Genomic DNA, 144,179 nt, shown 5'->3' on the forward strand with positions numbered 1-144,179 from the left:
TTCTAGTTTGTATGTTCTTGTGACCCTGTTTGTCCCTCTCATCTGCCTCCTCCACTACCACCACCCTTGTGTGGCCTGAGGAATTAAGAGTTACATATGGGTAACTGACATCTGTTGTTTTGTCATTTGTCTCCCATTCTCCCTACTGGTAACCGTAGCACAATCTCCCTCAGGGGGATCACCAACTCTTCCTCTCTCAGTTCATAAAATGAAGGTGGGTGTGATAGTACCGAGGTATGGGCGTGTGACTCAGCCTAGCCAATCAGAAGAATCTGACTTCTCTTTTGGCTGAAATGATTGGTTTGGGAATGGACACGTGATCCAAACAGAGTCAATAAGACTCAATGAGGTTTTTGCCGGGAATCCTAGGAAAAGGATAATTATTCCTTTCTAATAGACTTGAATGAGGTTCTTCTGCTGCCAGAAGCATCTTGTGACTACAAGAGACAGTAATGTTTGGAAACTGAGCCAACATTGAAGAGAATGGAGATGAGAGTGACTGGGTTCCAGTGATACCATTGGAGCCTATATCTCTCTTTGAATTTTTCAGTTATAAGAGCCAATGTATCTTGTTTTTGCTTAAGGCCACTTGGGGTGTTTTTCTCTGTCACTTGCAACCAAGAAAATCAAGACAGACTCAGTCTATGAAAGAAGGAGCACAGGACCCGAAACACAAAGGTATGCAAATTCATTTTAGTTCTCCTTCTCTGCCTTCATCTAATCCTCATTACAACCATGAGATGTAAGTGGGGATGATAGTTTTATTGTCCCAGTGAAAAGGTGATAAAATTATACCCTTGATGAGTTGAATGACTTGCCCAACGTCTTGTAGCCAATAGATGATTGAGCTTGGGGTTGGTGACCTTCTGATTTGGGAAGTAGGAAAAGTCAACAAGCTCACGGCACCAAAACACGATAGTTAATTGGATCTATTTACTAATATTGTCTTGAGGATACTTTAGAAAGTCATTTGATGCTTCAAACATTTTCTGTTTACACTTATTAATCTCATTTTATTCTGCTATTGGTCATATTTACAACTCCATTCAGCTTTTTCATATTAATGGGGAGAAAAAAGTGCCTATAAGAAACAAATTCAATTCATCAATAAGAATTTATTAATGCTTAGAAACTATCCCATCACCTCCTACCTGATTTCCTCAGGTTTTGTGTCCCTGGCTCTCCAGACCTGCTCTCTGAGAGCTGAGTTTGGCCACAAAAATCAGTACTGGGCACAGGTAGCATTTAAATAGCCCTGAATTTCCTATTCCCAAGCATAAGTCACTCTCCTAGCCTGGGAATCCCAGTTTTGAACTATGTCCAAGGACATTTAGACACACAGACAGATTGACTGGAGGACAGAAAGATTAGTTCTTTCCATTGTCCATCCCCAGTTCTCCATGGCCTCACTCTGCCCACCAGCTGACTTGCAAATATCTCTTGTTGGAAAACTTGGGGGCAGATTCTTGCCTATTCATTCATTCATGCAACAAATACTAGTCATGCACCCACTATGTGTCAGACACTGGACTAGAGTCAGAGGATACAAAGCCCACAAACAGACAGCTCCTGTCCTCAACAGCTTTACGGCCTCGTGGAAAGAGATCCACACACATAAGAACAAGGATTCTAAAGCAGTTTAGGGGCTGCGATAAAGTGTGAGTGTGTACAGAGTACAGTGGGGGGAAATAAAAGAGGGTCAGTTGCACCTGAGGCAGGAGAGCAGGAAAGACTCATCGATGGTTGGTACTTAACGGTGAGTCTTGAAAGAGAAGGAGGTATTTGCAGTAGATGGGGGTGGGGTAACTCCAGACAGGAATCAACAGGAGCTTGTCACTTCAGTCACATGTGACAGAAAACCTGACCCCAACTGGTTTAAGCAAGAAGGGAATTTATTGAGGAAATAAGTGAGAACAGAAAGTCCAAGGATAGACTTGTCAGGCATGGCCGGACTCAGGGCCCAAGCACTGTGTTCGGGACTTGATTTCTCTCTGTCTCTCATCTGATTTCCTCTGAGATGGCTCTAGTAGTATCGAGTCGGTGACAGCAGATCTGACCCTACATCCTCTCAGGTTTCAGCTTCAGAGCAAAAAGTACTACCGCATCCCACTCCTCTCACAAATGTCTCACTCTCCGAAAATGTCTCATGGCATCCCATTGGCTCTGGGGAGGGAGCAGCCATATGCCCATCCCTGAAGAAATCACTATGGCCAGGGGAGTGTGAGGCTCTGATTAAGTGTAGCCTGAGTCATTGCTCTCCCGAGAGCCAGGGTGGAGCCGTCCTCTCCAGGACAACTTGGACTAAAAGTCGAGAAAGACAATCCAGGCACTGTTATCACAAGAAAGGGGAGTTGACAACAAATGTCCACTTCGGCACTAGTCCTGTTGACCTCTGCTGCTCCGTGTCACTCTGACCAGGAATCTGGAGCCAAGCCGTTCAATATCACAGAGCCCCTGGTGACTAGGACCAAGTCAGATTCTCCAAAAGGACCAATTTCTGCTCATCTCAGCTGGAGCAGCCACCTTGTCTGGAGTCCACACTTTGGGAAAGGTTTTCTCTTCATTCCCACTGGAGAGCCCCAGCCTCTCGGGGGAGCCAGCGAGCAGCTGCAGTCTGGAGAGGCTCCTGGAGTCTCAGGAGAGGCCAGGCTGACCCACCAGAAAGGACATTGTCCTTTTCTTCTCTCGTCTCATGCTCCACCATCAACTCCTGCCCTCTCTAACCCTGTGTCCACCACGGCCTGGCCACAGGTATTGCCACCTCAGTTTTCTATTTTTTATTACACCTTCTTGGCATCTCACAGTTAGTAAGAACAGCTAGAGGCTTCATGTGCCAGGAGCTGAGCTTCAAGTTTGTGTAATGGCCTGGTGCCTGTATTTTGGAAACTATTTCTACCTGCTCACTGTATGTTATCCTCAAAGCTAAGAAATATTCTCATTCTTGGTATAGTTTCTTCCTTGTCTGGAACTTTCTGACTTATATACAGTTCCCTATATCCCCTTAGCCCTTCTTATACAGATGAGGGGGAAGTTTTATACACACACACATACATATATGTATGTATATATGGATATATGTACTTTATAGGTAGATATGTATTTTTTAAATTATCTTGAGATATCAATTGCATACAATGAAATGCATCCATTTTAAGTAAGTGTACTGTTCAATGGGTTTTGACAGAAGCATACAGCCGTGTAACCACCACCACAGTTAAGATATAGAACACTTCCATCACCCCAGAGTTCCCTCGTGCCCCTTTGCAGTCCACACTCACCCACTACCGCCCCCATTTCTGGCCCCAGACAACCACTGATATGCTTTCTGCCTCTTACGTTAGTTTTGCCTGCTGTAAAATTTCCTATAAATGGAGTCGTAGAGTATGTACTCTTCTAGGTCTGGCTTCTTTTGCTCAGCATAATGTTTTTGAGATTCGTCTATGTTCCGGCATATCAGAGGTTTGTTCCTTTTTGGGGGCTGAGTGGTTTTCTATTGGACATACACACGGCAGTTTATCTTCTCTCCTACTGATGAACACCTGGGCTATTTCACCTTGAGCTATTATGAATAAAGCTACAATAAACATTCATGTGTAAGTCTTTGTGTGGACATACATCTTGGTCAAATAACTAGGGGTGGGATTGCTGGGTCAAAAGTGTATGTTTAACTTTATAAGAAACTAGACAGATGGTTATTTAATAGAAGAATAGAGCACTCATATACGTCAGTCCTCCAGGCCTTCGTTTCCTCTTTAGCAAAATGGAAATAATATCTGCCTGTCTATATTCTTGCCAGCAGTGTGATGATCAGAATGGATAATGTATGTAATGCATCATCAAGTGCTAAACTGTGCAGTATGGAAAAAAGGGCTATAGGGATTCTGAGAAAGGGAGGTAAGTGAGGGTTGATGGAGTCAGAGAAGGAGCTCACCTTGGATGCTCAACTAAATTTGCCCAACAGGTGGATAGATAAATGGATGGGTAGATGACACAGCCTCAAGAAATAAAGAATAATTAAAAGAATACAGGGAGAATATTAAATTTATTTTATTTGTGATACCTGTTTTTAAAAATCACATTGACCTAGAGAAGGTCCCTAACAACTTTGTGATATGCACTGTCTCATTCAGGTGTCCAGCTGAGGCAAGAGCAACAACTAGCCAGTGTGGTCCTGCAAGAAAGATGATGCTCCTGCCAAAGGAAAAGGGTCATCTTGTCTTTGCTTCAAATTATGCTATATCAAGTTCTATTTAACTTTCCTAGTACCATTTCTATTTTACACCAAAAGCCAAAAATAAGCAAGGGAAGGAATATAAAATAAAAGGGAAGAAATGCACAAGTTTATCAAAGAATGTGTACTCTTGTGTGATAAAAGTCTAAGATAATATTAAAGTTTGTCTTTCTTAAAATTTTCCCGTTGCCCAAGTCCCTCCCTGACTGGGGCAGCTTCGTGCATTGCTCTGGGTCAGGGAGGCAATGCGGTACCCCCTTTGCCAATGCAGGAGACCACGGAAGCCTTCGAAGACTTCAGAAACTAGGAACCAAGCTCTTTCTCACCTTATAGTCTGTTCCCTTGCTGCTCCCATCGCCTGAAGCACTCTTTCCTCTTTTTCAAGGCTGGTTCTTCCTTATTAGTCAGTTCTTAGCTTAAATACCTGCTCATCCAGGCCTCTATCACAACACACTGCTGTAATTCTCTACAGAGCTTTTACCACTGTTGATGTTTTTCATGTACTTATTTGTTTGCTTTCTCTTTGCCCATCTTCCCCACTGGGATCTGTGCTCCACAAGAGCAAGGACTTCGTCTTATTTACCACCATATCCTCAATTCCTAGTTCCTGGGACATAGTAGGAACTCAATAAATATTTGATGAATGAATAAATGAGATCACTCTGTGAAGAAGAAGAGAAGGGAAGTGATGATCACCGAATTGCTGGAATAATTACCCAAAATAAACTGAGAAGAATCTGGAAGTGATTGAGTTTAGAGTCAATAGGCAAGATGAAGTTTTCTGCCATCTAGGACTTGAGAGATGGTTTAATTTCAGCTATCGAGGAATAGGGAATGTTCCATTTTTGTGACGCCTAGATCTATCACTGTAAGATTCGTACGTGCTGCACAATTGATCAAATGAATGAATGTTTTTATTCGTGTAAAGACTACTCAATTCAAAATCAGTGTCTAGTTTAATGGGCAAGGTTTCGTTAATGATTTAAGCAATAGGACTAGTGGTCCTAATTGTATATATGACATTTCACCAAAGCAAATATAAAAATATTTCTGATTTCTTTAAAACACTGGTGAGACTTACATACTGTAAAAATTTTTAGAAATATGTCTTTAGAAAGAAGCCATTGATTTTTAAAAATCTCCTCTGAAAGTATAATTAAGCTGTTTTTCTTAACTTTCAAATGTATTTTTCATTTTTTTAATAACTTTAAGCTCTTTTATCTTTATCTGGGTAAATAAAGATTATATAATTTTTTTTAAATTTTAAAAACTTGCGTTTAACGTAATCAGAAAGCCCATTTCCAAGAGGAAGGGTACAATTTTCAGTTGATTGCTATTTTGAAATCCTAACTGATCTAAGGTCTATCTTTTCCTTTGGGCTTTAAACACCAGAGGTGGGCGGGGCAGGCTCAACCTGCTGAGGATGTTGAGGAGCATAACTCTTCTTCTCACCAGACAACGGAAGAATAAACAAAGGAAAGGAAGGAAGGAAAGCAGGAAGGGGAGTTCTCACAGCAAAGAGAAGTTATAAGCATTCGCCAAAGTCAAAGGCATTATTTATTCAACCATTTGCAAGTGAGAAGCTGTTGACTATCCTGTACATCAGGCCAACTTAGCTTAAAATCTAATCAGTCATCTCTATCAGCACTGTCCAGTATCTGTGGCTATTGGACACTCAAAATGTGACTAATACAACTGAGGAAGTGAATTTTTAAACTTTATTTCATTTTAATTAATATAAATTTAATTGAAAAAATTTAATTTTAAATAGCCACATGTGGCTAGTGGCTGCCCTATTGGACAGCAGCGATCTAGATAAGAAATTACAGTTACGTTTCAAAATTAATTAACATAACGGAGCTAGTATTTTGGATGAGTGGAGATCCAACCTTAAAACAAATAGAGAGCCAGCCCTGATGGCCTAGTTTGGCGCTCTTACCACTTCAGTGGCCCAGGTTCATTTCCCAGTTGCAGAACCACACCACCTGTCTGTCAGTTGCCATGCTGTGGCAGCAGTTCACATAGAAGAACTAGAAGGACTTACAACTAGGATATACAACCATGCACTGGGGCTTTGGGAAGGAAAAACAAAACAAAACAAAAAAACAAGTAGAGAAGAAGCAACAATTAGAGAGGATCTCCTGATCACCTTCTTGGCTACTCATTGTGTCTAATGTTTTCATATTTCTATTTTTGGAAGCCAAGAAGCAAATTTCTCTTGTTTCTGTAGTGTTTCTTGCAGAGATAAATAAAAAGAAAGTCCAACCACCAGGTCTTCATCTGAAACACTACCCACTCGACACTTAGTGATTCTGTTGGTTGGTTGGTTGTTTTTGCCCCGAAGAGTTCAGTTGACTGCTGGTTTGGGTATTTTGAAATTTTCTTGGTGGTAATAATTTTGAAGGTGGAGAGTTATTTTCCTGGTATGTTGTTGGTTAAAATACTTTTGGCTGCCTATGTTTTCAGACCCACGAGAGCTATCTGATGAGAGGGCAACTCGGAGAAGGGTTCAATCAAAGTGCACTTGGGTCATAATTATTCTGGAGATAATCACATGGTTTTGTAGTTTTCCTTTTTAAATTCATTTTTCTTGCTTGGTCTTTCTTTCCTCTGCTGCAAGTCTTTTGTTGGTGGTAGGGATGTAATATGCTGTGTTTTTGGTTTTATTTTGTTTTAAGAGAAGGAGAAATGCAATCCAAAGATGTCCCTAGATCTGTAAACCCAGGAAGGACTGTGACATGAACAATCTAGAAGAGGTAGGTGATGTAGGATGCCTGCTGTGTATCTAATTATATACCTGACTGCTGGTAGGTGTCTGTTGCGGGATGAAGTGAAAAAAAGGATTTGGAGCCTTAGGCATTCTAAGAAAGGCATCATTACAAACAGCCCTATATACACTTCCAGTGGAGCTGGACTTCCACTGTTTTGCTCACCCAACACAGTGACCTCTCTGCTCAAACTGGGAAGCATACAGGTATGCACTCATTTGTGTCACCAAGTTAAATTCTTGAGATCTGCAGTCTTTATATAGGGGCAGCAGTGAAATGTTTCTGCTACTCCCACCCTACTCTGCTCCCACCTATACCAAGAACTTGAAAATCAAATTGCCTCTGGGGATAAAACCCTAAATCCACCCATGTGGCAGCCACAGACTACACCATATAGATCTCCCTTCAAGAGAGGCCCTGCTGTAAGGACTGTCATTAGCTGGCAGCCTCCAGCTGCTGTACCTTCAGGATCTGCTGCAGGAGGCATGCCAAGGCCCCCTCTACCAGAGCTGCTCCCAGCCAATGGCTCAGCAAGGCAGGAGTCCTAGAGCCAGGCCATTGCTCCCCAACACAGGTCTCTTCTGACAGGCTCCTTGCTAGAGCTCCTCATTGCCCTGGCCAAGATTTTACTCAGGGCTGCACTGTGGTCTGAAGCTCCTCCAACCCAATCCCTCTTCTTCCTCTAACTCCTTTCACAGGTGTCACACCTGCATTGTGACAGTCGGAGGCTCCCCACCTACTCATGCTTCCTCTTCCCTTTATCCTCCCCAGGCATTTCCCCCAATACACCATCTAAGTCTGTACTGGTGTCTGTCTCAGAGCACCCAAACCAACACAATACAAAATGAATGAGATTAATTATTTGAAGAAATAACCTTAAAGGGCATTCTCAACCGTGAGGATACAAACCAGGTCTGTGCTCCTCAACACTGTACCTCCAGGCCTGCTGCAGCACTTGGTATAAGGCAGACTCTCCAGAACTGGTGAAAGGAAGGAATGTGAAAGGAAGGAGGAAAGAAAGATTTTGGATTAGCTAGGATTAAAAATCTAATCAAGCTTTAGTGAATGTTAAAAAAAAAAGCTGTAGCATTAGAAGGAAAACCATGTAGACAGAAGAGGATGGTCAGTTTAGAATTTAGAAAAGGGAACTTCAAAGAGTGAAAATTTGTTAGTGTGTCTCCCACATTGTCTGGGGAAGATGTATACACACAGATGCACACACACATTCATACCTGCATCCATACCTACATATGCATAAATGAGAATATGCACGAAAAAATACGTATATCACATATATGTTTATATACCTATTATTTTCTTCAGAATTCTCGATACATACAAATAATACCTAAATATACCACAAAGGTAAAAGGAAAATGAAACAAACAAAAAACCCTCCTCTAGATACTGCCAATGGAAACATCACCAGTTGAGAAAACAGAGACAACTGCCAGCTCCAGGCACACAGACAGCGCTTCTGTTGCTCCAACTTCCCATTTGTGCAATTAGTCCTACACAGCCGGCCAGGATCCTCCTGTCGTTAGTGTCTGGCCAATATCCCTCAGTTAAGAAGCGGTAGTGGCAGTGTCCCGGAGAAGAGGCTCTGGACGCGATCAAGACCTGTAATCCTATTAAATTCCATCAAACAAGTCTCAGGCTAATTTTTAAAATTAGTAACCATTTAAGACCCACAATAAATATATGTTGATGTTCAAGCATCTTGGCTTTATTTAGAATTTACTGAGAGCGATGTTTTTCCACATATATCTTCTTTTGCAATTATCTTAGTGGAAAAAATGTGTGCTCAGAGTACTACTTGTTTCTTAGGAAAAATGAAGTTTTTGTTGGGATTATTTCAAAAGCATTTAGAGGAGTGTAAAATGTTTTTAGAATTCTGAGGGCAAAGGACTCAGGGTACATACTTTAAACTAGTTTTATTAATATCATGGATTTAGAACTGTGTTCATAGCCATAATTTTATATATATATTATATAAATATATATTTATGTATGTAATTCTTTATATATAATTCTTTGTAATATAAAGTGTTTATATATAAATTCTTTAAAGAAATTCTTTTTTTTTTTCTCTCCGTGAGAAAGATTAGCCCTGAGCTAACATCTGTTGCCAATTGTCCTCTTTTTGCTGAGGGAGATTGGCCCTAGGCTAATATCCGTGCCCATCTTCCTCTACTTTATATGTGGGACACTTGCCACAGCATGGCTTGATAAGCAGGGCATAGGTCCACGCCCGGGATGCGGAGTGCACGAATTTAACCAGTATGCCACCGGGCCGGCCCTAGAGAAATTCTTAAATTTTAATTTAATTTTAATTCTTTAATTCTTAAGTCTTAAATTCTTTAGAGAAATTCCTTAACCAAGGTATGCTTTTGGAATTTTGCAGTTGGTTTTCTTTTAAGCTCAGAACTCTGAAGAATCTCTTGATGACTCAGTCTCATAGTTCTAATTCCTTTGTCTGCATATAATGTTTATTTGGATAATGCCTTTTAGGTAGTAATCTTACTTTTTCAAAAGCAATAACCCTTAAGCAATCTTGCAACTCAACAAGCCAGGCTCAAGTTGGAAATACAAACTCTTTTATTCCAGATGTTTAATGAGCAATGAATGTGAATCTTTTCCTTGCAGATATTTGAATTGAGATAGATTCGTCAGCTCTGCCTGTGATTAGAACTGGTTTCTCCAAACAGCAGTTTAGAAAGGCAATGAGTTAACAGGAATTTACTTGTGAGTGGGGTTAAAATAGAAAAAGATCCACTGTTACTCCTTTCATAAAGTCATTCTTCGTCAGGGTGTTATTGCAGTAATGTTGACACTATAAAATCATTATCATTGATTTTCTTTATTGGTAACTTTTCCAAAAGCAAAGAAAGACTTGGAATTACAGCAAACTCTTCAAATCTCTGGATATAATTTTATCATAGACGAGATAGATTGGAAAGAAAGAGAACTAAAGTGACACTAGTGTTGTCTTTGGTGGTAAAGTTAATGGTGATTTTCTTCTTTCTCATTTTTTTCAGATTTTATAGAATGAGTGTGTATTTCCTTTATACTCAGAGAAATTTTTACTTAAAACACAAAAAGAAGAAGAGATGGTGACCAAAGATGGAAACCCACATAGCTCAAGAGAGAGTTTCAGTTTTCATTCCTTGGTGTGGGTTAGGTTTTGGGTGGTAACATCACACTCTTGCCCTGAGCTTTGAGAATCCGTGAGGAAGATACAGGGGCCCCAGGGTCATCTGGGGCAGAGGAGTCTGGGCTAATATCCTCTGGTACTCAGGCATTTCTTGTTCCAGACTCCTGGTTCCTTGTTAGCAGCCAGTCATGGTGGCACTCCTCTCATCTTTGGGGTCCCAGCACTTCCCCAAGTGGCCCTATTGCATTGCCTTCCTTGCAGACAACTACCAGCTTGGCATAACTCATGATTATGTGTAATATTGAGTCCTGGTGAGACAGCTAGATGAGTTAGCCACAAAAAGCACCCAATTGGCAAACTGGGTCAATCTATTGGGTGAGGTTATTTAAATATGGAGAGTATATCCAACAAATAAAAAGATATTTCTTACCTACAGTTGATACTAATCATTCTTATGGGCAAGGGTTCATCCCCCAAAATCAACATAATAAAATAGTTCCAAGGTGTTTTGGTTTGATTTGGTGGTGGTGTTAATTCTACTCCTCCCTTCATGGTCCTCATTACCATCAGTGGCCCACACATTAAGGATTTTTTAGGTTCAAGTTAGTTTTTTGATTAACACTCATCCTTATATTTTTTCTCACACCCAAGTCTTTGTATTATGTGGTAGAATACTGGGTTCTCAACAGAGTCCTTTTCAAACTCTTGGAAGTCCATCTCCATGTGGAAGTTGGGTGTCCTGTTGCTCTGACACAGTCACATCAGGCTTGCTCCTCCTTTCCTAGGAAAACATTTGCTTACACGCTGCTTGCAGAGGAAGAAAGAGGGCGAAAGAAACTTTTCCCCAGTGTCTCCAGTAGAAAAGTCCCGGGAGAGCTCTCTGATTGAACAGTCCTTGGTCACACGCCCAACCCAGGGGCTGGAGGAGCAATGAATGCAATCAGTGATCCTGGGTGGATAAACAGCAGCCGTCCGTCCACTACAATCGCCATCCCCACGTGCACTGACATTCATGGGTCGCAGGAGAGGCTTTGCTGGATGAGCATGCAGTATCGACTAAGAGCTTGAGCTTTCCAGTCGGCCTGGGTTCAAATCCCAGCATTTCATTTACGTACTGCCGGTTTTGGATTAGTGGTTAACCTGTATAAATCTCAGAATCTTCGCCTGTAAAATGGTGAAATGCAATGTAAATGTAAAACCCACACGGTTTTTGAGAGAATTAAATGAAATATTAAATTATCACAGTTCCTGGTGTATAATAAGTGCTCAGTAAAAGTTAGGGAGGATGATGACGATGATGATGATGATTGATGATGATGATGATGATGATTCATTATGGAGTGCCTCCATTGGACAAAGGTTCATTCCAATCCAGCAAAATGCTGCTGACTCCTTTGTCCAGTGTGGGCAGGAAAGTGGAGCTAGTTTCATTCGACATACATTACATTGCCCAGCATCCCTACATGTAAAGACCCACTTGGGGCTGTTTTCCTCAGCAAGTGGGTGCAAGAAGGCAGGCTAATTGAACTTTGTAGATCCTTGTCATGGACACTAATCATACTCGTGCCTGCCCATTATTTTTTGAGCAGCCTTTTAATATTTGGGGAAATTTCTACAGTATGTGGCCCTTATCCCCCACAAAGAGGTGAATTCCTAGTCTCCCTTGTAGCTGAGATGCAGGCATGTGTGACATTGACATTACCAATCACATGCACTTGCATGAGACTTTGATTCAAGATATCAACATGAGGAAAGAGGGTCTGTCATGAGCTTTCGTTCCATATGTGGCAGCAGAGCTGTCTGGCCTCTGGGGTAGGAGTGTTGCAAGGTTGAGCTTCCCGGAGCAGAAACGCATCGATGTGCTCAGAGCAGTCCCAATTGCAGTAAGGTGCAGTACTTGCATTTAGTGCTTGGCCTTGGTGGCAGCAATGGCAACAGATTTCTCACTGGGTCATTTCTGAAGCGAGGCTTTGGCCATTATTCCAGGAAAATTAGCCTGGAAACAGTTTTTCCAATTCTCTTTATGGTAATGTGAACTACCTTCTATTCTAAAATGCATCCTTTTTATTGTTTGAACTAGCCAGAGTGGACTCAGTTGTTTGTAGCTAAGAAGCCTAACCAATACAGTTCCCCTCCAATGTTCTATTCTTGGGAGGAAATAGGGGAGGTCCACTTCCTCACATATGTTTACAAATAACAAAAGATATCAAACTAACAATTCTAAAAATTCATGTTCACAAGAGTATCAACTGATGGATCTGTGCACAAGAATTCAAAGAATTCAAAGGTTACGGGGAATTCCTAAATGTCGATAGCATCTAAAAAGCTGAATTCAGAAAACTTCCATCACCAAAGTATTAATATCATAACTCTACATGATTATATTTTCCTAGAGAAAAGAACATGGGGAAATTCCAGTTTGATAGTTCTGCAGAACTACAGATGTTAGGGAAATGTCATGCACGTTGTATTGTCACTAACTTGGGCTGCATAAAAGAATTTCCACACGAATTGCTTTCCAGACACTTTTCATTTATACCTTTTACACATTTGTAGCACTTATAAATCTAGAGACCCATGTGGTACAGCTAGAGCAGTGGTGCATTCAAGGAAGCACAGACCATACCTGAGTCCCAGATATCACTCATGCCTCCACAAGAACAGTGGGAGGAATCCAAGGATAGAGTCCAGCCCCCCATTATCTCTTCTCCCACCCTCTCCCCCTCAATCTGATGCACAGCCCCGGATTGTTGCTCAGGCACCTTTCAAGATAATTGGAGGTTGTCCACATATGAGATTAATTGTATTAGAAAAGGCCACTTAAAATTTACTTACAACAGGCTTCAGATTTCATAGCAGATACTAAAAATTTATTTAGTATTTTATCTTCAAAAATGAAACTAAAAATTTAAAAATTAAATTTAGTTTGTATTTAACAAAATTTCATTTAAATTTGCAACTATGCACCAATTCTCATAATGAACAAAGAACGAATCAAATGTGAATTTCTTAGAGTAATTTTCCCTACAAAAATGCATTCCAGCAGAATACAAACATCCTTCCCTTCACTTTCGACTTTCACAGCATTATAACGGAGAAGATTACTTTTGGAAAAGTCTTACAGGGCTTCTTCATTTTCTCACAGGCTTCTCTTCAATATTTTGGCATTAAAAATTATTCTTTTTTGAAGGGACTTTTGGTCAGCAACCTTCTTTAGTTTCTCTCCTTCAGCTGTTCACTGCAGTAACTCATTCAGGTCTTCATTTATCAAAAAAGCCCATTATTCCCTTGCTTCTTTCAACATCACTTGCATCCATTTTATGAAAATCTGGATCTTTTAATTAAAAGTTCAGTACTGCACTATGGATTGAATGTGCATTATATTTAGACTGCATTTTCAGATGTTTACAAGGTTGATAAATTGGCCAGAGACTAACCAACAAAGATGTTGCCATATTGGGCCCAGCCAGATGCTCATATTATGCAGCAAGGAATGTTTGAGTGGGGTCTAATTTTATAAGTGGTCAGTTCATTGGGGAATATTTTCATATTCCCATGACTTTTTGATTCTCTGTGCAACCTGGTTAAGTGCAGAGACTGGGTAATGCATACTTTGGACAACAAGGGTCACTTCACCTACCACTCTACTTTCCTTTCGAGAATCTACCCACACAGCTTTTGTCCACTCTCTCTCTCCCATTTCCTGCCGCCTGGAGCTCTATGGCTCCCTGCCCATTATACCACTTCTGCATCGCTAAAGCCCAGAAATGCACATTTCTCACAGAAATGCACCTTACATACACCTTCAGAATCCACTTGAGTCTGTCTCAATTTTAACACATTAAGCTTCTCAGGACATTTAAGGTTTATAATTTTGGTCAGACTGTAGTTCCAAGTCAAATATATGTTTCTAAGAGCAAATTATATGGGTTTTAGTAAACTTTGAATATCATATGGTAACATCAATGTCTTTCTGTGTGTGTCAACAACAGAACCATCAGTGTTTGAACCATGTCTTTTTTTTTTTTAAAGATTTTATTTATTTTTTTCCCCCCAAAGCCCCAGTAGATAGTTGTATGTCACAGCCGCACATCCTTCCAGTTGCTGTATGTGGAACGCGGCCTCAGCATGGCCAGAGAAGCAGTGCCTCGGTGTGCGCCCGGGATCGGAACCCGGGTCGCCAGCAGTGGAGAGCGTGCACTTAACCGCTAAGCCACGGGGCCAGCCCTGAACCATAACTCTTTAGTGAGAATATGAATGCAGTCATCAGTCTATAAATTAAGAAAATATGGTTGTATATTTATGTTCAAATAGTTTTCTATCCATTTAGGCATGTTTTTTAATTTTAAATTTTGAAAACTTAGTTTAGTCCTAAGAATTAAGTATTTTCTGGCTATGATGACTTCAAATCATTACCAGAAAGTCAATTGAGCAATATTTTCACTTTATAATTTAAAACTATGACTTTTTAATAAAATATCATCTAAAACACTTATGCTATTGGATAGCACATTCTTGAAATGTGTGCAAAACAATCATTTATTTTCCTCTTTGCTGTTTTAAAACAATATTTATTGGGTTGAGGGTGTAGGTTTCAGGATATAATGTAGTTTGCCAAATTCTGTAATCCTTTTTTTTTTTTAATGTCACAGGGTGTGGTGCCTTTAGAGAATTTTTTTTAAGTTGTAGTTCTTGGTGTTTTTTTCCTTCGCTTTTTCAAAATAGCAAGATAATACAAACCCCACAGGGAAATTCTGGTTCCTACTATTGGCTCCTGGATTCCCCCACTATTAAAAGTCAGATTATTCCCTGGAGCTAGTTTTATGTTTATGTTCTTAACATTGTAAGCTCATTATTAGAAATGAAGTCTTGATATGTACTATTTTAATGCTTAATTTTTTTGCTTAGAAAGGTGAAAATAATTTAGAGGGAACAACACAAATGAGATAACCTAAATTCAGCTCTATCCCTCTTGTGGTGGTGTGGTTGTTGAAGATCTTAATGAATCCATTCTGTTCTTGTTTTTCTTTTATTAACCCCTGGTTATTGGGAAGCACTTAAACAAAGTAAAGGTTTAAAATTATTTTTCTGTAATTAAATAATGGAAAGACTTGATTCCACAAGGCTGGAATTGTTCTCCTTAAAAAAGCAAATTCCTGTAAATCTTAGCTCATCAATACTACAGAAAGAAATTGTTGGAAAAGATCTTTTAAGAACAGAGAGATGCCAGCAAAGAAACACCATTTTCAGAATATAACTTGGGATAGTGAGATCTGATGATTCGGTTCTGTCTTCATCATGTGACAGTTAATGACAATTCACTCACAAATCGCTTGGCTGAAAATGCATTTCGAAATCCCCGCACAGAAACTATCTCCTTATTCTCATACACCAGTAAAAACAGAAAAGAATCTATTGAGAGAGCGAGTGTGTGTGTGTTTAAAGTAAGAGAATAAGAGGAGTTAAAATATGATAGAATCCCTCTTCTACTTTCCCTTTTCTTGCCTTAGGTCTGGATGTTTGAAGGAGACAGAAATAAAGAAGGAACCCCAGGTTCCAAACAGCAAGCGCTAATACTTTCTATTTAAAAGCAACTAGGGAAGAACACTCCCAAAAGCAAACCACGACCCCCACCCCCGCCGTGAATGGTCTGTGGATCCCGGAGCCAGGTCCCGCTTGGGTACCACTCGGCAGGGGGTTCCGCTTTCATCCTTCTCCCACCGTCCCGGAGGCGGGATGGGGCGGGGGCTGTGGCTCGGCGGTGCCAGGGAGGAGCCGCCCGCCCGCCCAGGAGAGGAGGCGTCTCTGGCCTCGGAGCCGCCCCCTCCCACCGCCGGAGAACAAACGGGATATTCAGCCGTGGCCTGCGGCTGCCAGAGCAACTCCTCAGGGGAAATTAAGCGTCGAGTCAGACGGCACCGTGATCGCCTTTATAAGCGCCCCACCCGCCCGCCGCGCACACCCGGATACCTGGGCTGCCGCGGCGCTGCGAGCGCGAGCCAGGGAGAGCCAGCCGGGCCGTGCGCGAGCGGGGCCGGGGCTCATGCGCGTGTGAGCCCGGGTGTGCGCCGGCCTGGGTGCGGACCGGTGCGAGCACCGGCGTGCGCGCCGGGGTGGGGCGAGCCCCGCGTCTCCACCGGCCATGAGGGGCGCGGGCGCCTGGGCCCCGCTCTGCCTGCTGCTGGCCGCCGCCGCCCAGCCCTCGCGGCAGCAGCCCCCGGAGAGGTAACGCGACCCCCGCCCGGGCCCCCTCTCCTTTCCTCCCCTCCCTCCATCCCTGCAGCGTCGCCCGCTGCTGCACTCCATCCGCTTCGGGGCGCCCGGGGACGCAGCGCGGGACCCTGCGCTCACCCGGGCCCAGGCGCCCCCGCGTGGGCCGCTCCCGGGACCCCAGGACCCGGCGACCCCGGGAGCACGCCTGCCCGCAGGGCTCCCTCCTGCGCCTCCGCTCGGCCCGTCGGTTGGCCCGCAGCTGGCCCGGCCACCACGTGGCGGGGCTTAATCTGACCTGCGTCTCCTCTCCCCGAGGGTTTCTGCGGGCGGAGGGAAGCTTTAGGGCCCAAACGTGTGGACTCTGGTTTACATCTCTTGTCTTCCCCCGGGGAGGCTTCGCCCAGAGACGGAAGCCAAGGGAAACAAGCCGAGTCGCGCAGCGCCCAGGGAGCCGCTCCCGGAAAGTTAACTCTTTGGCAGCCTCCGAGCTACGGGACGGCCCCAGGACCTGGGTTGGCCAACTTTGGCATCTCCCCTTACACCTCCATCACCGTCAAACCTCCCTTTTCAATAAGAGGGTCTGCCAATGGCCAACGATTTTCAGAAAAGGGAAGGAGAACTAGGCATCTCTCCAAACCTAGGAAATTAAAACTTTTTTATATTGATCAATTGCTTGTCTTTCTTTAAAACCATGCTCCCCACACGGTCTAGCTGTCACCCTCTCTCTCCCCCCCACCCCCCAGTTAAATTTTCCATTTACCATTTTCCTATAAGATCTTACCACTACGTGGAGGACTTGATTGCAGATGGATGGATGGATAAATAGATCTTGTGTGATTATGATGGAGACAGATGGCAGCTGTACTGAGTGTTTTATCAGGCTATAATTTAAATATTCTAAGAGCAAGTATTTCAAATCCCTTATATGGTGCAGGTATTGATTAATCGGTATTAACTTTATCCATATTAATAGGCTACACCTTTCTGAAGTTGACATTAGATTGTAAGGCCATGTTTCAAATTAAGTTTCTTTTCCTCTTTTGTTTTCCCAGACCTGTTTTCACATGTGGTGGCATTCTTACTGGAGAGTCTGGATTTATTGGCAGCGAAGGTTTTCCTGGAGTGTACCCTCCGAATAGCAAATGTACTTGGAAAATCACAGTAAGCATTTTTTTAAGGGTTTTCTCCTGGAAGTGGGTCTTGGAAACGGTGGAAGGCTGCTGCTGGTGTCAGGTGTCTGGTGTCAGGTTTTGGGTTAGGGGCAAATGCCTGAAATAGTGAAATGCTGGATTTACCTCAACTATTTGGGAGACTTTTATTAATAGAACTAGTGGTGTCTTGCATTAGTGATTAGAAAGGGCACAAGATAATGCTTGAAGGAATCAATTCTTAAAGCAGATGTGTTTCTGAAAACCCAGCTTGACCCAGTTGAGTTTCATAGATTCAAAATTAAGGCTATTTTCAGTCAAAGGCCTGATGTAATGACTTGTAGAAACTGTTTGTTGCCTGTGCCTTGCATAAATGTCTCCCAGGAGGAAATGGAAGATCAAAGATCTTCTGCTTTATACTCGTTAGGTGAAAAAAGGGAAAGGAAAAAGAAGAAAAAATCCTGCTTAATGTCCTTGACTTGAAACCACCGCTACAGGCAATGTAAGAAATAGAGAAGAATAATACCCGGCGGGGGCGAGGGGGGTCGCTAAATGTCACAGTCCAATAAAATGCCCCTGCTGGTTGGGAATGGCATAGATGATGTTGAGTCAACATAAGAAGTCAGATTTAGAGGCAGCCAGCTTAAAAAAAAAGACTGGAGTTAGAGTCAGCTAGATTGAGTCATCCTTCCAGTCAGGACAGTAGTGACTGCTATCTTCTTCATGGTTGTTGTTTGGTCATTGAATACATTGGCTTACTGAGAGCTTCATTCGGTCAGATTACGCCACCCACAGATTAGGATTTTTTCGAGTAGCTGCCTCTTGTTGAGCAGTTACTGTGTGCCAGGCACTCTGCCAAGTGGTTAACAAGCATAATCTCACTGAATCCTTGAGATCACTCTGAGAAAGTTGCTATTGTTTGGTAAATCCAACTCTATGTAAAGTGAAACCTATTTTGTAATGAGGCATTCCCACCAAGAAGGTCATTTGACAGGCAGATATGAGGGGTCCCCCTCCTTACTATAAAACTTGGCTCCTCTATGCATTGATGCTCTCCTATAAAATATTAACTATCTGATGAACTGGTACCGATTTCATTATGTTATTGCAAGACATGGGGCCAGGAGAGAATCAGTCATAGAGAATAGCTTTGAAATCTTGGTATTTAGCGTAAATGTGAAATAAGGCTCCGAAACAAACATGTAACTTGGTATTCATATTATAGTTGTGTTTCAGTTGTCATTAAATGGCTATAAGTTAAAAATGATCCAAGGAGATTAATGACTGAGAGGCATCATGTGCCTAACAAGCAGAAATTCATGGTTGACCACGTGTTTTGGGTATCGTGGGCGTTGTTGGTGTGGCAGCAAACTTTGATGTCCAGTGAAGGTTTTCCTTGGTAAAGGAGTGGTGTGCCTCCAGAGAGGCCTGACTGCCTCATTCTTAGCGTGGGAGCAGGGAAGTGTAATGGATGCTTCGTTCAGATGCGCTGTAATGATGAGGCATGGGTAAGGCATGTGAGCTCAGCAGTCAGACTTCCCTGGATTCAAATTCTTGTTCCATTACTCATAAGCTGTGTGACCAGGATTTCTCTTCTTTAAACCTCAGGATTGTGAAGATAAGATGAGATAACACATGTAAAGCCCTTCGGCTCAGTGCCTGGGATATAATAAGTGTTTAATAAATGTTAGCCATCACTGTTATTTTCATTATCCTCGTTATTGCTGGCGTGGAATTGTCCTTCCTTCTGCTCCATAGGCAATATGGCAGATCACTGCCACCACCCCTCCTCATTAGCCAAGCTGGGCTTGGCATCAGCTCAGAACAACTCAGACTTTTACGAACAATCTACTTTGTCATCTATATCTAGGAAGACCTTATTTTTGTGCTTGAGTTCTACTGTAATCTTACTGGACAGATTCTATGTGAGTTAGGACTAGGTCAGCTTCCAGTAAGAGACCCAAAATAGCAATGGCTCCAACAGAAATTTGGTTCTCTCTCACAAAATAAATCTGGAGGTAAGCATTCCAGGATTGGCATGGCAGCTTCACAATCACTGGACACCCAGTATCTTTCTCTCTCCCTGCTCTGCCACCCTTAGCATGCCACCTCATTGTCCAAGATGACTGCTCAAGTTCCAGCCACCATGTTCATGTTCCAGTGAACAAAAAGGAGGAGAAGGGCTTATATTCTCCCCTTAAGGACATTGTGCAGGATTACATGCAACTTGCTGCTTACATTTCATTGGCTAGTTCTTAGTTACGTGGCCACTTCTAGCTATAAGGAAGCTAAGAAATGAATGTTTCATTTCAGGCATCAGTAGGCTCTACTAACACTAAAATTTAAGTCTTCTATCACTGTGGAAAGAAGGAGAAACTAGCAGGCGACAAGCAGTCTCTGTGACATATTTATTTGTGGTTTGCCCAGGCTGCCTGAACTAATGTTCATGAAGTTGAGTAACAAATGCCAGCCTTTTTTGAAAAAAATATATTTTTAGAAAGCATAGGTAATGCAGAAGACAGGGCTGCATAATTTGCTTTTCAAATTTCAAAAGCTGTATAATTTTCAAGCGTAGCCAGATGAGTTTGTTCTATTTCAAGGGGCTGCCTCTCTTATATTGCATATGAGTAGCTACCAAGAACTTCCAGAGGCGCCCAGTACATTCTCCTTGTTATAATTACAGCCTCAGCAGAATGTTCACAAAGGCCTCGCATATTCTCAAGGTCTCGCTTTGACAACTTCTTCATTTCTTTGTATTTCACAAGGAATGGAGCTAATTCATTTGTAAAAATCTTCGTAGTCTTTCTTCATGCTCCTCTGGTTTGTCCAGGTAGCAGAAGAGAGCTCGCCAGCTCCTCTAATTCCTGGGGGAGAGAGGAGGAGGTGAACTGTGGCAGAGCTAAAGCCGGTAGCCCTGAGTCTCGTTCATTCACAAATATGTGTTGAGTGCTGGGTACTGTTGGGGTTACGACAGCGAACACGGCAGCCAACTCCTTGCCCTCACACAGCTGGCATTCTACTTTGGGGAGACAGGCAATTAATGTTTAAACAAACAAGGAGACGAGAAAATATCAAGTAATGATAAATGCATTGTGAAAAGAAAATAGATACTACTTCACACACATTAGGATGGCTATAATCAAAATAGGCATGTTGGAAAGATGTGGAAAAATTGGAACCCTTGTGTGTTGCGAGTGGGAATGTAAAATGGTGCCGCTGCTGTGGAGAACAGTATGGTGATTTCTCAAGAAATTAAACGTAGAAGTCCCTTAAAAAGAAAGGGAATTCTGACACATGCTACAACATGGATGAACCTTGAAGACATCATACTAAGTGAAATAAGCCAGCCACAAAAGAACAAATATTGTATGATTCCACTTATATGAAACACTTAGAGTAGTCAACAAATTCATAGAGACACAAAGTAGAATGGTGGTTGCCAGGGGGTCGGGGGAGTGGGAGTTAGTATTTAATGGGTACAAAGTTTCAGTTGGGGAAGGTGAAAAGGTCTGGAGATGGATGATCGTGATGATTGCACAACAATATGAATGTACTTAATGCCACTGAACTGTACACTTAAAAATGGTTAAAATGGTAAATTTTATGTTATGTATATTTTATCACAATAAAGATATTTTAAAAATAAAAGCAGTGGAATATTGTGTAATTCCACTTACATGAAATGTTCAGAAAAGACAAATCTGTAGAGATGGAAAGTAGGTTAGTGGTCGCCTGGGCCAAGAGATAGGTATGGGGAGTGACTGTGAATGGTCGTGAGGAATCTTACTGAGAGGAGGGAAATGTTTTAAAACTGACTTATAGTGATGGTTGTACAACTTGGCATACTTACTAAAAATCATTGACTCGTGCACTTGAAATGGGTGAGTTTTATAATATGTAAAATATACCTTAAGAAAATTGTTAAAAAAAAAAAAAACCCACACACACAACATAGTGGTGGGATGGAGAGTAGTGTGAAGCTATATCACCTCCACTCTGAGGAGGTGACATTTAAGCTGAGGCCTGAGTGATAAGGAGCCAACCTTGTGAAAGTCTGAGGAAGAGCATTTTAGGCAGAGGGACCAGCAAGTGCAAAGGTCCTGGGATGCAAAGAAGCCTGATTTGTCTGAAGAACAGCAGGACGTCAGTGTGGCTGGAACAGAATGAGCAAGGGGGACAATGGGAGAGAAGAAGTAAACAAGATGAGCCGGGCCTGTAGGCCACGGTGAGGAGTTTGAATTTTATTTTGAGTAGGAAGCCACTGGAGAATCTCAAGCAGAGGAATGAGAGTATCTGATTTTGAAAGGTCTTTCTGGCTGCTCTGTGGAGGGTGACTTGTAGGGAGTTAAGAATGGAGGCAGAGAGACAAGTAGGAAGCTCCTATGGTATCCAGGAGAGAGAAAATGGTGGAGTGGACAAGGGTGGTCACAAAGGAGATGAACAAGCGTGGAATCTTCTGCCTGAAGCAGTTGTCTCAACAGTTCTGAATGCAGCTAGGGGGTGGTACACCAGCCAAGAGGCCAGAGGCACCAGGCTGGACCTTGGTTGGCAGCCGCTCCAGACTGGACTGTGCTCTGGCCCCATCCAAGGCAGGCTCTTAAGGGCTTTCCCAAAGCGGGTGGATCCAATCCATTTTTCTGCTCCTGCAGTCAGTAAACCAAGAACAGAGTGCCCACTGGGTGTTGCAAAATCACTTTTACTAAAACATCACAGAGACCTGTCAAGATGAAAGAGTCTCAGAGTAGCCCTCAAACTCGAGTTCCTGTAGCTGCAGAGAAATACCCTGCATGAGCTCACCTGCCTCTCATTCTGTTCTTCTGGACTGGAGGTGTGTCCTGCGAGGTGGCTTCACCACCAAGTTGTTTTTATAAACTATCAGTGGGGGAATGGGGAAGTCAAATTTTAGCATCTGTGTGCTTTGAGAAAGGTGAATGCTGGTCATCACAACCAGACTTTCTAGCCAATTGTATTGGGCTTGCTGGTATGGAAGAACACCGTGCGCATTGGAAATTTAGATTTGCCCTTATAGTACTTTACATTTGTTATAGCAATTTCTTAGACAGCTGCACTATCCAATACACAGCTGACATTGGCTATTCAAATTTAAATGAAAAATTCAGTTCCTCAGTCACACTAGCTACATTTCAAGTGCTCAGTAGCCATGTGTAGATAGTGATTTGCATACTGGACAGTGTATAATATGAATATTTCCATCATCACAAAAATTTCCTTTGGACAGTGCTGTTCTGGAGAATCTTGGAGGTTAATTTAGTCATGTAAAGATATGTTGAGGACGAACGTGCTGCATGCTGCTTAGTTGTACTTCTGCTCTGCAAATGGGGAGGCTGACACTTGTTCGTGTAGTGTTGAAGCTGTGACGGGAACTCAGCCTCTTGACTCAGCTTTACCTTTCTGGCCACCAACTCTTGGTGACCGCAACTAGTCTTAGCTTTTACTAATTAATTTTCCTGAGTATGTTCTCAAAAATGTATGACTAGAGATGAAATCAGAGAATTTGAGGGTTAAGAAATTGTTAAATATTTTATAATCCATGATGGGGTTGAACATTTCTTAGTTTCCTGTAAGAGTTGATTTTCGGAACTGCAACCTAAGGGGCATCTGCATAAAAAACCTAGTCTTCGTATGGGGGAGAGGAGGAGTTAAGTGTGATTTGACAGCCAGGGTACATATAAGACTTTGGAAAACAGTGGCTGGTCTTCTTCTAAGTGGGTGTGGAAGGACAACAGGATTGAGTTGAGGCAAAAGTCACCCGAATTGATTTAAGGATGAGAACCAGTGACTCCACCTGTCCCCAAGCCCTGCAACAAGACATGAAACTGCAAGGATTGACATCCCACCACCTGGACCTCCCTATCAGTGGTCCTCCTGCTGGGGACACGTGTCCAAAGGGCAAGACTATGTGAGGAAACAGTAAGAGATCTCTGAGATCCTTAAAGGAAGTCAGGGAGAGTGGACCATCGTCAGCTAGCACACAGCCAGTGTGATGTGGTTCTGAAGCTGGGTACCTGAGGGTTACTGTAGGTATTCAATAAGCAATTTGCTGTTTTCCTATTTAACTTGAGGGGTGACTCGAGTCTGGAGGATTTGTGAGCTTGTTTTGCAGAAGGAAGAGAGTGCCTTTGGGGAGGCTGTGATCACCGGATGGCATGCCCCCAGTAGCCATTGCAGATTGCCCAGGGACTTATCAGGAGTGACCCCTTTGTTTCTCGAAGCTCTTCCGGCCAAGCCCCTTAGCTCTATAAAACCCCCTGCTCTTGTGAACTCGAATTTGAGCGAACCCAAGCTCCCACCTTCTGGTTTTGGCCAATTTGAATAAATCTTTCTCCATCTCCAAGCACCGTTTGGCTTACTGCACATCTGGCACACAAATTTGAGATTAAGAGGTTTGGTAACAGTTCACTGCTACATAGGCCAGATGCATTTACAGAGAGCCCACCAGACACAGTGTGAGGTGCTGGAGACACACAGATGAATACGTAGGAGATGTGAGCATGGGGGGCTGCCTGTGATGATGTGTTCCCCAGGCTCTTAGTAGGAGACAGATAAGGCCCAACAAGCACGCAGGCACAAAGATCACCATTCCATAATGGCGTCATTGCAAATTGGCAAATTGCCAATACTTCTCTTCCTTGATTTTTCTCATCCATAATTTGTTCATTTTATTATCCCATAATAGAATTAGAGATTCATATTGATGACTTTACACAGTTTTTTAAAAAAGAAAAATAGGCATTAGTAGCAAAATAATACCTTGTGAAAGCAACTCTGTTCAGAGTCTGACTTGGGCTACATATGGTGTGGCCAGCTGAGTGGGACCAGCTGAACCTTTGTTCATAGCAACCATGCAAATTAGAGGAAACTTGAAGCCTGGAAACTTCTGGGAATTCTCCTGGAATAGGTAGGTAGGAATTATTATTTTAAATTGGTTCCTGAAGTTAAACTAAATATCGCATCTGAATGTGTTAGGCAGTTGCTGTTATTATCTGACAAAAACGGCAATTGGTATGCAGATATTGGTGAAAATGATTTTGTTCTTAGATTTAAAGCTGGCCATAATTTACAAAACAGTTGTTAAAATGAGATAATCAATGCATATGGTCCTATTGTTATAAATCACTATTGAGATTCCAAGGTATTTGTCTATTATTTATATCTCTTCTTTATTCCCCCCCAGATTTAAAGGTACTGAAATTAGAGAGCCAATTATTGAGGGTTTCAGTTATTATTTTCAGCATAAATTGGGCTTGGGGAAAATCAGCAAAAGTTTGAGCAGTTAAAAATTTGGTATTGGCTACTCAGCCATAAAAAAAGACAAATAGTCCCATTCGCAACAACATGGATGGACCTTGAGGGTGTTATGTTAAGCAAAATAAGCCAGACAGAGAAAGACAAACACTGTACGATTTCACTCATATGTGGAAAATAAACTAACACATGGACAAAGAGAACAGATTAGTGGTCACCAGAGGGTAAAGAGGTTGGGGGTGGGCATAAGGGGTAAAGGGGCACATTTATATGCTGACTGACAAATAATAATGTACAACTGAAATTTCACAATGTTATAAACTATTATGACCTCAAAAAAAGTTTGGTATTAGAGGTCCCCTTAACTCTGAAGTAAATAATGTGGAGGGGTCAGAAAGTCACAACTCTTTGCCGGAAAGGGGAGGAGAATTATAGAAATGAATAGAATCAGTCCCATTTAAGCTGACAGTATATGGCAAAATTTTCCTTATTAAGCTAATTCATGCAGAAGAAAAAAAGCATAAATTAGCATATGTAGAAATCTTTAGATTCCCCAGGTAATGCGTGTGTTATTGTTTTGATAACTACCTATTTTTTCTATTCTGCTGGAATTAAATATACTAGCTGTTATACAGATTGTGGATCTAAAATAATAATATATGGTTTTCAGCATACCTTCAAGTATATTGTATCATTTTATTTCTTTTACATCCAATTCTGTGATGTCAGTAGGATATGTCGATTTCACAAGGGGGGAAACTGAGGTCTAAAGAACTTGTATCTTGCCTGATATGGATCGTCATGCTTGCATATGGTATAAAGAGACTAGCACAGAATTTTCTGACTTAGTAATACAAATGCACTATTATGCACTTATTTAGCAAATAAACAAACATTCACTCAATACTTATTGAGCACCTACTATGTACTAAGCATTGGGTTGGGCCCTGGCGGTAAAAAGACAAGGCATAGTTTCCGTCCTCAGGGAGTTTGTAATCTGGTAGGGAGTAGTTAGACAAGAGAATCAGTAGCAGTTACATGTGTAAATAGATATGTTGCTCACTGTAAGTTGTTTAAGTTTTGATAATTTGGAATGAGGCTTATTTACATTTTTTTAAATTATTGAACATCTTAGATTATTTAAGATGAAAATAATTATTGCCTCATGGAAGGAGTAAAAGATGTTGTGGCCCAGTTTACATCTGCACTACTCTAAGACTTGAGAAATTGTTACTGTGTCCTTTGTTTGGCATCACAGGGCTATTTTACGAGGCGTGCCTCCATATAGCCAAATATGCCATAAGCAATTATGTAAAGGCATTTCTGTACCGTTGAGATGGAGCAGATTTTGTTACTAGTGTATGTTAAAGTCATCATACTGAATTCATCCTCCCAAAGCCTGATTAAATTTCAGTGGCACTCACATTTAGTTTAAAGAATGGTAGATTAAACATGAGATTGGGTTTCTCTTCCCAGTCACCTTCATGTGGCTTCATGAGAAGAAAGTCAGCAGCAGTGGGGCTTGGAGTTGTGTGAAAATTGAAACATACAGTGCTGTTCTAGTAAGATCAGTGCTGGGTATATGATTTGAGAAAACAAATACTACTGTTGTGAATTTAGACAGGAACTCAACATTTAAGTCACTTAATTATACCTAAGGGGATAGCAGGGCATTCTAAAATTACTGTAACCATTATTTGCCTGGCATAACCACAGAAGGACAGATAGGGGAATGGAATTTTGGCCTTAAGCACATGTTTCCTGGCTTTAAACTACATGTAGGATTTCGAATTATATAGAGACTTAAATTCCAATCTTAACTATGGTTTTTTTTTTTAATGTGCATATACATCTGTTGGACTAGGCTCGGTTATTTCAGCTGCCTGAATAGTAATTTAACCCAGTGCTTGACTTAATATGATTTACATCTGATTCCTGAGTAAAGCTGAGTATAATTGACAGGGAGGGTCTGGTCCCCAAGCCTGAGGGCCGTGTGCATGGGATAAGAGCTCTGTAGCTGGTTTTATTTGTTTTCTCTTGGTTTTAGTTAAGAGAGTATAATTCTGAGACTTCGTGAGTCTTATGACACTTAAACTGTCCCAGTTAGGTTTCAGTTGATGAAAGTAGAAGAATTAAAACATTTTCCTTGCTGCCTTAAATCCTGGGAAGCAGGGAGAATATAAATCCTGAATAAATAAGCAAGTAGGAGACATTTTTCCCACTGGGACCTCAGTCCAATTTTTCTAAATTTGTGTACTTTTCTGCTTGCTTTTAAGAGTTTCTGTTGCTTGTTTTTGTTTTATTTTTCTTTGCTGTTTCACATGGAAATCAAATATGTTTTTCTTGATTGAAAACCTGATGTTTTATGAATGTGCTTGTTTGTACTGCTTGTATTTTTAGTGTGGTGCTCAGCAGATGCCTGAGAAAGGGCTTAATGAGGAGAGAAGAAAATAAGAAACCATGGAAATGAAGTCTTCATTGGGTATTTCTTTTTTCTGAAAGAGATTCTCTTTAATAATATATTAATGAGCAACAAAGTCATTCTTTCCTGAGACATCACTATAATAATGGAGCACAAAGATAACACATTTAAAACTGCTCTATTACAAAGCAATATGAATTGAGAAGGCATTAAAAAGAGATAAAACACTCAGAAAGCATTTTTAGGAATGTATTATTAAAAAGACTGATGGAATTACTTTGACATTCCTTGCCCACCTCCAGAGTTCAATTTATGATGTGAAATCACGGGCAAATTTGAATTGTTCCATACAGTTGCAGCTTCCTTAAAATCAGATACTGACAGTAAAAAAAGAGAGTGGTCTCATTTGTTGGTTGCTTTATGCTGGAGATCAGAGAAGCATTTAGAGGCTCCTAATTTTAAGGGTTTCTCTTTTTTTTTTTCACACTGTTCTACTTAGAGTTAGGAGTGTTCCTGTGGATAGTTGCTGGTCCATGTTCCTTGCACAGCAAAGTTTTACGTGTATAGATTACTGTTCCTTGATCCCACGAAAAATGCAATGACTACCTTCAACTTACACGGTTGCACATTATAATTTAGCAGCTTTATCAACAGCGGCAATAGCTCTTTGGGGTACTCTTGAATTCTTACTCTGGGAACTTGGGAGAATAGAAGTGTTTTTTTCAGATATATTATTTGTTAGATCATGAGAGTCAATATGGCAAGTCTCCAGAAAACCAATACAAACATCTAAAAATAAATGGAACACCCACAGAAAAGTGGGAGTGCTAATTGAAGCTGCACAAGCCCTACCACTAAATATCACCTCTCTTTCGCCACCTCACCCCCGAGACACTCCTGAGCCCTAGGTGTGAAATATAGTGTTTCCCAAAATGTGGAGGGAGGGAGAGACCATTTAGTCAGAGATGGGCTGTTCCATGGACCAGGCTGACAAGAAGAAGGGCACAGAGAAGCCAGTGGAGTTTTTATTGCTCCTGACTGCTCCTAGAAATGAATTGATGGGAGTCTGATTGCTAGCCAGAGACTTTCTAAAAGCCCTGGGCTACGACTGATCTTCTCCGAAGAAATCATAATTCATTAATTCGTTAAAACTACTTTAAAAGTACCTACCAGAGATCAGGTGCTGGGCTGGGCACCGAGACTGCAATGATTGGAAAACCACATCCTGGGACAGGGCTGGGGGAGGTAAGGAGGCTCTCAGTAGTCAGAGAGATGTCCCAGAAATGAATAACAATGGCACAAGGTGACAAAGTTCATGGTGGAGGGTTGGATGTGTGGCACTACTCAGGACTAGAAGGATGGACATTGGAGAGTCATACTGACATACTGATCAGCCATTTACTAGGTATGTGATGCAGTTTCCAGAACTTTCTGAAGTTGGTATCGTGGTCAGACCTGCCTTGTAAGGGTGATGTGAGGATTGAAGGGAGGTAGTAGATGAAGGGCCCTTGGCACAGTGCTGGGTACAAGCAAGCACTCAATAAATGGTGGTGGTGATTTTTTTTTTTTACCTCTCTTCCAGGGCTGTAATAAGGCATAAAAGTGCGGTGTTTGTGTAAAACTTGTCTACCAGCCAGTGCATTTCAAGCTGGATGGTAATCCCTTTGGGGCATGGCTAGCTCCCATTGGAAATACCCATTCCTACTCACTATGTCCTTTCTTCATTTAAAATATGATCTTTCATAAGACTTTGTCCACAGAAGCTCTTCCAAACTTTCCCTGCTTCTCCTCAAGCCACGTCCCCTCAACCAGCTACCTCCCACCCCAGCCCCAACTGAAGTGCCCCTTAACTTTGGAAACTAGGGTGTTTAGAAGCAGAAAAAGGATTGTCAGTTAAAAATTGCAAATAATTTTCTGTCTTTAGAGATGGAGACCTTAATTCACCTTTGGAGCTCAAATCACCAGAATAGTCACCTAGTTATACAAATTAAGTAATGAATTTATTCATTTATTCCTAATAGAGACAGCCCATGATATAGTGGTTAAGAGTGGAGTTTCTGGAGCCAGACTGCCTGGGTTCAAAAACCAGCTCCACTATTGTGGTGGTGAGTCTCCAAAAATGACCCCTCAATAACCACACCTCCTGGTATTCATGCCTTTTTCTTGAACCCTCAAGCGTTGAATCTGGGCTGACCCTATGAAACAGATAGAATGGGGCAGAAGTGACACTATGTGACTTCTGGGACTGGGGCATAAGAAATGTTAAAGCTTTTGCCTCAGTCTCTTAAAACATGCACTCTGGGGGAAGCCAGCTGCCCTGTAAGGAGCACCGTGCTGGGAGGAAGCCCAAGCTATCCATGTAGAGAGGCTTCATAGAGAGAGAGAGAGATGCCCTGACAGCCCCCAGTCTTTCCAGTCTTCCCAGCTGAGACGCCAGACATGTGAGTGAAGAAGTCATCTTGGAGGACCAGCCCAGTTAAGCCTTCAGATGACTTAAACCCTAGCTGGTAACTGAGAGAATTGCATGAGAGAATTCAAGCAAGAACGACCCAGCTGAGACCAGTGAACTCACAGAACCATAAGAAATAAGAGTACACTATTGTTTTAAGCCACTAAATTTTGGGGTAGTTTGTTATGCAGCAATAAGTTACCAAAACAATTACTTACTAGCTGTATGACCTTGTAAGTTAACCTCTGTGTACCCCAGTTGCCTCATCTATAAAATGTGGCTAATAATACTCCCTACCTCATAGGATCACTTTGGGGATTAAATGAGTTATTGCATGTACGGTATTAAGAATAGTGCCTAGCATCTGGTAAATAGTCAAAAAATAGTATTCATTCATGAAATATTTATTGGATAATTCTTATGTGTCAGGCCCTGTTTTACATTCTGGGGCTACAATAGCGAAGGTCCTTGCACTGATGGTGTTTACATTCTAGAGGGGAAGAGAGACAGTAAAATGGAGCACAAAGTGTAAGGTGGGAATAAGTGCCGTGAAGACAGTAAAACAAGGTGACATCATAGAGATTGACGCGATGATGTGATATTTGAGCCGAAACCTGGGTGGCGCAAAGCATGTATCCACTGATGGTTCTCAGAGAAATCGTGAGGTCACCACTGCTCTGAATGCAGATCACGTGGTATGTGGCATTCAGCAACTGCTCTGAGATTTCTCGTCCATTATAAATAGAGTACAGAATGCCGTCTGGATGTTCATGAGTGGAAAGGCCTTGCTTTGGTTTGGTTTGCTTCCGTGCTTTGTTATGTTTGGCTTGTTTGGTTTTTGACTTTTGAGAGGTGCTTTGGGATGTGGAGAGGGGAGAGGCTGAAGGGTCTGTTTTTGTGAGTAGTGTTGCCTCGGGTTCCAGGTGACGCAGTGTGAGGCAGAGTTGGGAGGAAGCTGTTTTCATCACCCCGCTCACAACTCTCTGCAAGCTGGGGAGGATGTGGGGTCTTAGGAGCGTCGGGAAATAGCACCCTTGAAACAGATAGAGGCTTCCTCTTCCTCGGCCCATTCAGTGGACTTGGAAGGCACCTCCTTCAGCAGGAACATTTTATTTATCCATTCATCTGTTAATGGACACTTGGGTTTTTTTCCACTTTTTGGCTATTTTGAATAACGCTGCTGTGAACATTGGGGTGCACGTATCCGTTTGAGCACCTGTTGTGAGTTCCTCTGGGCATACACGGAGGAGTGGAATTGCTGGATCATGTGGTAATTCTATCTTCAGCTTTTTGAGGAGCCACCAAACTGTCTTCCACTACAAGAGAGGAAAGACATGGTGAACACTATCACAGGGAGCCAGACTGCTTGTGGGCCTGTGTAGACATCCCTTGGAGATGCTTCAAAACAATGGGATTTTTAGGGGGATCCTGGCACAGTCTTCAAGCTGATAGGAACTTGCGCCATTGGTCTTTAGTGATTACAACTAAGCATGTAGTGTTTGGGGGTACATATATATGTGGTAAAAAAAAATTTTTAGGGTCAGCCCCATGGCCTGGTGTTTAGGTTCGGTGCACTCCACTTCGGCGGCCCAGGTTCGCAGGTTCAGATCCTGGGTGCGACCCTACACCACTTGTCAAGCCATGCTGTGGTGGTGACCCACATGCAAAATAGAGGAGGATTGGCACAGATATTAGCTCAGGGCAAATCTTCCTCAGGAAAAAAAAAAAATTTTAAGCAAGGGAATCACCAGGAGCCAGGCAGCTACTCCAAGAAATGCCCAATATACTTGTTTTTATTATTATAATTGTGAGTTATAATTTTAATTAACTTGTTTTATTATTCTCCGTAAATCTTAGAGATAGATATATATTTATCCCTATAAATCTTAGCATTGCATATATTGTTACTCCATATAAATCTTAGCTATCTATATCTGAAAATAATGAAACTATATTTCTTAAAATAGAAATAAATCATAGAATTATTTTTAAGTCAGAGAGGAATTACCAGACACCTTCCTGACTGTCTATCCCCCAGTGCAGACTGGGCATCCACTTCCTCTGTGTTCCCATAGGATCCAGGGAGTGTCTTTAGTGAAGCACTGACCACTGATTGTCTGTTTACTAATCTCTCTCTTCTACTAAACTGTAAAGGCCCTCATTTTAGTTGTCTGTCCTCCCAGTAGCTAACATAGTGCTTGACACATGCAGTAGTAGTTGAGTGAGAGAATGAATGAATGAATGAATGGATGGATGGATGGATAGGTTGATTATTCCACCTGCTTTTAGGCAGAACAGCACAGAAGCTATCCATCTCTGCAGAAAAGTATCCAATTATTGCCAAAGATCTCTGGGGAAGGAGACTTATTCTACAAGTTTTCATAGTCTGTGCAACGCTACAAGTGAGAGATGCTCTCTTCCTGTGTCCCCCCCTTCTCTGCCATGTCTCTCATTGTGTTCCATATGTGTGCTCTTTGCACCCCCCTCCCCCCCCCCAGTTTGTGCATTATCAGTCACCATGTGGTTGTACTCAGGGACCAGCAAACAGTCAGCAAAACAGCCTCAGTGACATGAGCAAAACAACACACCCTCTGGATTTAATGTCTGTTTCTGAATATTTACTTTCCAATAAAGGTGAATATTCCAGATGTATCATGGTGTGAAGTTCTTCTATTGTGCTTTATATGTTGACTTTCCACTACTCAGCTATAGTATAAATGAACATTACACTGCTTGTATATGCAAGAGTACAATGCTGCAATTTGAAAGCTGTTGATTTTATGTATAAAACCATTTGGGGTTGGAATTTGTGAATAATTAAATAGGGAAATAGATAGACAGTTAATATGAGTTAAGAGTATATTAGTTAGTTAACTTTAGGAAAAATGTTATTTTCTTTTAAAGCCAACAACTGCATATAAAAATGTAAGTAATATAGCCAACATCCATTTATAATAAAAACTCTCAATAAAATGGGTATAGAAGGAAAGTACCTCAACATAATAAAGGCCATATATGGCAAACCCACCGTCAACATCATACTCAACGGTGAAAAACTGAAAGCCATCCCTCTGAGAACAGGAACAAGACAAGGGTGCCAACTCTCGCCACTCCTATTCAACATAGTACTGGAGATTTTGGCCAGAGCAATTAGGCAAAAAAAAGAAGTAAAAGGTGTCCTAATTGGAAAGGAAGAGGTAAAACTCTTGCTGTTTGCAGATGACATGATTCTATATATAGAAAACCCTAAATAATCCATGAGACAGCTAGTAGAAATAATCAACAACCACAATAAAGTTGCAGGGTACAAAAATCAACTTAGAAAAATCAGTTGCATTTCTATATACTAATAACAAACTAGCAGAAAGAGAAGTCAAGAATACAATCCCATTTACAATCACAACAGAAAGAGTAAAATATCTAGGAATAAACTTAACCAAGGAGGTGAAGGACCTATACACTGAAAACCATGAGACGTTATTGAAAGAAATCTAAGACATAAAGAAATGGAACGATAGTCCATGCTCATGGATTGGAAGGATAAACATAGTTACAAAGTCCATATTACCTAAAGCACCCTACAGATTCAGTGCAATACCAATCAGAATCCCAATGACATTCTTCACAGAAATAAAACCAAGAATCCTAAAATTTATATGGAAAACAAAAGACCTCAAATAGGCAAAGCAATCCTGAGAAAAAAGAACCAAGCTAGAGGCATCACAATTCCTGACTTCGAAATATACTACAGGGGGCAGGCTCGGTGGCGCAAGTGGTTAAGTGCGCGCGCTCCGCTGCAGTGTCCCGGGGTTCGCCGGTTCGGATCCTGGGTGCACACCGATGCACTGCTTGTCGAGCCATGCTGTGGCGGCATCCTATGTAAAGTAGAGGAAGATGGGCACGGATGTTAGCTCAGGGCCAATCTTCCTTAGAAAAAAAAAGAGAGAGGAGGTTTAGCATCAGATATTAGCTCAGGGCTGATCTTCCTCACACACACACACACACACAAAAATATATACATATAGTGTGTGTATATATATATATATATATATATATATATATACACTATAAAGCTATGGGAATCCAGACAGCACGGTACTGGCACAAAAATAGACACACAGATCAACAGAGTGGAATTGAAAGTGCAGAGGTAAAACCACACACCTATGGGCAGCTAATCTTCAACAAAAGAGCCAAGAACATACAATGGAGAAAGGGAAGTCTCTTCAGTATTGGGAAAACTGGACAACCACATGTGAAAGAATGAAAGTAGACCATTATCTTACACCATACACAAAAATTAACTCAAAATGGGTTAAAGTATGTGTGTAAGACCTGAGTCTTGTATGTAAGACCTGAGACCATAAAAATCCTAGAAGAAAATATAGGTAGTACACTCTTTGACATCGGTCTTAGCAGCATCTTTTTGAATACCGTGTCTACTCAGGCAAGGGAAACGAAAGAAAAAATAAACAAACGGGGCTACATGAGACTAAAAAGCTTCTGCAAGGCAAAGGAAACCATGAACAAAATGAAAAGACAACCCACCAACTGGGAGAAAATATTTGCAAATCATATATCCGACAAGAGGTTAATCTCCCAAATGTGTAAAGAACTCATACAACTCAACAACAAAAAAGCAAAGAACCCAATCAAAAAATGGCAGAGGATATGAACAGACATTTTTCCGAAGGAGATATACAGTTGGCCAACAGGCACGTGAAAAGATGTTCAACATCACTAATTATTAGGGAAATGCAAATCAAAACTACAATGATATATCACCTCATGCCCATCACTATGGCTATAATTAATAAGACGAGAAATAATAAGTGTTGGGGAGGATGTAGAGAAAAGGGAACTCTCATACACTATTAACGGGAATGCAAACTGGTGCAGCCACTATGGAAAACAGTACAGAGATTCCTCACAAAATTAAGAATAGAACTACCATATGATCCAGTGATTCCACTGCTAGGTATTTATCCAAAGAACATGAAAACATCAATGCATAAAGATACATGCACCCCTATGTTCATTGCAGCATTATTCACAATAGCCAAGACTTGGAAACAACCTAAGTGCCCATCAAGGGATGAATGGATAAAGAAGATGTGGTATATATGCACAATGGAATACTACTCAGCTATAAAAAAAGAAGAAATCTTGCCATATGTGACAACATGGATGGACCTTGAAGGTATTATGCTAAATAAGTCAGACAGAGAAAGTCAAATACTGGATGATCTCACTCAGAAGATAAAAAACAACAACAGCAACAACAAACAAACACATAGATACAGAGATTAGACTGGGGGTTACCAGAGGGGAGGGGGAAGGGAGAAGGGTGAAAGGAGTGACTGGGCACATGTGTATGGTGAAGGATGGTAATTAGTCTTTGGGAGGTGAACATGATGTAGTCCACACAGATATCGAAATATAATGATGTACCCCTGAAATTTATGTAATGTTATAAACCAATGTTACCTCAATAGAAAAAAAGGTAAGATGTGGTATAGATATACACATATACAATGGAATACTACTCAGCCATAAAAAAAGACAAAATCATCTCATTTGCAACAACGTGGATAGACCTTGAGGGTATTATGTAAGTGAAATAAGCCAGACAGAGAAAGACAAACACCATATGATTTCACTCATACACGGAAGATAAACAAACACGGGGATAAAGAGAATAGATTAGTGGTTACCAGTGGGTATGGGGGAGGGGAGAAGGCAAAAGGGATAAAGGGGCATGTATGTATGGTGACGGATAAAAGCTAGACTGTTGGTGGTGAGCTTGATGCAGTCTATAGAGAAACTGATAAATAATAATGTACACCTGGAATTACACAATGTTATAAACCAATATGACCTCAATAAAATAATAATTAAAAAAAGGTAAGTGATATAAGGCTGAATGATAGAGATTAGATTATATCATAATTCTAACATTTGAAGAATTGGTTAACTAGCATTTATAACATTAGATAACATCACCTTAAATATTATATTTGTTGGGGTATTTCAGTCTATTTAGACCATAAATCTTTTGGGGAAAAAAAGGTCATTTTGGGGGAAAATCTTCACACCTTGTGAGGATAAATTAACAGTAAAATTGTCATCCTGGGGGCCAGCCTGGTCGCCTAGTGGTTAAGTTCGCACACTCCGCTTCGGCAGCCAGGGTTCGCAGGCTCGGATCCTGGGTGTGGACCTATGCACTGCTTGTCCAGCCATGCTGTGGGAGGCTTCCCACGTATAAAATAGAGGAAGATAGGCATGGATGTTAGCCCAGGACTAATCTTCCTCACCAAAAAAAAAAACAAAAAACAAAATTGTCATCCTGATGGTGATGACTCTTGCCTCTGGCTGAATAGTGATGTTCACACTTACCCGAGACATGTATTCAGTGACCCTGGAGTACATCACGAGGGAAGCAAGCATGGCAGCGTGAGTTGCAGAGCCATGCGACAAGAGACAAGGCTTTTCTTCCCACTTAGTATTATGTTGTGAGCTGTGAGGAAGATGGAAGATGGAGCGCCTATGATGGATGCAACAAGGAAGGATGCTAGTATGGGAATCGATGAAATTATTTTATTTGATTTATACAAAACATAATTACTGAGCACCTACCATGTTCCAGGCACTGTTTAGGCCCTTGGGATACATCAGTGAACCAGGCAGACAGAGACTCTTGGTCCTTGAGGAGCTTTACAGGCCTGGCGATAGTGGGAGCAGTGAAAAGGCCTGTGGAGTGAACAAAGAGGAAAGTAGTAGAAGCTGAGGTCAGACAGGGAGGAGTGGGGCAGATGCTATAAGGCCTTTATCAGTCAAGGCCCCAGTACAAAACAGCACACTCAACACAGGATGATTTGAGGAGGGTTTATTTACAGAGAGGCTGTTTAATAAGGGTAGAGAAGCTTAGAGGAGGGAGCCATTACTAGAACCCAGGAGTCAACCCAAGGAGACCTCAGAGAGAAAGAGCCAGGGAAGTAAATATCCTGGCCTAACTCTCTTCTGCATTTCAGTTTCCTGTGGGGGCTTCCCATGGCCACGAGCACCTGGAAGGCAGTCGTCGATGCATTCATCCAGGTCAACCACCCAGGAAGGAGTAGGGTAGAGAGGGGAGGAGAATGGATCCAGGGGGCAAATGGAAGACATTTGACACAGGGAGCCTGTATCAGGGTTCCCCAGAGAAACAGAACCAGCAGGAGAAACATATATACATACAAACATATACATATTACATAAAAATATATACACACGTACATGCAAATGCACACACACATACATGTACATATATATGTACATATAAAGAGATTCGTTTCAAGGAATTGGCTTACATAATCGTGGAGGCTGGCCAGTCTGAAGTCTGTAGGACAGGTCAGCAGGCTGGAATCTGTCAGGCAGGCACTGAGGCTGCAGTCTTGAGGCAGAATTCCTTCTTCCTCAGCGAAACCTCAGTTTTTGCTCTTATAAGCCATCCAACTGATTAGATGCGGCCCACTCACATTATTGAGATCATCTCCTTTACTTAAAGGGAGCTGATTGTATATGTTGACTCATCTATGAAATACCTTCACAGCAATACCTAGGTTAGGGTTTGATTGAATAACTGCGTACTACAGCTCAGCCAAGTGACAGGTAAAACTGACTATCATAGAGCCACTGTGGGGCTTTAGGCAGAGGCGTGACACAACATGACTTGTGTTTTTAAAGGATCACCTGGCTGCTGTGTTGAGAATAAAGCATGTGGTGCAGAGGTGGGAGCAGGGAGACTGTTAGGCTATTGTTGTCATTTAGGTGAGAGATGTTGATGGCTTGGACCAGCATGGGAGCCTGGAGGTGGTGAGGGATGGTCAGTTTCTGGATATACTTTAAACTAGAGCCAGTAAGAATAGTTGATGGACAAAATGTGGGGTGGAAGAGAAAGAGAGAAGCCAAGGTGGCTTCCAAGTTATGGGCCTGAGCAACCTGGAAGGATGGAGGTGCGATCAACTGCGACAGGGAGGACACGGTGGAGCAGATTTGACGGGGAGATCAAGGGTTCCGTTTTGACATGTTCAGCTCAGGCGCACATCAGACCCCATACTAGAATGCCATTCCACATACTACTTATCCAGCAGAGAAAGCAGGCAGCGGGTAACACGTTGCTTCGTATTCTTAAATCAGTGCTTCAGGAAGTAACGAAAAGTAGAAACGTGACCAAATGGCAGCCAGCGAGCCCCTGACTTTAAGGCGTGTGGTTCAAGGGACTGGGTGTGGTACACGGCTGTTTAGTATGCTGGCTGCTGAAGATAAAGGTGCTCGTGCATTTTTGAAATGAAGAATGGTATGTAGTAAAAAAAACCCACGTTGCTTCACTTTACTGATCACGTCAATAAAGACATTTCTTCTATTTCAAATGACCTGCTCTGGTGTATTACAGCAATAAATCCTATTTCTCACCTAGCCTAAACCTATTATTCAGTGCCAAAATACATCGAAAATAAGGTACTGGAATCTTTTGCGATTGAACTCAGGTACAAAGGGCGTGGTTGCTGAGATTTCAACATGTTCCTGACACTTGATGTTTTTCTTCCCTTTTCAGAGAAATAAATCAATAACTTAATATTGGGCATATTTTCAAGCCACACCCAATGCTGCAGCAGAACGTGAAAAAATACTTTGTAGAGTCAAACATTATTGGAGACAACCAGGAATCCATTCACTGCTACTGCCCAAATCGAAACAGTCAGCTCTTTAGGTCGTGAGTGTGATCTGTCCATCGAGCTAACGTTTTACAGAACACCGCAGTTTATGATGAGACATCATTGCATTATTCTGGGTCCTCACTTGACTTAACAATCCACAACTCTCTGATGAAGCCAGCAAGCACTTGCTGCCTTTCTTGACACCCTGTTATTCTTAGGATTTTCTAACTTGTAGAGATAAGAATAAAAAATAAAAGTGCCCTTGGGACTATTACCAAATTTACTGGCGTATGTTAGAATTATCCCTCTTGTTTATGTGAAAATAGAATTAATTTTAAGATAGTAAATTAATTTTAGACTTTTAAAAACAGGCCTAAAACTGAAGAACTGTGTATATTCCCAATATCCCTTAAGTGATCCTTGTAGGCCAAAACTTGGAGAAACCCTCTCCGAGATAATGCCCTCCTTAAGAGCAGAAGCCACAGTCACCCTTGTGCTTCCTTAGGGCTCAGCACGTGACCTGACATGTGATAGGCACTTAATAAGTATTTGATTAATTTATTGAAAAAAAAATTGGGTGGCCTTTCTGGGAGAAACAAAAGATTATCATTGTTCCCTTGTGTTCCTTGCCTCACCTGCAAGGAACTTACATTCTTTGGGGGACAGTTTTCAACCATTTCATTTCTGAGCTTTACTGACGACAAGTTTTCATCAATGCATTCTGCTTCAGTTTTCTCACACGGCTGAGGTACTTTTCTGAGCAGAAACCGAGAACCACAGGTCACAACCCTCCACAGTTTGGCTTCAGCTCCTTTGGGAAACTACCAAATTAACCACTGATATTTTCTACTTTTATTTGTATACGGAGTGGCTGTTATTTCAAATTAAGGATACAGTTGATATTAAGACAAGACAAATTGGATGTGGCACGTAATAAATTGTGGGATTTTTATGATAGATCACAGAGTGATGGAATATGACTGGATTTTATAGTAATTTGTTATACAGATTCATATCAATTTCAAACTTTTCCTAAATAGCAGGTTTCAAATTTACACAGTGATGTGGATACACTTAACTAGTGGCTTTGTTGTGATAGATAATACTGGTAATTTTAGCCAACATTTATTGAATATTAAGTAAGTGGCAAGCACTGTTCTGAACTCAGTAGATTGATGGATATATGTTCATACCACCTCCGTGGCCCTGTGTGTTTCTGCTTGTTTTTTTTTTTTTACATATGCTTCATTTAGAGGGAAATGCACAGATCTTAAATTTACAATTCAATGAATTCGACAAATGCTTATACCTGTGTAACTCACACCTCCATCAAGATAAACATTTCCAGCACCCAGAACCTTCCCTCATGCTCCTTCCCAGCCAATTCCCCATCCATCCAAGCACCATATATTTGTTTTTCCTGTTCTGGGACTTAATAAAAATGGAATAATATGGAATGTATTCTTTTTTTTCTTCCCCATTTACTCAGCATAATGTTTTTGGATTTATCCGTGTTGTTTATGTGTCAGTAGTTTGTTCTTTTTATTGCTAAGTATTATTCCATTGTGTGAAAACACTGCAATTTGTTTATCCATGTTCCTGTTGATGGTTATTTGTGCTTTTTCCAGATTTGGGCTCTTATGAATAACGCTGCTTTGAACCTTCTTGCGCAAGGCTTTTTATGCATGTATGCTTTCTTTTCTCTTGGGTAGATAACTGGGAGTGGAATTGCTGAGTCCTGGGGCAGGGATATGTCGAACTTTATAAGAAACTGCCGGGTCAGTTTCCAAAGTGGTTGACTGTTTACACTCCCACCAGCAGTGGTAGCAAGTTCTGTTTGCTCCACATTCTGGCATTCGATGTCATCAGGCTTGCTAATTTTTGCTATTCTAGAGGGTGTGTAGTAACGTCTCATTGTGATTTTAGTTTAGTTTAGTTCAACTAATGAGATTGAACTCTTTTCATGTGCATATTGATCTTGCTTTATGAAGTATCTGTTCAAGTCTTTTTGCCCATTTTTTTTATTGGATTGTCTTTTATCTTTAAATTGCAGGGGTTCTTTATTTATTCTGAATAGAAGTTCTTTGTCAGATATATGTATTGCAAATATTTTCTTCCCATCTTTGGTTTATCTACACATTTTATTAAGTTTCCTTTGATGAGCAGAAATTTAAAATTTTTTGAAGTCCAATTTGTCAGTTTTTACTCTTGCAGTTAGTGCTTTCCTGCTACCCAGGATTATAAAGATATTCTTCTATGTTTTCTCCTAGAAGCTTTATAGGTTTAGCTTTTACATATATGTCTATGATTCTTCTCAAATTAATTTGTGTATGGTGTGAGGTGGGGGTCAAGATCCATATTTTTCTGTGTGGATTTCCAGTTTCTCAACATCTTTTGTTGAAAGGATTGTCCTTTTCCTCATTGAAGTGCTTTGACAGCTTTGCCAAAAATTGATTGACTGTATAAGTGTGGGTCTGTTTCTGGACACTCTATTCTATTCCATTGATCTGTTTACCTGTCCTGACTATTTTTCTGATTGCTCACAGGGAGTCTTTTGGGCACCATTATTATAGTGATACCAAACAACAAATTTAAATGAACCACATTTTAAAAAGGGGAAAATAAGCCTTAGATGAAAAGATTTTAACTTATCTACATTTCCTTTCTTCTTTCCCAGTCACACAAATTATTCTGAGCTCTCCATACTTAGTCTGATTTTGCTAATATCTTTACATCATGAGTTAACATGTTGATTACACAATATTTGTATTCGTAGTTATATCTAAAGCTTCCTCATGTGTTTTCACTGTTGCTCTTTTGTATTGTCTTCTGAAAAGCAGCAGAGGCAGTCGGTTCTTCAAGGGGATCGAGAAGTTGAAGCGAGAAACCAATGTTCCTGGCCAATGCATTCTTTAAGAGGTGCTACTGTCAGCTCACTGTTATTTTGTGTAGAGTAACTTCATCAAACAAGCTTGTTAGGGGTGCCTTGCCTCCCCCTTGGCATAAAATGGATGTATGAAACCATATTTTGCAGTGTGGCTCAGATGCTCATCTTTATTACAAATTAAGTTTTGATGCTTTTTTTTTTTTTTTCTATTTGTGTTTTAAAAGTGTTTTAGGGTTGACAACTAAAAAAACAGGCAAAAGATTTGAATAGACATTTCACCAAGGAAAGTATATGAGTGGCTGATAAGCACGTGAAGAGATGCTCAGCATCATTAATCACTAGAGAAATGCAGCCCAAAACCACAATGGCTTCACATCCACTAGGAGGACTATAATCAAAAACACAGATAATAAGTGTTGTTGAGGATGTGGAGAAACTGGAACTCTCATACACTGTTGATAGGAATGTAAAATAGTGTAGCCACTTTGGAAAACAGATTTTTTAAAATATTTACCATATGACCTAGCAATTGCACTCTTAGGTGCAAGAAAAATGAAAACATAACATCCACGTAAAGGTTTGCACAAAGATCTTCATAGAAGCATTATTAGTAATAGTCAAAAAGTAGATATATCTCAGATATCAGATATCCAACTGATGAATGGATAAACAATCTGTGGATATCCATACAGTGGACTATTCCTCATCCATAAAAAGGAATGAAGTACTAATTCATGCTACAACATAGATAAGCCTCAAAGACGCTATGCTAAGTGAAAGAAGCCAGATGCAGAAGACCACATGATATATGATTCAATTTATGTGAAATATCCAGAAAAAGCAAATCTATAAAGACAGAAGAAAGTAGATTAGTGGTTGTCTGAGGCTGGGGGTGAGAATGAGGAATGACTGTAAATCAACATGAGGGATTTTTTTGAGTGACGAAAGTATTCTAAAATTGGATTATGGGGCCAGCCCAGTGGCGCAAGCGGTTAAGTGCGTGCGGTCCGCTGCGGCGGCCTGGGGTTCGCGGGTTCGGATCCCTGGTGCGCACCGACGCACCGCTTGTTGAGCCATGCTGTGGCAGCGTCCCATATAAAGTAGAGGAAATTGGACACGGATGTTAGCCCAGGCCCAGTCTTCCTCAGCAAAAGAGAGGAGGATTGGCATTGGATGTTAGCTCAGGGCTGGTCCTCCTCACTAGATAGATAGATAGATAGATAGATAGATAGATAGATAGATAGATAGATAGATAGATATGATGACAGTTGCCCAACTAAAAATTTACTAAAAATCATTGAAAGGTACACTTAAAATGAGTAAGTCATATGGTTTGTAAATTTTACCTCAGTGAATTTTTTTAAGTGTTTTAGGATTGAAAATTACTGGCCTAAATGAGGTCTGAGATATCAAGGAAACACCAAGACCCTCCCGAGACTTGTGGCCAAGTGAGGCAGGATGAAAGCAAAACCACTGCATCTGGCCTCAGAGAACTCTCAGTTTTAAGAATTGTCTTCTCCTTGAATTGAAAACCCACAAGATAACACCTCTCCTCAACGTCAGCCATCCCTTCAGGCAGCTGAGGGCTTCAAGGAAAGGGTGCTTGGGAAACCTTGGGTTTTCTCACTTTATGAACAATCCCTAGATTTGCAGTGGAGGAGACAAGAACAGAGGGGGACCCCATGGGGGAAGTGCCAGGCGTGTCTGAACGTGATGACCTCTATCTGCCATAACTCTTCAAGCCATCTGTGCCAGTTACGCGCAGTCTACACTAGTGAGGTCCTTCTGCGCCTCGCTCCAGTTTTCTTTTTTCTATCCTCTAGTGTCTTCTTTTTTATGATTTTTCCTAAATGTGTTGTTGTCACAGAACACTTCATTTAAATGTCACACCAGCTGAGCAAAATAATTCCCTGGCTTTTCTCCTGCTGACTAAACTCTCCTCTGGGAATCCTGAGGTTCTTCTAAATGTTAGTTTATCCACTTTTCCTTTCTTTTTAAATTCATTTACGTTTTTTGAAAAGTTTTCTGGGGGTATGTGAGTGGAGGAGAGTTTGTAAGCAAGGTTAGCTAGGTTGTTGGCAGGCTCGGGAAGACGGTAGTGGAAATACTGAAGGTGTGTCCTTTGTTTATGCAGCTAACCACCATCCCGGAGACATGCCCTTTGGGCTGTGGTCTGGCACCTCTGAGCCTCTCACACCCTCTTTCTCTCTTACCCTCTCCTTATGGCTACGCGTTTGTGAGACATCTGGCCAGAGTAAGAGTCATTTGTGGCCTCAGACTGTTTTTTCTCTTGTAAAAGTTTTTCCATGTCCTCATTCCTGAGAGAACTACACCTTTTAAAATCCCCTTTTCCCCCTCAAACCATCATTCTAACCGCCTTTTGATGCTGAAACATGTACCTGTGACATCTTAAACTTGACATGCTCAAAGCCCAATTTACCATACCCTCGGTCCCTCCAATCTACTTTCCTCTAAAACAAAACAACGTGAAACCTTTCTCTCCTCACCGCCTTCTCAGGTGGATGGTGCCTGCCGGGTTTGAAGCCTGGAGGGCATCTTTGATGAGGTGTCTCTGGCCTGCCGCCCTCCGTCTTGTCTTCACCACTGTAAGTGAACCCAACTTTCCCATGCAAATGCCCACTGGGAAATTAACACTGCGATGGGATGTTTTTTTGTCTGGCAGATTGATAAGGATTGACAGCACCAGTGTAGTTGAGGGTGCAAAAAATGGGAACGTGAATTAATTCAGCTTGTCTTGAGGGTATTCTATAATAATCTAAAATGCCCATACTCTTTGATTTAGCAAATCCATTTCTAGGAATTTATCCTACAGAAATATTCCCTTAAACGCAAGAAGATTTATATAATTGTGTTCATAATGGCATTATTTATATTAATGAAAAATCAGAAGCATACTAAATGTAGAAAAATATGGGATTGTTTCTATAGATTATGGTACAAGCGTACATTGGAATAGTATAAAGCCATTAAAATGGTGATATAGCTCTCTTTCAATTCTTTTGAGTCCTCCATGGCATCTGGCATAATTCTTGGTATTTGATAGGTGCTTAATAGAATCTGGCTTTTATTTTTAAAATATACTCTTATACATAGCTTTATAATGTTATACATAACATACTCTTTATTTATAAATAACCTAAGAATATAGTGTCATATCATTCTTATTACTTCTTAATAAAAATCACCTTAGTGACTTCTGGTTAAGCATGGTGGATTAAACACATGTGTTTATTTCTGCCCCCTCTCAAAATCCCACCAAAATTACTTACAGTAAGTAAATTAAAAAGTTTAAATCCACAAGAACAAAGGAACTGGAAGTAGACGAGAGATACCAACAAAATTTTGGAAGATAAGAAAGCATATGGTCAGTGATAACAATTAATGAAGGAGAGAGAATGAAAATCAATTGTCTGCCAGGGAGGAGGGGTGGGGAGGGGAGGTGCCATTGAGAATCAAGCCAGTTTGTGCCACAGAGTCCCTGCAAGGCTCAGGAATTGGAGGCACCAGGTTTCTGGGAAGGCAGCAGAGCAGGTGAGGTGAAAAATTGGAGTTATGTTAGAAAACCTTTGTAAGAGCAGTTAACCTCCCAGGTTCCCTCCTCCTCCCCAAGCAGCAAGGGGGCTGCCTACCTTCCCGTCACCCTCCATCATCAGCGGGCTTATTCTCTGGGAACCAGTGGGGCTCTGCACTTGGGAACAGCAAATCCAGCAGAAGGGGCCAGGCTGAGGTGTGGCACTGAAAACAGGGTGACTAAATGAAAGTCTGCATACTGAGTGGTGAGGCCCTCCCAGTCCCCTTTCCCCCTGCTTCTCCATGAAAGCAAGGTCTTCACCCATCAGGCAAGGCACTGAGGGATCGTAGAGAAAATGAACAGCCCCAGAGAAAGGACCTCTGGATACTGACCTTTGGGAGGGCAATGAAAAAGCCAGCCTGTCCCCAGTCACACCATGGTGACAAGTCCTGCCACAGAGCTTCCAGTCACCCTCACCTCAGTTCTGAATGTGAATAGACAGTCGCTACTAGACCTTTCAGGAAAGCCTCTTACATAAAAGAGTGGAGCCCCAAAAAGACAGAAAACAAGAATTCCAAGGAAACAGAGACAATGCAGAGAGCAGGAGAAAACAATTATTATTATCCTCAGAGAGATAAAAAGATATTGTGGAGGCCGACCCTGTGGCCTAGTGGTTAAGTTCAGCATGCTCTGCTTTAGCAGCCCAAGTTTGGATCCCAGGCACAGACCTACACTACTCATCAGCGGCCATGCTGTGGCAGCAACCCACATACAAAATAGAGGAAGGCTGCCACAGATGTTAGCTCAGGGCAAATCTTCCTCAACAACAACAACAAGATATCGTACACATAAAATAAAAACAGGATGCTAAAGAAAAAGAAACCGTAAGATAAGAAAAACACACTTGGAAATTAATAACTTGATGGTAGAAATGCAAAAATGAATAGAAGGGCTGGAAGATAAACTTGAAGAAGACACTCAGAAAGTAGAACTAAAGGAGAAGAGAGAGGGGGCTGGCCCTGTGGCATGGCGTAGTGGTTGGGTTTGGCGCATTCCACTTCAGAGGCCTGGGGGCACGGGTTTCGATCCTGGGTGCGGACCTACACCACTCGTCAGTGGCCATGCTGTGGCGGTGACTCACATACAAAATAGAGGAAGACTGCCACAGATGTTAGCTCAGGGCTAATCTTCCTCAAGCAAAAAAAAGCGGAAGATTGGCAACAGATGTTAGCTCAGGGTGAGTCTTCCTCAGCAAGAGAAAAAAAGGAGAAGAGAGAGAATACTATTGGAGAGAAAAGATGAGAAAATTAGAGAATCTATCCAGGAAGTCCCAATCTGAGTAATGAGAGTTCTAGAAAAAAGAACAGAGAATATGGAGAGGAAGGAATTATCAAACAAATAATTCTCAGCACAATGGATGGAAAAAGACAAACACCAAGTGCATCTTTGTTCAATTTAGATAAGAAAATCCTACAAACTTCTGGAGGGGAAAAATCACATGCAAAGGGAAGAACAACATGAGACTGTTGGAAGCTATAAGGCAGTGGAAGGATACCTCTAAAATTCTGATGAAATCATTTTAAAGCTGCAATTCTGTACCCTGCCAAACTGGCAGACAAATGTGAGCGCAGAATAAAGACATTTTTAGATATGTAAGATCTTAAACTTTTTATCTCTGTACACCCTTTGTAAGAAAACTACAAAAGGATGAGCTCTGGCAAAATGAGGGAATAAAGCAAGCAAGAAAAAAGACACAGCAGCCCTAGGGGGATTTCCTGAGTTGATAAAACAAGTCGCAGCCCACCACTGTGCAGTAGGCCTTGAGAGTAGCCAGTCCAGATCAGATAGAGAGGGCAGGAGGATGGAGGGCTCCAGAATGGATGTTTCCAAGAAGAAAACAGAACTGATAGGATACCACGCCTGGCCGTTATTGAGAGGGCTTTTAGTGATAGGTACATAGAAAACCAAGAAGCAACTTAAAGAACAAGGCAACTATTAGCCCTAGGAAAAACTTTGACAAGAAATGTAACACCTTAGCTCAGCAGTGAGTAATATTTATGTGGTCATAGTAATGGAAATCCTAAATATTGATATAACCAGAATTTTGAGGGAGGAATGGGGGCAATAATAGTAAGCAGAGAGATAAAGTTTTAAAGAGATAAATCAAGAAATAGCAGCACAAGCATGTTATTAAGAAGCAAGTAGGTAAATTCCAAGCAAAAGAGTTGAAAGAGTTAAACTGATTGCCTGTGAGGAGTGGGAACCAGGGATGGGCAGAGGGGCCAGGACTGTTATTTTCTCTTATAGCCCTAGTGCTATTTTAGGTCATAAACTATGGACATGAATTTTTCTGATATAAGAATTAGATTTAAAAACAATTTCAGTTCTCTCCTGTGGTAACCTAACGCTACCACATAAACCCTGTTTCTTATTCATTCAAGAGAAGCTGGATGCTCACATTTGCATCTGTTCTGTTTTCAATGTGTTTATTACCTTACTGTGATTTCTCTCATCCCAGAAGGGAAGGGCCTTCTGTTTCATTCCTAGTAAAACAGTATAATTTTGTGTTCCTGATCCATTAGAGATTTCTCAGATGAAATTACAGATTACAAAAGTATTTTCTTGAGAATGTCATTTCAGGTTTTTTTTTAGATCATTGCATAGAAATCAGTTCTATCCTATAAAAGCTTAAAAAAATTTATACTAGTGTGTAATTAAGAAGAAAACATGGGTGCTGTATGACAAAAAGTTCTCCGGCTAGCAAAAGGCTCCCCTGGCTTTTATGTCTGTTTCCCTGAAGCCTAGCTGTTAGACAACACGTACCAGTGGCTTAGGGTAGGGATGCTTTTTCTCCAAGAATCTCCACTAATCATGTTTATCCTGTTCTGGATTAACTCATGTTGACAACTTTTGGAGAATTGAAACAATATCCTAAAATAACTTAAGTACTTTGCTCCATTTTTTAAAAAAATTTTGTGTGTGTGTGAGGAAGATTGGCCCTGAGCTAACATCTGTTTCCAATCTTCCTCTTTGTGCTTGAGGAAGATTGTCCTTGAGCTAACATCTGTGCCAGTCTTCCTCTATTTTGTATATGGGACACTACCACAGCACGGCTTGATGGGTGGTGTGTAGGTCTACACCGATATCCAAACCCTCGAACCCCGAGCCGCCGAAGTGGAGCACGAGAACTTAACCACTACGGGACCAGGCCAGCCCCCTTTGCTCCATTTATTGAAGCCGTGAAGAAATTGGCTAGATTTAATTTCTCCGACATATCTGCAAACTTCTATCTTGAAACACAACTAAGAAAAAGAAATTAATAGCCTTACTTTAAAAAAGTTATAATCCTGTATACACAGATGGAGAGATTGTAACAAAACAGACTGCTGGGGACGGGTGTTTTTACAAACTTCTGGTGCCATCTCTCGCTTGTCTTAGTGGAGCCCCAACTTCCCCCAGGGAGGCACTGCCAGGTTCTGGGTCACGTGGGCCCTTGGAGTTTATGTTTTGTCCTAGCTGGATGTATGTTGCTGTGCCAGCAGCTGGTATTTAATGAATACTTGTTGATTTGCAGAACAAGTAATCAAATGGCATAGGAAATCCTAAAAGTATTCAGAGATCTGAGACTAAAATATCTGAAATGAAGATAGAAAACTTTTCCCTTCCTCCATCCTCACCTTCATTGCACGTTTTTGACATCTGGCCCCCAGCTGCATGTGGGTTCAGATACTCAGACACAGATGAATCAGAATGGAACAGTCCTGCCTATGAAGGTTCACAGTCCACTGTGAGGCAGAGAACACACCCCAGACCCTGTGAGACCCTGTGTGCCATGTAGATGCTAAACCAAAAGAGAGGGGAGAACAGTGGGATCTGGGTGTTAGAAGAGGGAAGATAACGTCCCCCTTAGACTGGACATTGGTCAAGGAGTGGGAGGGTGGTGGGTTCCTAGAGAAGGTGCTTTTGGCCCAGACTTTGAAATCGGGGTGGCAGTCAATAGTCTGAGACGAGAGAGAGGATTCCCTGCAGGGAATGCACATGTGATCTTGTAGAGGTGGGAAAGGGAAAGGGCTAGTCATCTCTGAGGATGGGTAGATTTGTACCCAAGATACGAAGGGCTGGGGAGATGTGACCAGAATGTAGGCTGGGGCGGGCCTTACACGTTATTCTAAGGAGTTTGGACTTCATTCTACAGGGACCAGGAAGCCATTCTTTTATTCTTTCATCCTTTTCACATTCAGCAGCTATTCATTTAGTCAACCTCTGGTTTTTGGGATGCAGTGGGGCAGCTTCAGACTTTAGAGGAGAGGCAGGTGCCCGAAAGCCAGGGTGGCCATATGTCCTCATTTGTCCTGGATGTTTCCGATAAGTACATTTTACTCAGGGCATCTCAGATGATTTACCATTTCTCACGGATTTTTCATTGTTTTACAAGAAATATTGATCCTAATAGTTGCTTTAAAATAATCCAGGCTGGGTTTGGTAGAGCTTCACTTTGTACGTCCATCTTCTGCCGTGATCTTGTCTAGAAGTGTATCACACACATATGCTGGCCCGCAGTTCTCTCTCCAACACGTGGGGGTTAATGTGAATAACCACCAGTGAGAACCCCGCTCTCTTTTCCTGACACAACTAACCCCTTTCAAGAACAGCATTCAAGACACACACTGAACACATGAAACGGCTTGGGCTCTTTCCAGTCTTGGGTGGTGAGGGGACGAGTATTCACTGCTGCTGCTCCCTTCAGCCATGTGGAGCCAGCGCTGTGGTTGGTGCTGTGGCCAGTGAGACACACGAAGACACCAGGATACCAGCTGGCTGGTTCAGTGGGCAACATGGGAAGTATAGGTTCATTGCACATGAAATACGTCTTGGAGGCTGAGCTGTCCTGCTGTAGAATAGTCTGAGTGCTCTTGCTCGAGTGGTTTTGTTATTTATTACTTGGTATAAATCTACAGCTCTTTATCTTATTGTTGGTAGTACTTTTTCAAATTTTATTGTTTGGTAATGCTTTTTTATTGCAGTAAACCCTTTCAGGAACAAACACCTAAAAAGACAACTCATGTTTAATGAAAAATTAAGCAGTGAATTTCCAGTTCTCAAAGAAGTTAATGAATGCATAACTTGCTCAGAAGATTTGTCATCGCCCACATCCACAGGATCCTAGTGACATCATTAGCCACAGGAAAACCAGAAGATGCACATCTGTGAAAAGGAATACTCTGTGTTTAAATTTACCTTATCTCCTCCCCCAAGCAAAACCTAAACCAGCAGCTCTTTGCACAGTTGCCTGTCTCCGCATCCTGGCTCCTGGCTCCCCATCCTGGCTGTAATTTCCTCAGAGTTACTTTAGCTCGGGGTTCTGCTTTGTTGTTCCTTTACGTTCTTCCCATCTGTGTCGTCTCTTGGCAGACTTGAGTTCAGTAACCCTCGCAGTGCTGAATGGCCCACTACAGCCACCATCTCCCCTCAGACATTTTCTTCTTCACCCGAGGCAGTGTTTGCAAAAGAGACACGTCCTGAAGCCCAGCCTCTTGTTCATTTTGTATCCAAGTTTTCTTCTCTCAGCTCAAGAAGTCCTCATGGCTGCTGAGTGCCTTCTCACCCCAGCTGACCTCCACCGAGAAAGGAGTCAGGGGTCATGATAGTGGGGCTGGAGGTACTACTTGTACTTCTGCAGGGAACATTGAAATTACAGCATGTACCTCAGTGATGCTGAATTTGCTCACTTCCGTGATTGCTCCAATTCGCCGTCGCTTCCCCTGCTGTTCACACAGCCTGAGATTGTGTCTGCTGTTTCGGTGGCCATATTACACTGTTGATTCTATAGAACTTAAAAGCACTAAAGATAGCAAAGATGTCTTCGCAGTTGCCTGTCACAGAGCTGCTGGGTAAGGACAACTGGTGAATATCACTGTCCAATTGTTAATCAGGGTAATTAACACACAGTGCAAAGCTGCTGTAACAAACAACCCCCCGAATCTCAGCAGCCTAACACAACACATGGTTATTTCTTGCTCGCTTCGCAGGCCTGTGCAGTTGGTTAGCTATCCCGGGCAGCTCTCCTTCGAGCATTAGCTCCTGTGTGGCTCTGCTGTCTCCTAGAACCTTCCTGTTTCCTCCATTGAATCCCCTCCCTAGAGCAAGAAGAGAACCCAAAAGGATTGCACCGGACATTTTATGGCTAGGCCTGGAGATGGGTACATCATTTCCACCTACAGACTGCTGACCAGGACCCGGTCACATGGCCCCAGCCTACCTGCAAGGGAGGCTGGGAAATGTTGACTTCCTGTGTGCCCAGGGGTGGGAAGCGACATTGGTGAGCATTGCCAGTCTCTGCCATAGTCAGGCCGTGGAATACACAGTGGGGTAGAATCAGGAGACCTGGGCTCTGCCACTGACTCGCTGGTGGCTTTAGGTGAGTCATCATACCACTCTGGGCTGTTTCTTCCTTCCCACGAGGGTGCCTAGCGCTGCTGGCCTTGTCCCTGTAAGAGGGCTTACGCTCTTGTGTGAATGTACATGCTAGTCACAGGCGTTGTGGCCTGTGCTGGCTTTTTTAAATTAAGATTATAAGATCCCAGTCATTTATTCGTCGACTGAAATAAACAGCCTAGGTGACATTAGAGAAGGAGTTTATTCAATAATCAACATGAGGAATTGGAACCCCGGGAAACAGTTCAGCAGAGCACTCTGATGGAACTCCAAGGGGCGTGAGGTTAAGTGCAGCTATGTCTCTTTCACAAAACAGTGTACGTGCAGGGAAGAGCAAAAGAAAAAAAACTTACAACTAGATTTCAAAAAAAAGGGACAGAGTACATCTGGGCTTTTCTCTAGATCATACACTAAAGGTAACATAAATAAGAATTTCTCGGTTCTACATCAAACAAGTTCAGAGATGCTGATGTTATCTATGTGTGGTGGGAGGCAAGGACCAGAGTCATTAATTATTCCCTCAGTCTCTAAGAAATGCAGCTGGGAGATGTGAGGGCGAGGTACCCTTTATCTCTTCCTGTCGTGCATCTGTCCAGCTGGCGTCTTCAGTCATGAGACGTAGGGTTGCCAGGTCATTTGACACAGGCTGAGGATGGCCTGCACGGCTGCTTCACAGGACAGCATGGATGTTACTGTACTGACTTAAAGCCTATGCAGTTTGCTTGCGAGATTCACCTGTTAGACCAGGGAGAGGGGTCCCAAAACTCTGTCCACATATTCAATAACTACTTTTTGAACCTCTGTAATAGCCAGGCATTGGACAAGCTCTGATCTCTGGGTCTCACTTTCTGGTGGAGAGACAGATGATAAATCATCTATAAAGAAATACCATGGTTATGTGATCTACATGATCTAAAGCAGCGAAGGGCTCAGGATAGGCCTCTCTAGAGCAGTGACATGTGAGCTGAGACCTAAATGATGGGACGGGCAGACACGTGAACATCAGGGAGGAGAGTGTGCCAAGCAGAGGGACCAGACTGTGCAAAGGCCTGGAGGTGGAAAACCAGCTTGGAGTGTTCCTTGAACAGCCAAATTGTTGTATGAGAGGGAAAGATGAGGCCAGAGGCCATCTCATGCAGGGCCTTAACCTCTCTGTGCCTCAGTTTCCTCACCTGAAAACTGTAAAACTAGGCTAATAACATCAATTTCATAGGGTTGCTATAAGGGATTAAATGAAATAATATGTGTAAAGTGCTTGGAAAAATACCTGGCCCCTGATACACACTACCTAAGTGTGTGACTATAGGTACAGTGAGGGTTTTATTCCATGCACAGTGGAGGAGTTTTTGGACAGTTTTCAGCAGAGAGTGTAGCCCGATCTCCACGGGTGCCGCTGGGCTGGGCTTGAGGTGGCTGGGATTTCCTCCCTCCTCCCACACAGGAGGGTGTAAAGGTTTTTTTGGTGAAATCCCCAACCGAAAAAGAAAAAAGGTCAAAACATCAGTTGTTATTTCCACTAATCAAAATGTATGTTTTCTTTCCTAAATGTTTATAAGATTTCCTCTTTAAAAAGAAGAGTATTTAAATATACACACAATATACAGAAATAAGGTCTTGTAAGCTTCTGGTTTATCCCCCTCTTGAAATATAGTCAAATGTTTGTACCTAATTTGTACATAGATTTCTCTGGATTATGCTGGGGCTGTATGCGAGAGGACACTGGGCTGCTGTGCCTCTTCTACTTTATGTAAATAAAACGTGGCCTGCATTTTAGAACATACTTTCCCAAAGGTCTGTTTGTGGAAGAGGAAATCTTAGAAGATTCAAACAATGGCTTTTTTAAAAAATCAGACATGCTGCAGAAACAGATCTTTTTGTTCAAAGTAGTAAATGATGTGTTAGGGGGAAGAAAAGCTGCAGGCACAAAGGAGCATCACCATTGCTACAGAAATCTTCTCTGTACAAAAAAAAAGAAGCCCGCCTCACTTGCATTTTGCTACTAGTATCCTAAAAATGCAAACCATCAGTTTAAAACGCAGTCCCATGTGTGTCCACCCTCCCGGCCCCCGCCCCCGCCCCCGTTCATTCTCTGGCAGCAGCTCCTGCAGGCGTCAAGACACTTGGCACATTTGCCTGTGACAGTAAGGACATCCCAGGGGCTGTGGGGTGAGCTAAGTTCATTGTTGCAGCTCTGGACTTTGACCCACATTGGACTCGGCTGTTGATTGGAAAAAACACAAACACAGAATTATTTTTCTACAGGCGGATAATGAATCCCCTGGTCAATTTCGTCTCACAAAACAGTATAGCTTTGTCTAATTTGCTACCAAAAAAGCATCTTAATTGAGTTTCTGCATTAAGTGTTAGTATTTACAGGAGATTTGAAATATAAAGTTTCCTAAAAGATACATGTCTTTTTTTTTTTTTTTTTTTGGTTATGAATGATTTAGAAAGGAGAGCAGCCTTGTGGAGCTCTCCTGCCAGATGGGCTGGGAGTTATTAGAATGCAAGAGCTGGAGGTGGAGCCACCCAATAGGTGCCTTGTCCAGGGTTTGTGCAAAGAAGCTGGTGTTCCATGTAGCACCTGAGGGATTCATTCATTTAACAAATATTTATGATGCACGTCTACTAGGAGCCACACACTGTCCAGAGGCCGGGGATGCAGCAGTGAACGAGGCGGGGGGAATCCTTGCCTCCTAGAGCTCTGTCTTTCAGACAGGGAGGCAGTAAGTGGGTTGAGCCATCCCATGCTCAAAGACTGGAGGGGTGGGCTGCTAACTGGGCAGAGCCCATCTTGGCAGGAGGAGTGGGGGGCTCGGAGCGCCTCCAGGAAGAGGTGACCTTGAAACTGAGACCCTAAGCTTGGGTGAGCGAAGGGCAGAAGTGGGGAAGGGTTCTAGGCAGAAAGAATAGGTTGTGACGGCCCTGTGTGTTTTTATTTTTATTTTTATTTCTCCCCTTTCTCTTCTTCCTTATCTAGAAAATTCAAGGATGCCCAGGTTGTAGATTGATGTGTACAGCATTATTCCATTTTCATTAATTTTTAAAACAGCCACAAAAACATAACTATGTATTTTACCTGGATATATGTATAAGTATTTGGAATGGTACAGAAGGAAACCCACAAATCTGTGACAGTGGTTGCGTCTGAGAAAGGAGGGAGAAATGAGGCCTGGAATGGGAACAAAGGAAGCCTCATTTTATCTGAAATTTTTTCTTTATTTTATTAAAAGAGACTTTAAAATTGTGTTGATAAAATGTTAACAATCATCGATTTTGGATGGTTGGTATCCAGGTGTTTGTTATATTACTGTATGTATATTTTTCTGTATCTTTTTTTGTATCCTTAACAAAGGAAAATCCAAGGATGCAGATTGTAGCTTCTTCAAGTGGAAGGGTCATCTTCAGAGACTATGCTTTCTAATGTCCTATAGAAGGACAATTCAGGAACTCTTAGCAAAGTTCACATCACAGGGCATCAGACAATCTTGATTACCCATAAATATGAAGAACTGTTGTGTTGTGGTGAAGGGGTTTGCTGCAGTATGCGTCTCACTTGCAATAGAATTTCTCTTTGGCCTTCAGTGCAAGATGGCCTGTGTCTCTGGTTACAGTAGACCCACAACTGATACAGATCTCCTCTGCATCCTTCCTTCAAAAGGGTTTTTTTGCCAGAGTTGTTGGGATCAACATGTGTTCAAAATGGCAGTGATATAAGCCAGTTTCTATTGCTGAACACATTTGTGTCTCGTGCTCAGAGAAGCTTCAAGTTTTCATTGCAATGGGACCAAGTAAAGAACTTCTGAGAAGGAATGGTTTATCCCATTGGGAGTGGACATCCAAGGCCTGTATTCCCTCTCAACAGCCTGACTACAGGAAGGAGTCAACAGAGTCTTCTTAGAGTCAAAGAACTGAGAACTTACGATGAGACAAGATTGTGCCCTCCATGCCCTCCTTGTTGCAGTCATCTGAAGACCCCCGGACCATCTCCTCGTTTCTTGTAAATTTTAGCTCCGGGCTCGCTGTCACTGTCTTCAACACTCTTCCTTGTCATAATTCATAGTAATTTCAGTATCCATGTGGATGATGCTCTTGAGTCTTTACCCTTCTCTCCTCTAATGAGCTTATCCTCCATTGTTCCTCAGCCACCCACTTCCATTGTCATTATTCTTGCCTCCACCACAATCTGAGTTGTTACTGTGCTCACCCCCACTGAGTCCTGATTTCTTTCCTTACCCAGCTTGGATTCCATGGTCCATCATATGGTCGTTCCCTTGCCTACTTCCTCAACTCTCTTGGCCCTCTCTCCCTCCATAGTCCTCACTTGGCAAACACCATCCCAGTCCCCCTGGCCTCCCACCCCTCACTGCTTAATCCAACTGTCTGCCTGCTCTGCACCTCCACCCAGGAAGCTGAATGTAGCTGGGGAAAAAAACACAACCATGCAGAGAGGATTCACTTTTAATTCATTTACTTCAAGTGGGCCCTCAGCACTCCTGACAGTCCTGCTATACTTCCCTAATCCATTTAAACACCTTCTCCTCTCTTCTCAAACTCCCAATAGCTCCCCTCACATCCACCCTTGATGCTGACGACCTTGTTTCCTGTTTCACTAAGAACTGAAAATCAATCGAAAGAGAAGTTTCGTATGCTTTCACGATCTCATCTACTAACCTACCTGCCTCTGCCTTCCCTCCTCTCAGTGGGCGGAACTGTCCATGCTCCTATCTAAGGCTGCCCCTTCCATCTGTGCCTTAGGGCAAATCTCCCCTTGCCTGCTCAGTGACACCCTCCAGCAATTCTCCCTCTCTCCTACTTCTCAGTTTTGCTCTCTCTGTGGAGTTATTCCCAATGACATGCAAACATGCTTTGGTATAGCCCAATTTAAAAACCCTGTCTTGATCCCACGTCCCCTTCCAACTATCTCCATATGACTGTGTTCATCTTTCCAGCAAAACTCCTTGAAAAGATGGTCTGTATTCATTACCACTAGTTCCTCTCACACCATTTTCTCCTGATCCTTCTCTTATCGGGCTTTGTCCCTACTGCTCCACCAAAACAGCTTTGGCAGCGTCACCAGTGACCTCTGGTTGCTAAACCCAGTGGTCATTTCTCAGTCCTCATCTTCCTCGACTCAGCAGCAGCACTTCACTCAGCTGACCAGTCTTTCCTCCTTGACACACTCTTCACTTGGCTCCTGGGCACACCCTCTGGTTGCCTCCTGCTTACTAACTCAGTCTTTGTGGCGGTTTGACCTCATCTTGAAGACCTGATGACATTGGAGTGCCCACGGTTCTATCCTTAGACTCCTTCCCTTTTTCATCTATACTCACTCTGTGGGTGGATGAGTGTCAGCTTTGAATTACCCTCCATACAGTTTATCTATACATTTACACAAATAGTCATTATTCATGCAGGGACAATCCAAATTAAATTAATTTAGTTCAAAGTGTTTTTCCTGGCTGGGGATTTTTCAGTGATTCATAGAGAGCTTGCTTATATTTAAGGTTACAGATGTGGCATCACGTTTTGATAATTTTCTGACCATGGGTGGGATACAGATCGCATGCAACAAAGCAAAACAAAAAACAAGGAAGTTCTACAACAGCTACCTCGGTGAGAATGTTTAAAAATGAAATTGTGTTTTGTGCTATCAGCTTCTTAGGCTGTGGCTTTGGAGCTTCTGATATTCACACCATTATGATAAGCTCCTAGCAGTTAGAATGCAACCAGGGCAAAGCCAAAATATCCCCCTTCTTGTGAATACTCCACTACGGTGTCCACATACCACTACTCCACATACCATGAGGTGTGTCTGTGTTTGACACAAAAGGCAAATAGCACTGAAACACTTCGTGTTATCATAGGAAAAAAAACATTCATGGCACTGAACTCAGCACCGTGGGAAAGCCATATTTATGTTAAAGCATTTTTGACCCTTGAGTCTGAGATAGTTAATTAAGATGAGTATAAAACAACCAGTGGTTTTGTTTTTTTTTTTTTTTTTTTTAAATCATTGACCTTTGTCATCTGTAAGTTTTTATAGAATGAAATCTTAACGCTATTCAGTGGGGACCTCATCTAGTTGAAAAGGTGACACAAATCTGATTGAAACTTTCTGACTAAACAACTTGAATGAAGAAATTAAAAGATGGTGTGAACTGGGAAAGAAATGGGGCTTTTGTGAGAATCCTGCCAAATGCTTTTGTAGCCATTTTTTTTCTACCTAATCAGAGAATAAGGAGGGAAGCATCATAAGGATTACATGGAGGAAATTATGGTGAAGAAAGTCTTATGAGAAAATGAAAACTTATCTTTTTCATCAGTGCATTATGTGTCACGGCTGCCTGGTATATAAAGTTTTCACCTGGAAAACAAACAAATGAAAACTCAGTGACTTCGAGAAGAGACGATTCAACAATTACTCAGTTAATGTAATCAGTATAGATGATTGATCTGGATTTTTCAGGACCCAAAGTGAATTATCTGTAATTAACTGCACAATTGCCAAATAATCCTTTCAGTTTGAACTTCATAGAAACATTCTATATGTTGAGATTGTCCTATTGTATTATTTGTGAGAAATGACATTTCAAAGGTTTCTTTGCCAACAATATCTCTGGGTGCCCTGGTGTTTTAGAATTTGCAAATCTGTGCTAAGGTCCAATCAGGACTGGTATTCTTTGTAAACAATGACTTATCAATAAGACTAATCCAATATTTTCAACTTTGTTGAGATAGACTCTTAAAGAATAAAATTGTGTGCCCTAGAGAATTTTGGGATTTGTCAAAAGAGAATGAATACTTGGATTTTTATTAGGAATGTATTATGTTAAAAAACCTTCTCTGGCTTAGTTCAGATTTGAGGGAAGAAAAAACATCATCTTGGGGCTGGCCCGGTGGCGCAAGCAGTTAAGTGCGCGTGCTCTGCTGTGGCAGCCCGGGGTTCGCCGGTTCGGATCCTGGATGCGCACCAACGCACCGCTTGTCAGGCCATGCTGTGGCGGCGTCCTATATAAAGTAGAGGAAGATGGGCACGGATGTTAGCCCAGGGCCAGTCTTCCTCAGCAAAAAGAGGAAGATTGGCAGATGTTAGCTCAGGGCCAATCTTCCTCAGAAAAAAAAAAGCATCATCTTGGGTATTATTGTACGTGTATCTGCTCATTTTGGTAACTGGCTAGATGTGAAGGCCTCAGAAGTTGTTTTCATGACACAGTTTCCTACTGGCCCTTTTCTCGGCAGGTTCCCGAGGGAAAAGTGGTAGTTCTTAATTTCCGATTCATAGACCTGGAGAGTGACAACCTGTGCCGCTATGACTTTGTGGATGTGTACAACGGCCACGCCAATGGCCAGCGCATTGGGCGCTTCTGCGGCACGTTCCGGCCTGGAGCCCTTGTGTCCAGTGGTAACAAGATGATGGTGCAGATGATCTCTGATGCGAACACAGCTGGGAATGGCTTCATGGCCACGTTCTCTGCCGCTGAACCAAACGAAAGAGGTATCGTTCCCACATAATGGCAATAACGGCAATAATGATGACTCACAGTTACTGAATGCCCACTATGTGCAGGCACTGTTCTAGGCACTTGATATGTATTTACTCCTTTAATCTGAGTTTAAGAACAGTTCTTCTCAAACAGAGAGCTAATAAATGTCACCATACCACCAAGAGACCATTAAAAGAGTTAGTCTTTTTTTAAGCCAATATATATTATAAAAATTCAAATATAGAAATTCATGGAGTAAAAATGTGAAGCTTGCATACATATATACAATACAGATGTAGAAACACACCCCTTCACCCCATTGTAGTCCCCTCTCAGAAGTAGCCGTGGCTGGTGATTCCCATACCTTCTATGTACACTTACTTATATGTAGGTACTTTTGCAATAGCTTTTTAAAAATATATGTGGGATCATACATTCATATTGTTTCACAACTTTTTCTTTTCATTTAACACTATGTGTTGAGATATTTTCATATCAGTACATGTGAGCTCCCAAGAGTAGAAACCTGTACCCTCGGAGGATAACTGCAGTGGGCAAGATCTGTTAAGTTTGCAGCCTTTTGCCTGAGAGCACTCCCTAATCTGCTCTTGCCTTGGGCTGCAGTGCAGCATTACTGGTTTGAGATGTCAGAGGACAGAATCTGGGACTGTCAGAGCAGCCAGAATATTTGGGAGGAAATCCTGGCCGGGAGCTACAGAGTAATTGAGGTACAAAATATACATATAAAATCCACCCAAATCTTTGGCTGACAGCAACTCTACATATGTGGAGGAGAGCCCACTTGGCCTGGTATAAAAGCATCAGCTGGAAGATGAAAGAACTGAACAGAGATTACAGCTGCTACCCACTGCCAGGGAGATAGACTTTGAGCTTGAATCTAGCCAAGTTAAACACCTGTTAGAACAAAAATCATTTTTCATAGAAACACAACAGAATCTAGAGTCTCTGTAATGTATCATTCATAATGTCCAGTATCCAGTCATGTGATGAAACCAGAAAAGTGTGTCCATATTCAAGAAAAAAAGCAGTCAATAAAAACTGACCCCAAGATAAGTCAGATACGGCAATTAGCAGACAAGCATCTTAAAGCAGCTATTATAAATATGTTTAAGGACTTAAAGGGAAATATATGTGTAATAAATAAATAGATTCAGATTCTCAGAAAAGGAACAGAAACTATTAAAAAAAAGAATAAAATATTAATTCTAGAATGAGAAGATAGAGAATCTGAAGTTTTAAAATTTACCTGATGGGCTCACAAGAAGATTGGAGATGGTAGAAGAAACGCGTGGTGTATTTGAATAGAAATGATCCAATATGAAGACCAGGAGGAAAAGATTAAAGAAAGGAGCCTCAGAGACAGTGAGATAATATCAAGTGGTCTAACATGAGTGCAATTTGTATCCCAGAAGAAGAGAGTGATAATAGTGCAGAAAAAGTATCTGAAGAAATAGTGGCTTGAAATTCCCCAAATTTAGTGAAGAACATCAATTTATAGAGCCAAGAGGGGCCGGCCCCGTGGCTTAGCGCTTAAGTGCGCACGCTCCGCTGCTGCCGGCCCGGGTTCGAATCCCAGGTGTGCACCGACGCACCGCTTCTCCGGCCATGCTGAGGCCGCGTCCCACATACAGCAACTAGAAGGATGTGCAGCTATGACATACAACTATCTACTGGGGCTTTGGGGGGAAAAAAATAAATAAATAAAATCTTTAGAGCCAAGAGGGTCAACAAAGCCCAAACAAGATAAATAACAAGGAAACCACACCTAGGCACATCATAATTAAATTACAGAAATCTAAAGATAAAGACAAAATGTTAAAGTCAATCAGATAAAAACCAAATTACATACAGGGGAACGATGGTACGAATGATGGCTTTCTTTTAATCAGAAACAACGGAGGCCAGAGGGCAGTGGAATAGCATTTTTAAAGTGGTGGAATAAAACTGTCAACCCAACGTTCTATAGGTAGTCTTTAAAAATGAGAGTGAAATAAAGACATTTTCAGATAAATACCTGCATCACAAGAAATATTGAAGGAAGTTTCTCAAGTTGAAGGGAAATGGCCCCACAGGGTAACACAAAGGTAATGGAAGGATTGGAGGCCACTGGAAATGGTAAATATACAAGACTATATATTATTTTCTTTTCTTTTCTTAGTTTTTTTACATGTGACTGTTCAAAACGAAACAAAGCAATGTTAACGCTGTATTGTGGAATGCGTAATGTATGTGTGACACATATGACAATAATAGAACAAAGGATGGAGAGGCAAATGGAACTATACTGTTGCCTGTACACACACACATGTACAACACGTGAATAAATGCAATGTTATCTCTACATAGATTGTGGTAACTTAAAGAAGCATATTGTTATCCGTAGAGAACCCATTGAAAATGCAAGAGTTATAGCTAAAAGCCAAAAGATTAAAATAGAAAACTAAAATTATTCAACTAACCCAAAGAAGGGAGGAAAGGAAGAACAGATGGAACAAAAGAAAGGTGAGACAAACAGAACAAAAGAGTAATCGGCACGCTAAATCCAAGCATATCAATAAATACATTAAATGTAAAGGATTAAATACTCCAATTAGGAGACAGTAATTATTAGAATGGGTTAAAAAGCGGAGCCAAACTATATGTTGTCTACAAGAAAGCACTTAAAATATAAAGGCAAAATAGGTAGAATATAAAAGGATGGAGAAATATGTACCATGCAAACTTCATTAAAATTAAAACTAATGCTTATAAGAAGATGTTGTTACAAAGATGAATAGGTAACCCACAAAATGGGAGAAAAATATTTGCAAAAAATATCTGATAAAAGACTTGTATTCAGAATATACAAAGAACTCATAGAACTCAACAATAAAAAGATAACGATCCCAATAAATATAAAAATGGGCAAACACTTGAACAGACACTTCACAAAGGAAGATATTTGAATGACTAATAAGTACATGGAAAACTGCTCAGTATCATTAGTTAACAGGGAAATGCAAATTAAAACCACAATGAGATACCATTACACACCTACCAGGTTGGCTCAAAAAACTGACAACACTAAATGGTGACAAGGACGTGATGCCACCAAAGTGCTCATCCTTTGAGAGGTATAAAATGCTACAGCCACTTGAGGGGAAATTTTGAGAGTTTTTATGAAGTTAAACATCTACCTCTACTTTTGGCCCAGTAACTGCGTTCCTGGGTATTTGTGCAAGAGCAATGAAAATACATGTCCACAGAGAGATTTGTACGAAATGTTCCTAGTGGCTTTGTTCACAATAGCTCAAACTGGAAACAACCCAAATGATATCAGTGGGAGAGGGGATGAACAAGTGGTGGTGTTTCCACGCACTGGAATACTACTCAGCAATGTAAAGCAACAAAGTACCACTACACACAGCAACGTGAATGAATCTCAGACTTTACACTAAGCAAGAGAAGTCAGACACAGAGGAGTACACACTATAAGATTCCATCTATATGAAGCCCTAGAATAAAACGAAGGTGGAATTTTTCAGAAAAGTGGTGTGGAGAGTCAGCAGATTGATTGGCAAGGGATATAGAAATTTTGTGGGAAATGGATTCTATATCATCATAGGAGTGTGGCTTGCATGGCTATATCCATTTTTCAAATTTTTACAGCTAAGATTTATGCATTTCAAAGTATATGAATTTATCTCCCAAAACCTATAAAATACTAATAATGATGATGATGCAGGTGGTGGGAGTTGGATAGTGGTATTGATAAGAAGAATAGTAGAATGATGATAATTTTTGAAACTAGGTGATGGATGCATAGAAGTTTGCTATATTTTTCTATCTACTTTGTATATGCTTGAAGTTTTCTATAAATAAAGTTTTAGAGATTATTCCAACCTCAATTTTTATAATGTGTTTTCTTAAATTTAGAGATTTCTTTTAAGAATGATTATCTTCTGTGTCAAAGAAATATTTCATTAAAGTATATTAATTCCTTTAGTTTCAATTCAGTTTTTCTTTGTTAGTTAAAATCAAGTAGGGCCGGCCCTGTAGCTTAGCGGTTAAGTGCGCACGCTCCGCCGCTGGCGGCCTGGGTTTGGATCCCGGGTGCACACCGACGCACCGCTTCTCTGGCCACGCTGAGGCTGCGTCCCACATACGGCAGCTAGAAGGATGTGCAGCTATGACATACAACTATCTACTGGGGCTTTGGGGGGAAAAATAAATAAATAAAATTATTAAAAAAAAAATAAAATAAAATAAAGTAAAATTCAATTTAAAATTTGTATTAAAATATCTTTCTAAAACCATTTCTGTCAACCTGTTAGTACATATGCATAGAGGTGTCTGAAATGATGTTTGTCAAACATTAATTGTGATTATTTTAGGTGGTGGGATCTGGGGTGATTTTACCCCAAATTTAATTTTAATTTATTTTTCACCAAGGAAGAAATAGCTTTATTAGGAGTCTAGGCAGTCCAAGAAATCCAGTTCAGTCACAGAGAAGAGAGGCTAATATTGGTACAGGGCAGGAATCTGGCATTACAGAATACCCTCTTGAAAACTAAGTGTGAAACTAAAACCTCCATCTTAATGTCCTAACAGTCAGAAGTGCTGCTGACTTTAGTTCTGGGGAAACTTCTAGAAGCTCCTAGTGAAAGAATGAGATTTGTGCATAAAGGGAGAGCTCTCCAGCACTGCTGAATCTGACCTCTGTGTAAGGTATGGGTCTGGGGTGGGAAAGTAGAGGAAAGATAAGGGGGATGGTCTCATCACCCACACAAGGTCATGTCAGTGTGCAGATGAGAGAGGGGCCACAAGCTTTGGACAGAGGGCAGCAGAGGGATGCTGGCTGAAGAAGCACAGCGTCTGGGCCATCTGTCATAACCCGGAGGGCTCTGAGCAGTCTGGTGCGAGGGCGCCTCCAGCAGGTCCTGGCAACAGCGGCATCCTTTCCTGAGGTGCCTGGGAGAGAGTCGTTTTGGTTCTGTTCTGACTGCACTCAGAGCAGAACTGCCAATGTCCAGCCCAAGTCCAGGGTCATAATTAGCTGAGAGGAACGGAGCGGCCACCCTACGACACCTGTGCCTCTTAGTCAGGAGACTTCTTTTCTGGAGCAGTCACTTTTCTCAGACCAAGAAAAATCTTCCCCAGTATAGCCCGATCTAGAAATCACTCCCATCTTCTTTAATGCTTTTCTGTATTGCAGAAAATTTATAAACATGTATTGTTTTTACGAACAAAATTATTCTTAAAAATTACTAAAGATATATAGTGTATAAAGTTTTCTAGTAATGAGAGTTGTCTATACCAACTAATTCAAATTTTGTCCTTGGGCATGGATTTTAACCTTATTAATAAATACCTTTGCCTTGAAAGTCTTAAAATCTATATAATTTGTTGAGCCTGCATGATTTCTAAATGAATGCATTCCCAAATGTTTTGTCTTGTCCAAAAAAATGGAAGGAAAAAAGGTCTGGCCCTAACTCCACTCCTTCACTCTCTTGTGCTAATGTGATATGTCAGGTGACATAGAGATCATTCAGAGTGTGTGTGTGGAGAGGAGACTATAATCATTTTTTTAAGAGAAAATTTAAGAGCTTCTCCCATTGCTTTTATTTACTGTACTGTCACTTTATAGTCCACGTTCCTAATTTCCACTTGATTGCATTGCCATAGCCTGTATCAGGATATGAACTTGGATTTTTTTCATTTTTAATAACTGTAGGGGATCAGTATTGTGGAGGGCTGCTTGAAAGACCGTCCGGCTCTTTTACAACCCCCAACTGGCCAGACCGCGACTACCCTGCAGGAGTCACCTGTGTGTGGCACATTGTAGCCCCAAAGAATCAGGTGAGATTCCCTGAAAATATGAAGAAAGCATGCGTGTATGAATTGCCCGGACAATGCGAGAGGCCCGACTCTCAAGAGCTAAGGATGCAGGGCAGGGAAGGCCCTGCTGGACACAGGTATTTCTTCATACAAAGACCCAGATTAAAATTGCCTTTGCACTATTTGATTTGCAAAGTCATGGACTTAATGTCCTACTGTATAATTCCAGTTTTCAAAACAGGTTTTGAAATACAAATGGTAAGCAAATCCCACCTGAGATTCTTTAACCCTGTGGAAGACGTTATGAGCATGTGGTTATAAGCAGCAGTGGCTAACTGTGGGAGAATAAAAAACCCTCATGGGTACATTTCAGGTTACCATTTGCTCACATAGCAAACCCCTTATGTCCTGATAATAGCCATCCTGCTCACCAAGTCAGAAACAGGCTGAACGCTTCCCTTTGACAAAGCCATGCAAGCACGCCACGTCGTCTCGTCAAAGAACAACGAATGGGCATCTGATGTGAAAGCTAGTCTGCTGTGTGGGTTTTTTGGTTGTTGTTTAAAATAAAATGTGTGCAAGTTCCCCACAAATAACTTTATTCATTGGCCTAAAACAATCAACAGAGAAAGTCTAATGTTCCAGTGTTTATTAGTTTGTGGTTATATGAATTTTTACCCTTTCTGGGAACCACTTTCAGATATTAATTGCAGGACAGAACTTAGCATGAGATTAGACCAAGCCTACTTTATGGACTTCTGCAAATAACTTTTAAAAAATTATTATTATTACAAGCACTATAGACTTTAATTCAAATACTATACGGTGAGCATTATGATATTGTTTAAAAAATTTTTTTCTAAATGTGGTATATATATACAAAGGAATACTACTCAGCCAAAAAAAAAAAGACAAAATTGTCCCATTTGCAACAACATGGATGGACCTGGAGGGTATTAGGTTAAGTGAAATGAGCCAGAAAGAGAAAGACAAACACCACATGATTTCACTCATATGTGGAAATATAAACCAACACATGGTCAGAGAGAACTGTATTGTGGTTACCAGGGGCAAAGGGGGTAGGGGGTGGGCACAAGGGGTGAAGGGAGACATGTATATGGTGATTGACAAAAATGTACAACCAAAATTTCACAATGTTATAAACTATTAAGACACCAATAAAAAAAATTTTTCTAAACTGATCTTTTGTATGACACAAATACTATTTGCCATATATTAATTTTTTAGTGGAAAATTATTCAGGCAAATATACCTTGCAAGTAAGTTAGCCATTTGAACACACACATACACGCACACACTTTGATCATAATCCCAAAACACACTTTTATTTTTAAGAAGAAAAATATGGTCATTTATTTAATAATGAAAGGTTCTATAAATCTATTGAACATTTTATAGTTTAAAATGACATTTAAAAAATTACATTTCTCAAACATTTAAGCCATCATGTAATTCTTAAGATCGTATTGGTCATTTTTCTCTCTATGTCATTTGTGAATATATTAGACTAAATAATTTCAACTTAATTATACTCACAGGTTACAATTTAGCATCTTTTTTTCATTGTTCTTTTTGATTATTTAAATTTAAATTTGGGTTTTATCTTATCAATGTGATTTTTGCCTTTAGCTGATGGAGTTTTTAATCATTGTAGTAATGTCTGAAATCCCTGGAAGCTCCATCCAAGGGAGAGAAATATAATGGGAGAATTAAGTCCTAAATAATGTCTGTACCAGTCTGTGGGCATTTTCTTCTATTAAATTACTTACCTCCATTTTTTATCGTAGCTTCCCCTTTGTCCTCATATTTATTTACTTATTTTTTATCTTCTCTCCAAAAGTTGTTTTGTGACTAATTTCTAAGTAGAGAAAGTTGAGCCAATTTTTTAATAACTTGGAAAGCATTTTATTACTAATTGGGGAGAAGTTACTGGACCCGAAAAGGAAATATTTTAATATAATTTAAAGCAGTGTTAAGTGTGAATAGCCATTATTCACTCGTCACTGGTGTTGACTTTTTATAAGGTGGGTGAATATGTAGATATGTGGCAATTGTGTTCAAGGCAAAAGTTTACCTTTGTGTCTCTGGGATGCTGTTGCTGTCATCATCTTCACTCAGATTACTGTGTCTGAGTCTTCTTTAGCTAACAACCACGTGCCTGTCCTAACAGGAATTAGCGCCCGTTACCTTCTGTAAGCACAGGGAGGGTTGCCTGCCCACCTGCCACCCAGCAAGAGTGGGGACCAACTGTCTGGGTGCCATGGGTATTCATGAACCCAGTGAGATTTCCTGATTCACACACTGGAGGTACTCTTGAAAAATCTGCTTGTGAGGAGAATGATTGCCTGTTACGTCAAATTTTTAAAACATACTTCAAGGCACATTTTTAAAACATACTTCGAGAAGACATCATAGTCAATTCCCACTTCCCTGAACATCTGGTCCTAAAGAGTTTGACTTCTTTATATGTGATGGGAATGTCAGTCTCCTTCCCTTGAAAGCAGAACAATTCTGTCCACCCATCTCACCCACCCAAACATTTATACGTACACCACACCCCAACACACACTAATATAGGGAACATCTTAAGTAATATTTTTTATTTCTATTAGTTTTCTTCTAGGGAAGAATGAAGTTGGTATATAGCCCCCCTTCCCACTCCAACACATACCCAGTTTCAGTCTTTTTTTTTTTTTTTTTTTGTGAGGAAGATCCGCCCTGAGCTAACATCTGCCAATTCTCCTCTTTTTGCTGAGGAAGACTGGCCCTGGGCTAACATCCGTGCCCATCTTCCTCCACTTTATATGGGACGCCACCACAGCATGACTGACAAGCCACTGGTGTGTCGGTGCGCGCCTAGGATCCGAACTGGCGAACCCTGGGCCGCAGCAGCGGAGGACGCGCACTTAACCGCTTGCACCACTGGGCTGGCCCCCCAGTTTCAGTCTTAATGTAGGTTGCTAGGATTATTTAGTTCTCATACTTTCATAGCTGTAAGTGAACAGAGCTCCTCAACTAGGGTTGATCTAGGGTTGAGATGATCTTTTAGAATGATTAAAAATTAAGGCAAGGGGCTAGCCCCCTGGCCTAATGGTTAAGGTTTGCACACTCCGCTTTGGCAGCCCGGGTTCCGTTCCCAGGTGTGGACCTACACCACTCGTCGGCGGCCATGCTGTGACAGCATCCCACGTACAAAATAGAGGAAGATTGGCACAGATGTTAGCTCAAGGTCAATCTTCCTCAGCAAAAAAAAAAAAAAAGAAAACAAAAGAATACCACAATTTTGTTAACTAAAAAAGAAATATGAAAACAACAAGAAAATAATAATTTAAACAGAATGAATACATTTTTTACAAAGGAAAATCATGGTCCCCTACAAACATAGGGAGAGCAAGAATTCTGTTTGAGGTTATTCAGCAATGCTGCTTTGACCCTTCTGTTGTTGTGCTTTCACTAAAGCTTATAGAATTAATGTTTGAGAAGTTTGATGTTGAGCGTGACAACTACTGCCGCTATGACTACGTGGCTGTGTTTAATGGTGGGGAAGCCGACGACGCTAAGAGAATTGGAAAGTATTGTGGCGACAGTCCACCTGCGTAAGTAGCACCTGTTTCATTTCATTAATATTTTAGTAGCTCTGAACTTGTTTCTTATTAAATTGCCTGATTATATTTCATCTTCTGGAAGATTTTATGCTGTTGTTGTTTTGTTCACAAATTCTTGGGTTTGGTAGTAGTGGAGTCCGGCACAGCACCGACACAAAGAGCAGCCCACCCAGAAAGTGAGGCGACATTAACGAGAGTGTAGAGAGGCCTCAGGGGCCAGATAGATAAACAAGCAGTTGGTAATGCCCCAGGGGCAGATGCTGAGCCCGATCCCTGGATGCATCACTGCCCTGCAAAGGTGAGCTCAAGAATCAGAGTGGAAGGGGGAAAATTCTGAGAAAAACCAGGGGGCTGAATATGGGGGCTCCAGACAGGGAGACCTGGAAGCTTGTGAGAGACCCAGATGATTTGACCTGATCAGAGATCTGTCCTGGACCTTCGGGACTTTGTGCCTCCTTCTCACTTTGTTGCTCAGATTTTTGCCGGGTGAGCCTTAAAGACATCGTGTGCTTATTTAGCAACATTTATGGAGCTAAGAGCTCTGCCACTTACTAGCTGTGCGACATTGGGCAAGTTACTTAACTCCTCTATGCTGTATTTTGGTGCAGCACGTGACTGCGTTTGGTGCAAGATATTTCACACCTTCACATACAATGCCAGGAAGAGTGGCGATTTAAATTACTACATTTGCCATCAAAGTCGCCATTGTGCCAATTGACCCTTTTCTACTTTGTGGCTCAAACATAATTAGATTATATGCATCTCTTGATTTTATGTGCATTTCTATGATTTCCCATAGACACATTTAAGTAAAAGCAAGGTATTTTTCAGTTTCAATTCATTTATATTTCTTAAGTTTGATAATATTAAGAATCTTTTAATACATACAAGTTAGTTATAATTTAAACATTCTTGTGCCCAAATTTGGCTTTAGAGATGAATGTAATGGAGAAAGGCCCATTTCTAAGCTCCTAGAGAAGATGTCCCTCTGTATTTTTTTCCTATTGCTGATGTAACAAATTACCACAAACTGAGTGACTTAAAACAACACATTTATTCTCTTATAGTTCTAGAGGTCAAAAGTCTGAAATCAGTTTCAATGGGCCAAAGTCAGGGTGTCAGCAGGGCTGTTTCCTTCTGGGAGCTCTGAGAGGAGAATCAGTTTCTTTGCCTTTTTTCAACTTCTAGAGGCTGCTTGCACTCCTTGGCTGTGGCTCCCTTCCTCCATCTTTGAAGCACGTTACTCCAATCTGCTTCTGTCATATTGCCTTCTCCTCCCCTGTGGTCAGAGTTCCCTCTTCTAAGGACAGTTTTGGCTACATTTAGGGCCCACCCAGATAATGCAAGATACTCTCCGCTTCTCAAGATCCTTCACTTAACACATCTGTAAAGGCCCTTTGATAAAAGGTGCAATTTATCAGGAAGGTATAATAATTGTAAACTTGTGTGTACATCAAAAATATATAAAGCAAAAAATAAATAAAAAATAAAAGATCTACAAAGTCCACTGTTATGGTAGGAGATTTTTAACACATCTCTTTCAATAATTGTTAGATTAACTATCAATACCAGAAAGATGGAAAATTGAGATGTAGAAGATTTGAAAAACAATTAGCAGCCTTGGTATAATGGATAAATAGAGAACACTGCATTCAACAACTGGAGAAAAATATATATTTTTTTCAAGCAAAAATGGACACAGGAAAAAGAAGAAGCCAGAATTGCCAAATAATGGTTAAAGTGGATCATTAGTTAAAAGTCTTCCTGTCAAGAGAGAAAAAAAAACAGGCCCAGGTCATTTTTCTCCAAGAGTTGTAACAAATATTTGAGGAACAGATAATTCCAACACTACACAGATTCTTCCAGAGAAAAATAGGAATTGTTCCACAACTAATTTTATAAGGCTAGTATAAACTGACACCAAAACGAGGTAAGGACAGTACAAGAAAAGAATATTAAAGACCAATCTCACTTATGAATGTGATGAACACTAAATCCTAAAAGAAAAAATATTAGCTACCCAAATCTAATAATGTATTAAAATATTCTATATGACCAGGAGTTCAAGGTTGGTTTGAATTTAGAAAACCTATTACAGTAGTCCCCGCTTATCCATGGGGGATACGTTCCAAGACCTCCACTGGGCGCCTGAAACCACGGATAGTACTGAACCCTGTATGTACTATGTTTTTCCCTATATGTATATATACCTATGATAAAGTTTAATTTATAAATTAGGCACAGTAAGAGATTAACAACAACTAATAATAAAATAGAACAATTGTAACAATATACTATAATAAAAGTTACTGTAGATCTTAGCAACCTCAGCATACAATTATATTTCTTTCCTTATTATATTGAGAACTTTCACCTTTTCCCTTAAAGGAAGCACTTTACCGCTTCTCTTTGGCGTATCTGAATTGCCAACATCACTACTCTTGTGCTTTGGGGCCATTATTAAGTAAAATAAGGGTTACTTGAACACATGGTATATACTGCGATACCAGACAGTTGATCTGATAACCAAGATGGCTGCTAAATGACTAACGGGCTGGTAGTGCATACAGCGAGGACACACTAGACAAAGGATAGTTCATGTCCCAGGGAGGACAGAGCAGGACAGCACAAGATTTCATCACACTACTCAGAACAGCAAGCAATTTTAAACGTATGAATTGTTTATTTCTGGAATTTTCCATTTAATATTTTTGGACCGAGGTTGGCTGCAGATAACTGAAACCATGGAAAGCAAAACCATGGATAAGGGAGACTACTGTAATTTAATTTTATACACTACCAGATTAAAGTGTGACTTGTAGATTCATGTTTTTATTTGTTGGAAACATCAATTTATTCAAGAATATCTTCTCTTAAATAGCTTGAATAAAAAAGTTTATAGTTCAAAAAAGATTATTTTAAAAGCAACAAAAAATTATAAAATACTCAAGAATAAATCTAACAAATCATGTGCAAGTCCTCAATAGAGAAAATTATAAAACCTTACTAAAAGATATTTTAAATGACCTAAATCATCAGAGCTATATACTATTCTCATGAAAGGGAAGAATCAGTATCACTTTAAAATATTGCAATTGGTTTTCCATTATCCTGACAGTCTGATTCTAAAATGTGCTTGGAATTGCAAGCGTGGAGCAAAACTAAGACCATTCTGAAGGAGAAGAACCTATCAGGAGGATTTGCCTTACATGATGGAGCCATATCACAAAGCTGTTGTAATTAAGACAGTGTAGCTTTAACAGGGAGACAGACAAATTGACTAATGAAAACAGCAAAGAGAGGCCAGTATATCTGCAGATTGGGCACATCACAGACAACTGCAGGTCGGCAGGTTAAGGATGGCCCTACTGAAAAATGAGGCAGGATGATTTTTATTCATGGGGGAAAATGAAATTTTATTCATGGCTAATATCACATGATGATATTAGAAATCAACTACAGATGGATTGGCAACTTAAATGAGAGACTTAAATGAGAATTCCTGCTCATCAAAATATGCCTTAAAGAGAGGGAAAAGAGAAGGCACAAAACGGAAACAGATATTTGTAACACATATTTGACAAAGACCTAGGTTCCAGAATACATCAAGAAATCCTAAAAATTAATAAGGAAAAGACAACAACTCAATAGAAAAAAATGGATAAAGACATGAAAAGGCATTGCCCAAAGAAGAAAGCTGCGCAGTGAATAAATCTTGGAAAAGAGTGTAAATTGGTACAGCCACGTTGGAAATCAGTTTGGTGTTATCCAAAAAAGTTGAAAATGAGCATGCATCCCATGATCTAGCATAGAGCATACACCCTACCCTCCTGGTGAGCCCACTAAAGACACTTTTGCCCATGCGCACCACAAGACATATACAAGAATGTTCTCAGCAATTTCGTTTGTAATGAGGGGGAAAAGAGTAAACAGCCCAATGTTTATCAACAAGAGAATATTAAATTGTGTTGTAGTATACACTATACAGTGAAAACAGTGGATGAATCTCACAGTTATAATATTGAGGGTGAAAAAAATAGAAAAATACACACCATACCCTTTCAGTTATATGAAGTTTAAAAGCATGCAAACCTATACAATATATTGTTTAGTGATGCTTATATATTTGTAAATCTATAGATGAAAGAAAGGATAAGCACAAAATTCAGGGTCATGGTTGCCTCCATGAAGATGGGGGATAGGGAGGCGACGGAGGGGCCTGTGGAGCACCACTCACTTCTGAGGAGTTTGCCTGGAGTAGCTTTGCTGCCCGCCCACCAACTAATACTTTTACCAGACAAATATTTTTCCACAGTCAAGGTACTTCTGGGTGGGGCAGTGCAGAAAATGGGAAAACCTGTTTGGGGAGCTTTTCCCCTGTTAACAGAATGAGTAGAAGGAGTGTTGGGGTTGGTGGGACATCACCTCATCATCCCTGTGTCTGGCTTAATGCAGGATCAATGCCACTGAATTCAGTTCAAAAACATTTAATCTACCCCAGCATATCCTGGGCACTATGTTAGGTACCTGGAATACAAAGATAAATAAAAATACAGAGATTAGGAATGGGATGGAGGGGGAGATAAGGCAGATAGGTAAATTGCCAAAGGGCTGTCCCTGGTGGATTTCTGACAAGGAGGTCTTTGGCCTAGTTGAGACAACTGTTAGGGAGGTCAGGGGAGGTGTTTTGGGGAAGACTGTGCCTCTTGAAGCTGAGTCTTGAAAGAAGAGTTGGAGTTAGTCAGAGGCAGAAGGGAGGACAGACTCATTCCAAGCAGAGAGAACTCCGTTGATAAAGATACACAGGGGAGATAGATGCTATTCTGGAGCCTAAACCTCACGTTGGGGCCTAGAGAGAGATGAGGCTGGAGGGTTGAGTTGGGTTCCATGTCCTGCAGAGATGGGAGCCCTCCAGGTGCATTTAGGCAGGGAAGTGACAGGACCAGTGCCTCTAGAACCCCCATCCTAGACAAGATGAGCAGGGAGGCTGGTTTGGGGGCTGTGGCAGTGGTCCAGGTAAAGTCAAGAAGGTAGGAAGGGTGGTAGAGATGAAGAGGAGGATGTGGATCAAGAAATATTTAGGAGGCAAAATTGGCAGGACGTGGTAGTTGATTGACTGTAGTGATTGAAGAAGAGGAAGACTTTGGGATGACAAAGCAGAGACAGCTAACATAAGACATGAAACAGCAGCCTCGACCCATTCCTGAGATTTGCCAGTGCAGGGTGGATCCAGGTGAGATTTCCTCTTGCCTTTCTAGTGATTTGTAACGTTAATTTGCAGAAGCAACACGTGGCCCTCAGTGCATTCATGGCACTGCCACGTTCATGCCAAAGCTCAGTAGCAGTGTAACAAAAATCTGTCTTTGTTACTAAAATACTCTTCCTTGAGAAAATTTAATTTCCAAGATAATGTCTCCAAGATTAGTTCATAGAAGAGGCAGTGAATGATCACTGTAATTATAATATTCTGCCTAGAAGGCTGATGGGGTTGGGTCTTAAGGCTTCCTTTGCTACTTATGAGTGCTTTTTATAATTTTATCGTTTAAACAATGTTAACATGTTTTATTTGTAATTGCAGGTGAGAATTGTGTTTAGCGCATACTGTTCGTGTTTGTTTAATGGAAGGTGTCTTTCAAAAGCAAGATAGAATATTTGTGAAAGGCTTGATTCTCAGAAGCATTATTTAAATGATTTTGGTCACTTCTGTGATCAGAACTATAAATGTAGGTCATGAAACTCACTCTTAAGTTTGACCCATCCCTTGGCTCCGAGAATAATAATCTTCAGGACAGAAAAGATCCTGCAGTGTTTCCAACTGGTTAAGTACAGATCTACCCTCCCCTCCACCCACTGCCACTCAAAGTAGCTGATAGGAGGAGAAAAAATGAATTGCCTCATTATTTGCTGTCCATGATGCCTAAGAGGTGGTTTGGCTGAAAAGATGCCTCAAAAGAGGAGTTTAGTCAAATCACCGATTCTTGATTAGATAACTTGTTTGATTTTTTCCTACTTCTGATTTAAATGGTTTTTAAATAGAATTAACCAAACAGCATTTTTTACCATTGTTTAAATAATAGCAAAAGCTTAAATGAAACCGCTATCTTGTATAATGTAGTTATCGCCTAAGATTTGAGACCTTTGAGCCTCCGTCATTATCTCCACTAAATCTTTAGTACCCACTAACTAGCAAGCCCTAAAATAGCTTTAGCGTTCTTAATGATGTGGTTCATGACCACCAAAACAAAGTGATCACCTTCTCTTTCTCCTTCCCAGCATTTTGCTGTGGAGATTATAAACAGAAATGTCTCCATTTCAGGCATGCATAAGAACTCCCATTAACAATGAAATGGAAGTCCCATTAAACGCTGCATGGCTTTCTTATCCCTGGGTGACCAGCGCACTGAGATGGTCCCTTTAGCTGTGTCTTTACAGGATGTGGGAATTTGTTCATCAAATTTGTCCATCCCATTCGCCATGGCCAGTAGCCCTAGCTCCCCAGGCCAGCTTGAACCCAGAGCCTTAGTTCAAAGAAGCTGTACTGCTCCCAAGTCAGGCCAAATGCTAAGGTGCTTGTGGAGAACCAGCCACAGCTTCAGTGTTTACATCGGCCCCAATGTCTCCCACAGTCTCTAGAGTCACATGGTCCCTGGTTCAAATCCTGACTCACCCACATACTAGCTGTAGGGCCTTGGGTAAATCATTGAACTCTTGAACTTCATTAAAAAATAAAAAAGGAGGATGATAGCGGCCGGCCCAGTGGCGTAGCAGTTAAGTTTGCTCGCTCTGCTTTGGCAGCCTGGGGTTCACAGGTTCAGATCCCAGGTGCGGACCAACGCACCGCCTACCAAGCCAGGCTGTGGCGGCATCCCGTATAAAGTAGAGGAAGATGGGCACGGCGTTAGCCCAGGGTCAATCTTCCTCAGCAAACAGAGGAGGGTTGGCAACAGATGTTGGCTCAGGGCTAATCTTCCTCACAAAAAAAAGGGAGGGTGATAATAATAGGGTTGTTGAGAAGATGGAACTGGACAGTTTGCATGAAGCACGGGGCCTAGCTGAGCAAACGCTCAGGAAGTGTCAGCTTTTAGCATTACTGTCGAGCAGATTAAGACTTCCACCTTCTCTAAACTTTCACCTTCTCAAGTGTTTTAACTTTTAAGTTTAAACAAATAGTCATCTATTGTCATAAACAAATAGTCATCTATTGTCAGATATTAATGGAAAGCAAGAAAATTCTACATTTCGGAGCGGTACCACTTAAACTTGAAATATATATATATATATTTTTTAATTTTTTTCTTTTAGGCCAATTGTATCTGAGAGAAATGAACTTCTCATTCAGTTTTTGTCAGACTTAAGTTTAACTGCAGATGGATTTATTGCTCACTACACATTTAGGCCCAAAAAATTGCCTACAACTCTAGCACCACCTGTTACCACCACAGTCCCTGTAACTACAGGTAAGTTCTTCTGTGCTGAAGTTTGTATACCAACTTGAGAAGTATAAGAAACATTTTTTTGAATTAGAAAAAAAAATTAAATGAGGAAGATACTTGAAACTAAAGTAAGTTAAATAAGATGAAAACTTATGTAAGAATAATATGCTTCATTAATAAAAGTATAAGGTATAAGAATGCTTATAAGCTAATAATTTTTAAATGTTATCTCAGAAAATTATGACCACTTAAAAGTTACTAGGAACCCTATTAGAGCCATAGATCATCATAAGCCTAATTTTTCTTTTCTGTCACATAAAATTATGGTTTTCTTTTTATTACCTAGAATTGTAGTGTTTTAGGTTAAAGTTCTAGGGCCTTGACACCTGCCTGTTTTCACTTCTGCCAGTGTTTGGTTGGGGTTTTTTTGCTTCACTCTAAAATGTATCATACAAATTTGTTATTTTTTCAAATTGGAGTAAATCAAACAAAAATATTCGACGTGTTATAGAAGCCAGTTGGGAAACTCTGGCCTGGGGCATGATCTAAGAAATGGAGAGGCAGGCGTGGGTCCCAAGCTAGTCCACATCCTGTCGGCTCTATGCACTGGGATTCCCGGCCTCAGATCTCAAAATCCAACTTCAGAGAGGAGGAAAAAAAAGTGGGGAGGAAGGATCTAGGGTTAAGATGTGAAATTGGCTGAAATAAGCCCAGCTTTATTGCTCACCATTTTCTGCATGCAGCCGGGGTAAGGCTATCCTGAGTACAGACGCTTGTAGAAGGGCCGATCTTTCTGAGCACTCCACAAGTGTGCCACCTTGTGGCCTGGAGGTGTACAGTCTCGTGTTACTGCAGTGTTTCTCCACCTCATCTCAGTGGACCATGGTGTTCTTATTCTTTCCAGTGAATTGTCTGGCTGCACCCATGGTGCTAATGATTCCCCAGCTTTTATCTCCAGTCCTAAACTTTCTCTGACATTGCAAACATGGATTTGTAATTATCTCCTAGAGTTTTGTGACTGCTAGTCATTTAAATTAAAACATGTCAGACTCAACTCGTTTTTATCACACTATTTTCTGCCTCAAACCTGCTTCTCCATCTGTTTCCCTAAGTATGGTCCACAGCATCAGAGCCACACTCTTTGAGTCATCTTTGACTTTATCTGTCTTACCCCCTCACTGCGTGCCCCACAACCACACTCACACAGAGCAGACCATGTGGTTCTCCCATTTAAATTCATTGTCTACACCTGTGCCGTCCAATGTGCTAGCCACTGTTGAACATTTCAGATGTGGCTAGTGACACTGAAGAACTGAATTTTAATTTAATTAAATTTAAAAAGCCTCGTGTGGCTAGTGGCTGCCATATTGGACAGCACAGGAGCCCAAGTCTTTCACATGGCGTGTAAGACCCTTCACACTTTGTCCCCAGCCTCTTTCTAGCTTCATCTTTAGGCCCTACCACCTCTCTCGTTATGCTCTAAGTATTTTGGATTTTATCGTAAGAGTGGGGGAAGTTGATGATGAATTTAAGCAAAGTTCAGGATTAGATTCGTACTTTATGGAGATCCTTCTGGCCACTGTGAGGCGAACGGATTGTAGGAGTCAAGAGGATCAGCAGGTTCTTGTGGTTGTCCGAGTGAACTGTGCTATGACGGAAATACGTAGATAGTCAAGAGATGTTGACTATTGTGCAAGCCAGGGACCTTGGGGCATGTTGACAGGCCTTGGTGATTAACTGGACTAAGGAGATCAGAGTGGTGTCAAGAATGCCTCCCAGGGCCCTGGCTTGCACAACTCAGGGAGAACGGAAGTAGAGAACTGGGTTTAGGGGTAGATTCATAAGTCAAGCTGTGTGTGACCTTGTTGGGTTTGAGGTGTCTGCGAGACACTCAAGTGGAGATGTCATGTGGACAGTTAGATCTCTGGGCCTCCAGACCAAAAGAGAGATTTAAGCAAGAGATTTAAATTTGAGAGTCATCAACATATACATGGTCGATACCATGGTCTAGAATGACATTGCCTAGGGAGAGGTTAGAGGTCAAAGGAGAAGGGCTGGAATTAACTCCCTAGAAACTCTAACTTTTTAAAGAGGGGGATATGCTGGCTAAGAAGGAGAGAGGAAAACCAGGAGCATGTGTCATGGAAAAGAGTGTTTTAAGGAGGGAGTGGTCAGTAGAGCCAAGTATTGATGAGACTTCAAATAGGAGAAGGACTAAAATGTTTCCATTTGATTTCATGACATGGAGGCTCCTAGAGACCCTGGCAAGAGTTGTGTGAGTGGAGTTGTGCAGGCAGAAGCCCGGCAGAGTGGGCTGAGGGGCATGTGGAACAAGGCAGAGAAACTCAGACAGTAAGTTCCAGCAGCTAGTTCCACAAGTTTGGCTCTAAAGGAAGGAGAGAAGCCTTGAGAGTCTTGAACATATTAATGCTGATGGAAGGTAGCCAGCAAGAAGGGGAACATAATGGCAGACAGAAGGGATGAACTGAGGAGGAAATTTCTGCAAAGGTGGGAGGGTATGGCCTCCAGAGGACTCACAGAAGGATAGACGTTAGACCAGAGGTGGAGCGCTTCCTCTCCCAAGGCGGGGGCGGGGGGCGGGGACAGGGTACAAATAAAGGCAACTGGGAGGCTTGGGGGGGCTCTTGAGTTCATTCTCTTCTATGATCTCTGTTCTCTCTAGAAAATGGGCAAAGTCACCTGCTGAGAATGAGAGGGAGGTGGCAGCACTGGGGGTTTAGGAGAATGGCAAAGAATTTGAAAAGCAGCTGTGGAAATTGGAGTGAGTTGATCCACTAAAGAGCTTGTCACTTTGATGAGGGTCCATTTGTGTGCTCGGCTGTCTGAGGGCAGGCAGAGAAAAAACAGGCTCCTACAGGATTTGTACAGGGCCGAAGCACAGAGGGGAAAGGGAGTTGAAGGTATTGTCAAGAAAATGACTGAAATAGTGAACTATGGAAAGTAAGTGGAGTAGCTAAGGATGTCAAGACGAGGCAGGGTTGATGGATTGGGGACAATGGGAGAGGTCACTGTGTTGAACTTCTAGAGACAGGAAGAAAAAGTCACGGCAGTAAATGAATAAATAAGCTTGATGGAGAGGAGGCTATTCCGGATAGTAGGATGTCTAAATTTGAGAGATTGGCGATGAAAGACTTTAGCAGGAGGACCTGTGAGCCTGGGACTGAGTGACTAGATGGAGCCGAGGGAAAGTCCCTGGGGAGGATGGGGCCCCGGCACTGAGAGAGATCATCCACCAGGAGGGTAGACCCACCAAGAGGGTTGCAGGAGCGCATAAGGAGGAAGGCTGCAAACCAGGTGCCACATTGGGAGTGCAGTGCAGTAGATAGATGACGGTAAGATGAGGAGGGTTAGGGTGGGATAGTGATGACTTAAAGGTGAGAGAGATCTACCCAAGGGAGAGAAGGAGCCATGTAGGACATGCACCCGACTTCCAGACTGACCTTCTGAGGCTGACCAGGATCTGGTTTGCAGTGGTCCACATAAAAGGATGCTCTTGCATCAGACAGAGAGACCCGCCTACACCATTACTTTTTGACTCAGTTAATTAGGTAAATTTAGTGCCAAAGTGAGATCCCCAAGTTCTGGAACGATGTTTCCTCTAAATGTTTTCTAATCTCTCTTTTTTAAAAAAATATGTATTTAAGCTATTATATGTATTTTAACATTAAATTGTATATATTTTAATATTGTAATCCACTTAAGCTCCTTTTTGGAGTTAAGTAGGCGTACAAATTAAGAGTAAATAAATAAATTCACAGCAGAGTCAGCAGAACATATTGGAAGAGCAATGCTACAATTGCGAATTCCTACCCAGCAAGTACAGTGAGTTCTGGTACTGTTGTGTTGTTTCATTCTTCCTAGCATATTGCCACATATAAGTGAATAATTAGCAAATATTTTTTAAACAGTTTTAATGATGATAATGGGGATTAAATACTTTCATTTTGTTAACCTAGGGTTTCTCAACCTGGCACTATTTACATTTTGGGCCAGATAATTCTTTGTTGTGGGGGCTATCCTGTTCATTGAAGGATGGTTAGCGGCATCCGCGGCCTCTACCCACTGGATGCCGTAGCGCCCCCTAGTGGTGACAACCAAAAAATATTTCCACACATTACCAAATGTCGCCAATGGGGCAAAATCACCCGTGTTGAGAAACGCTGAGTTTATCTGTTTAGTTTTACATATAAATTTGTCTACTTCTCCGTTTTTAAAATGCTTGTAACCAATGACAGACTCAAATATTTAGTGATTAGTTGCATCTAATTACAGATGTAACACACATTACATGTGAGCAGTGTTTCTAAAAACCTGTCCCACTCACATTTGGGCAATTGCATATTTTAAATGCACCAAGAAAACTCCCTCCATCCTCAGGGGGAGCACCAGAGGATTCTTTTTGTAAAATGAAGAATTAACCTATATTTTCTGAGTTCACATCTGCTCTACTGGGTTTTTCTAAGCAGGGCACATGGAGGCTATATCTATTTTGGGTTAGAGTGTTATTTATATATAAAAGAAGAGGAGAATAGGGCTAAATTTAGGTTATCGTTCATCTCAGCTCTAAAATTCAGCAGAGGATATTGAGTTGCCCTGAGTAAAATAGAGCAGCGGTTGGCAGCATGAAGAATTTCTTTTGCTTGCTTTTTAATTATTTCATTGCAGTGACAGATTGGTGGCTCAGGGAAATAAATGGGAACTTAAAATTGGTATATTCAGATCTAAACATCAGTTATACTGAATTCATTTCCCTGACTCTTACATCTTTCTTCTTTGAATTAAGATTTAAAGCCCACCGTGGCCCTGTGTCAACAAAAGTGTAGACGGACGGGGACTCTGGAGAGCAATTATTGTTCAAGTAACTTCGGTAAGAAAGAAAACCCAGCCTTTTCTCTTTAATGGGAAACTTGAGACCGCATGCTTAATGTCAGAGGAATTGCCATGAATGTGATGGTGAAGGTTCAGTAGCACTCTTCATTTACCCGGGAAAATATTTTCCTACAGACTAAGGTGCGCTGACTTGTGCTTTCACAACTGAGAAAAATATGTATTTTTTTACTCAGAAAATATACTGTTCACATAAACTTAATAATTCGACTCCTGGTACCTGATACTGCTCCTCTGTATGTTCTGGCTGGTTCAGTGTTCCTGAAAAAACCTGTATGCTTTTTTCTCAGATATTTCTCATGTGCTGAGTATTTTTTCACATATCTGTAATTCAACTTAATTAAAAACATACCCAAGATGGCCTCTCTGAGAAGAAATTCAGGTATTTCCTCTGTAGTGTCCTTCTAAAGTACTAAATTAAAACTTGGAAATCTGAAATCCTTTTGGAAACTCTTATAAATTGGACCTGAGGAGATACTACCTAATGACTTGGAATTTCTAGGAGTTTTTCCCAAATTAAAAAATTGCACTTGCTGTGAAAACCACTGAAGAGCAAAAGGTACCAAATTTAATTATGTTCATTATTTTTAAAAGGAACGTTTAAGAAATCTTATCAGGAAGCAAAAGTTGCTACAGCCTAAATAGTTTCCCAAAACAAAGGGCCTCCCAGAAAAGGCTGCTTGCTTTTCCTACAGCTGAAAGTGGTAGCCGTCTGCAGCCCAAACGAACTGTGTTGTAGTGGAGGCACCGAAGACTGTGGGGCCCTTCATCTTACTGGAGCTCGCAGGCGGAATTCAAATAACTGGCATAAACATGAAAACAAACAGCACCAGCTGTCATTGACACCACATCCAGTCTAGTCTTCTGTGGGAGGTGCTTAGGGAAATCTCCCTCCCCGTCCTGGGGAGCCACTGATTTCACTTGGCTCCAGACCGACATTTTGCACTGAGCACTCATCCCCAGGAGTCAAAGTAAGGCATGATAAGAATTCTGATTTTATCAGCTTTGCATACTACATAAGCAGTGAGTTCTCACTCTATCCTGAAAGGGTCATATCAGCCAAGTCCAAACCTTGATTTATTCCACTGTGACTCACTTCTGTGGCAAGATGACCAATTACTATCACCAGTGGCCCATTGGTTCTCTACCAGGGTTGGTAACACTCCTCTTGGGACAGCTTTTGGTTGTCACTAGTTGAGGAGGGCTACTGGTTTTTCTGGGCAGGGACAGGGCTCATAAAAAAGTCATTCATGGGGCCAGGCCCAGTGGCGCAGCAGTTAAGTGCACGCGCTCCGCTTCGGCAGCCCGAGTGTTTGCAGGTTCGGATCCCGGGTGCACACGGACACACCACTTGTCAAGCCATGCCGTGGCAGCGTCCCACATAAAGTAGAGGAAGATGGGCACGGATGTTAGCCCAGGGCCAGTATTCCTCAAGAAAAAAGAGGAGGATTGGCATTGGATGTTAGCTCAGGGCTGATCTTCCTCACAAAAAAAAAAAAAAAGTCATTCAGTGCAAGTCCTGCACCACACAGAATTGTCCCCCCAAAATGCCAGAAGTACATCTTTGAAAAACACAGCATCTTTCATTCTGTGGCTCAGAAGTGAGGCTCTTTTCTCTGAATGTCACAATGGAAAAAAGAGTTACATAATGAAAAGCAACTTATTTTTGCTAGAGATTTTTTTAAAGCAAGAAAATGTTTTAAGTTATACCTTCAGTTCCATACTTTGACTTGTTAAATAAGGTAAACAGAGTGGATAAGAAAGAGACTAGGAAAGACCCAGAAAAAGACAGATATTTACTGATAATTGAAGAGAAATAAGGACCTTTGGGATGAACCAAAGTTCAAGGAAAGAGGACAGCTAAAAATAGGGATGCAAAGAGAGACACAGAAAGGTAGATGCTCACCCGCACAGATGCAAAGACTCAGATCTCCGTAGCTCAAACCAGGTTTCTCTCCTAGGTATCAACCTCAGTAACGTTACAGCTCCGTGGCCCCTTTTGTCAACCTGAATTTTGGTGACGTGTACAGAATAGCTCTATTAGGGCTTTCTCTTTAACATTAAAATGTTTTCCATCTGAAACTTAGAAGAATATAAAATTATTTTCAGTTCTGCTTACATTTCCCTTAACTGTCACATTATTTCAAAAATGTTTTCTTCCGCAGTGTTGGCTGGCACTGTTATCACAACCATCACTCGAGGTGGGAGTTTGCATGCCACAGTCTCAATCATCAACATCTATAAAGAGGGCAATCTGGCAATTCAGCAGGCCGGCAAGAACATGAGTGCCAAGGTCATCGTGGTGTGCAAGCAGTGCCCTCTCCTCAGAAGAGGTGAGTAAGGAGGGAAACTTGGGTCTTTCTTCTACGGGAGCGTGGCGACAGAGAAGGGAACAAGAGAGCCTCTCTGAGCAAGTCATGGATCTTTCCGTGCCATGGCTGGTCTAGAAAAGTACATTCAGGGCTAATGTATTGCCCACTTTTGGTATAGAAGAGAAGCCTTTGGAGTCAGGCAGAATTGGGCTCTAATCCCAGTTCTTGTCATTTGTCGAAGAAAAAGAGGTAGTGGAAATGATGAATGAGTCCAAGAACATTTGAAAGTTGGATCAGCAGGGAATAGACATAAAAGGAGCAGTCTGGAGAAAGAGATTTTCAGTTATTGTATTTAAGTTAAGTTGCCAATACAATGTTTAGAGGAAAACATCCAGCAAGCAACAGGAAACTCAGAGCTGAAGTTCAGAAGAGAGATGTATATGTGGGCTAGAATTAAATATTTGGGAATCATTTGCAGATATAGGATCATTAAATCCATAGACAGGAATGAGTTTATTCAGAGAAATTATGGGAAAAGGAAAGTTACTCCAGAGCGAGAGGCACATGACTTTTTTTAAAAAAATGTTCTTTAACTTATAAAAGTAATGTATGTTCCATGGTTTTTAAAAAGCTTAAATAAGTAGAGAAAGTTATAAAATAAAAAGTGAGGCCCTTTCCCTTTCCCCAAAGGTACTGTTAAAAGTTCCTTCCAGAAAGTTCTATGCGTGTAAAGCATGCACATACGCACTTAGACAGATGGGATCATGCTATACATGTTCTACTGCAACTTTTCCCCCACACGAGGTATATGTAGACATCTTTCCATAAACAGCACATATAGATAGATCTCACTGTTTCTTTGGAATGAGAATAATGCCTGGTATTCCACTGTGTGATATATCATGATTTCTCTAGCCAATCTCAGCTCATTCCTTTCCTCAGTCTTGTTACACACCGCTTCCATAACTAAACCAAACCATACCACACACGCAGAGAGAGAAATATCGTCTTCACGAAAGCTTTGCTGTGAATTTAGATTGTTCAGAAAAGTCATGAGATCAGCAGCCTCGTGCTGACTCTCAGAGGGAATAGCAAAGGCTCTGTAAAAGATAAACACTTCTTTCCAGAACTGCCAGGAACAGCAAGTAATGCACATCTAGGTACTTGCTGTAAGGTCTCATAATGAAGCCAGCAGTCCAGCCTTGAGATGGCGGCCGCCAGCCCAGCCTACAGCGCGGCCACAGGCTCAACACCACTATGATGACAGTGTTAGCCCACAGAGGAAGGATTATGCAAGAGAAAAAGGAAACACATATTTCTCTTATGACACACAAGGGCAGAGGGAGAATAAAGGAGGTGGTAATACACACTTCCTTTATAACATTTTTCCGAGGCAATATAAATCTTCCAAGTTGACCCAACATACCTCAGCTTAGGCCCCTGTCTGGGCCTAACTTAGCCAAACACACTGATACATAAAAAAAATAGTATATCAGATATAAGTACTTTTCAGTACCTATTTTTGCAAGGGACTATAAAAATGCAAAAAAGTGTATGATCCAGTCATGCCGTCAAGAAACTTCCGTAGTATAAATGCTTGAGATGTTGAAAAAAGTTCAAGACAGCAACAGAAGAGAGTGGATCATTAGTTGCCAGATGCCTGGGAAGTCCAGAGGCATTCCGGGACTGTGAGAAGCCATCTGAGGACGGCATGTCAGGGAGCACTGGAGGCCCCCAAGGAAGGAGAGCCTCTCACACGGACACTGTGCGTCGTTTGTAGTAGACAGTGAATACACCAGACACACAGCACGGCAGAGCAGGATGTGACTGGATCTAATCCTTCCGTCCAGTTTCCTAGTGTTAGCACAGCTGGAACATATTACTCAGTTGAACTTTGTTTTTTGCTGATGAGAGTCTTAAACCAGATTTTATCCTAGATAGAATAAGTGTATAATTATATCATTTATAGAACATTTATCTAGAGGTAAGTTATAGTCTCAGTTGTTTCAAACCAACACACATAGAGAAAAAAATTAATTTTGTATCCTCTTTCTTTAGGTCTAAATTACATTATTATGGGCCAAGTGGGTGAAGATGGGCAAGGCAAAATCATGCCAAACAGCTTTATCATGATGTTCAAGACCAAGAACCAGAAGCTCCTGAATGCCTTGGAAAACAAGCAATGTTAACAGTGAACTGTGTCAATCTAAGCTGCATTCTGTCATTGCCTTTGAGAGATCTATTTTTTTCTCAGTATTAAAAAAATCTTATAAAATTAAATATTGAGCATTCAGAAAGATTTACTCTTCACATGATGCAGGTATGAGACCTCCGATGTCGCTGGTGGAAGTTCTGTGCCTGCACCGAGAGGAGCAGATATCTGATCAAAAACCTGCAGGTTTAGTGTGGTGATAGGAAACTGAGTGTATCAAGCGTTGACAGTTTGGAAGCAGTTTATTTATACATCTCTGTAAAAGGATATTTTAGAAATGAGTTGTGTGAAGATGTAAAAAAGAGATTTTATAAGTGCAATATTTATAGTGATATTTGTTTTACCTTCAAGCATTCGCTCCGAGGTGTTATATTCTTCTCTTGCATTTTTTAAATCAATGCTTAATAAAGTATTTTTAAATGATTATCTAATAGCCATTAAACTTGTTTTTATAGAAACTGAGACAACCGAAAAAAGAATATTCCCTGTTATTTACATACAAGGTTGTCTTTGTATCAGTTTACACTTGGCTAAAAAAGTTAGCAGTCCAAGAATTTCAGGAACTAGATGGATCCAGTGATGTAAATAGACTATAATTCTCTGCAGAACCAGGGAATGTTAGAGCTACAATGGGATCCCTCAGGGACCTAGTGCAACTCCTTCCTTTTCTAATAGAAGTTGAAACTCAGGTATATTTAGTGATTTGTCCAGAGCACACATCTCCCAAGAGACAGAGCAGGCAACCAAGCTCAGAAGTCCCCGTTCCAAACCAAAAGAAAGGGCCCTCTCTGCCCCAGGGGAAAGCCCTCTTATCCTGACTTGCAGAGTTCAGTCGTTGTTTTCCTAGCCTAAATCATAATTGGTCAGTTTAAAGGACTTGAAATTAGAGGTGAGCCTGATGCCCGTCTCCTGTTCATCCTGTTAACTGGACCAGGCAGAATCAATCAGCTAGGATGCATTCTGTCATTGCCTTTTTCACTCAGTAGAGGAAAAACTGTGGAAGGGCTCCCTTCATTTGCACAGAGCTGCTTAAAATGCAGCTGTACTTGCAATGGGTGTGGCAACCAGCCCGCCGGGAGGTTGCCAGCCAGAAGCTGTGGGAGAAGGGACAGCGGTCTCTATCTGAAGAAGGTAGAAAGAAAATTAGGAATGAACAAACACTTGGGTCACAAGGTCTCCCCTAGTAGAAACAATGTTTTAGAAATAGGGGAAAATATTCTTGTGGTAATAACAATAATTCTCAGCCCTAGAGGTGACCAGACATTTAAAGGGCAGCACCATGGAAGTTCAAAAGGAAGAATCTCTGTGTTGGCAGCTGAGTGAGTATAAGGAAGCAATGGATGTGGGCTGGCTGGCAGGGTTGGGAATCAGTCCTAAACTGTCCCTCTGGGATGCCCATCAGTAGCAGAGAATTCACCAGCTCAGGAAATGAACTAGAGGACCCCGTGGTTGTCTTCACTGGCCAGAACCACCTTTTCTAAAGGCTCTCTCAACCAGCTGGACCTCACGGAGCAGCTGCGTCCAGCCAAGGGGTAACTGGAATCCTGATTGATTCCAACCTTCTGGAGGTAAGTTAGTTACTTTCAAGAATGCATATTGTGGGACGTTGGAGTGATTACTAAAGATTTCAGTATTTCTTCCCTTTTGATAGAACTTCTTATTGGTGCATTACAGGGCAGCATGCATGCAGCTATCAGCCCCCTGCATTACCAGTGGAAAGACTTCCACAGATTTCTGAGTGGGGACTTGAGTGATAGTGAGGTAAAAATTGGGAAAAATCATCCAAACTATTTGTACCACTGACATCCTGACACAAGACTTGCGACTGGTTAGGGGATTAGTGGTTAATAACGTATGACGCTGGTTTGTCTTTTAATTCAATTATTCAAAACAGAGATAAGCTGAGCAGTGATGCTGCTCTTTCTGGTCCAACAACCATTCCTTAATTTCTTTCTTGTTTATTAAATCATTCATTTTGACTGAACTTCAGTTTCCTTAGTTATATATTGAAGGAGTTAGACTAAATAACTTCTGGAGTCCCATACTATTTTCTCTTTTAGGAATTATTTCTTTTTCAAATTTTATTTCTTTTTAAAGATAATTGATAAAGTTTTGTTTTTGTTTTTAGGTATTTGTACTTGGGGAATCAAATACACATGACAAGCAAATGAGTGACCATACTAAGACATCACGAAACATTTCAGAATTATAAACCAGACTCAGATGTGTTTCAGAGGGTCCCACTAGCTTAATTTTCATCCTTTGAATTCGATTCAACTCCTATAACAAAAATATAAGAATCTTGCAAAGTTCCCAGATCTTAAATTCTGTTAATTAGTTGGAAGAAATTTACTTTCTTTTTTCCTTCCTGTAGGAAAGTGCTGCCAGGCTCCCGTTACACCTTCTGGAATATTGAAATGAAGTAAACGAATGATAAAAATTCTTCTTTAAAGAAAAGCCCTATAATAAAACAACTGCTAATCAGGAAGCTCTAATGAAGGCTAAGTAGTATTAACCAGAAACTCTTTTTGCTTGAATTCCTGGACATATTTATATAAGTGCAAACAAATTTGCAAAAAAGTAAATTCAAGTAGAAAACAAACATTTAAAAAAAAAAGTTTGGCCTAAGTGTTCTAAGGCATTTATATTGAGCAAGAGAAGGATAAAAATATTGGTTAATTTAGGACTTTGATAACTTAAATATTTACATTAAAATATCTAGGGTAACCATAAAAGAATATAGAATTTGAAAATTTAGAACTGGCAGAGAAAAATAAAGACAAGAAATTAAAGAAAGTGAAATAGGGGCCGGCCCGGTGGCGCAAGCGGTTAAGTGTGCTTCGAGCTCCACTGTGGCAGCCAGGGGTTCGCAGGTTCAGATCCCGGGCGCGCACCGACGCACTGATTGGCAGGCCATGCTGTGGCGGCGTCCCATATAAAGTGGAGGAAGATGGGCACGGATGTTAGCCCAGGGCCAGTCTTCCTCAGCAAGAAAAGAGGAGGCTTGGCAGATGTTAGCACAGGGCTAATCTCACAAAAAAACAAAAGTGAAATAAGGGAAAATAGTACAAAATATGATGGTAGAAATGCAAATATATCAATAATTTCAATATCATAACCAGACTAAATATTTGAGTTAAAAGTCAAAGATTGTCAGACTGGATTAGAAAAACAAATTCCAGGGGCTGGCCAGGTGGTGTAGTGGTTAAGTTCACAAACTCTGCTACGGGGGGTTTGGGGTTCACAGGTTCGGATCTCGGGCGCGGACCTACGCATCACTTACCAAGCCATGCAAAAAGAGGAAGATTGGCAACAGATGTTAGCTCAGGGCTACTCTTCCTCACGCACACACACAAAAACCCCACAAATTACAACTATATGCTATTTGAAAGAGACATGCAAAACATAAGGGCACAGAAAAATTGAGAGGAAAGGGATAGAAAAAGATAAATATACCAGGCAAATATTAACCAAAACAAAACAGATGTGGGTTTATTAATATTAGAAAAAAATAGATTTTAAGGCATTACTCAAGATAAAGAGGGTTACAAGAATATATAACAATTCTAAAATTTGCATGCAACTAATAATATCCTTCAAAATATATAACTAAATCTGGCATAGTATAAATGGAAATTGACAAGTTTATCATCATAGTGGGAGATAAAGATATAAAAGATTTGAACCACACAGTTAACTAGATTTACCTGATCGACATATATAGAACAGAACCAAAAACACATTTTTAATCAGTATGGAACATTTTCAAAACTTGCTTACTTACTGCACCATGAAACAAATCCCCACAAATTTCAAAGAACTGGTATCCTACAGACATCCTTCTCCAACAACAATGAATGATTAGAAATTAATAACAAAAAGTAAAACATAGTAAAAAAGATAAGAAAAAAACCTGATGTTGGAAATTGAGAAATGTGCTTTTAAATAATTTATGATCAAAAGGAAATTGTAATGTAAAATAGAAAATACTAAAAACTGAACAATAATAGAAATGGTGAATTTTAAAATGTGTGGAATGCAGCTTAAACAGCACTTTAAAATTTATAAACTTTGATGTTTATGTTACAAAAGAAAGGGTGAAAAATAATTTTTGAGTGATACATATTAGGAAGTTAGTAAAAGAAAAACAGAATAAATTTTAAAAGGTAGGAGGAAATAAACATAAGAGCAGAAATTGAGTAAAATAGTAATCATAGAGAAAATTAACAAAGCCAAATATTGGTTCTCTAAGATGATTACTATAAATGACAGAACTCTGACCAAGATTAAGCAAGAAAAGAAGTAAAAAAGGACAAGAAAACAATTTAAGAGTGAAAAGGGGACCTTACTACAGATGTTACAGAATCTAAAAAAGTAATAAGAGGGGCCGGCCCTGTGGCTTAGCGGTTAAGTGCGCACGCTCCGCTACTGGCGGCCCGGGTTCGGATCCCGATCGCACACCAAGGCACCGCTTCTCCGGCCATGCTGAGGCCGCGTCCCACATACAGCAACTAGAAGGACGTGCAACTATGACGTACAACTATCTACTGGGGCTTTGGGGCGCGGGGGGGGGAAAGGAGGAGGATTGGCAACAGATGTTAGCTCAGAGCCGGTCTTCCTCAGCAAAAAGAGGAGGATTAGCATGCATGTTAGCTCAGGGCTGATCTTCCTCACACACAAAAAAAATAAAAAGTAATAAGAGGATATTGTGAACCACTTTATGTCAATAGATTTGAAAACTTAGATGACATGGACAAATTTCTAAGGGGAGAGGGATTTATCAACTCAGACTCAAGTAGAAATAGAATAGCTAAGTAGTCCTATAATCATTAAAGAAATTAAATCAGTAATTAAAGATCTTTCTTAAGTAAAACTCCAGGCCCAGATAGTTTTACTTGGAAGGTCTACCAAACATCTACGGGACAAATACCAATCTAACATAAACTACAGAGTATAAATAGATACGTAATAGTCGGCAATTCTTTTTATGAGATTAATATAATCTTAATACCAAAATTTTACCAGATGGTAGGATCTAGGAAAAACACAGCCTGACTTCACTTATGACCCTAGGTGCAAAAACTCTAAACAAAATATTATCAAACAAAGTCCAGCAAACAAAATAGGTCATGATCAAGTTGGTTTTACCCCAGAAACGTATGATTGATTTAATATTAGAAAATCAGCGATCATATTTCATTGCATTAATAGATCTGCAATGCCAACCGAGAGTCTTCGGTGCAACTAAACATTCAGGCTCAAGAAAAATCACAGGCCTCTCTTGGGACCGATACCCTCGGAAGGATAAAGCACAGGGACCAGAGCTTAACAGGATCGTGTCAGACTTTGATCTTCTGTGGGAGTCTTTGCAGCAGTCTGGCAGCAGTTCACACAGCCATCCATGAGCTATTTTCTCTGGCCTCTCTAGATAATGACTCAGATGCCAGGAGACAAGATTCATGTCAGGTAGTTGCAGACACGCCGGCTTAAAGCTCGCGTCTCCATAGAAGCCAGTATCTCCTGTAACAACTTCACAGGCAAAGCTTCCAGACGCCTCATAGATGATACGCCTAGTGATAGGAGTTACACACTCAGGAAAACCCAGTTCTGCCTCCCCTCTCAGGTATTTATAGCTCAATTACAGTTCCTCCTATTCCAATGCAATTTACCAATCAGGGTTCATTTTTCCCATAAGCAAGCTTGCCTAGCAACATAGTTGACATACTGTATTCTCAGATTACTAGGTAAACTAAGCTGGAGTTAAACAAAGGTTAACTCTTAACAGAATGGGGAAATGATCTGTTAAGCTCTATTCACAATAGATTAAAGGAGAAAAATCATTTGATCTTAATAATGCAGAAAAGCATTTGATATAGTTCAACATTTATTCGTGACAACATAAACCCTAAGCAAACTATGAATAGAAGGGAACTTACTTAAGCTGACGAGAAAAGCTGCAGCAAGTCTCACACTTAATGGCAAAATAGTGAAAGCATTTTCTTTAAGATCAGCAATAAGACAAGAATGCCTGAAATCCACATTTCTATGAAAATAGTACTGGAGGGTCTAGTCAGTGTAGTAAGGCAAGAAAAAGAAATAAATGATATTGGACAAGAAGAAATAAGACTACTATAATGTGAAGATAACATAATTATCCAAATAGAAAACCCAAAGTAACCTGCAGATAAGTGATTAGCATTAATGGAGATTCACAAATTTGTCCCTTAGATGTATGTATGAGTCCTAGCCCAAGGACAAAATATTGAATATTATTTTATCTTTTATGATTAATCGTCTTGACTTAAATAGGTGAGGGTCATTATTCACATACCAAAAGCCTCTTTTTAACAAAGGATCTGTGGATGTACAAGTGTGGGAGTGCACATGGAGGTACAGAATTGGGTGGTCAGACAGTAGCTCTGGGACATATGTACAAAGAAATTTGTTCTGAAGAATTTTCAAGTTATTGTTTAAAATCCTAACATTTACTTTGTTTTTGTAATTTGCTTCCTCCTCTTAAAAACAAAGTTAATGGTTAGATTTAGAATTTGACTAGATATAAATGTGAAATGTTATCATCTGCTTGAAGGATGTCTCTGTGGCCTTCTGATACCAAGATTAGGTTAGATTTCAACAGTGAGATGGGAGCTTTTAGGTATAGAAATCTATTAAGAAAATTTACAAACTTACAGTAAGACTTCATACAGCTGATTAATTTATCTCACAAACAAGAAATAACAGTGACATGATGTAATTCAGAGCCTCCTGGACAAGGAGGAGAAGGACGTGGAGTCTCCTTCGCAGTGTAGCTTGGGGAGAACTTTAGTTATCTGTAAAATGAGAAAGTTAAATTGAATCCTTTCTGAGATCCTTACAGGTCTTAAATTGTTTCTAGATCCTTGAATAACCAAATTGATCAGGATATCAAGTGGCGTAAAAATAAAATTAACCAGTTTCTCCATTCTAAACCTTTGATCCCTCCATGGCCTGGCTTGTTATTTTTTGAGACAGACTACTGCTTTTCTACTGATGTTACTACCTCACTGTCCATCCTTTCCCTTTAACTCTTGCTCATCTCACTGGTCTCTGTTTCTGTCCTTGGTCATATATTACAAGTCTTTAATAAACCAGTCATTTAGGAAAGCAGGGACTAGACATCTTAAATTCTGTTCTCTAACCAAGATGAACCTATAATGAGAAATTAATGCAAAAAAGCAAAGCTTTTGGGTGTATCTTACCTGATACTAACAATAAATTGAGTTCAGGATCTCAAGTCAGCCATTATACAACCTTGGACAAATTACTTAAATTGTCGGTTTTCTCACCTATAAAATGAGAAGGTTGAAGTGGGTGATGTAAGTTTTCTTCCAATCCAATTTGGTGAAACAGGTTTTAGAGCGTGCAGTTAGATGGGTATCTGACTGGATGTCAGTCCTAGGATGTTTACACAAAGAGATAATGGCTAAGTGTTCATTCAACAAATTTGGGCCATTCAACATCAGCACTGTACTTTCGCTGAGGATCAGAGGAAAATAAGAGAACTGTTTCCACCTAGTTTCATAGTTTTTAAAAAAGAAAACTTCTGCATTACAACAATCCTTACAAACACAATCTGTAACAATATTGTGATTGTTTGCTATTTCCACCGAAATATAAAATGGAGCAAATGAGTTTTAAAATATTTTAAAATTACCTCACAGAATTAATTCAATTTCTGGATTAGTTACTGAGGTGCCTAGTATATTTTCGTCCTCAAAATTCTTTTCTAATAGCACCTGATAATTTTAATATCTTTCAATAAGAATAATTTTGCTTAAAATTGAAGGATGGATTAAGTATCCTTTCTAAAGAAGAGACACAGAGAAACCTCTAGATTGCTGGTAGCAGGATGAAGAAAATGGAGTTTACCTGTCATTTATCTGATTGGCTAAAACAGTTCTTTTTTTAAACACATTTGCCTCCTACATAAACCTGCTGTTTTGTCTCTTGTATTCCTGTAATTTAATTTACATCAGAAATCATGTCTCTTAAAGATAGTTATTTTTAAAGCATGTGATTAGTACATGAAGTTTTTCCTCACTAATTTTGAGTTGCATATTTGAAGTATTTATTTCAAACTGGGGGTGGGGGAACAAGAAAATAAAAAACAATATGAAATTATCAAATGAAAAGAAACCCTGTAACTGGCAATTCTTCTAAGTATATCTTCCAGAAACACAACGTGTAACGGAGCAGTGATGCCAGAAAGCTAACAAATTAACTTACAAATGAGAAATTCAGAGCAGACATTATCTTTGGTACCGTTAATATTTTCTTAGTGTAATTCTGAATAATGAGACCCAACTGGTTTACCCCCCAGGGCCTATAACCTCAGCCTATTTGGTATTTTATAAATGTATTTTCTGAGGAAAACATTAATTTCAATTTCAATGCAATTCCAATAAAAATCCCAACATCTGTTGCCAATCTTCCTCTTTTTCTTTTTCTTTTTTTCTCCCCAAAGCCCCAATACATGGTTGTATATCATAGTTGTAGAGTTGTGGCTCTTCTAAACAGGACGCCACCTCAGCATGGCTTGATGAGAGGTGAGGAGGTGCGTGCCCAGGATCCGAACGAGGAAACCCCGGGCAGCCGAAGCGGAATGCGAGAACTCAACTGCTACGCCACTGGGCCAGCCCTAAAAATTCACCCTTCTTAAGTGTACAGTTTGATGAGTCGTCCAATCAATCTTCTCCTCCCACCAGACCCTCATAACCAAAGATCTGTTTTCAGTTTCTATAGTTTTATCTTTTCTAGAATGTCATATAAATGGACTTACACAGTATGTAGTCTTTCGTGACGAGCTTCCTCACTTAGCATAATACTTTTAAGATTCATCTATGTTATTGCATATTTCAGTAGTTTCTTCCTGTACCAACTTGGCTAGGCTGAAGTATGTTTCCCAGAATTCTGTTCCTTGTATGCTTTCCAGTTAGGCTGGGCCACAAGACACATTTTAGTGTGAAACTTGGAGGGGAGAAGGGAAGTCGCAGCCATTTTTTCCCTTATGCAGGCACTTTTGTAGCTCACACATGTTGTAACTTATCTTCTGGCTCAACTTGTTGGTGTGAGGCAGCAGTCTGGCCCACAATTGTTCCACCTTTCCTTGGATCCTCCTTCACCTTCTCTGATTCCTGGGCCAAGTGTGTGTTTAGCAACCTGGCAAAGGGCAACTTTTCCCACGACTTCTCCGATGATGAGAATACTCACATCATCAACGTTACGGACAGTGAGAAGTGACATGGGTCTCAGTCTGTCTTCATGGGTTCCAGCTTGTCTTTGTTTCTTCCACTTTACATCTGTCTTCCCTTCCCAACTGCCTACGTGTGAACTCCAAGCTCCAGCAGTAGATGCAAAACAACAGCCTCACGGAAACTCTTTAATCAACTCCAATTTCGTAACATCGAATCCCTGTAAACAAATCACTATGCAAACAAGCATGTGGGGCCTGCAAATATCCTAGTAGCTCCGCTTCTCTGACTGAACTCTGACTGATACAATTCCTTTCTATTGCTGAGTAGATTTCCATTGTATGGATGTACAATTTCTTTATCCATTCACCAGTTGATGAACATTTGCTTGTTTTCAGTTTGGGATCATAAGTAAAGCCACTATAAACATTACATACAGGTCTTTGTGTGGACATATTATTTCAAAACATGGTACTTATAAATTTAAGAAGAAATAGCTAAAAGAGTTAAATGTGATTGTCACTGGAGGTAGGAAGGGGTACAAAAGGGTCTGATTGTTGATGTTTTGCATTTTAGGCCTTTCTTACCATGACTTAAAAAAAAACAACAACACTGAATTGTACACTTTAAAAGAGTGAAATTATGATATATGAATTATATCTCAATTTTAAAAAGTATAAAAGTATATGATAATACAATGGACACATTCTCAGTTTGTACTCTAATGTCAAGTTTTATTCACCTTTTTTATTACAATATGCTGTCATTCAAAATATACTTCATAAGTGACTCATGCATACAGTAGGCACTCTATAAATATTTCGATTTAATAATTAGGTATTTTTTAGAATGACTAAAAATCCTGATGTAAAATCCCAATTGGGAAGTGCATAATCCCATTGTAGACAAAATATATAATTTTACAATAAACATTTTTATAAGAATTTGCCCCAAAGAGGGAACACTTACAATTTGGAAATTAAAAAATAAAAAGTAAAAAGCAACATGAAACCCAATACTAACATGTGAGCCCTGGATCGGTGGTGCTTACAGACCAAGGGCTACCTGCACCCTGTGGCCGTAAGACCACCTGACATTCAGTTAAGAAGATAATTATATACCTAAAACCTCTTAACTGGAAGTACTACAGAATATATAAGCAATGGCCTGTGAAAAATTTTTAACTACATCTCTTACATGAACACAGGAAAAAAAATTTAAATACATATTTTATTCTCCAATTAAAAACAACAATGCTTTTCATCTTAAGCAGCAAGAATGATCCAGAAATCAGCATGAAGACACTTTTACAGAAGCTAAGTTAAATTCTGTGGAAAATACTTTGGGAGATAAGCTCAAGAACCTTAGTCTAAATATAAAACAAATCCTTGCATTAAAGAGTCTTCCAATGTTTACAAAAATAAAACAGGCTATGACCATACAGGATAAAGAAGTATCCTCTAAATCCTTGTTCTGGGTTAGCTTTGTAACTGTGACCATTCACTCCAACGTGAAAAAAAATTATAGCACTATTATGACAAGAAAAAATTAAAAGCGACTGAACGCCTAACCTTAGAGAAGTACCTGTGCAAACCAATAAATATAATCAAGCGCTCTATGGCCACAAAATGAAAAGTCGACCAACTATATTTTTCAGAAACTGTATAATTTTATAAAAATTTAAATACATGACTATATCAATACATGAAAATGTATATATAAAATACTATTAAGTGAAAAAAGCAAAATTAAAAATATAAAGTGATTACAACCATGTAAAAGTAAATATATTACAAAACAAAAACTGAAGTGAATTTAAATTTATAGACATAAGTAGATTCAAATATTCATTAGGGTTTTTTTTTGTTACTTAAGATTATAACAAAATAAAAAAAGAACAAATAGACTATTATTTTAGATAAAACTATACTTCTAAACAATAAATACTGAACTATATGTGAACTCTTAAAACAGAGATTTTAAAAATCATGACTTTCATATTTCAAATGTATCCTATGGATGGAGATCAGCCCACATTTGCCGATCTTCATTTTACAAAACCTTCTGGCAATGTGTACAATTATAACTGCCCTTCTTAAACATAAAAAGAAAAAATGTTAAAGCACTGTTCAAACAAGAAAACCAAGCAGCACGCTAACAAAATCTATTTCAACTGTTTTGCTCCCACAAAAAGCCACTAATAGAGGGTTTTAAAAAACTAATCCCATATTACATATTTTACATAACATATATTTATGCTACAAATATTTTAAAGAATGGCTTTTACACAATTCTGTATTTCAATATATACCTTATTAATTTAATAGTAAGTTATGCAAATGCAGTCTTTCAGATTTATTATTGAAAACTACTCTCTACATAATTTAGAAAATGGTTAATTTCTTGGATAAAACATAGCATATTTAGAAGTCCGAAAGCCAAGTAAATCCCTTATTTCATTTCGGAATTTGGACAGATCTTGGCGCAATTCATTCAGATTTTCCACAGTTGCCTGATCCGTACTTTGCATCTTCTGTCTCATGGAAGTCAGGTAACGGTGCACCAAGCAGCACATCACTTTTTGGTAGTTTTCATCTCTCTTTTGTTTCAAATTTCTCCATTCCTTCAAAACAAACAATAACATGATACTAACAATGTGCATAAACAATATTTAAACAAGGTAGTTTTTAAAAAAATATTCACAAAAAAATAAACACATTTAATGCTTTATTAGACTGTATTTTTGCCACTGTGTGTTACAAAATATCCAACACTTGTTTAAAACAAATATAGCCTGCATATGTGTTTTATTCATTCACCTGTATGCTTATATTGATTTAAAAACAGTCTCAGGAATCCTCAGTTTGCAGGGGAGATTAGCAAACTAGGGTATGAGCCATAGGCCAAATGTGGCCCACTTCCTGTTTTTTATGGCCTGTGAGCTAAGAACGGGTTTTACAGATGAACGTTTGTCATTAATTTGATGATAGGGAATCCCCTATCCCCTAATTTTGAATCCCAATTAAACAAAATGTTATTACCCCCCCCAAAAATGGAATTCCACTCTTTTAATTGATAGACTTGTATTACAAAAAAATTATTACTCAATTATTGTTACATTTTTAACTTCATCAATAAAAGTTTTGTGAAAATTTGTGTCCTTTCTTGTTATATTACTTCTCACATAATATCTTTGATTTCGTCTCAGCCCGCAAAGTCTAAAATACTTACTATCTGTCCCTTTACAGAAAAAGTTTGCCAACCTCTGGTTTATAGCAACATGTATTGAATTATTCATGTACTGAATAACTTTCAAGAAGAATCAGAAAAATGAGCTGACTCTAGCAGTCAAGCTTTATACTGACAGAATAGATATTCTGAATATTTTCCATGTTTTAAAACTGTGAGACGAGATTCATGAAAAAATCACAGCTCTCTCATTCTTAATAAATATTTACTGAATCCTTACTTTATGTTAGATACTATGCCATGCATTAAGGATACAGGAATGAAAAACAGTCACAGTCCCGGGCCTTAAGGAGCCTGCAAATTTATGCTTTAGGAAACATCTGAGATTAGGAATTGTTAAAACTTCCATGCTGCAATTCTAATTTCTTACCTTTAAACTGTTCTGCCGTTTAACCTTGCCTTTTGATGTATGTGAGCAAATCCATTTACTGAGGCTACTAATCAGATAGCAGATAGTCTTTGGTGAAGGAATGATGTTGAAAGGTGGGGGTAATGTACATTTGTCATCAAAGTAGCTAAGCCACAACTTTGCTCGAGCAAACTTCCATTCTTTGTCTTCATGATTCTATAGGAGGCAAATCAAAAAGCAATACAGATATGAGTTGGGGCTGGCCCCGTGGCTTAGCGGTTAAGTGCGCGCACTCCACTACTGGCAGCCGGGGTTTGGATCCCAGGTGCGCACCGACGCACCGCTTGTCCGGCCATGCTGAGGCCGCGTCCCACATAGAGCAACTAGAAGGACGTGCAACTATGACATACAACTATCTACTGAGGCCTTGGGGAGAAAAAGGCGAAAAAAAGGAGGAGGATTGGCAATAGATGTTAGCTCAGGGCCGGTCTTCCTCAGCAAAAAAAAGAGGAGGATTGGCATGGATGTTAGCTCAGGGCTGATCTTCCTCACAAAAAAAAAAAAAGGATATGAATACACATGCACACACACACATACGGGGCGGGGGAGAGTTTTAAACTGTCCAAATGTTTCCACACCTTGTAGGCAAAAATTAGGTTCAAGATTTGCTGTTAATATATATTACTTACAATAAAAAAATCTATATTTAATTTTAAAATGATACTAATTCTTAATTCTTATAACTATTGGTTGCCTTATCTACCTCATACATTGGTATGAGCTGAAGAGAATATAAAATTTTTAAAAGAATTAACACTTACTGCAATCAACTGAAAGCTTTTATGAAGCATTGCCACCAGCAGCTTGGTAAGCACAATCACGACCACGACATTGTACGTCCCAACAATGACAGCTCCGACAAAGGACTGCAGTTCTTCTCCGTAGCTAAATCTTGTGACAAAGATTGCAACATGTGCTAAGGAAAAAATGTACCAGAACAAAGCAAAGCAGGTGCCAATGAACCTGTAAAGACAATTACATTTCTGTTTAAAAGGAAATTAAAGAAATCAATTAGCATAATGAAGAATTCATTTATACCTACATTACATAAATAAAACATTGATAATCCAAAAATGATACTTATTAAATGAGGTTGAACCCAACAGTACAGATATGCCTTACTTTAAACAAAGAAATAGACTCAAAAGGAAGATAAATTATTCCTGTTTAACCTCTTACTGCCTTTCTGTCTGTTCTCAACACAGCAGCCTCTATGATCCTGTTAATACGTAATTAGATTTCACAACTCTTCTGCTCAAAAACTTCAAATGGCTCTCCATCTCAATAGCCCAAAGTCCTTACAAGGGCCGACAAGGTCCTACACGACCCCCATCACCTTTCTGGCCTCATCTCCTAAAACTCTCCTCGGATTCACTACATTCCACCCACGCTGGCCTCTCGGCGTCTCCTTGAACACACCAGCCAAACGCCCATCTCAGGGCATTTGCCTTTGCCATTCCCTCTATCTGCCAATGCTCTTCCTCCAGGTATCTTCCTCATGGCTTCATCCTTCACCAGCCTTCCCCCTTTACTAGAACGTCATCTCCTGCGGGGCCTTCCCCAGCCTCCTATCTAAAACTTCACCCTCACACACATCTCCTCCCTGGCCCAAGCTTTGTTTGTTTCTTTAGCCCTGCTCACTGTGTAGCGTACCACACATCTTATTTCTCTTCTTATGGCCTGTATCACCTCACTGGAATAGAAGCTCCATGAGGTAGTTCTGTTCGCTGACACTTCATTCACTCAGCACTTTGAACAATGTCTGGCATATAAAAGGTATTAGATGAATATTTATTATTTAATAATATTATTCCTTTTTTAATCTTATTTAAATTTAATCTTATTCCTTAAATAAGATGACATGCAAGTAACTAAAGAATAGTTGGTAAAATAATAGGAAGACAACAAACATGTAATTCCATGCCCCTCCTCCGTTATTTTATTTAAGAATGAGGCGAGGTATTTTGTCTGTCTCTCAGCTGGTTGTTCAATTCCTTATGATACAGTAAATAAGAGAAAAAAAAATTATTCATGAAACTCTAATGGTTCTCAATTCTAATGACCTACTAATTCACACATAACATGACAGAAAGAGAGAAATATATTTACTAAAAATTTAAAAAGACACTCACGAATGGAAGGTATCATTGCTTTGCTGTTCACAGAAGATGCCTACACAGTCCTTTTGTTCTTTTGGAGTATAGCCTTTATCATACAGTTGTGTCAGTCCAATTGTGAAAGAAAACAAAACAAGAAGGAACATCCCAAGAAATTTTCCAAAATCTTGTAACATCTGTCCCATTGATATCTGTGGAATATATTACATAAGTGTTCATCAACATTATCAGGAAAACAAAATATTAAATATTAAACGATCAGGCAATAAAAGGAAGACAAACACATGATCCACAGGCTACTCCTTTTGTTCCATCTGGTTAAGATATTTCAGCACTTTCAAAACATCAAAAATTTAGCTGCCTAACAAAAAACCATTCTAATCATGCCCGCACTGTGAGTGTTGGATGGTGCATGCCTTGAATCTGGACCAGGTGTGCAGAAAACACTGTTGCTCTGAAGGTAGAGGCAGAGACATGGAGATTTAAGAAAAGCCTAATTTGCAAGCAATAAAAGGAAAATTCCTTGCTCGAACCTAAAGGGAAATAAATGCTTATATTTATATAGCTTCTTAAATTCTACAAATATAAAATCATTATGACATGAAGTATTTCATTTGATTTTTGCAATCAATTCCTAAAGGACAGCATGTTCTCCTCCAGGACTGCCCTATAATCTCTTTTATCAAAGTGATCAATTTTCTTTCATTTTGGGTCCATTATAAGAAAATATGCGTGCAAGACAAATGAGAGAGTCTAGTATTAATATCAGTATCTTTTGTAATTTAGACATGTGTAGTGTATCTGGGAGCTTTATTCAAGCCTAATTTCATTCTCCTTCAACACTCCTTCAAAATCCGGGGAACAGGCACTTTGCATCAATTCTTGGTGTTTAAATTGGCATACAAATTTGGAGAACAATTTGACATTACCCTTTTGACTCAGCAATTCTATCCCTAGGAATTTAGCCAACAGATAGGAAGTATACAAAGATTTTCATTGCAGCGTCGTTACATGTAGTGAAAAAAATTAGAACATCCTAATTTTGTTGTTAAAAAGAATGAAGCACATCTATATGGTACTGGCTTAGAAAGATATCTATAAAATATTCAGTCAAAAAAGTAGGGTATAGAACAGTACCATAACAGCTCTCATTTCTATTTTTTTAAATGATAGATAATATACATTTTTTCATATGGTTTAATAGACAGAAAACTTCTGGAAGTTTACACAAGAATCTGTTAACAGTGCTTCTCTATGGGAGGTAGGACTAAAGATGTGGAAGGCAGACTTTCTCATTTTACACCCCTTTGAATTTTCTTTACTATATGCATTGATTACTTTTGAGATATCAAGCCTGCCAACATAACATACGTCAGTCACCAATGATACAAAATGGTAGCAGCAGGCAAGTGGCCAAGGCCCTCTAGCCCACTAAAGTGAGCCAGTTAACGAAGTAGAAGAGGTGTGCTAAAATTTTTAGGTTCACCACAAGCTAGTAACTCAGGCTCTGCAACAGTGAGAGGTCCAGTGTGCCCGACTTTTGCGCCTTTGACTAGGCCATGTGGTACTTTTCAAAGTCTTATCTTCCCTCACTTGGTCCCCTTGTAAAATTCTGACAGAAGAAACAGGGAGCTTTTAGAATCAGAAAGCTCAAAATGTGTGAGAAAGAGAAGAAATACATTTCCCTCTTAATCCATGATAGAGTCACCTTGGAAAAGAAATCATTTTTTCAGATTGTAAGTGCTTAGAATAAAGCCATACCATATTAGTAGAGAACTTAATAACTTATGACAATAAGAATATAGTAACTGCTTTAGATAACTACAGAAAAGACTGCCTTTGAAGAAAGTTTAGACGCTGTAAGCTTATAGGTGAATAGAGTTTTCTAAGAATGACCATGTATGATACTACAATATTAATTTTAAAAATTTAGTCCAAAAGTAGAAGCCTTAATTTAACATTACTAAGTTTTAAAAAGTAAGTGTAATTCAATTTCAATATCAGGATGAGCAATATTTAACGAGAATACCACAAACGTCAAGATTTGTTTTTTAAAAGCATGATATTAGTTCTTGTAGAAGACGGAAGAACAAAAAGTCCCTACAGTGGCCATCACTGACGTGAACAATGGCTTGAAGAGAACACCAACCAAGCGTTCACAGAAAGGCAAACATTAAAAATGGCACGTTTATTTTAGACTGAGAAAGACTATAAAGCTTATTTATTTGTGAAAATAATAATCACGCTTTCTTAAATATTTACTTATTTAAAACAACTTAGCAGTTTTATTTGAGAAATATGAAAATTAAGGAATGAAAAGAGAAAAGTAATTAAAATATCAATACTAAAATTTACACAGGAGTTAATACCAGTACACTAGTACACAGTACAAAAAAATATATATCTTTTCTAGTAATCTGCTGGAAATTAAAGCAAACTACTAAGTTAGTATAATTTATTTTAAAGAGATAGCACCAAATGCTATTAATGTGGTGAAACAGTATACTTTTATACTGCTGTGTGACTAAAAATTAACACATCCTTTTGTAAAGAAATAGAAATACTGAGGTACTCTATGGAGCATATCTTTTGATATGTTAATGCTACTGGTGACTTACACTTAGGAAATAATTTAACAGAGGCAAAACCCCTCATACACAGAGTACTATGTAGAACAGCAAAAACATCCTAAATGCCTGATGGGGAAAGGTTGATATCACTAGGGCTCATATCAACTATTAAATTATAAAAACTGTTGACAAAAGAAAGCAATAATAATGGCAACTTCTAATCATTCTCCATCCAAATCTTTCTACAGAAAAAGCCATAACTATCTGTCTAAAAGTTTTATCTAATCATTTTATGCTCAAAACCTCCTTTGCACATGTGAAAATACTCAAATTCCTGGCACAGAGACCTTCAGAGTTCAGCCCAGTATCTTTTTCAGTCTCTTCTCGCCATCTGCACTCCATGGTCCAAGTACAAAGAACAGCCCGTCTTCTCAAAGCATGCCATGCTCTCATGATTCCATGTTTCTGCATGTGTTACTCTCCCTTTGTTCTTTGCCAGGCAAGCTTCTCATCCCTTTGAGGCCCAGATCAAATGTCACCTCCTCTAAGAACCTTTGCTGACTCTCTCCAGGCACCCCCGCAGTCATGCTCCCAAAGTACTGTGCATGTAATCTCTAAAATAGTATTTTTCACTTTATACTAATATTTGTTTGTCTCCTCTAGCAGTCTTTAAGGGCAGGCCCAACGTCAGCAAGCTCCCGAGCCTGGCATATCAATCAAAATGCGGAATACATAACTACTTTTTAGATGCCTTTTATCTAACTCTTTACCATTTTCCAAGAGCTATAACATATTTTTATTTACCCTGCAAGATAGGGAAGGCTGGGATTATCTCTATTTTTCCAAGTGACAAACTGAAGCTCGGATTTAGTGACTTGCTCAGGGTAACAGAACTAACAGATGGTACAGGCGGGCCTGAACTCTTGCATCTAACTCCTTGCAAGCGCTTTTTCAAAACATCACTTTGTGGTTTTTATCTTAGTTCTCCCATTAAACATTTGGGGCTGGGTACAACTAAGATGGATTTAGTTCTCATATAACAGTTCCCCTACACAGCAGGGCTTGTTGAATTAATATACGAATAAATATGCAAAAAAGATAGAATTGTTAACTAACATTTTACACCAGGTCTTCTTTCTAACACTGTGTGAGCTGGGCCTTAGTTTCCTGACCCATGAAAGGGTCCGCCAAATGCTACATCAGACTCACTCACCTATGTGCTATTAAAAATTTGCCAGACTTTACCCCAATCTATTAATCAGTCTCTCTAAGAGCAGGACTTGAGACTGTAGGTTTAACATGTTCCCTGGGGGGATTCTGAGCCGCTCCAGTGTGGGAACCCCTAGACTATGTGAACTCTAAGTTTCCCTCTAGCTCTACCATTCTATGCCTCTTAAAAGAAAAACATCCACCCCCAGTATACCCCAAAGTGCAAAGCACTGAATCGCTCTTCACTCATTACAAATGACAACAATATGCCATTTATGTTACACGGGCCACTAAATTAAATCTGATAATTATCTAGTAAAACCAAATAATTCACTAGGAATAAAGTATGCACTCATATGTCAGACACTCCACTAACTTTCCAAGTTTTCTTGAATTATTTTTCAGGTCTGCCACAGTTAACTCCACTAACTAAAGAGAATGGATTAAACGTTTATGTGAAGCCACCAGGTGTCAGGCACTCTGCTATGCATCTTACATACACAGACCCATTTAATCCTCACAACAACAGACATAGAACCCGAGACTCACAGAGATGAAGTAACAGTAAATTACAGAGCAAGATTTTGAACCAAGCTGTGTGGTTCTGTCTTGTCCTTTCTGTCTAATCACCCAACTACCAGTGTTAAAAGTTAATTCATTTGAAACATGTGGATAAACCAGGAAGAACTGTTAAAATCTGTAGATTATTAAAACCTGCCCACAGAAGTATTGTACAATAAAAGTTAATGAGTGAATTGTATTATTCTGTAGTATAGACAACACTGAGAGGCAATTTAGCACAGTGGTTAAGACCATTAGCTCTGGAGCCAAACCACCTGGGTTGGAATCCCCGTCCTGCTACTTACCAGCTGTGTGACCTTGTGCAAGTTATTTAATGGCTCTATGCCTCAGTTTCTTCCTCTGTAAAATGGAAATAAAAGAGTCTGCCTCTTAGAATGGTTGTTAGGATTAAATGAGGTAATAAATGTAAATAAAGATCTTAGAACAGTATCTGGCACATAGGAAGGACTCAAACGCTACTGTTGTTATTACTATTACCACCATAATTTGTAGATTTGATCTTCATGTCTTTTTTTGTTAAAATATAGAACATTACTGATTTATGCCCAACCATGACTTCTTTCTGCTGAGGTGGATTAGCTGGCATCCTTCACAAAGGCAGGAAAGCTAACTTCAAAGAGTAGGTTGGCCTCTGGGGTCAGACAGGCTCAGGTTCAACTCTTTTATCTACCACTTAGCAGTTCTGTGAACTATTTAACCTCTCTAAGCCTTAGATTCCCCATTTGTAAAATGGAAATAAAAAAATCACACGGGTTGTAACGAGGATTAAATAAGCAAAAAACACTTAGCACAGTGCCTGGCCCACATGAAATGTCCAGTAAATGTTAGTTCTCGTTATTATTTTGAATAAGCAGCTAAAGCAACAGCTAAGATATAGCCCTACTTCTCCATCAGCTTATTTCTTTTCTCATATCAATTAGCACTTGTCTCTACCCAACCTCATTCTAACCAGTTTTTCAATTCAATTCAATAAACATTCATTAACTACCTACTATGGCAAGGCGGTGGATAAGGTGTTGATGAGAAAATGAAGATATATTCCCCATCCTCAAGAAATTTTTAATTTAGTAGAAACAACATAACTTATAATTTAAAACAAGCTAAATTTAAGTTGTCTTATAATTAAGACAAGCTATAGGAAGTGCTCATTAGAGGTTCAAAGGATTAAGTCCATCAGATGAAGATTTTTCCATACAGGAGAAGGAGAGTAGGAATAGATTTCTAGTGGAGGGGACACTAAAGCTGGCATATGTTCCCTTTTCCTGGACCCAACCTTCTTTCTACTCATCTTTCAAGGCTTGATTCCAGAGTCATCTCTTCTGGGAAGTCTTCTCTGATGTCTTCAACTCAAGTGAGTGCCCTTCCTCCGAGATTTCTATTATAGCATTTACCACTCTAAACATTGTCATTAGCTTGTTCTGTCACCCTCAGTGAACTATGAGCTCTTTAAAAAGAGATTGCCATGTATTCATTTATTCCCAGTGCCTAGTACCTACTAGGCACTCAATAAATGTTTGTTGAATGAATAAGTAAAGTTTCAACAAGAGAGGATAAGCTGGGACATTCTAAACAGGGTAATAACATAAACAATGACATGGAAGTGGAAAAGCACAGGACATGTGTGAGATTAGTGACTGGTCTTGGCCCAAATGGAGAAGGATTTCAGAAAGAGACAAGGAGATGAGTATAGTGAGCAATGGCTAGAAAGTGAGTAGGGTCAGATTGTAGAAGGCCACGTTCCAAAGTCTACCTTCAACATAAGTCACAAATTTAATGAATACAATCACAAAAATGTCAAGTACTAGGATAAAGGATGCAATCGCTGATGAATATAGGATCATTTTATATATCCCACTATAGGATAATCCTATGACCTTGATTTGCCTGGTACAGTCCCAGTTTACACTTGTTGTCCCAACTTAGTAATTAATAGCATCCTTTTCCTGTCCCAAAATGTCTCCATTTAGATGATAAAATATGGACATTCTAACCAAGGGAGAGATCTGTACCTCTACTACAGGTAATATAACCAGTTAAAATAAGTCTGTCAGCTTCTAAATCTGCAAATATTGGGAAGGAAAATTGTTAATAGATAGAGATAAATTTAACAAACAAGTGCAGTAATCACATAAAAACATTTAAAAAGTTGTACTTTTGCTAAAGTAGTTAACGTACTGTCAATTTTCTTTTTGCACTTCGTTTAGTTTTATATTCACAACTGGATCACTCTATTTACTTATGATGAATGAAATGGAAAAAATTTATTACAAGTTTTCTGCATAAAATTATTCTAGAATACTTTGGTACTGATATGTAATACAAATCTGCCGTGTTAATAAGACTACACTGGAAAACAAATTGAAAACATTTTTTAAGTAAAAGCCTGAAAATATGACTCTACAGATGCTTATTCAAACTCTACTTTTTGCCCTTTTCCTGACTAATCAGACCTTGATTTCTTGGGAGCTAATATGCTCAATTGAAAGTACTCATCTCCTCAGACTTTCTTGTAGCCATAAATAGCCATGTGACCAAATTCTGTCAATGAGTTATAAGCGGAAGTATCTGGTAGGCCTCCAAGGAAAATGATTGTTCTCTTGATATAAAAGAGAAAGACAGGGCCAGCCTCCATGGCCTAGCGGTTAAGTTCGGGGCAGTTTGCTTTGATGGCCCAGTTTCCCAGGCATGGACCTAAACCACTCGTCAGTGGCCATGCTGTGGCAGTGGCTCACATACAAAAAGAGAAAGATTGGCAACAGATGTTAGCTCAGCGCAAATCTTCCTCAGCGACAAAAAAGACAGAAAGACAGCTGGCCCATGCTTTCTGGCTTTCCCCTTCTTCCTGCTGAACGTAGACTTGATGTAACAACTTGGAGCACGGAGCTTGCAACCATGAGAAGCAATCACACTCTAAAGATGGCAGACGACGTTTTGTCTGAGAAGATTTACTTTGTAATACCATATTAATTCTACTTGTGCTTCCAAATCCTTCAGCCTATAACTAGCCTATAACCAGACAATCACATACAGATGATCAATGGTTGCCTGGGATGAGGGTGGGGGGAATACTAAATGCAAGAAACTTTTTGGGGTGATACAAACATTCTGTACCTTGATTACGGTGGTGATTAAACATGTTTATGCATTTGCAAAACTCACCAAACTCTACAGTTAAGATGGGTGCATTTTATTGTATGCAAATTATACCTTAATAAAGATAATTTTTAAAAATCATTTGTTGGATTAAATCATAATATTTAAACATATATTATGATGAACCTGCAGTCCTTTTAAAAAATAGCAACACAATAAATACTTGCTGGCTTGACTTAAATTATTTGTTAGTTCTACGGCTATTAGAACAATATAAATTATCCTGCTGGAGGAGAAAAACACACACAACAGCTGAAATGAGACACACCACTTATGCATTATTTGTATACACATCTATAGTTCTTTTGGGAAGAGATTAAGTCAGGAAGACCTGACTCAGCAGTTCTAAGAAAAACAAATGATAATTCATTAAGAAATAATAACATACGGTCTCCTTTTTAAGTCTTTGCAAAACTCTTTAAAGAAATATCCAGTATAGAAACTTAGTGACATCATCAGTTTTTAACTAAAACAAAAATTCAATGTGCATATAAAAATACTATTGACTCTTAATTAAAACATTTATAGAAGATATTAGTGGCAAAATTAAATCAAAATAACAGATAGTCTAAACCAGTGTTTCACATACTATGTTTTGGAGAAAAACAGAGACCTGAGCTTATTTCATGAAAAATGGGTATGATGTTACATGAATTTAGGTAAGGATAGTTTGAACAAGTTTAAACAAGTTTCCTTACTTCTTTCTCAGAGGCTTTAATGTGATAATGTGCACTGTGAATTCTCAAAAGGGGTATAAGGAATGCATGTGTCCCAAACTTATTTCAGTCAGAGAATCTCACAGGACTTGGTTAAGGGAGTCACATCTCAGGAAATACCGTTGCAGGATGATAGGACAAGCCAAATCAAATCAGGTTTCTCCTACATATTTTATTTTCCTATCTCTGTTTGGAGAAGGTAATTATACCTTTTATTTAAAATATCTCCTTTAAAAATATAAAAGAGAATCTTGGAGGCCAGCCCGGTGGCGTAATGGTTAAGTTCATACGCTCCGCTTCGGCAGCCCAGGGTTCGCAGGTTCGGATCCTGGGCGCAGACCTATGCGCTGCTTATCAAGCCATGCTGTGGCAGTCGTCCCACATATAAAGTAGAGGAAGATGGGAACGGATGTTAGCCCAGGGCCAATCTTCCTCAGCAAAAAGAGGAGGACTGGCAACAGCTGTTAGCTTAGGGCTAATCTTCCTCACCAAAAAAAGTATATCTCTATAAAAGAGAATCTAAATTGTTAGTAAATTTTGACTTATCAAGGAAAAGTGAATATTGCTCAAATTTTCAGACTTATAAGTTAACTTAAACTATTATGTAGAGCTAGTCACCTAGCAGAGTTGATCCCACCTTCTAAAAACAATCAACTACTAAAATCTGTGGGGTAAATTCAACCAATTCTGAGTCCTTTCTTTAGTGCGAAGAGACTTAGAATTTAGTCCTGGATTCTCATGCATGATAATCATGCTACTTTGAACAAATCACACACCATCTCAAAAGCTCAATTTCTTTGACTATAAAGTAGTATAAAGCACAAAGCTGGACTATATGAACTCTATGAAATTTTTTAGCTCTAAATATGCTATTTTCCAACTTATTACATTTAGTATTTATTAAACAAAGTAAGAGTAATTTTTTAAAATACAGCTTACATATTTTCAAAATCATGAAGTATGAATTCTGTTTGCACAACACTTCCTTATATTTATCACTTAAAACTTTAAATGTGAGATTCATTTCGGTAAAAAGCAAATTTTTATGTCCTTCTACTGTCTGAAGTATAACTATATTTTAAACACGTCTATGTCTATGAACAACAGGGAGAGGGACAATGGACCACAGCTTAATAAAGTTTGAATACCTGAAAGCAAAGGATTATCATTCAGCCAGAAGCAAAGCAGATGAACATGCTTTGTCCTTTTAATTGTTAATTATTTTCAAAAGCAAAGTTTAGCTTTAACATCATAAAGGAACAATGTTCCAGTGGACAAGTAGAGAGATATAATAATAATGACATCTAACAAATATTCTTTAAGAAATTTTAATTATTTACCTGTAATGGACCCAAGATAGAGCTTGTTGTATACATAAAAAAGAGACGAAGATAACTCAGAACATTCGCAAATGCAAAAAGCCCTTCTGCCACCAGTGTAGGATGGAACGCATCCCAGTCCTTCCGATCAGCAAAATCATGAAACTAAGGTTAGGAAGAAAAAGCCAAAGGTAAATAGCTCTCTCAATTCAGGAAAATAAAAACAAATATTCTGACTGTTGAAAGAAACCTATTTTAATTATGTCTCCTTGTAGGGGTAATCTTCATTTTATGTTTTATATAGTCCTCCTCTTTTAATAGTAATAACATTGTTTTAACTAAATAAAAGATTTCTATGCATGTGAGGCAATATCATTTACTCTTTATAAAGAGGTTTTCTCGAAAATGCTTAGGTTTTAAAAAAGCAAACAATTTTGAAAAAACTGTCATTAAACTTTTTATGAATGAAATGTTTGCTAGTTTTTCTTCAATTCCACAACACAAACTTTAAGTATGTTTGCTGTCAATTAATTAGCTATTAATTAACAGCCTTAACAGCTATTAAATTAACAGCCCTTTGACTCAGGAATCTAGAATGAACCATAGAAGTTCTTCTCCCTTCTAAATACCAAGAGAAAAAGAGTACATTATTATACCCAGACATATAGAGGCTAGCTGTTGCAATTGCCTGGGATAGTCCCAGATTACATACCAGTTTTCCTGGCATAATTATTAATAGTGCCCCCTTTCACTCTCAAGGTGTCCTGGTTTGGATGATAAATTATATGGGCATCCCATTTCTAGAACTAAACACACCAGTCTAAAAACCAAGGACCCTCAACCTCTTTACTGAACCATTTATCTTTGTATGACCAATTTTTATTTTCTTAGCCATTTCACAACTCTGGTCATCGAACATACCTAACAAACATGCTCTGGACTACTGATCAATTAAAGGAATAGAGACTTTTTAATAAAGTAAAATGATGTAAGATAACCAGTTTGCTTTTTCTATAGTCTATAAATTAGTCAAAAAACAGAAAATATTATATCTTTTAGTTCCTTGAATGTGATACCTCAGAAGAATTCTAAACTCATGGTTTAAAAAACGATAGTTAACAAAATCTATTACCTTTTCTGGGGGAGATTTAAAATATCTCAGAATATTTTAAATCAGAAACTTATTACCTTTACATCAGAAACTTATTACCTTTACATCACTTTTTAAGCTGTGGAAGATAATAATTATGATTTGGAATGTGTAAAATACTATATATTGTATTCCATTCAGATAATTTTTCCTGGCAGATATAAAGATATCTAAAACTAATCAATTTAAGTAACTTTGTGTTCTCGTTTTAAGTATATACAGGTTAATGAGGTAAATGAGCCTGGCTCAGGTATAAGGAATTGGCATTTGGTAGAAAGAAAATGCCTAGACAGACCTGGATTTAAATCCAGTCTTGGTTTCTTACTGTGTGGTCTTGGACAAGTTACTTAATATCTCTGAGCTTCGTTTTCCTTATTTGCAAAATGGGGAAAGGACATCTGTCTCATAGAGTCCCTGTGAGGATAGAATGAGATAAAGTATAGCAAGTATGAACCATGATGCCTGGCATACAACAGGTAACCAACATTTAAAGGTAATTAACATCCTTTAAACTATCGGAAAGGAAGAAAACAAAATGGAAATACATGAGACACAGACTTGGGCCAATGTAACTCTGAGTTACATAGGTAAATATCTCAGGTTTTTCCTAAATAAACTTCATTTGTGCCTCCAATTGACATAGTTAGTAGTCACCTTGTTGTGCGCAACCACTTTGAGGGCAAAGGTTGCCAAATAAAGTGAATTCATGACAAAACTGAGTTGATTACGAGATTCTTCTAAAAAGTCTTCCAACCCTTCATACCAGAGCCTTTTAATGTCTGACCAAATCATCCCTAAAAAAAGAAGAAAAAAAAATCAGATAACACTCGCTCAATTCAATAATAAACTAAAAAATACTTTAAGACTCAAAGTACTAAATAACACTTGCGTCAGCTACAGCCTCATTCAGAAGAAAAAAATTAAGAACTTTTTAATAAAACGTTCTCAAAATTTAAAAGACAGTAACCTGAAGTTTCATATGACAATATCTTTCCCAGAGAGGGATTTTAATAAGTGATGTGAAACAAGCATAAGGAAACAAACAAATTGAGGCTAAATACACCCCCCCCAAGGCTGGGCTCCTGATTGTTTTCTTTGCTTTATCTACATTCTCTCCTACATTCACTCATCTAGTCTAACGGCTTTAAATACCATCTATGTGGCAGACTTTCAAATTTTTATCTCTAAACTCAACCTGTATTTACATAATAATATCTCTAAATCTGTCCCCTAAACTCAACTGGTATAGGCTCTTAGCTATTCTACATTTCCAGATGGATGTCCTAACATGTCCAAACTGAACTCCTAATCTCTGCCCCCAAATTCACTGCACTTGAAGACTGCCCCATCTGAGTCAATGGCAACTCCATCCTTCTAGTTGCTCAATCCAAATGTCTTTGCATCATCCTTGACTCATATTTCTTTTAAACGAAACATTCAAAGCAACAGCAAGTTCTGTTGGCTCTAATTTCAAAATATTTTTAGGATTTAACCCTTCTCACTACCCCTTCAACTTCAAGCTACCATCCTCTCTTGCCTGGATTACTGAAATAGTCTACCTGATCTCTCTTAAACCTATTCTCAACACAGCACCAGAGTAATCCTTTTAAAATGCAAGTGTTACTTCTCTCCTCAAAACTCTGTAGTAACTCCCAGAGGAGAAAGGATTAACTGCAGGTCAGAACTCTTTTTCCATGGAAACATAACCTCATGTTATCATCTATTAAAGTGGTTTCCTTGGAAACACACTATGTTAAGAAAAATATGGAAGGTAAGCTGTGTTCAACATTATTATAAAAACAACCACTGACTGGGAAACGGCACCTGGATTGGGACTATGAGTAGACTCACAGACTCTGAAGGATATACACAGCTAGGACTACATGAAAACATTGAGAAACACAGGCCTCAGCTTCCTCCACGTGATGTCCCTCTTAACAGGCTTCTCTAGCTGGGGTAGCCCACACCTATCCATACGGCCATATGGCCTCATCCTATACAACTGAATGTGCCCACTATGGGGCTGGGAAGCAGCCCCAGACTTTTGTAAGAACCGCCAATAAAGATATATTTGAAGCTGTCATTTTGACATGCTGTACTTCCTGTCTTGTATCCTCCTACAAAGCTAAGTAAACCTGGTGCCAGGTTTCAGCCTATTGTGTCCTGTGAGTGTGAATGCCAATGAGAACCCAAGATCACCGCTGCTGATGGCGCACAGTGGGCACTGCACCTTCCCTTTTATCTCATTTCACTCAGAGTTAAAACCAAATTCCTTACAATGGCCTAAAAGGCCCTATATTACCTCTCCTCTCTGACCTCATCTCCTATCAATCTTTTCTTCCACTACTCTTGTCAACTGGCCTCCTTGCTGTGAATACACAGACTCCTGCCTTAGGGCTTTACATTGGCTCTTCCCTCTGGCTGGAAGTTTCTCACCCAGGTATCCACTTGGCCAACTCCCTCACTTCACATCTTTGCTCACCACCTACTCTGATCATCCTGTTTAAAACTGCAAACCCCATGCCTCCCACTCCCAATCCCCTAACTCTGCTTCTTTCTTTTCCCTTAGTACTTATCACTTTTAAACACTGGATATAGTTTACTTATTATGTCTATTATTAACTGACTATCTTTCCCTTACTTTGACTAAGCTCTTCAAGGGTAAGAATCTTTGTTTTATTAACCAGTGTCCTAAATGTCTTGAATAATGCCTGATACATACTGGGTGCTCAAAAATTTGCTAAATGAATAAATATACACAAATAAAAACCAAACAAAAAAAACCGCTCCCTTTTTAGGCAAGAAATTCTTCCACAGATATATTCGTAGGAGTACCAGAGAACAGTAATATAACCCAGGATAGTTTTACGATACATTCCTTCATTAAGACATTTTTAAAGAGAATTTAAAGTGACAAAAGAATAGTATGCTGCAACATAACGTATGGGTGGGGATCAAGTTAAGCCAATCAGAGTCATTTTCTGGCTCACCAGTAGGCAGAATAATTCCCCTGGGAAATACATGAAGCATTCTTGAAAAACTCTGTTCATAACATCTTAATTATACAGTACCAATATTTTATACAGAAAAAACACTTCAAAATATTTGCAGATCTGACAGGGAAAAACACTTAAAAAAAATTCCACTTGGATGAGCTTCTATTTAAAATGAATAGATAAAAACGATCCGAAAATGTTAAACCAAATAGACTAGCAGGTAACATTTTATTACTTCAATTTTGTTAACTCAATGCTCTAACAATAAAACACTAAACCAAGAAAGATGCTTACAGAAATAACTGTTTTATTTCTGTAAAATGCAATACTATACCTAATAAGAACTCTTGACAAAAATTACAACTTGAATTGGAGAAGATTTTTGATGAAAAAAGGCATACATATGAAAGAATAGTGAGTACCACTGTCAGGTGGCTTCCCAACTCCTGAACAACACCCCAAACCAAAATGAAGCTAATACACTTGATGTATTTCATATTTCTGAATTGGATTGCAAGAACAAAATAATTTTAAACTATTTTTGTCATTTTTGTGTTTGTTTTTTAGAATTAGTAACTAACATTAGTAAGCTGTAAACCCACCATTTTGGGATTCCTCAAGGCTTCCTCCTAGGTCCTCTCTTCTTTTCATTTTATGCTTTCTCAAGTGTCTCTCATTCAAGCCCATAGTCTCATACACGACCTATATGCAGATTATTTGCACATTGCCAACTCAAACTTAGACTTCCTCTTGAGCTCCAGACTGTGATATCCAATTGTCTGATTGACACATCTTTTGGATTTTAATTTCAACATATCCAAAATCACATTCAGGATCTCCCCCCCTCATAAATCCCCAAATCTAATGCTTTTCCAAAATACCTTCTTGCTTAATAATCTCCCTCTCCCTCACCTCCTACATACTACGTATTTCCATGTCCTATTGGCTTTACTTTGTAAATATCTCTCAAATCTGTTTTCTTCTCTCTTTTTCTATCACAATCACCCTAAGTCCAAGGTACCATCAGCTTTCATCCGGATTACTGTACCAGCTTCCTTTCTGGTCTCCATCCATCTTCTCTTGCCATAGCCCTATCCTCCTAACAAATTCTCCACACTGCAGCCAGAGTGATCTTTTCAAAAGGCAAATCTGATCATGTCACTCACCTAATTAAAAACTTCAATGGTTTTCCATGGTTCTTAGAATAAAGTCAAAATTACTTAACATGGCCTTCAAGACTGTCCCCGGTCTGGTGCAACAACCATTTCTACAGCTTCATCTTGAATTCCTTCTCCTGTTCTCCTTGCTCCAGCCTTTACTCAGTCCATTTTTTGTACCACGCTCCCTCTTGCCATGGTGCCTCTGAACGTAACTTTCATATCAGCCTAGACTACTTTTCTCTCCAATTCTCCTAGCTGACTCCTATTTATCATTCAGATCTTAGCTCATTTATCACTTCCTCAGGATAGCCTTTCCAACCTCCCTGACTAGGTAAAATGCCCTTAAAATATGCTTGCTCTCCCATGACCTTTACTTAGTAGCTCCATGACCTTTAGGTAGCAGCACTTACCTCAGTTGTGATTTTTTATTTATCTGTGTGATTCTCAAGTTAATGGGCTTTTTGTCTTAATTAGCCCATAAGCTCCATGAGTGTTGGACCACATCTATTTCTGCCTGTACTTGGACAAACCAGGTACACAACACACATTATTATAAGAGCTGTTCTACTACCTTCCAATAGCAAAAAATTAAGTAAAAGGAAACCATTAATATTCTGCGCATTTATCAACACACTGTTTCCTTTTTTTTTTTTACCTTGCTTTTTATAATTTAACCCTACTTTTTTCTGGAGGGCTAAGGAAAAGAAACAGGAAACAAATGCACAAAAGTCAGTCATCATGAGTCACAAGCTGCTGTGCTCATTTCTTGAAATGATGAGTGCCTTTAGAGAAGCAGGCAAACTAGTCCTACGTGCTCACTTACAGTGGTTTCAGATCTATATATTTAAGGAAACCCAGAAGGATCTAAACATAACAGGCTTGGAAGACCTCTGGCAAAGTCTATTCAGATCTAACTGTTTCAGAGAAGAAGCTGTGCTGAGAAAAGTAAAACACTTCCAGGAATTTTACTGGCTTAATTCACACTGCACTCTTCTACTGAGGCAGAATGTGGTCAGAAAATTAATATCGTGTCTGTGTGTGTGCATGTGCACATGTGTGTATAAATTGAAATGTAAATGTTATTGAAAACAGGGCCATCATGCTTAAAAAGGAGTAGCCATAATTTTACCATTATTATGAAAATCAGTGACAGCAGCAATATTTATGGTATCCAAAGAGTGGTATGACTTTTTGAGTTCAGTGAATTTTTACTCACTGCTAAGAAACATAAACTTTAATTTGATTCTTATACAGACTTGGATAAAGTGAATCTTATTTACAAAAGAAAGAAACTATTCTTTCTTTCTTACTACTATTCAAACAACAGGCTATAGATAAATGATATAAAATTTTCTTTACTTATGACTAAAGTATATACAACCATCTTTCAAAAGTAGTTTAAGTGAATAGAGGAAAAAATGCTTCTCAGAGATTCCTTTCAGCCTAATATTTTTTTACCTATTCAAATAACAATATAAATAAATTTCCCATTGGAAAGATCCACAACAATGCAATTTGGAACTATATATGATAAAGTATAAATTATTTCCTAAACTAAAATATTAAATTTTAGACAGGATAGCAGAAATACAGGAAACAGGAAAATATTAAGAAGAAATTATTTAATTGTTTAACCTAGAGTTCAGATGTGTATTATTTTTACTTTATATACTTAATTTTAAACATTAATGTGTCATGGATTGAATACAGCTACAAGTAATAAAACTCTGATTGAAATCAAGTTACTTGAAATTAACTGATTTCCACATAAAAATAAAAATCCCAAAATATGAAAATTATTTTTATAGCTGATGGAGAACTAAAAGTGAACACTGTACAATAACTCTTCTCAAATTGTTTAATAATAGAACCAATCAAAAACATAGTAACCAATCAGCACTGTATACCATAGAAAAGGCTAAATTTCAATATCCTTTTATCTATAGCAAATAGTAGGACAGGTGGGAAATGCTGAGGTTAAAAACAAGGTTGAAGATCCAGAAGGAAATAAAAAAGATGTCATTACAAGACCATAAATAGACAATGTGATTGTAACTCAACTCCCCATGCCCCTCCAAAAAAGGCAAAGGAAGTAAAAAATATAGGTCATTTAAGATATTTATTATATAGCATAATACTTACAAAAAACGATTTTCAGATAATAAAATGTCTTATATTAAAAAAACCTGTCATTTTTAAAGAGATCTGGCTATCATTACAAAGAACTGACTTATAGAGGGAGTCACCAGGGACCCCTTTAAATTGTAATTTAAATGTTTCTTTAATAGAGGTAAAGTAAGATGTAACTACATAAGTTCTTAAAAGGAAAACTAATGATATAATTAAAACAAAATAGTTAGCTCTTAAAATGCAAATGAGTATAAAATGTATTACATTTCAAAATACCTAAGAAAAGGTTCATACTCTTACACCAAAAAAGCATTCATTAGTAAAATTTGTTTTTCTGTTTTAACAATCATGAACAATTTTAGACTGAGAATAAAGAATTTTTAACTTCCATGTAATTAAGTAATAGTAAATAAGAGCTCTGCTTCCTTACCATCAAGTTCAGGAACATTTATCTTTACAAAAATGTTAGTTAAGTCTTCAACGATTATGGAAGTGTTCAAATTTTTGCTGTGTAAACAGTGTAAACTTAGAAATTGAACACAGATGTTTATAATGTCACCAAGCAAGGGAGAATTAATGGGTTAAATAAAGGCAGAATCCTTGAAATTAACTTGATACTTACCAATAATCCAAAGTATAAGAAGATAGTCTATTCTTTCAAGGGCTGGTCCCATTGTGTTTTTCTTATCCTCATTGTAGACAAGAGAGTATAGGTTTAGCAACAGCAGGAATGTGAAATATGATGCTCCATGAATAATAAATTTCATAAAAGGTGTGTGAATGATTCTGCCAAACTGAGATTTGGGAGCTATCAAATAACAAAGTGACAAAACTGGCCAAAAGATGCCAACTGTCAAAACAGTCATTATCTTCTTACAGGTGGGCTTACGCCGGTAACCTGACATCTGCCCAAACCAAACAGTGTTCAGGAACTGCTGGCAGTTAGACTGGGAGACAAACTGAAAAGGACACACACACACACAAAAGTAAAATAAAATCTATAAATACGAACTGATTACACTATTATTTAATTGGTATTCAAAGTTTTAATAATAGTTTAAAAATCAATTCTATACAGTCAACATAGGTTTTTTTTATCTTACATGTAATAAAATAAGAGTGTAGAGGTTAAGAGCATAGACTCTGGAGCCAGATTATCTAGATTCCAATCCAGGCTCTGCCACTTACTAAATGACTTGAGCAAGTTTTTAAACCTCTCAAAGCCACAAATTCCCCATCTGTAAAATGGGGATAATAACAGTATCTACTCATAAACTTGTTATGAAGATTAAATATAAAGCTTTTAAAATAGTGCCTGGTTCATAGCATGCACTATATAAGTATCAACTACTATTACTAGCCTACTTAGTCATTTTGCAACATTTAATTTATAAAGACTCTTATAATAATGTTTATGAAATTTTAAAGTTAACAAGCACAATCCATAGAAAGAGGCTTGAGTCTAGAAAAACTAATGATTTCAGTTACAAGAAACCAAGATGCCAGATAGCAAAGCAATCAAAGTCTAAACATCAGATATATTTATGCTCCATGAAAATACTGAGAATTTCTTAGAATGTATTAAAGATATTCTTAAATCTGATTAAAACTGAGTTCTGTGTGAGAAGAAAAGGAAAACTATTCCCGAATAAGAGGAAAATTTTAGTTCAAGTACAGAAATTAATTCACCAAAGTTCACAAAGTTTCTTAGTTTACAAATTTCAGAAGCAATATTTTCCCAATATAATGCTCACGCTGTGACCATACAGATAGTTCCCAACTTAACGATGGTTTGACTCATGACTTTTCGACTTTACAATGGTGCCAAAGTGATACAAATTCAGTAGAAACCGTACTTCGAATTTTGAATTTTGATCTTTTCCGGGGCCAGTGATACGCAGTAAGTTACTTCTGGTGATGCTGGGCAGGGGCAGCGAGCCACAGCTCCTGGTCAGCCATGCAATCATGAGGGTAAATAACTGATACACTTACAACCATTCTGTACCCACACAATCATTCTGTTTTTCACTTTCAGTACAGTATTCAATAAATTACATGAGATATTCAACACTTTATTAAAAAATAGGCTCTGTGTGAGATGATTTTGCCCAATTGTAGGCTAATGTAAGTGTTCTGAGCATATTTAAGGTAAGCTAGGCTAAGCTATGATGTTCGGTAGGTTAGGTGTATTAAATGCATTTTTGATTAACGATATTTTCAACTTACGATGATGGGTTTATCGGGATGTAACCCCATCACAAGTTGAGGAAGATCTGTATAACTTAAGGATTCTGATAACTCTAGATACAGTAATGTGATCAGGTTTGAAATTACCAAGGTAAAGGACAAGTGATAATAATATCTAAAATAATATTTGGTCAATCTTCTGTCTAAAAATGATGTATCCTGAGATAGAATATACTTTGTAGAATGCAACAATGTAGTAAAAAAAAATTAGACACACTTTTTTGTTGTTGTTTATTGTGCTTATCAAGAAATTTCCTAATATGCTTTACTCATTTTTGGCAGTTAAGTTTTACTTCATTCTTTATTCTTCTTCTCAGATTCCAGCATTCTTAAGGAATCTTAATTTGTCCCTCAAGATGAAATACCTGAGAGAGAAACAGCTTTTCCACCCACCAACTACCCAGCTTAGTAGCATTCCAAACTTAGTGGTTTTACCCTTCCCTCGAATATCAAAGCAATCCCAGGACGGACTGCTGTCCTGGCCATCCCTCCATATAATGATGATTTAATTAATTTTACAATGTTATAGACCAATGTTACTGCAATAAACAAAAAATTAAAAAAAAAAAAAAGAATAAACTATGTAACCCTGAAAAAAAAAAAAATTAACAGTGATGTTAAATGTGTATTTGGAAGAACAAAATTCAGTTGGAAACATTCTAAGGCTGTGATGGTTTTAAAACATAGAAACAAATTCTTCCACACTCCTCTCATCAAGAAGTGGGCTATCAATGTTCCCTACCTTTCAATGCAACAAGCTTGCGATTGCTTTAACCAGTAGATTCTGGATGAAGTGGTGGTATGTGACTTCTGAAGGTAGGTCTTAAAAAGCCATGCAGCTTCCACCTTGTTTGAGGAATACTTGTACTTAGAGCTGTGAACTACCACATAAAAAGTCCTACCAGCCCGAAGCCACCCCGCTGTGAAGAAGTCCAGGTCACATACAGAAGCTACATGTGGGCACTCCAGTCAGCCCTCAGAGCCTTCTCAGACCATCTCCTCGAAGCCTACCCACCACAATGGCCACGCCCCTCCATGGTTCCAGTCACAGTTCTCAGGAGCCCCAGGCCCTATGGACCCAGCCACCTGAGCACCCAGCCCACTCAGAGGTCCCTGTTCCTGAGTCCTCATCTGCTGCTCAGGCACCAGACATATGAGTGAAGAAGTTTCCAGATGATTGTAGCCCCCAGTCATTTGAGTTATCTCCAGCTGAGACACCAGACATAGTGAAGCAGAGACAAATCATCCCTGCTGTGCCCTTTCCTAATTCCTGACCTACAGAATCCAAGAGCACAAAAAATGAGTATGATATTATTATTATAAAATGACTATGAAGTACTGTTTTATGCAACTAAGTTTCAGGGTAGTTTGTCATTCAGGATGGATAAGTGAACAAAGTCTACTGACTATTTGGGAAAATATTATCTTCACCTTTGATCATATTTAGAAATCTAGTTTCAAAAATTAATTTACATTTTCATTCATCCTTAAAATTATAGAGTATCTTCCTTTCAACTAAAAATATTACTATTCTTGCTTCTTTCTCTTTCATCTTCTTTAGAATGGAACATTTCGTTATTCTCTGTGAGTCCTTCAAGGAGATATATATATGTATATATATATCATTAGAAAACTGCCTCTTAGTTTTTCTTCCCTAGACAGGATAATCTTGGTTCTTTCCACTTTTCTTTGAGGTTCTTTTTCCAATCACTTAAGTTGATTTTGTGTCTTGTTATCTCTTTATTTTATCATTTTTCTAGTATTCATGTCTATTTTAGGTTATGGAACACAAAAGTAAGTAAACTAACCTAAGATCTAGCCAATTAAGATCTAGTCAAAATGTATAATTAGAAGAAGATTACAACAAGATTGCTATATTCTCTGTTTCTACTTATACACATTAGCATTGTATTTCCTTTTCAAGCTACATAGGTATGTTATTGACTTATAATCTTATATCGACACTAATCCAAATTCTTGTACTTAATTTTTTTTCCTATAAATGTTCTACCTTGAGCAAGAATCTTGGAGTACTAGAAAAAGTATAGGATTTAAAGCCAGGGATCTAGATAAGCAATATACTATCTAGGTAATCTTAAAGTAAACATCTTAAAATTCCTGTATCAATTTCCTAAGTCACAAAGCTTTCATGAGGCTCCAATTTTCCACCATGATAAAGAACTCTGCTCCTAGCACTGAAGGTCTTGTATCTTGCCTTCTACCATTATCTGTTTCAGCCCCATTTTTATATTAATATATATTTTACAAGCAAGTTTTAGTCCAACATCTATATTAATAATGAAAATGTCTTAGAAATAATACCTTAAAGGTACCCTTTATCAATACCCCATACTATCAACTGAATTATCATTATCTACATGTAAATACCCATGTTTAGTAAATTATCTCAAAAAATAAAATTTAAAATGCATACCTTCCTTCTTCAAGTTCTTGAATCATGTGCATGTGTGTGTATGGGGAGTAGAAATAGGTATTTCCCTTAATAGGAAGGGATGATGCCAGAAGAGCCAGATTCAACTTAGTTATCATAGCATGCGCCTCTCCACCTTTGGGTTTCACAATGAATTAACAAATAAGAAGAATCAGGAAACATAATATCTAACACTTCGTTTTTACACAGAAAGGCACTATTACTACAGAAAGGGCTATTTATAACCAGATCAATAAAACAAACCTATGACGGACAAAATGCAAGAAGGAAACTTCATTATGAAGGCACTTACTACACAGGATCTTACCTGTGTAGCTAATATTTTGCAAAAACATTAAATTAACATCCATATTATTATTATAATTAATATTAATTGTTAAAAATATTAGCAACTACCACTTACTGAGTACTTGGTTAATACTAGTGCTCATGGTGCTAAACTCTTTAAATACACATTCTTCATTAATTCTTAAATCTAAAGCTCAGAGAGATTCAATAACTTTCTCAAGGACACAGAGTTTTTATGAAGCAGAACTAGGATCTCAACCTAGATATGTTGCTCCAAACCCTTTGCTCTGAGCCACTAGACTACTGTGGAGGAAATAATTTAGATAGATCACAGAAAACCTCATACCTCCTTTTGGTTATATTTGATAGCAAGTTTTAGACGACTTAAATTCATTCTTTCTTCTAGTAATCCCCGCTTGTCAAGAGGCTCATCATTAGACGTATGGTTTAGGATAACTTCCAATTCGCGTGAATTCCGGGCTTGTGCAAGCAAATCTTTAGCAAACATTTTACATTGCCGGGCTAGTTCCTCATAATCATTCCTGCAAAATGCAACAGTCTGTTCTTAGAAATGTCACTTCCATCTTCTAATTAAGCTGTTTTCACTAGAAATTTTTTTACTCAGTGACATTTTAATTCTAATAGTGCTACACAAAATCTGAAGTCATTTTGTGTTGACAGTCAAAGGAACCTACTAGTAGGTACATAAATTCTCCATAGCTTTGGGGGAAAGTGTAACACAATTATGTTCCCTGTGTTCACACAGATAATCCTAGATGAGCACAATGTTCTTTTATATATAATGATATTCCTAGAAATTCTGATATTTGTCAGTTGTTCTTCACTTAACTCATTTGCCCTTATTCTCTATAAGTTTGGTACAGAACTTCTTTTATATTATTTATCTGAACAATAGAAATAATATCTTAATGCTACCCAACAAATATTATTTTTAACTAGAGGTTTTTTCAATAATAGTCTACAATATGTTTATGCTACTTCTGATATTAAAATACTGTTTTCATTCATTTTTAAAGTGCTCACTTGACCAAAATTCAAGTTAGAAAGAAAAATAGTGAAACATGCCTAGTAAAGAATTCTCTTTCAGAATCACTATTCCTTGAAACTTAGGATTTAACTGCTTGTTAAAGGCAGACCTGAATCAATTTGTAAGAAACTAAGAAGTTTTAGTAGATAATTATTTTTAAAAAAATAACAATTACATTAAATTTATGTCCACGTGTAATAACTTAAAAATGAAATTAGAAATAAATAATTATGAGTCAACTGGGGTTGGACTTTGGAAAATAATTTTTTACTCAGATTTTTTTTTTCTTAAAGAGAAAACAGGAAAATTTCTCACTGGTTAATCTTTCATACAACGGGGTTTTCCATGAACTGGTTGCATAAAATTATACTCAAAGAATTAAAAACTTTTTTTCCTTACAGGCTAACATTTTTCTCATCCATTCTTTGCATTTACTATAATGCATCTGGTAACTAAAACTATCTAAGAATAAGTAGTTGAATTTCTTTAACAAATGAAGTATTATCTGCTTTTTAGTCTAGGAATCTAATTGTAGAAGGAAACATACATCAAAAGTGTATATTATTACAAAGACATCTTTAGCTAAACATTGACAGACCAACAGATTCAGAAGCAAAATTAATACATTTTATTAATCTAATTTGCTTAATCTCTAACAGATGACTGGAAAACTAATAAGCAGCTGTATAGTTTAGATGAAACACAGTAGACTAGAAACCAGGAGCCCTATGTTCTAGTTACAACTCTGCTCCTACTTTCAATGTCAACTGTTTCTAATTAGATGCTGATATCAGTGAGACATCTAACCTAGATAGATCCCTCTCCCTGTCTAGGGGATTGAGGTAAATGGGTTCTATGATCACTTCAAAATCTAACTTCATCATTCTGTGATTACAATATAATTATAGCAGTTGCTTCAAATCCTTTTTGGAAGGAGTTGAATGAATTCTAGTTTATATGGTAACTCAAAACTCTAATTATGAGATTATAATAGGAAGTTCTTCATATTTAACAGAAATAATTTATTAACAGCCTCATGTGCTAATCAAGTTAAAAGTAGGAACAGATTACATTTTAACCATGTCTTATGTATTAATCAAAGTATATACTTTATGTCATATAGAGTTCAAATAAATTTTAATTTATCCAAATTAAAATACAGCAGTTCCAAACTTGAAAATTTACAAACAGATATCTTTTAAAAATTTCTAGAACTCAAAGCTATCAATAACACACTATATACTGCTGTTAAGGCTAAAGAAAATTGTAAGCTTCTGATTGCCCTTCTAGTAAGTAGAAGTTTGAACTTTCCCAATCTTGTGAAGTCATTGGAGAGTACAATGCAAGACATGGGGCTCCAATATCAGTTGGACTTGAAAGAAAATGTGGGAATAGGTATAACCCCTCTAGAAACCTCACAGTAGGGGCTGGCAAGAAATCTTGATCAATTCCTCCTTTGGAGGGCACCAGGGACACTTTAATATAAGGGGATGTCTCAAAGCTTTTCCTCCAGTCTACTAAATGTAGTTTTCTATGGATTTTTTTTTTAATGTTTAGATCAGTAGTTTAATAGGCTGCTTTTCTCGAAGCCTTTTGTCCCCCCCAACTCACATCTCTAATGGAAAATTATAACAGTGATTCTTTGGGTATACAAAGTGCCAGAAGTACACTTAACTCTTCATTTCAGAAGAAAACTCAGACTGGGTATTTGACCCTCTTAATCAGTAGTATTTTATTTTTATGCCTACGCGTTATGTTTCTCCTAAAAGAAAATCTCATCAAACAGTGAAAAGGGCCTATGTCTGTGCATGTGGAACGTCCCTCACATACCGAAAGCATTCTGTTTTTGGAAGTTCTGAAGGACCAGGCTCCAAGGATGATGATAGAATCTGGGAACGAGCGGAGGAAGCCAGAGAGCAGTTATAAACAAGTTTGCTCAAGGCTCCACTCCTACTACTCTCCACACTGCCCTAGAATGCCTTCAGTGACAGTGAACAAAGGAGGGATTTAGGGTAGTGCAAGAGTGGCAGAGGGCAGACGGGGAAGGAGTGACCTAAGTAGCACCAGGGTCTATTCCACTGAGGAAAAAGGAAAATCCCAAGCAGGTGGAAGCAAGGTGTGGTCATCTTGGATCAACACAAATAAATGTAAATAAATATAAACCGTAATTTGACTTATGAAGAACCTCAGGCTGAATACATTCTGGAGGAAAAAAAAGGCATTATGTAATTTACAATTTCCATTCATTCCCACCTGAATTCCACCTCCACAAGGCTTAGTTCTTTTAAATCAGCACTAAGTTCAAACGCTCTCAGAATTGGATCCTCTTCTGTTAACATTATTAGAGCTGGACTGGCCAAACATCGATATATATCAAGACGAAACCTGTGATAAAATTTGATTCCATAATGTAAAATAAACTCACTATACACAAATGATTTTTAACCTATAATTTTCACAAATTTAAAATTAAAGTATTATGAAATTAAAAGAAAATAACTATAATATATACTTATTACAAGATAATGCATAAAAAAGACTTAAAAATTAAATATTTTGAGATATAAATACAGAAAAATTTTATATCTATTGCTTTTAAAGAAATTGTTTTAGTATTTCTTTTCACAGATTCAAAACTTTGTATTGTTCAATCCAATTTAATTTTTAAAAGTTTCTATTCCTGAACCCAACATTATTTTAAATGAAATATGCTAATAACTAATAAATTTTGAAGGTGATATAGATCATTATTAAATTTTTCCTTCCCCAATGATAAGACTACTTTAACATTATATATATTATAATATCATAATAGTATATATTTTACATATATATATCACATGACTCATTCAACCAGGTTATTTTTGAAAGATATTTCAAATCTTAAGAATGAAATTATTCATTTATGTATAATCTCTACCTAATAGAAAAGTACTCCCTTTGCTTTCTGTAAACTAATTAATGTTCACATTTAAATATCTAAACAGGAACCAAACCAGAAAAATTTTGCTAAAATTCTTTCATTTATAAACATAATTCTTAATTTATTAATTTCGTAGATATTATATAATGCATATTTTTCTTTTAAATATAAATTTAATACATGCTTGTTATTAAAAAACAACAAGCAGTTTAGAAACACGATGCTCCCAATTCTCCTCCTTCCAACAACTCTACTCCTCAAAGATAGTCACATTTCAGAGAATTGTGAATATCCTTCCTGATATTTTCTATTCACACACAAATATAATCAGACATGCTATGTAAAGGGACAATTCGTAATATATCAGGACCTCTTTCTATGTCACTACATATAGAGCCACCTCATTACTTCCTAAAACTAGATGGTTTTCCATTTTACGGAGGTCCATTGAATCTCCATTAATGGACACTTAGGTGGCTTCTAATTTTTTACTTCTATAAATAATGAAGCAATGAATATTCTTTAGTTCACATATCCTTTGCACACTTAGAATTGCCTGATAAATGGCATATGTATTTTAAATTCTGATAGATGCTTCCAAAGCACTAATAATAAGGAGAGCCCAAGTCCCCCCACATCTTTATTAATACTGGATATTATCAATTTTTTGAATCTTTCCCAACCTAAGAGACAAAAATTGGAATTTTTTGTGTGTGTGTGTGAGGAGATCAGCCCTGAGCTAACATCTGCCAATCCTCCTCTTTTTTTGCCGAGGAAGACTGGCCCTGGGCTAACATCCATGCCCATCTCCCTCTACTTTATATGGGACGCCGCCACAGCGTGGCCTGCCAAGCAGTGCGTCAGTGCGCACCCCGTATCTGAACCAGCGAACCCCGGGCCGCCGCAGCAGAGCGCGTGCACTTAACTGCTTGCACCACCCGGCCGGCCCCAAAAAATGGAATTTTAGAGTTATTTCACTCTTGAATTTCTTTAGAAGCTTGAGCATCCTTTCATGTTTACTATCCATTTATACTTATTCTGTAAACTGCCTGGTCATTTTCATTAGCCTATTTTTCTGGTGACTGTTTATCGTTTTTATCAATTTGTAAGATCTCTTTCCACATCAAAGAAATTAGCCCTGTGTCTAGTCAAAAGTGTTTTAAATACATTTTCCCAGCTTTCTTTGTCTTTTTACTTTCCTTGCAATGGATTTTTCCATGTGGAAATTAAAAATTTTTATTTAAACAAATTTATTGAAATATTCCTTATTTATCCTATAGGTTTCATGTCTTAGATACAAAAGTAGATCTTGTATAACACATTTTAAGACAAGAATATTTATGAAATCCAGTTATTATCTAGCTGTTCAATTATCTGTATCTTAAGTTAGGACTTCTGAAACACCAAAACCATCCAAAAAGCTGCGAAAATATATATACACTTAAGCAATTTATTATTCTGTTTCCATCAATGTCTATATTAATTAATTTTATTGGATTGTTTCTAAAAATGACTTTTGTATTAACCTACATTATCAGGTCTCAAAATATATTAAAGATTAATGACAAAATGCACAGGAAGAGTGACTGCTAGTAAAGGTGGCAACTAATTATGCTGGAGTCATAGTGAAGTACCATTGTGTGGAAAGCATTTAGATGTGATCTGACAAATAATGAGGCTGCCTCACTTTATAAAATCTATCCTTTTTGGTATTCAAAACACTAAAGTAATGGTGGCATGAAGAGGTCAGTGGTAGCACAACACAAAAAATATCCATAAAACTAGACAAAAGTATATTTAAAAAGTCAACCATTTCAGGTCACTGGGAATTGTCTATTGCGAATTGTTGACTGTTGAAAAATGGCCAGAGCTTCAGGCAAGAATGGCTGGAATCTGTGGCTTTCTTGACTGAGGCTGCCTCCATCACCTCCGCCCCCCGTTCAGTCAACGAGAACTGCAGTTTTCTAGCCTGAAGCTGGTAAACCTGTACCTTTGTGCCAAAGGAAGAAGAATCCATTCAGTGGGAGGCTAAAACCTACAGCTGTACTATCTTTGATGGAGATAAACAGGGAAAACCTATAGCTTTGCAAGACTGAGCTTGCACTCTGAGTTGAAGCAAACAGTGGACCAACCAGAAATTTAACAGGGAGATTTTGAAAATGATAAAAGCCGTAGAAGGATTCCTATAAGGTCTCCACAGATCCTTGGCTGACTAAAAAAATTAGGCATGTACGGGGAACATCAGAAAGTTTGGTAAAGAGAAAAAGACAAGGAACTCTTGAGAAATGGCTACAACTCTGAACGCATTCCTCAATTAACCCAGATTGATCAGGAGACAGTAGAACCCTTATGGGCTTAAAGTGTATTAACAAAACCTCTGCCCAAATCACTGGCTGACTTAGGCAGACACTGAAATGACCCTTAGGAATCAAAACTAAAAAATAAAAATAAGAATAAAACAATAAACTAAGCAATAAATAACTATAAAAAAATAAACAAGTGGGACTTTATCAGATTAAAGAGCTTCTATAAGACAAACAAAACCAGAATCAAGATGAACAGACAACCAACCAGCTGGGAGAGAATATTTGCAAAACATACATCTGACAAGGGGTTGATCTCCGTAATATATAAAGAACTCACACAACTGAACAACAAAAAAAACAAACAACCTGATCAAAAAATGGGCAGAGGAAATGAACAGACACTTTTCCAAAGAAGATATACAGATGGCCAATAGGCACATGAAAAGATGTTCAACATCACTAATCATCAGGGAAATGCAAATCAAAACAACACTAAGATATCACCTCACACCCGTTAGAATGGCTATAATCACCAAGACAAAAAACAACAAGTGTTGGAGAGGATGTGGAGAAACAGGAACCCTCATACACAGCTGGTGGGAATCCAAACTGGTGCAGCCTCTATGGAAAACGGTATGGAGATTCTTCAAAGAATTAAAAATAGAGATGCCCTATGACCCAGCCATCCCACTACTGGGAATCTATCCAACGAACCTGAAATCAACAATCCAAAGAGGCTTATGCACCCCTATGTTCATTGCAGCATTATTCACCATAGCCAAGAAGTGGAAGCAACCTAAGTGTCCCTCGACTGACAACTGGATTAAGAAAATGTGGTATATATATATACACAATGGAATACTACTCAGCCATAAAAAAAGACAAAATCGTCCCATTTGCAACAACATGGATGGGCCTGGAGCATATTATGTTAAGTGAAATAAGCCAGAAAGAGAAAGACAAACACTCTATGATCTCACTCATATGTGGAATATAAACAAACACATGGACAGAGAAAACTGTATTGTGGTTACCAGGGGCAAGGGGGCTGGGGGGTGGGCACAAGGGGTGAAGGGAGTCATATATATGGTGACAGACAAACAAAAATGTACAACCCAAAATTTCACAACGTTAAAAACTATTAAAACATCAATAAAAAAAATTTAAAAAAAAGAATAAAACAATAAACTAAGCACAGAAGGCAATGATTATATACCACAGAGAGGCAGATTCTGCAGGCCAGGAGAGTGATTGGAAAAAAAAAAAACCTAAAAAAATAAAACAGTATCCAGAGTTGCTACAATATATAGTACACTATTCAGATTTCAAACAAAGCAATACTAGATGTACAAGAAAAAGGTAAGCTGTGACTTACTGAGGAGAAACATCAGAGTGGGGAAAATAGACTTCACTAAAACCATCTAGCTAGCCACTAAAAAAAATAAACAAATAAATAACAATAACGAGCCCCAGGATATGGAGGGGATTAGCACACTGAGTTGCTACAATATATTATCTAAAATGTCCAGTTTTCAGCAAAAAATTAAGAGACATGCAAAGAAACAAGAAAATATAGCCCATATCCCAGAAGAAAAAAAAGGCAACGGAAACTACCTGTGAGAGTGACCAGACGTCAGATTTAACAGATGTCAGAAAAGGATTTCAAAGCAGCCATTATAAATACAGAGACTATCAATAAAGACATAGAAATCACAAAAAAGAACAAAATGGAAATTACAGAATTGAAAAATATAATAACTGAAATTAAAATTCACTTAGAGGGGCTTGTTATGGGTTAAATTATGTCATCCCTACCCACCCAACCTGCCCAGAATTCATGTTGAAGCCCTATCCACCAGTATCTTAAAATATGACCTTATTTGAAGATAGGGTTTTATAGAGGTAAACAAGTTAAAATGAGGACATTAAAGTGGTCCTAAATCCAATATGACTGGTGTCCTTATAAAAAATTTGGGGGAATTTGGAGACAGGCACACATACAGGGAGAATGCCATGTGAAGGAGAAGATGGCCATCTATAAGCCAAGGAAAGAGAGTGGAACAGATCATTCCTTCACAGCCTTCATAAGGAACTAACCCTAACAATATCTTGATTTCAGACTTCTAGGCTCCAGAACTGTAAGACAATAAATTTCTGTTGTTTAAGCCACCCAGTTTGTGGTACCTTGTTATGACAGTCCAAGCAAAATAATACAAGGCCCAACAGTAGATCTGAACTGGCAGAGGAAAGAATTAGCAAACCTGAACATATATTAACAGAGATTATGCAAGCCAAAGAACAGAGAGAAGAAAGAATGAGGAAAAATGAACAGAGACTCAGAAATATGGAATACTATTAATCACACTAACATCACATATCATAACGAGAATAAGAAGAGAAAAGAGAAGAAAAAGTATTTGAAAAAATAATAGCTAAAAACTTAACAAATTTATTGAAAAACAATACGCTACATATCCAGGAAGCTCAACAAACTCAAAGTAGGATAAATGCAGAGAGAGCCACAAACAGAAACATCATGATAAATATGCTGAAAGTCAAAGACAAGGAGAAAATCATAAAAGTAACAAGAGAAAAATGATGAGTTACTTACAAGGAAACACCAATAAAATTAACAGCTGACTTCTCAACAGAAACAATAGAGGCCAGAAGGCAGTGGAATAAAATATTCAAAGTGCCCGGAGAAAAAAACCATCAACCCAAATCCTATATCCAGCAAAGCTATTGTTCAAAATTGAAAGCAAAATAACAGCTTTACCTGGTAAACAAAACTGACAGAATATGTTGCTAGCAGATCTGCCTTACAAGAAATACTAAAGGAAGTTCTTCAGGTTGAAAGCAAGTGATCCCAGATGGTAATTCAAGTCCACATGAACGAAGAGCACCAGTAAAAGTAATTATGTAATTATAAAAGATACTATAAATGCATATTTTTCTCTGTCTCTTAACTTATTTAAAAAGGAATTGTATAAAATAATATGTATAGAACGTATTGTTTGGCCTATAACACAGAGAAATGTAATATGCATGTAATATATTTGTCAATTACAGCACAAAATAGGTAGGTGGGACTAAAGCTCTAATGGGCTAAGGAAATGATGACAGACAGTAAATTAATAATTATAATAATATATTGTTGAGTTTGAAACATCAATAGATGCAATATGTATAACAATAACACCATTTAAAAAGAGAATAGAGCCATACAGGAGTAACATTCTATATATTATTAGAATTAAGATAGTATAAATCTGAAGCTAAGTCTTATAAGTTAAGAAGTATATAATAAGCCGTAGGGCAACCAGTAAAAAAAAAAATTGAAAAAATATAGTGAAAAAAACCTTTATGAAACTAAAATGCTACATTAGACAACATACACTCAATGCAAAACAAAGCACTAATGGAAGCATAGAGGAACAAAAAAGACATGAGACATATAGAAAACAAAAAGTAAAATGACATATGACTACAACCATATCAATAACATTAAATGTGAATGGTTTAAATAATCCAATCAAAAGGCAGAGGTTGTCAGACTAGATTTTAAAAAGCATGATTCAACTATATGTTGTCTACAGAAGACACACTTCAGATTCAAAGACACAAACAGATTGAAAGTAAAAGTCTGGAAAAAGACATATCATGCAAAAAGAAACCATAGGAAAGCTGGAGTGGCTATACTAATATCAAACTTTAAAACCCCCAAAGATGTTACTAGAAATAAAGAGAGACATTTTATAACGATAAAAGAGTCAATCTATCAGGAAGATATAACAATTATAAACATATATGTAACTAACAACACAGCACCAAAATACATGAAGTTAAAACTGACAGAATGGAGAAATAGACAACTGAACAATAACAGTTGGAAACTTTAATACCCCACTATCAATATGTATAGAATAAGTAAACAGAAGATCAACAAGGAAACAGAAGAACTGAACAACACTATTAACCAACAGGACATAATAGACATCTGTAGATCCAACGACAGATTATACATTCTGATACATTCTGAGATTTTAATATTTCTCTCCCAGAAATTGATAGAACAACTAGACAGAAAACCAGTAGGGACAAGGAAGATTTGAACACTATGAAACAATATATGATCAAACTGAAATTCATAGAATGCTCACCTCAAAACAGCAGAAAACACATTATTTCAAGAATATATATTATTCCAAGAGAATATTGTTATTCTCCATGTTGGATCAGATGCTAGGCCACAGAACTAGGCTTAACACATTAAAAAAAGAATGAAATCATAAAAAGTACCTTCTCCAAATTAAGCAATGGTTTCTTAGCTATGATATCAAAAAGGAGACCAGTTGGACTCCATCAAAATTTAAAACTTTTGTGCTTCAAAGTAAACCATCAAAAAAGTGAAAAGACAATTGACAGAATGGGAAAAAAGATTTGCAAATCATATATTTGATGAGGGACTTGTATCCAGAACACAAAAGAACTCATAATTCAGTAATAAAAAGGCAGATAATCAATTAAGAACCATGAAAAGGATTTGAATAGACATATCTCCAAAGAAGACATACAAATGACCAATAAGAACCTGAAAGATGCCATTTATATGAAATATCCAGAATAGGCAAATCCATAAGAACAGAAAGTAAATTTAGTTGTTTCTATGGGCTGGGAGAGTGACTGCTAACAGTTATGGGGTTTCTTCTTGAAGTGATGAAAATATTCTGTAATTAGATAATGATAATCAATGCACAACTCTGTGAATATTATAAAAGGGTGAACTTTAGGGTATACGAATTATATCTCAACAAAACTGTTATTTAAAAAATATAGCATATTCTCCAACTATAACAGAATTAAATTAGAAATCACCAGTAGAAAGAAATCTGGGAAATTCCCCAAATATGTGAAAGTAAAACAGCACACTTCAAAATAACCCATGAGTCAAGAGAAGGAAAAGACAAGCCACAGGTTGGGAGAAAACATTTGCAAAAGACATATCTGATAAAGAACTGTTACCTAAAATATACGAAGAACTCTTAAAAACTCAACAATAAGAAAACAAACAACCTAAATAAAAAATAGGCAAGAGATCTAAACAGACACCGCACAAAAGAATATATATAGATGACAAATAAACATATGAAAAGATGCACAGCATCATACACCATTAGGGAACTGCAAATTAAAGCAACAATGAGATACCACTAGATACCTATTAGAATGGCTAAAATGCAAAACATTGACACCACCAAAGGTTGGTGAGGATGTGGAGCAAGAGGAACTCTCATTCATTCCTGGTAGGAATGCTAAATGGTACAGGCACTTTGGAAGACAGTTTGGTGGTTTCTTACAAAACTAAACATATTCTTACCATATAATCCAGCCATTACGCTCCTCGGTACTTACCCAATGAGTTGAAAACCTATGTCCACACAAAAAACCTGTACATAAATGTTTATAACAGCTTCATTCATAATTGCCAAAAGTTGGAAGCAACCAAGACGTCTTTCAGCAGGTGAATGGATAAATAAACTGTGGTACATTCACACAGTGGAATATTACTCAATGTTTAAAAGAAGTGAGCTATCAAGCCACAAAAACATATGAAGAAAACTTACGTGCATATTATTAAGTGAATGAATTCAATGTGAAAAGGCTACATGCTGCATGACTCTAATCCTATGACATTGTGGAAAAGGCAAAACCATGGAGACAGTAAAAAGATCAGTGGTTACCAAGGGTTTGAGGGGAGGGAGGGATGAATAGGTGCAATGGAGGGGAATTTTAAGGCAGTGAAACTATTCCCTATGATACTATAATTGTGGCTATATGTCCTTATACATTTGTCAAAACCTATAGAATGTAAAACACAAAGAGTGAACCCTAATCACTTGGGTGACAATAATGTGTCAATGTTTATTCCTCTATTGTAACAAATACACCCCTCTAGTGAGGGATATTGATCATGGGGGAGGCTCTGTGTATAGGGTAGGGAGTAAGTGGGAACTGTGTACTTTCTGCTCAATTTTGCTCTAAAAAAATTGTCTATTAATTATAATTTAAAAAGCTAAATGGTACAGGCACTTTGGAAGACAGTTTGGTGGTTTCTTACAAAACTAAACATATTCTTACCCATCTATAAAAGAAGAAATCACAAGAGAAATCAGAAAATATCTTGACCATACTTATATTAGAAAGGAAGCAAAATCAATAAGCTAAATTTCAACACAAGAAGCTAGAAAAAGAAGAGCAAATCAAATCCAAAATGACTAGAAAGAAACAATAAAGATTCATGTAGAATCAACAATATAGAAAACAGAAAAACAATATAGAACATAAATGAAATTAATGTGGTTTCTTGGAAAAGATCAATAAAATTGACAAGCTTTTAGCTAGACTAGGGATCAGCAAACTTTTTCGGTAAAGAGTCAGATAATAAATATTTTGGGCTTTGAGAGCCATACTGTTTCTATTGCAACTACTCAACGATGCTGTTATACAGTGATAGCAGCAACAGACAACACATAAATGAGTGAGTGTAGCTATATTTCAATCAAACTTTATTTTTAGAAACTGTTAGTAGGCTGAACTTGGCCTAAGGACTGTAGTTTGGCAAACTTTAAGCTATAATGACCAAGAAAAAAAAAGAGAAGACACAAATGTCAAGAATAAAAAGAGACCCTACAAAAAGGAAAAGGATTATAAAGATTATGAACAACTTTATGCCAAAGTAGACAACATAAATGAAATGGACAAATTCCTACAACATCACGAATTACCTAAACAGGTTCAAGAATAAGCAGAAAATCTGAATAGCCCTATATTAAGAAAATTAACTTAATATAAGAATTAAAAATCATCCTGCAAACAAAAGTCTAGACCAAGGCAGCTTCACTGATGAATTCTATCAAACATTAAGGAAGAAATAATGCCAATCCTAAACACAGTCTGTCAGAAAATAGAGGAGATAGAAATATTTCAAAACATGTTTTATGAGAACAGTGTTCTATTCTCATAAATACCACATATTAATAAAGAACAAATATCATATGATCATCTTAATAGATGCAAGGAAAGCATATGACAAAAATCCAAAATCAATTCATGATAAAAAACTCTCAAAAACTAGAAATAGAAAGGAATTTCCTCATTCTTATAAAGGATATCAGCGAAAAACTTATAGTTAACATCATACTTGAGGCAAAACACTGAATTCTTTTTCACATTATTGACAATAATGTGTCAGTGTTTATTCATCTACTGTAACAAATACACCCCTCTGGTGAGGGATATTGATCATGGGGAGGCTCTGTGTATAGGGTAGGGAGTAAGTGGGAACTGTGTACTTTCTGCTCAATTTTGCTGCTTTTTCACTAAATCCAGAACAAGGCAAAGATATCCACTCTTAATACACCTATTTAACATCACACTAGCCAGGTTCTAGCCAGTGTAATAAGGCAAAAAAAATTTTAATTTAATAAATTAAATTAAAAAATAATAAGGCTTAAAGATTGGAAAAGAAGTAAAACTGTTTTTATTTACAGATGACATAATCTTGTATGTAGAAAATACTTAAGAATCTAAAAAAATACAAACACCATTAGAACTAATAGGTGAATTTAGCAAAATCGTAGGATACAAAACCAATTACAAAAAAATCTATTTTATTTCTATATACTAGCAATGAACAATCTGAAATGAAATTAAGAAAATAATTTATATACAACACTATAAAACATATTTAGGAATAAATTGTAAAAAAGAGGTACAGGACCTGTACACTGAAGATTACAAAATATTGCTGAGAAAAATTAAGAAGATCTAATAAAATGGGGAGATAAACCACGTTCACAGCTTGAAAGATTCAATATTATTAAAATGGCAATTTTCCCCAATTGATTCAATGCAATCTCTCTCAAAAGTCCAAGCAGGCGTTTTTGTAAAAATTGATAAGTGATTTTAAACTTTATTTGCAAATGCAAAGGACATACTGTAGCCAAAAAAAATTTTTTTAAAGATAAAAGATGAAGGACTTACACTATTTTAAAACTTACTATAAAAGTATAGTAATCAGGACAGTGATATTGGTATAAGGATAGACTTACAGATCAATGGAACAGAATAGTCTAAAAATAAAACCACACATATACACTCAAATGATTTTCAAAGGTGTAAAGATAATTCAGTGGGGGTAACAATAGTCTTTTCAACAAACAGTGCTAAAACAAATGGTTGGATATTGCAAAAAACAGAAAAAGAACTTAGACCCTTATCTCACACATACGCAAAAACTTACTCGAAATAGAGCATAGACTTAAACGTAAATCTTACAACTATAAAACTTCTAGAAGAAAACAGGAGAAAGTCTTTGTGACCTTGTGTTAGGCAATTATTTCATAGGTATGACACCAAAAACACAACCCACAAAAGAAAAAAATGATAAATTGAACCTCATCAAATTTAAAAGCTTTTGCTCTTCAAAACTGACAATGAAGAAAATGAAAAGACAAGTCACAGACTGGGAGAAATCATGTGCAAAACATATATCTGATAAAAGACTTGTGTCCAGAATATACAAAAAACTTTTACAACCCCATAACAATAAGAAAACCCAATTTAAAAAACGGGCAAAAAATTTAAATAGATGCTTCATCAGTGAAGATATATCAATGGCAAATAAGCACATGATAAAATGCTTGACGTCTTAAGACATAAGGGAAATGCAAATTAAAACCACAATGAGATATTACTACACTTCTGCTAAAATGACTGAGATGAAAAAGACAAATAATATCAAGTGTTGGTGAGTATGCAGAGGAATTAGAACCATTATACATTGCTGATGAGAATATAAAACAGTACAACCACTCTGGAAAACAGTTTGGCAGCTACTTAAAGAGTTAAACATACACTTACCATACAACCCAGCAATTCTACTCCTAGGTATCTACCCAAGAGAAATAAAAACATATGTCCACACAAAGATTTGTATGTGAATGTTCACTGCCAAAAACTGGAAACAATTCAAACGTCCATCAACTAGTGAATGGACGAACAAAAAGTTAATCCTTACAATGGTATACTACTCAACAATAAAAAGGAACAAACTGCTGATATACACAACAATATGAATGAACTTCAAAAAAATTACTCTAAGTGAAAGAAGCCAGAGACATAAGTCAACATATTATATGATTCTATTTATATAAAATTTCTAGAAAAGAAAAAATTATAGACTATAGACAGAAAAAAGATCTGTGGTTGCTTAGAGGTGGGGATAGGAGCAGGGACTGACCATTGATGGGCATGAGAGAACCTTTTCCAGTTACGGAAATGTTAGAATATTGGATTATGGTGATGGTACACAACTGCATATATCTGCTATAAATCATCAATCTCCATATTTTAAAAAAAGAACTTTTTTGAGGTCCTGTGGAGTTGTCTGATTATGTTCTATGTAACTTTCTGGGTTTTGGTTTCATCCACACCAAGAAGAATATACAAATATGTAATTCCATATTATCCAAAGTACTTTTAAAACATACAGTTCATATAGTTCAACCTAAATATTTGGACAACCATAAGAAGAACTGGAGTAGATGAGGCAAGATTAAAAAAAGGCAAAATTAATGAAATAGGAGAGGAAACTTGAATGGAATCTATAGAGGTAGAAATTGGGAGAGGAAATTTCTAACTCCAACATGTAACTGACAGCCATTGATGAGACTCTAGTTTCCAATCCAACATTGCAGTTAAGAGTCACATTTCTTTTTTTTTTAAGATTTTATTTATTTATTTTTTTCCCCCAGGGCCCCAGTAGATAGTTGTATGTCATAGCTGCACATCCTTCTAGTTGCTGTATGTGGGACGCGGCCTCAGCATGGCCAGAGAAGCGGTGCGCCGGTGTGCGCCCGGGATCCGAACCCAGGCCGCCAGCAGCGGAGCGCGCGCACCCAACCGCTAAGCCACAGGGCTGACCCAAGAGTCACATTTCTAACTGATGAGAATATTAACCATTAAGGAGCAGATATAGAACATCAAACTGGTAATAGTCATTAGCTCTAGAGAGGGGAGCAGAATTGGGATTGGTCAAGGGACTTCTGCTCAATATTAAAGTTAGAATTTTTACAAGGAGTTATTCACATATTATTTGTGTAACTAAAATAAATAATTTTTTTTTTGTGAGGAAGATCGGCTTTGAGCTAACATCTGCCAATCCTCCTCTTTTTTTTTCCTGCTGAGGAAGACTGGCCCTGGGCTAACATCCATGCCCATCTTTCTCTACTTTATATGGGACGCCGCCACAGCATGGCTTGACAAGTGGTGCGTCGGTGCGCGCCCGGGATCGGAACCCGCAAACCCTGGGCTGCTGCAGCGGAGCGCGCGCACTTAACCACTTGCACCACCAGGCCGGCCCCTAACATAAATAATTTTTAATAAAAGAATTCCATATGCCTAAGATTACGCTAGCCTCATAGTTAACATTTTTTCAACGCCAACATCCTACTCTCTTGGTAGGTACCTAGTCAAATTTTACAAATTCAGTTGCTTTCAGGGGTAAAGTGGGTAATCATATGAGTAAAGTAAGCACATGGGGCTTACAGGCATTCAGACTCAAAATCATAAAAAAAACTGTGCAGGTTAAACAAAGTACTTCTGCAAATTAAATTTAACTGGCAGCCCATTACTTTGTTATCTCTCCCAATTTCAGTGTTTCTCAACTTTTTAAAAACTTTGTCTTCCTTTAATAGCTAATAAAGATTTCATATCTTCTTTCGAAGTTATTTGAAATTTCACAATACACCAAATATTGAGACTAAAACCAAATCACAGCAATTATACTACTGAAAATGTTTTTCAAACTACAATGGTCCACTACTCTTCCCTATCCCACTTAAAATTATTGCCCCTAGACCTTATCATCACCTGGAACTGTACCATCTCTGAAATTTGAAAATCAATATCTTATGAATACAGATTGCCTCACTTCCTTATTGCCAGTACATTGGCTCTTCAACTTCCCTGAAACCTTTACCCTTATCTCTTTTTACTTATTTTGTTAGCTTCCTTTTCTTCTGCGGTTCTACTTAGCAATTCCTGGAAAGGACTTGAGTCAAAGCCCTTTGACATTTGCTAAAACTGTTTTCTCAAATATCAATAACAAACTCTCTCAAACTCTTCTGCAAATATACCAAACCATTTCCAGTTCCCTAAATAAACCACAATCACACACTGTACTTTCACCCTGTAATTCTTATTCATACTTAAAGACCAAACTCAAGCCACAGCTCCTCTAAAAGCTTTCACAACAAGCTTTTTCCCTACTTCAAACCAAGCCAGGTTACGTGTTCTCTCCAGCCTCCCTCCTCAGGTGCTTCAACTACACATGTATTTATTTAACAGGCATACTATGTGGAAAACATTTATATTTAATATTAATAAAGGATTTTAAAACTAGAAGAAGCCTTAAAGATCATTTCTGCTTGTCATTTTACAGACTAGACATTTTAAAACTGACAAGTTAAATGATATAGCCATAGCTATCTATCAGATTTTATCAAAGAGAAACATAGATCTCATTGTAAAATAGACTTGAAAATAGAAAAAATTTCCAGTTCAACCTCTGCAAATAAACATGAAATTGATTCCCAGGACACTTTCCCAATTTATGGGTTTGTGACCGTCAAACCACCAAAGATCTGTTCTTAAGGTGAGGAAGGAGTTGAGAGTAGACAGTTTGCAGCTTTAGAGCTAATTTTCTAGAGTGTACAATAATCCTTAACTAGAAAACAGTTTGTCAACTGGCTGCCTGGGACTATCAGGCCACATTTTCCATAATCAATGTTGTACGTGATATTACTTCAACTATATTTGATTACTATATAGATAATATATATAAAGGCTTATGCTGAAAATCAGATTCTCAAGTCTAGCCCAGAACCATGCACCTTATATAACATGCCCATGTGTGTGATCTTGCTCAACCTGTCCAAGATGGGGTAACTTCTTGCTCATTTACTCCTCAGTTGTTCTTAATATGGGAAGAGAAAAAGACTTAAATATTATGTGAGAGAGGAAGTAAGAGGCATAACAGGTTGAATATTTAATTAGATAGAAAATAATTTTTATTTGCTTATAAATAAGATAGGAAGTGGTATCTCCACCCCTTCCACTACTTGGAAATTCTCTTAGATTAATAAATTCTGCTTCTAAAAAGCAAATAGTGGCCCCATCCACCACCAGCAGGAGTATGAAATAAACCTTATTCATAATCTGAAGGATTTTCCTAATTATTCATCACTTAGTAAACATTCCTAGAAAATGCATAACTCACTGTATTAAGCAAAGGAGCTAGAAGTTTGGCTTCCAAAAGTTATCCCAGCACCATATTTCTTAAAAGCTACATAAAAAGAAAAACAACAAAAAACCTTGATTGACATATACTTTACTGCATCACACATCCACTTATCAAATTCTTCATTTCCTAACCTGGAATGTCGGAGGCTGTCCTTTTTGTTTTTGGCAGAACACAATGTACATTCACAGCCAACTGCATGGGGCTTGGGTAGAGATACGTCCTGTTTTAACAGCATTGTAAGAATTTCATAGTTGTTACGATGAGCAGCTAAAATGACAGGTGCAACATCCATTGTTGTTGAATACTCAGGATTCTGAATTCGCTCCATTAGTTTCTGAAAAATATTTATGTGAATGTCCAAAAGTTATTATTTGTGATTTCAAAAAAACATATTTATCTGAAGAATGAAATGAAAAAAATCGGAAGGCACAAAGAACATAAGAATTTTAAGGAATATGATAAACATTTTACCACGACTAAGTTTTTTTGAAACCTCAAAACTTAACTTTAATTAATAAATGCAATATAATCACGATAGACAAAATCTTCAATAGGAAACATTCATACAACCGGAGTTGTATTTTCCTAACAAAGAAGTGAGACTATCTAGAGAAATACTTTAGCAAAAAGTGTTTAATTTTCACAAGATTATGAAAATATGCAGGACAAGGACCAAGAATAAGAATTTTAGAAAAAAAATATAATGGAAAAACAGAAATGTTAAAAATAGCCAGAGTATAAATGCATGAGAAAAACTTTAAAAACTCCACTTCTATGGCAAACCTTGTCAGATGATAGCATGAGGCTACTTGAAAGGGATAAGTAAGTAGGCATCACTTTTCACTTTGTATAATTCTATACATAGTCCCAATCATTATCTATACTACTTCATGCTGCAAATGCACAAAAACACTAACAATCATAGCTTCTATTTAACAAGTCTTGGAACTGTTAGGCTCTTTACATTTATCATCTCATTTAATCCTCACACTAGCCTGCAAAATTGAGCATTATAATCCCCATGAAGAAACTGAGGCTCAGAGAAGTTAATGCGCCCAAGCTACACGACAGAGAGGAAAGGGCAGATCAGAAACCAGGTTTGTATTACTCCAGAGCCTGAGCTCCTTTCACTACATGGGCTCATCAGCCTGACGAAGGTATGACACGAGGAAAGAAACATTAGTTAATAAAGAATCAGGGTTAAAAATAAAAGGTTGACTATTTTTATGACTATTGCATATTCTTTCCAATACTTTTCACTTTTTCACAGAGGTTTTCCTGACAGTTGTTTGATTCTATAGTATGAGCTCATCAAGTTCACAAGGTTTTTTTGTAACTTTTATTAACATTGTACAAGTAGTGCAAACACATTATAAAATATCTGAAAAACATAGAAAAGCAGAGAGAAGAATAAAAATATCCATTTCCCTACTACCCAAGGAACATTTTACAGTATTTCCTTCTAGTCTTTTCTCTACCACATGTCCTTTTAGGGACATCTTTGGCATAAATGATTTGGCACCAATGATTAAAAACAATGGTTCTTAATATTTTTAGATCAAGGATCCTTTTAATAATCTCATAAAGCTATAGCCCAGAATCTTCCACAAAAAAAATTCATGTACAGAATTTTGCATGCAATTTAAGGAAGTTCATAGACCCTAAGTTCAAGATATTTTATTCTGCTAATTTAAATAACACTACCACAAACATCTTTATGAATACGCCTTTTTCAAAATGTAGGATTATTTCATTAACGTAGAACCCCTGATGTGGAATTACAGAGCTAAAGACCATGAACAGTTTTGAAGCTCTTGATACATACTATCAAAGTCCTTTTAATAGTTTTTATTACCAACAATATAGGAATGTACCCATTTCACACTAAAGGTTACTCACCAGCACTGGGCATGATCACTCCCAATTTATGTGAAAAAAACTATCATGAAATATTAATTTACTTTCCTTTGATTACTGATAAGTTTTAATATTTTCTGACATACTTATTTTTTTCCCCTCTTTTATGAATAGTTTATACACTTCCCATTTATTTATTAGGAATTTCAAATTAATGAATTTATTTAAAAACTAAAGAGAAATCTAAAAATTTAAACCTTTCTCCCTTATTGCTGGTTATAAAGAGGAGAAAATTTATTTAATCCCTTAAGACAAAAATCGTTCTCATTTTTCCTATGAAATATACTTAACTACATGAAAAACACTATTAGAGGTAGATAAGATTAAATTCATAATTTCATTGTTTATACTATAATCTACATAGTATCAAAAACAATCTGTATTTAAAAGTCAAACTTTATCAAAAGACAATTTTGACAAGCCAAGAATACAGAATTAATTCACTGAAATGGTAAAAAAAAAAAAAGTATATAAAAATATTTGACGTTGCCTCTCTAGAAGTAATAGGGCTGTTAAAATGTGACTGTACTGTCACTTGAAGTACTCAAGCAAAAGCTAGATCATGTTTTTTGTTAGAGATATAGTAGAAAGTGGCTTTTCACTGAGTATGTGAAGACTACCACGGCCTTACAACTCAAGATCCGATTGGTAGTGGTCATGGTGATGAAATAAGACCAGCCCATTGCTCCAATACCCTGCACGCTATACCTCACCCTCCCATCAAGAAAGTAAATGGATTAAAAGTCTAGAAGGTGGAATAAGTATACCAAAATATAATAACCGCAGGATAGATGACAGAAAATTGAATAGGACCCTAGATATTTCTGATCCTTTGGACACGAACTATATTCTCAGTCCTTTTTGCTCTGTTCTTGTTGGTTTCTTACCACCACTTAAACTAGCTGGTACTATCCTCTGAGGAAAGTCATGCTTACACAAACTTTGTAATAGTCTAAATGAGAGTAAAATATTTCAGTTAATATATGATAAAGTATGCAATTTAGCAGAGCTTCTCATAGTTCTCAGATAATCCGCAACCAATTTATAATTCTTTCTTAAAACAATATTTTTCTTCTGAGTATAGCCAGTTTACACTCCCAGCAGTTATTTACACTGCTTGTTGCACTATATCCTTACCAATAATGAATAATTTTTAAATTTTGATATACAACAAATATCTCATTTTTTAAAAGTAGAATTTATTTGATTATTAGTGACTATCTTCCTAATTACAAGAGCAATAAAAAGAGTAAGAAAAAAATATCCTTAATTTGGCAATCAGAGATGATTGCTATTAGGTAACGTTTTGCTACAATTCTATGTAGTTCCTTTTCTATGCAGGTTTTTAAACTTGGATTATATTATATATACAGTTTACTATTCTCATTTTTTTCACTTCCTATATCATATTTTTCCATGTTCCTAAATATTCTTTACAAAAATGCCATTTTAATATATATGTAATTATTTTTATTTCCAATCTTCTATTTGGGGATGTTTAGATTGTGTCACATGGTTTTTTCACTGCTACAAATAAGATTGCAATTAACATTTTTGTCCACACTTCTGACCATTTCCTTAATAAGTTCATAGAGGAAGCACTAGGTTAAATATGAACATCTTTCTT

At 38.7% G+C, this 144,179-nt stretch overlaps 2 protein-coding genes across 12 annotated transcripts in view; one reads left to right on the forward strand and one right to left on the reverse strand.

The window, feature by feature from the left end:
* The first annotated feature begins 16,000 nt into the window (after positions 1-16,000).
* Positions 16,001-85,443, forward strand: PCOLCE2 (procollagen C-endopeptidase enhancer 2). Its single transcript, XM_058551520.1, has 9 exons — positions 16,001-16,378; positions 17,419-17,527; positions 58,444-58,699; positions 64,423-64,547; positions 68,007-68,143; positions 75,455-75,609; positions 80,390-80,473; positions 82,659-82,826; positions 84,864-85,443. The coding sequence occupies exons 1-9, from the start codon at positions 16,296-16,298 to the stop codon at positions 84,992-84,994; spliced, it is 1,248 nt and encodes a 415-aa protein (XP_058407503.1). The 5' UTR covers positions 16,001-16,295; the 3' UTR covers positions 84,995-85,443.
* A 9,523-nt stretch (positions 85,444-94,966) lies between these two features.
* Positions 94,967-144,179, reverse strand: part of TRPC1 (transient receptor potential cation channel subfamily C member 1) — a 61,765-nt gene continuing 12,552 nt past the window's right edge. For 4 of the 11 annotated variants that reach the window (XM_058551541.1, XM_058551532.1, XM_058551569.1 and 1 more), the window contains 10 exons: positions 140,767-140,969; positions 125,296-125,427; positions 122,341-122,536; positions 117,630-117,966; positions 111,376-111,515; positions 109,593-109,736; positions 100,038-100,213; positions 98,667-98,868; positions 97,867-98,061; positions 94,967-96,870 (listed from right to left, as the gene is read on the reverse strand). In XM_058551541.1, coding sequence (XP_058407524.1) covers positions 96,643-96,870; positions 97,867-98,061; positions 98,667-98,868; positions 100,038-100,213; positions 109,593-109,736; positions 111,376-111,515; positions 117,630-117,966; positions 122,341-122,536; positions 125,296-125,427; positions 140,767-140,969 — 1,953 coding nt within the window. In that variant the 3' untranslated portion in view covers positions 94,967-96,642. Of the gene's footprint in view, positions 96,871-97,866; positions 98,062-98,666; positions 98,869-100,037; positions 100,214-109,592; positions 109,737-111,375; positions 111,516-117,629; positions 117,967-119,996; positions 121,790-122,340; positions 122,537-125,295; positions 125,428-140,766; positions 140,970-144,179 lie in introns of those variants that run through there. The other 7 variants (XM_058551550.1, XM_058551597.1, XM_058551606.1 and 4 more) reach the window with 7 other exon arrangements.

The sequence above is a fragment of the Diceros bicornis genome, chromosome 2 (genome assembly GCF_020826845.1).
Source record: "Diceros bicornis minor isolate mBicDic1 chromosome 2, mDicBic1.mat.cur, whole genome shotgun sequence".
NCBI lineage: Eukaryota > Metazoa > Chordata > Mammalia > Perissodactyla > Rhinocerotidae > Diceros > Diceros bicornis.

Excerpts from the sequence above, each read along its gene's own strand:
- PCOLCE2 (XM_058551520.1), top strand. The coding sequence starts at position 16,296 with ATGAGGGGCGCGGGCGCCTGGGCCCCGCTCTGCCTGCTGCTGGCCGCC. Across the intron at positions 17,528-58,443 it reads AATGTACTTGGAAAATCACA|GTTCCCGAGGGAAAAGTGGT; the intron begins GTAAGCATTTTT and ends TTTTCTCGGCAG. Across the intron at positions 75,610-80,389 it reads CACAGTCCCTGTAACTACAG|ATTTAAAGCCCACCGTGGCC; the intron begins GTAAGTTCTTCT and ends CTTTGAATTAAG.